Raw genomic sequence first — 144179 nt, forward strand, 5'->3', positions numbered from 1 at the left:
CTAACGGCACTTCAGCCTTGAAATCTTTAAACTTCACTGTGTATTTGTAAGCCGTGGTTCTAAATTTTCTAGAGGAGCGCTTTTCCGTCTCTCGAATGGAATAGTATTTTTCAGGGTTGACTAAGGGTGGTGAACTTGGTTTAGAGGGTTCGGATTCTGGTTCACTCATGTCCTCTTCAAAATCACTGGCATGAATTTGTGCCAAGATTTCAGCCCTGGTAAGAGGCGATAGATCACGTTTCTGCCTCTTACTTTCTTCTTCTTTCTTCTTTGAATGAATAGGATCGTTTCATCTTGAGTGCAAAACGTCAAATGACTCAAGTTTAAACACCATAGACTAATTTATAGTCATGGCAGACCAGCGTATATAAAAGGGTGTGTGTCTTGTTCTTTCACTATTCATTTCACTCTCAAGCCGAGCACAACGATGGAAGAGACTAGCCAAATCGAACGTTTCGTCAGAGCTTTGCGAGGGGTCATTAGAAAATTCTCTTCGAAGCAGCCCACGGACTACTCTCCTTCCTTTCGAGATAAAAGTCAAGATATATTGCTATATCTGTAAGAAGAAAGGACATTGGTCTTCAGAGTGTCCAGACCGTCAAAAAAGAAAAAAAACAGGGGCTAAAAAAGACAAAAGTAAAGATACCTGTTATTATTGTAAAGAAAAAGGACATTGGTCTCCAGATTGCCCAAAAAAGAAACAAGAGGAATCAGAAGAAAAGAGGAATTCTTCAGAAGAAGAGAGGGATTCTTCAGAGGAAGAGAAGGATTCTTCAGAGGAAGAAAGGGATTCTTCTGAGGAAGAAAGAAGATAGGTGAAGAAAAAGAAACAGGAGAAGAAAAGAAGAAGGGAAGAAAGCGAGGAGGAAGAAGAGGAAAAGAGTGTGACGGTGAAGAAATTCAAAAAACAGAGAGACTAAACAAGGAGAAAGAAGAAGTCAATGAACTTTATATTAAAGTGTTCTGTTGTGAATTGTGAATTGGATTGTAACAATGGATAAAAGAATAAATTAATGATATAAGGTAAGTGTCTTTGAGTTTTGATTTTAAAATAAGAAGCTACACTCACGCACTCATACACAGACACGTACTATAGGGGGTAAAATGGTTTTTTTTTTTTTTTTTTTTTTTTTTGAGTTATTGACAAATTGAAAGGCTATCTCTTTTCGAGAAATGAGGGTGGCCCTGAAAAGGGCCTTTTTATTTTGGTGTAGGGGTGAGTTTAAGCAATCAACTTTAACTGCCTTAAGCCTTTGCCACGGCCAAGGCCTACTTCTGGACTGCGTAACGTTGATGATGATGATTGGGTTGAAATCACTAAGGGTGGTACGGTAGGCTTAGTCACAGGGTTGACGTGTTTAGCTCGGGAAGGTCGTAAACTCTTCGGTCGTAATAAAGAAGTCTGATACATTTGTTTCAGACTTCTTAACTCCGCTAAAATGTCCAACAGTACCATGACCGTTTGATTTTCACCCTCTTGTTTCTTTGCTGCTACTTCTTATTGCTGTTGTTGCTGTTGTTTTTTTCTTACCTCTTCTTCTTGCTGCTGTTGCTGTAGGAGAAAAGCTTGTTCCGCTTCCTTTTGTCGTTGTATAAATTTCTCCAATTCTTCTTTCTGTCTCTGTCTAAAATTCTCCACTTGCGGTAATGAAGAAGGTAACGAAGGTTCCGGAACAAATTCTTGCGAGGTAAGAAAATCCACAAAATCCCAATTTACCTCTTCTGAAAGTAAGTCCGGGTTCCCTTGGGCGGTCTCCACTGCTGGTGCACCCCAATGAATCGTTTTCTGAGTTTCCGTCATGTTGAATCACTGTCACATAGATTGACTGCACACAGGCGCTAGCGAATCTATATAGACCACGTGACGTCACAGACTGCTCTCTTCGGATTGGATGCGGGCTGACTGAATTTTGTAACGCGTGTTCGGATTGGTGAATGAACTCAATCCGTTTCAATCCTTCCTCTACCTATAAATAAGCGCAGTTCACTGCATTGATTCACCTGTTCTCGTCGCTTCAAGATGTGGACCACAGTCGAATCATCCACCCTTGTGTCTTCCATGATGTTTAGGACGGACATACTCATGTATGTCCGGTCCAAGTGGACCATTGTCGACAAATCAGACACCAGTCTGTGGATACGAAGAGTATACGTAGAAAGACAAGGTTGCCTCAAGAGGACACTGATTTATGGCCCTCGAGTAAGACGCAGCTTGAGGACAAGAAGATGCCGCAGATGCCCTTTATGTTAATGGATACATTAACATAAACCCAAAGGCCCTTTTCAGGGCCACCCATATTTCTCGAAAAGAGAATGACTTTTCAATTGCCTACCCCTTGTTTAAAAAAATTTTTTTAAAAAAATCCCATATTCAATTCCCCTTGTCCCTAGACAGACCCACACTTTATTCCCCCATGTTCAATTTCCCCTTGTCCCTAGACAGTCCCAAACTCTATTCCCATGTAATGCTAATTCCCCTTGTCCCCAGATTGTCCCACGATTTTTTTCCATGTTAAATTTCCATAGTCCCCAGATTGTCCCGGGGGGGGGGGTCTGTAATGCTAATTCCCATTGTCCCTAGGGTATCCCTATTCACTACTGGCGACTAAGCATCCATGCCTCATATGCCTTGCGGTACTACGAACTAATAATATTACTTATATTAATACGGTAGCACACATAAATCATCTAAATGTTCATATATTCCTATACGGTAACATACGGAGCAATTCCACATCCTAACAAAAGCATTCTGATCAATACAAATACACGTCATAACTCAGTTAAACATAATTACAGTGATCGAAGGTAACATAATCTAATTAATTTATGTACAAAATTCGGCCAAGATATCGTCTTACCTTTTCAAGCTTTCAACTCAGATTTCAATTCCCCTTTACGAGTTAGGTCACCACGAATCTCGGAGTGGTCTTTCTTTAGAATCCGCTTAACCGCACATTTTCTCTTCCATATGACATGGTGATTACAGTCAGACTCAAGCGTCTATACTCTTCTACAATTCTCAGCAAACTGAATTTTTTGTGAAGTTTTCCAATGGAAATGATGCCTGTTCCCGCTTTAGTTGTACACCACGCCACCATTCTGTTAGGGTCCAATCAACTATATTTGATTGTTCCGTTCTCATCGTGTGAATATATCCCGGCGTCAGCCGCCCGACTCATTGCGGCTTTAAGACGGGGGTATAAAAAGCCGACTATGCTAGCGCCATATTCGAAACTAATTAAAGGATTGTGTTCTTTTGAAGTAATCTTGGTGACTTCGGATTGCATAACGCCTATATAGAACATATTACTCAGAGGTACATGTAAATTAAAATTCTGCCACGAACATAATTCGTTTAACCTGACATCTTTCAGGTTTACATAGCAACTAATAGCAATCTTATTTCAGCTTCCTCTATAAAATCAATACGATTCATTACTTTGTAAGAAAAGGCCTAGTTCTAAAAGAGTCCAATAAAATGTTGGTAAATTAAAAATGCAAAATTACTTGAACATAGTGAGAAAAAAAACAGGTCAACTAACTACTAGATTGTGTAAAAATATGTCTAGCCACTTGCCAAGAGAATGAAGTTAATACAACTAGTAATGAAAGATTATTCATTCTTACAATTTTGGACACGTGTAAATTCTGTAATTACTAAAATACATTATACATTATTGCACATGACAGATGTTGTAAAAACACAATTAAAGATGATGATGAAACTTATATACATACTTATAATTCTAGTTCAACAGCAAACTGTACAGACCCACAATGCGCTCAGATCTGGGTATATGCCGGTTTGCATGATTTATCTATGGCACAAACAACATAGACCCTGAACTCCTGGCGCGTTATACGAAGGCATAATAGGGTTCATGCCGTTTGCCGTTGGGTTCGATTTATATGTGGGCATCTTTTTTACATTTCATTGAAAATCTACCGTTTCTTGTGCAGTTTCGATTGAGCAGTTTCTATTCATTACTTTTATGCAGTATTGTCAAATACCTACCCTGATTACATATAAAATTCATGTCGATTACTGCAAACTTAACATTATACATACATACATATATATATATATATATATATATATATATATATATATATATATATATATATATATATATATATATATATATATATATATATATATATATATACATATATATATATATATATATATATATATATATATATATATATATATATATATATATATATATATATATATATATATATGTGTGTGTGTGTGTGTGTGTGTGTGTGTGTGTGTGTGTGTGTGTGAGTGTCTGTGTGTGTGTGTGTGAGAGAGAGAGAGAGAGAGAGAGAGTTCTTATTCATCTGAATTGATACGTTAAATATCAATTAGTTGAAAGTATTGTTGTTGTAATATGATTAATTGAAGATGACATTACTACAAATAACTACGTACTCCCTTATCAGTTGAGAAAAAGTGAAGACAACGTAGACCCTGGTCTGCCGTCGCATAAAGAGCTGGCAGTTAAGGGTCTATGTTTTCTTTTCTGCTCATAACAAATGGCATAGACCCGCAGGGCACAAAATGATATGGTAGATCTGGATATGTGCAGTTGGCATCTGATTTTTAAATGAGCATATACAGTGTCTAATCCATCGAATAAACTTTAATACATTGTGTAAAATGTTTCCCCACTGATCTACGAGACTAAACTGTCAAACGAATGTCATACTAATCACAGTGGGCTTGAAGATGATACACACTTTCAATATAACACAATCAGATTACTTTAAATGTCTATATTAGAGACCCTAATATCCAATTTCAGAATCATTCGATATTATATATGGAGGAATTTTATTCCTGTGATCCGCAATATGGCAATTTAAATGCACGTGCTAGGTTAGTCTTGTTTTCCTGTCGCATACGTAGTTCGTGAAGTGGCTTTCGTTGCTGATACAGACACTGTTTGTCTAGCGGCCTTGCCAGAACTAAGCCAGTCTCGGAATAACAGGAATGTGTCCACACAATAGACAACGAATGCAGCAAATGTGAAACACTACAAAAGAAAAGTGTGTAAACTTACCCAAAAAAGGAATTTTGAAAAATGTTTGCAAATTTACACAACTAATTAATTTAGTTTGTGTGATTGATTGTGTGACTCCATATGCAGTATTTATGATTGGAGACAGATAAATTACACAATGGAAAAACGAATGAGGACTGTTCAGTCATCTGGAGGCGCCGTTTATTGTTGCTATGATGGTAAATATAGTATAAAGTTACAAGCATAAGGCATAAAATCATGATTTGACAGGCCTAAGGTAGCGTATGAAAAATAGTTCCCTGTAGTATGGTGCTTGACTTGTATATTTTTAAGGCGTGAAATAATAGTGCTACGTTGTGGAAATTTAATGAGGAGAAACCATGCAGTTGCGAGGTAGACAGGCAATTGTGAAGTTGTGAAATTTGTTGTCATGTACTAATTAGAGGGAAATTATTAGCATGTATGTATGTATGTATGTATGCATGCATGCATGCATGTATGTATGTATGTATGTAGGTAGGTATGTAGGTATGCATATGTATGTACGTACGTACGTATGTATGTATGTAAGTAGGCATGTAGGTAAGCATATGTATGTACGTACGTACGTATGTATGTATGTATGTATGTTCTTAAACTAAGTAAAAGAAACGAGCGAAAGGAAACAGCCTTTGTAAAAATCAACAAATAATATATTTCCCTAGAAAGCAAAGTGAAAATTTCAAATGAACCTATAGATTTGTGAATCAATTCCTAAATAATGCTATATGTTCTATCCCAAGTCAAATTGTATGAAGTTCCAATGTAATTCCATTGTTGCTCTAAATAAATTCCAATACAAAATATGTTTATGTGCCTTTTGTGTCGAGCGTGATGTGACGATAGCGCTATGTTTAAATATTATGTTGATGTAACATAAGAATATAATCCAAAATACTTCAACAAAATCCAAATTAATGTTTTAGTCTAAGAATATTATTAAGGACTATATAATTCCAGTGAATAATAACTTGAAGAAGAAAAAAAAAATCCACCCAAATTAAAACCTGAACTAAATGCTGATTCCGCTTCAGATGCTAATGCAAGGATGGATAATCCTGAATAAGTTTAAATACCCTTCCATTTGGCCCTACTTGCAATTACCATTTTCTGGAAATACGCTGTCAACTTAGTAGGAAATTTCCTTTCTGGAACTTTCCAAGGGTTTAATCAAGACTGTACTTTTAACTCAAACTGAAGTAAACATGTTTACAATTATTAATGATCTGAATATTTAATAGATCCCCATAGAGAAATAATTGCCGTGTATTATGTTGTTTCCAAAAAAAAAATCACTGGTGAGGTATACCATTAACTTGAATTTGGACAAAAGCCAATTACAAAATACAGATATACTTAACATATAACCATTGAGTTAAGCCATCAAACAATACAAAATTAAATATATACAACAGTATGTATGTTTGTATGTATGTATGCATGCATGCATTTATGTTTGTCTTAGAAAAATATTTTAAATAATAAGTGCGAAGTTATGTAATCTCAACATGCTTTGTTCTATTCTTTATATTTTCTTTCGTAGTATTGTTTAACTCTCAAATAACAATTGAAGGAAATACGATGAATTACAATTGATTTTAATTTTTCATTTTACTTCAATACAGAAGTGGTTCTCAATATTCATTTTTAGAAACAGTGTGTCCAAGGCTATTTCTTATTTGACAAAATATTAAACATATCTCCTCTTGGTTTAATGAATGCATAGGGTATGAATTATTCTGTTGAGTACTTTTCAATTTTTGAGGTACCTTTGATCTTGATCTCTGTCCTTTTAACGCCTAAGTCAGTAGATGTTTTTCTTGTTTTAAATCCGTGCTATATACAAAATTGAGTCAATGGATGAGGTACAGTCACTTTTGTAGTTTTGTGGAAATCGGGTTTCCTCGCTGAAACCGTAATCTTTGACGTTTTGACCTCAAAACGAAACGTGCTTGCCTTACTTCAATTGCAAGCCTTCCCCGGTCTGGTCACAATATCAAGTATACAACCGAAGTTATCGTCAAGAAATATTTCTCCTTTTGTTTCAGTCACTGTGACTTTGATCTTGGATATATGGAGCTCAAATCTGGTCAAAATGTAGTTTCAATGAGCGGAGGGGTAAAAATAACTTTAATTATGTAATACTTTCACGTCAAAATTGCGTAGCGATTAACTTTTCGTGCCGAAAACCCTCGTCCGTTTGATGTGATTACATCCTCTCAAAGAGTGGCGAATTGTTAATAAAACAATGTTCATTCATGATGCTGGCATGCACACGCGCTGACCAATCATCTTTTAACAGATGATAGTTACGTCAGAGCGGGGTGAACAAAAGAAATTTGGCAATAGGGACGGGTAAGTATAATATAATTTAAATTAATTTACCCCACCCACCGAAACAAATAGACATTTTATTAGCACAAATGCTTATCTCGGCGATATTAAGTAGATGAATTTGTCAGTTAAGAGGGTTGGTTGATGTGTTAAAAACTGATAATAAACCGAGAAATGTAATATACTCGCCCTTTGTGGGCAAATTATGTTAAGTGATATTTGCTAAAAACAAGCATTTATAAGTTTCTGCAAGTTTGGTAATGATGGCAGTACGGAAACGCATATCATCACATAAAACGCATAAAAGCCTCTCCCCCAGGATGATTTATATCAATACTAATATCAAGATATTATAGCTTTAGTACAGTGGCCATTTTGAATAGCAAACTAGCTTCATTTTGCCTACATTTGAAAGGTTTCATGACAGAGTGCATTATGTCAAGTTTTGGACACATGTTTTCAACAGTTTGTGAGAATTATTTGAGAATTCATCTAATTGTTTGTCAATTTTTAGCAATAACAGCCATGGGTATTAACCAATTCTGTCACTTTTGGTAAAAGTACATTCAGAGGTTCTGGATAAGTCGTTTAAGTGTTTTTCTATTTGTTCATTTAAAACATACTTCATGTCCAGATGATTTTAGTCAGACATTATCAAATTCTGTTGAGCTGTTTCAAAAAGGCTTTTAAAGCTTGTACTTTATTTAGTAATAATAACAATATGTGATAGCGGATTAGTGTTAAGCAAACAAACCTTGAAGGCCTCCACTGCCAGAATATTTTTACCAAATGTGGTCAAATTCAGAAGAGCGTTCTTTAAGAAGCAATTATTCAAAGCTTTTCTCCAAATCTTTTGCAACGGCGCCAGAATTGTTTGCAAGTCAGCATAGCTTGAACAAAATTGAAAAACCTAATACCAAAATCCTTATTGTAAAAGTTGGATCACATTCCGTGGAACAGCGTTGGATAAAATGTCAGCGTTAGTTGTTTTACAAAAAATACATATAGTTAAAAAGTGGTCATTTATGATTGTACATTATCATCATTTGTACAAACCTAAAAGCGACTAGAGCACCACTTTTGTCAATATGTGTTGAGAGGTTGTGACAAGAAGTCGCTTACAGATTTTTCTATTTTTAGTAACGGTTGGCTGATTCTTCTGGTAGACCTGAACACATCTAAACACCGATTTTGCTAGGATGATAATTGTCAAGTTTGGTAACATTATATGGAGTGCTTTGGAGAAGATGTTTCTATTTATCCTGTTTTTAGTAATGGTGGTATAATTGATGGCAAATTAGAAAGGTTTGCACAAAAATATAAATTATGTCGAACAATTCTCAGAGGGTATAAATAACAATTCTGAATTACGACATATATCAAAGGTCAGATGAAAGACTATACTATGGACTAACTCTGCTTTATAGCTATTTGAGCACAAAACTGTGGGACTATTGCCCTAGTTAGAGTGTGTGCCAGACACAAGGGTAGACTCAAACATTTTATCTAAACAAAAATCTATATAATGGTCTTGTATTAATCATTGAATGCAATGCATCTTCACATAAAAGGTAAACAAAATGTTACTGTCAAATAATGAAATGTTTTGCTTGATTTTCAATCAATCAATCCTGACATGATTTGAATTATCGTGACATTTATAAAAGAGATGAGCTGGGGAGCACCAGTTCCATTCCATCACATCAGATTAACTTTGAAAAAGTATTTATTAAAACAATATGCACTATCCAAACCTGAATAAAAGTGAAAACTCTGACTTCAGGTCTATCACTTCCATGTTCAAAGGCAGCAACCAAACAAATGAATCATAAAAACATCATATTCGCTGCATCTTAATATTCAGCATTAATGCACATACGTGGACTAAATCCTAGGAAACATGAATAATAAATGTACATCCTTATTTGTTACAGCAGTTATGGTTTGCATAAGGCTCTATATAGGAAAATTAATTTCGATAAAGTTTGTGAAAAGTTACCAAATTTAGGTTTAACAATAATAGTTAACAGTATACTATATTATCCTTAAGTTAGAATGTCGTATCGATGAGAACAATGATCATGATTTATGTTATCGATTTTAGAATGTAAATTATGAAAATTTTGGAAAATTAATGAATGTAGACTGTTATTGTTGACAGTCAATAAAACTCACAGCTGTGGCCCCAATGGCTCCAACTTTTGGAATACACGTAACACCAGCAAAGTTAACTGCCTGTACAGCAGCTAATGTTCCTGCAATCAGCAGCCTCAAACTACAGACACAATGGTAGATCAGCTCCTGTAGTATTAGTAGTAGTGGTGGTGGTCACAGTGTAAGTAAAAGTGATAATAGTAAAATTAGTTCTGATATCAATGACATTATTATTATATACTATTTCGACGAAATTCTTTATGTTTATAGCTTATTCATCCATAATAAATGTAACTGTCACATAGTATCATGCAAACCTATTCACGGTCTTGATACATAAACTAACATACCAAATACTTTCCCATTTAGAAAACTCTTAAAATATTATCTGTAGCAACCACAACGTTCCCTCCAATTATATGTGCCTAATTTTGTTTTTATACCGTGTGCACTCAAATAAATAATATTAAACTTACTAAATGCTATAAATTCAATAATTTTTGTGAGTAACATTTATGTTGTTAAATACTCTAGGCATAACACAGAGATAGACAATAATTTACTTTGTTCGACAGATTAACTCAGTCCGTATTGTTCATGCAAAACACAAATTAGCTGATAAACTAATATTTTTTCTAGGTGTGATGTACATTTTATGTAGAGTATTGATAATACACACTACATTCATCTGCTTTCTGTCCCCTCCAAAATTATATCTTCATCACATATGAGTAAGTTAATTCGCATTGCTACGTCAGCTGACCCATTTTTTACATGTATCATCCAAAGTTTGTTACATGTATCATCCAAAGTTTGTTACATGTATCATGCAAAGTTTGTTACATGTATCATCCAAAGATGTGTACTGACACTGAACTGCACAACATCAAGTCAAATTTAATCACTGTATGAAACCTTGTTTGATTTCAAATTTAGAGCAATCGTAAGAATTAATATAACTCTGTTAATAAATGTTTGTTTTGCAGTAGACTTTAAAAATACTGTAACACTTAATGTATCTGCACATATGATAAATAGAATCGTTCCAAGAAAACAATTTTATTGCTACTGATATTAAAAAAACTTATCCAGCGTAAATACGTTAGGTACCCAAAATTACGTTTCAATCAATACTTCCTTATTTGTTTTTCTGTATCTCATCATTCATATTGCACTTCTTAAGCTTTGCGTTTGTCATTTTAGTGTCGTTAATAATGCCTTTCTAACTACATTTGCAAGTGTTTCAGAGAAACGACACGTACAAAGTAACTACAATAGACACATTGCACTTTATATATTCTAATGTTACTTGTTTAGGCTCTAATAAACAGAAACAAAAAAGATTGAAAACAACAAGCTTTGAAACATTTAACAAAATATTCATTTCCCTTTATACGTTTATTTCAATCATACTCATCCCAAATTCAAACACAATGCAAGTTTAATGTTAATAAGGTGAAGCTTTAGAGGCGTATACCAGGAATAAATAAGATAGACGGATCCACAGACATAAATGGATAAACTAACATAGTTGAGCAATGTAAATCCCATATACCGGCATGATCATAATAACTATTTTTAACAGTTCGGCACTCTTGATGCATTTTTAAATTTTATTAGATATTTATCAAGGGATAAATGAAATATACGTTATGGGAACCAAGTTTTAGATTGAAATATTAGTAAAGACGTACATTTACACAGTAATATAAGGACATAACTAAATGCCTAACGCACTTTACTACATCAGCAACACATCTTTTTTTTTCTTTAAAATTAAATGCTAAGCGAAGTTTGATAACAACTACAAACAAGAGAAGATCAAGTGAAATCTTTTTTCAACTATAACTAACAGGTGAAAAAGTGAAAACTTTTTCCTTTCTATCCTATTAATATCATGTTTTAATTTTCTTGCAATTTTTCATAAAACACACATTTTCTATTAAAATGTCATGACTGTGGAAGGAATAGCTGTGAGGTACATACAAAAAATGAATGGGAAAAGGTAAGCGATATATAGCAAACTATGAACCTTCCAGTTTATTATTAATATTATTTCCTCAAGTTTTTAACTTGGAAAAATATAAAGCTTCTAAACTTTGCTTTTTTGTATGCATCTGTTTGTAGGTAACGTCATGGTGTTTGTGGTAGTAGAATTCCTCGAATTACTAGCTGTTTCATGCATACAAATGCTGGTAAACAAGAAACTTTGATTTGTTCTATTGATATAATAATGTTAAGATCTTCATGTATATTCTAGTTTATAGTACTTGTTATCAGCACTGGTTTACATTTAAATGTTTAAAAAACGTCACTTTCCTCTTTCCAAAAACACAAATATAAATGTATTTTGCAAACAGAAACTTATTTTGTGGAGCATTATTAATCCAACGCTTGTATTATGGTTTTGAGACACCTCTTGTTCTGTCATATTCGCTTATCTTGATCCAATTTCATATAGAATGGAGGCTTCTAGCTCTATTGTATCTTTTGGCATGTATTCTTTTTGATCTTTCTCCTTCTTGATCAAAATAATCCGGTATTAACAAGCACATTTTTCACAGAAAACGTTTCTTCTTCTGGGATGTGCGTCTTCGACAATTTTCTGTTAACTTGTACGGTAACAGCCGCAGCAATTCGAATTTGTAAACATTATTCCCGTGCACTATATACAGCCCTCAAAACCGACGTCGCCGTTTTGTAAGTTTGACTTAGATTAGCTATGCCGGTCCATATATCTGACATTTACTATATAGGACTACACTCTTATGAATTTCTTTTAATTTTATATTTTTTCATATATGCAGTTGTCCTTTAATTGTCACTTGATTCCCTGAACCTCGAACAAAGTGCATGCCATGCCAGTGTCCCGACACAATGCAATGCATTTTTTGACAAGTGTATTGGTTTCACCATGTGCAACAGAAGCTGTTGGTGGTTTTAACATTTAACTTTTTACAGTTAAAGGTTTTTAAAATAATGTACCACAAATTCATAGGAATTTTGAGGTAATGTAGATTACATTATAAAAAATCACCCTGCATTTTTATACGTTTTCCAGAATTTTAAGATATTTGTATTTCATGTGATTTTTATGCAATTGTTTACATTGGCATTTTTAGAACATTACCGTTAATTCGCACCATATAACCGTTATTGCCGATCTGCTAAAAATGTTACTGCTGTAGTTCATTTGATATTTATGAAAAATAAGGTCTTTTTTATAAATGTTTTGTTACAATTCACTTGTTCCAGCAAACAATCAAATGTCTCAAAGGCGTTGATATTGCCATATGTTACCAGCCCAGAAATTCAGACTTGTTTATAATTCATATCAAAGCCCTTTTTCTTTCTTGTTACTTATATTTATATGAGTAAACTCAAAGTTGAATACACTTCTCTAAACAGTCGATTCCGATATGTATAGTCAGCCATGAGACTCTGGAGCATGCTCAGATGGGTAGACGAGGTTTTGGTTTTGTAGTTTTAATGTCATTTATCAGGGCACGATAGGCTTAACATGTCGGCAAGATGGGGAAATAACTAGTGGAAAACCCATGGAAGAACCAAAGACTACTGACAAGCTTTCTCACACACCCATGTTGGCAAAGCCCGAAACTCAAATCCACGGGGACAGAGATGAATTGTCAGTGGTTATTAATCGACCACCTTGACCAATCTGCTAATCTAGGCCCCCGGATAGATGAGGAAGTTATGCTTGTCCACTGCTGTGTTTGTGCAATGAATGATTTTAAAGGTTGATAGTGAATTATCGAGATATAAAATCTGAAATCTGCGTGTACCTATCAATGTATGGGAATACAAAGAGGATTTGTCATAATGGCGAAGACAACATGTTTTATTTAAATTATTTCCTGTTCAGAGACTATCACCTTTAACACAACCCATCTGATGACCAGTTCATGAGTACGGTGGCATGCCCTTAATGCAGGTCCGTTCAAGGTGCAAAACAGTAAAATAGCAATGCAATACTTACGCATCTTTATGTGATAACAGTCAATATAGTTAGAAATACGCCCAGGCTTTATTAAGCAGTCCAAACCATTGATAGATAGATTTTATGCTATAACCTAAATTGCTAACAGCACAGCTAAATAATTAAGCCATCCATGTCTAATCTGACTTGTTGTTGGATCATGAAACATTTTAAATGACAAGATTTGCATGGCATGCTAGTCTTCTCACACATCCATAGCAATCGAGTTACATGATCAAAATAACCATTCAGAATGAGTTATGTTGCATATGATTGAATGAACGGCATATCGTGTGCCAATGTAGCCCTAACGGCCCAAATGGCGACAATGGATAGAGTTGTGTTATCTCAAATGGACTTACAAGTTGTCAAAGATAGAATTTGATGCCAAAACATTTTGTAAATAGTACCAAAAGGCATCCTCAGCTATCTACAACTCAACAGACACGAAACTTATAGGCAATTGTCTCAAATGGTTGATATGTGCACTGATGTATTTGCTACGGATTTCTGAGCAATAATTTCAATGTTTTATGAAATGTAAGATCATCTGCTAATCCACCCACCAGGTGGTTGATCTACTGAACTATATTAGGGACACTTTTTAGCAAATTGGCTTGTTGGTTTTGGGCAACAATTTTGACATTGTATTTAAAGATATGTGCCGTTAAATTGGGAGTTAAGTGACTTTCTCATGGCAAAATGATGTAACAAGCCATAGCTGACTTTGGGAACTACTAAACCCATTACCGTTGGATTATGAGTCCATCACTCTCCCAAAATATTTAAATATATGTGCCGGATTTAAGTGAATTTCCCATGACAAAATGATGTAGCCATGTTACTATTTAGTTAGTAAATGTGTCATTTTGGGTTCAAGATCAGCTGTTGCTTAAGTTTTAGTATCATCCTTTCATGCTAGTTTTCTATAAAACTATTTATTATGGATATAATAAACAACAAATCAGCGCCGGCGATATTTCTGGAAGTGTTGTCATTTTTGCATTTTATTTCGAGTCGCTAATTATTGTGTGTCATTTGATTGCAATAGAGTCTGTGCTGTCACCAAATAACATCATGTCGATGGTGATTAATAAAAAGATCGGTGATATTAAACCAGTAGGTCAAGCTTTATATCTCTCTCAGGTGACTGACTAATGTCGTTATATAAAACTATTCGTGAACGTAAATAATAACGTGTTAATTGATCGAAAACCATATCTGGATCAATCATGGGAAGCTACAAATATTTTAGTCTATATATATATATATATATATATATATATATATTAATGAAATTTCCATATCATTGTGTTCCAAGTGCTACCAATGGTTTTTCGTTACAATGGTTGTTGGTACAATTACAAATGCTATTCTGTATATCAATTCTGCTAATGTTAATGATTATAAATTGTAAGGATCATTTTGTAAACAAGATTTTAAATACTTTTTTATACATTGTTGGATTGTACTATAAGATAAGACCATTTTGTTTGAGTAAACATGGTATTGTGTCCTTGGAAGGTGTAAGAAATCTTGTTGACGAACTTTAGTTCAGGTCGTGCCCACCCCCACCCCCAACTCCCAGGAACACAGGTGACCTAAATTTCTGATTGGCTTATTGTTATACTACCTGACCTTGTTGACAAATTAGTGATTTAGAAATGATTATTTGGGCCCCGCAATGGTTCTGGAATTGCATCTTAGTTTTTCATTTGACGATGGTGACTTGAGAATTTGTTATTCCAAGTTTAATATCTGAAAAGTATCAGTTAGTTTAATTTTGTTCGATTATTACTTGAGAGAATGATTTATTTCAGTTATTCACTGTAATTACAAGTAACTCATACACTTTGGATTAACAAATACTTTTTGGAATTACTGTGAATTCATTTAAAGACATTTTGTGTTGTATCATTGTGGTACATCAAGACTATTGTCACACCAGCACAATATATTGAACTTCAGTCGGAACACTACTTGAATTCGTTTGAATACTCGATATTTTTGTACTTGTAATAGAACTTTTAGGACTGTTTAGGATTTCATTCACGATATTGCAAGTGTTATTTTAATTTCACGTTATACTTATTCAGGACATTCAGGACTATTGGAATTTATTCGGAACATTCTATATTTTTGAACTTTAACAGCATATTTTGGAATTTTTAGGATTTAAATAACTATACTATCTATTACAGTATCTTAAATGTACGTTTATTAACTTAGAAAAATGTATATCTTGTTGATTTTACTGAAACTGTTGGTTTCACTCCTTTCTTTTGCGTAGATTACGACTTAGAGTCGTAATGCAAATTGAGGATTCATCCGGGATCGGAATTTATTTAAAACTCTTCATAGATATTAAAAATTGTCATCAAAATGTATGTTGACTTTGTCTCGGACATGACATAGTCCCAGGTAAAAATGTTAATTTCACGTGTTTGATAAATCATTAGGGAAATCAGCAACGATTCTCAATGTCATTGAATATAGTGAACTTTCTTTCAAGTCCTACCCAGGACGGATTAGAGTCCAAGGACGAGTTGCTTGAGCTCGCCAGACAGCATGATCTTTCAGGATAAAAGCTTCTCTGATAAAGCAAGAAATAAACAATATTTAATTCAGTGTTTGGTAGGAAAGGAAATTTTGGATGATCATGCTTTGGGTTTCGTTAATACATCTGTCTGTGGTTTTGATTGGAGATTAATATGTTCCGCTTTTTGTAAATTTATCAGTATCACAATTTGAGTGAAAATCCAAATTATATTAATTATCACTATTTGAATGAAAAGCAGCAGATCCAATATTGGAATTCATTCGGAACGCACCATACTTTTGTACAGGTGATAAAATATTTAAGGCTATTAAAGATTTAATTCATAATATAGTAAATTGCTTTTTACTTTTAAATTATATTCTATGTAAATAAAGTGGTGAATTTTACAAAACGTTTTGGCTTTGCTTTTTTCTTTTGCATAGTTTAAAACAGTAGAATGGAGTAAATACAAATATTTCAAGTTTAATTGAAATCAGGCAAGAAATATGATCTTCAAGCTCAACCAGTCGGATTCAGGATCTCAGACATATTCAAATAAATATGATGTTTGGATGATATAAAGCTAATATTACAAAGTTGTATCATTACCGGACAAAAAATGGACTCGAAATTGGTAGTACGAAAATGTTGATATCTGCATGATGGACAACAGAAACATGACCATACAACCAAGAGAGCTAAGTAAAGGTTAACAATAGCCTTTAATTAACCGGTGTCTAACCAGGTGAATTTTCTGTTTTCAATTATTTTAAAATCATGAATATTGGGTTTGCTGTTGTTTGGTGTGTTCCCACGTGGCCAATAAGTGACGTGCCCTGCCCATGGGCATACCACAGCAGCCATCTTGGGCTCATCCAATGATAGGATTTAACTTTGCACGCCACCACGACTTAAAACATGTAACCCTAGATATAATACGTAACGGTATTAGCTATATATCATATAAAAGAGAATTCTGAAAGAAAAAATGAAAGTATATAATGCACAAAGTGTCTGACTACATACTATAAGTCTCAGTGGACCAGGCAGCTTGTGGATGATTCTGAAAACGTTCAAGAAGTAGAGAATCAGTGTACTGATGAAGGCGTGGATGGTAGCGAACTCTACGTAATCTGCCCCTTCCCTGACCTCCTTGCATGTGGAACCCAACCAAACACCAGCACAAATGAAGGCAGTTAGATCGAGAATCTGAAGTGAAAATAATACAAGAGCCAAAACGAGAATAGTCTGGTCCTTTAGTAGAGTTGCCTGAAATCAATAATAAACTTTAAAATCTGTCTACTTCTTCATCGACTTTTTTATATATATTTCTGCACAGAGAAGCCTCTGTTTTGAAATTTTTTAAACTTCTTCTACTGGATATGCATTTGAAGCAGGAGAAAAAGGAATGAATTAATGACACAGGTGACTGACTCTGCTTCTTAGACAAGTTCAATCTCATTTGCAAAGAATACCCATAAGACTGGGAAAGTTGTCTTTATGAGCATGCTAATTTTAAAATAGAAGTAAATTGTATTATATGTCTTGTCTTGCTGGACATACTGTTCATCTCTTCGTGTACAAATAGATGATCCATCGAGTGAAGTGCCTTTCATAGTAGGTTTGACGGTACAAGTGATATTTCTTCCCATGCATGAAATACCACTTCAAATTTAGCTACATTCTGCCTGACTGAGGAACTTGGGCTATAACAATCCTTCAAAATCGTTTGAGCTGAAGCGGATGTCAAAGAACGATTTCTCAGTGGGACTATCATTATATCGCTTGAGACGCAATGTGGAGTGTTTTATAATGATGGTACAGTTGTAATATTTTATCATTATTGAAAACCTGATTACGGTAATAGTAGGCCAGATTGCTGGTACAAATGTATCATTTTATTGATAGCAAAAATCTTCCTATTGCTGTACAGTTAACAATTCAGACTACTGGACAGACTGGCTGATTGGGAAGACAATATCCGGAAATATGGACACCTCTCTACTAGAACAAAGACAACAAAGTACAATGAACGTTTGTTTCTCATTCTGACAATATTGAAAACAAACAATGATACTACTACTACCACTACTACTACTACTACTACTATTACTGATAATAATAATAATAATAATAATAATAATAATAATAATAATAATAATAATAATAATAATAATAATTGTTACGTCTTTAGGCTCGATTGGACAGTAACACAAGAAAGAGTGAAAACAGCAAGCTTTGAAAAAATATAACAAATAATTTATTTCCCTGGAAAAATTCTGTAAAAAGAAATGAAATATATATGAACTCACGGTTTCCAGAATCAAATCCAAAAATAGTCCAAGAATAATCCACGAATAAAGTTTTCGATGTCCTAATATTGAAAGGTTCTAATGATTTCAAATTCGAGTCCCGACGAAGAATCCAAGATGGAAGTCTACAGTTCCTTGTAGTAACACAATAATTAATCCTCCGGTATTTGAAATCAAAATACAATTTTCAAGAAACGTCCTTGTTCAAGAATTCTGTATGAATACAATATTGTTTCCAAAGAGACTAGTCCAAATATTCTGAAGAAAAATTAACAAATAACTCAAAAACTCACAAATTCAATACTGGTTAAAACAGATGAAAACAACTTGACATCAAGTGTTTAAAAGCCCGGACTTTCTCAGATCTCTCCCTCTCATTCTAAACATCACTATTAATACTAAGTATTTTGCAATTTTGGAAATGCTAACATGTAAAACATCACATAGGTCCTGTATGTCCTTGATAAGTTGTTGTTGTTGTGATTTGGATTTTTACCGTAGCTTTAACAATCTTTCAGTCATATCGATACGATGTCTGCAGTGTGGCAGTTTATAGTGATGTCTAGCGCTGGGGCATCATGCCGCAAACATGTAGCATGATGTCCCACCCAATCACATTGTCCTGACACCAGGCCGACCAGTCCTAACACTAACCTCTTAATGCTGAGTTTCATTGATAAGAACCAATCATTTTACTCCGAAAAAAAAGTTGTTTACTTGACCCTCAATCATGGCCAGGAACTAAGTCAAAAATAGAAACAGCTTTTCTATTATGAGATATCTAAGGACAAACTCAGGTCAAATTGAATTTTCTGGAAAATATCAAATTCCTAGTAAAAAAAAATTACATTACATTGAAATGTCAAAAAAATAAAAAGACTCCAAAAACACACACAAAATCAAACCAAATCAAGCACAACTTAAATCAAATATAAATTAAATTAAATATGTGTAACATAATAATAATAATAATAATGATAATAATAATAATGAGAAAAAGAGCAAGAACAAGAACAAGAAGAAATATGATGAAGAAGAAGAAGAAAAAGAAGAAGAATATTAATAATAATAATTGGGACGAGTTGTCATTTTTTCGAGTGACCCCTCATTTTGTAATTTTTGTTTCTTTACATCGCTTCTTATTTAGATTTAGTAGAGGCCAAAAGCATGTCACAAAGATGCACTCAATTCAAGCTCACAAGAAATAGTGCTTTTGACAATAAATACTCGAGGTGACCGCTACCGAGTTCTCACTTTTGACTTTTTCACGTTTACACTAGATATTCAATTTATAGAACCCAAAATTAATAATAATAATAATAATAATAATAATAATAATAGTAATAATAGTAATAATAATAATAATAATAATAATGATATTAATAATAATAATAATAATAATAATAATAATAATGATAATAATACTACAAATTAATAATAATAATAATAGTAATAATAATAATAATAATAATAATAATAATAATAATAATAATAATAATAAAAATAAAAATTAATAATAATAATAATAATAATAATAATAATAATAAGGCACGATTAGTCAAAGAGTCTTATTTTGTAAACAACTAGCCATTTAGGAAAAATAGCAGTAACAAGATTTGGAAGGCCGCAAAGTTGGTCATGCTGAATGTCACTATCTTATATCTCAACTTGTGATTAATCGAACCTTATAATAAATCATACATAACCCCAAACATATAATCTGGAATCTTTTTTATGTCTAATTGTTTAAATTGCATTACTTTGTTTAGCATATAAAATTGTTTCTTTTCCACATATATAATTTATGATGGATCAACATCGAAGACAATTATTGGAGAGATTATGACAAAGTAATTTTTACAAGATTTTGTGATTTGGTTTGAATATGTTTAATGTACATCTCAGTCACACAAGAATATTTTGGTTTTGGTTATGTTAAGCCAACTCTAAGGTATTTTGCCGATACACCTTGATGTTGTTAAGCCAACTCTAAGGCATTTGGCGATACACCTTGATGTTGTTAAGCCAACTCTAAGGTATTTTGCCGATACACCTTGATGTTGTTAAGCCAACTCTAAGGTATTTTGCCGATACACCTTGATGTTGTTAAGCCAACTCTAAGGTATTTTGCCGATACACCTTGAAGTTGTTAAGCCAACTCTAAGGTATTTTGCCGATAGACTTTAGTTAAGCCCACTCTAAGGTATTATGTTGATTGATTGGGTTAAGCCCTTTCTAAGCCTTTAATGTATTTTGCCAATAGATAGACTCTAATTTTGTTACGCCCACTCAAATGTATTTTGTCTACAGAGTGTGACTGGGTTAAACCCTCTCGAAGGTATTTTGCCTATAGAGTGCGACTGTGTTAAACCCATTCCAAGAAATTTTGCCCACTTTGATTGGGTAAAGCCCACCCTGAGTTTTGTTTGCAAATAGACTTTGACTTTGTTAGGCCCTCAACTATGGTATTTTGCACAAAGACTTTGACTGGATTAAACCATCACTAAGGTATTTTACATAAAGCATTTGTTAAGTTAAGTTTGTAATAAGTAAAGTAATTGGGCAGAATTCGAGCCATCCTGGAACAGGACTTCTATTTGTTTGTGAACACTTGGCTCAAGCTTTATTATTAGCATAACAATAGTTTAAAAGTCTGTTATTTTGTCGGTCTCAAATTTGTTCGATATATTGTATATTGTTCCAAACTTATTTGAAACAGAATTTTAACATGGGTTTGTATTTATTTTTAATTTTAATGATATACTAAGTAGGGTTTAACACCTTTCTTCTCTAACTCACTAAATTTTATATTTGTAATTGGGATGTTAGTGTCAAATATAAATTTTCGCTTTGCTTGCTTCAATAGCAGCTCCATCATCCTTACCAGCACACCATCATCAACGCTTCCAACTTGTGCAATAAGGACCAAGTTTGCAATTACTTGTGGCCTATACCATTAAGGTCTATTCTATTTCACACTTTTGTCCCCTGTAAGGAGTGTGATTCTCTTAATGAGTTCATGCATGTTTATATTATATCTTTTGACTGTGATGGAAGAAGGGCCTCCTTGTCCGTGGCGCCTCACACCAGAGCCTTATAATATAAACATTCCTGTCTTATTGAAATACAAAGCTTCCTGTCCCATATTGTATCTGTAACATTTATTTTGTTTTGTTCTCAGCATTATCTTAAGTATGTGTGTATATTAGTGTGTCTCTCTAGGGTTCTATGAATACAGGAACCTCCTGTTCAAAGAAATAACTATGATCACGTGTGCTAAATGTGACATTTTAAAAATATATATTAGCAAAATTTAAAATGGTTTTATATTTTCCTTTTGTTGATTTGTTGTTTTTTGTGGGTTTTGTTTTGTCATTGCAGGACATAAGATCAATGGAGGAATATTGCTAAATTATTGTCCATCAGTTGCTGGGAATCAGCCTTTACAGAAATAGTGCTATGACTTACTATAATGTATGGTTAATTTTTGTCCGCGATTGAGGGTAGAATTTTTGCCTACCTGACAAATGTCATTTTTGTAAATGATGTTTACTTGAATTTGAGCAAAAGACCCGACCTTCTTTCCGAGTTAATGGATTTTTCTGTTGGAAATCTATTGCGTCGTAGGTCCAGTGGGTATTTATATGTATAGATGATAGATGATAGGTAAACAGTTATTCATTTCTGTTAAATGATCAGTCTGTGGAATCAGTCACTGGTCTGTTCAAATATAATTTGAAATGATTTGTTTTAGAAAGTATTCATTTGAATTACAAAGTGTTCATTCAATTTGGGACTAAAACACTACTTTGGAATTATTGAGAACTTATTCTAAGATATTCTGCATTTATCATTGTGGTACATCAGCACATTCGAGACTATTGGAATTCATTCCAAGCATTCGAAATATTTTGATTTGTGATAGAACATTTTGGAATATTTGGAGTTTAATTGGTAGTACTGTAAACGTAAGCGTACTTTAAATTTTCACTTTTGTATTCAAGACAAATATATTGTTTGTTGAATTTTACTAAAGATGTTGGTTTCGCTTTTGTGTTTCACAGTTTAAGATCATAAAGTCGTAAATATAGTATTCCGTCTTGTGTTGTACATGTGGGTATGTGGGCACAACACCTCTGATTTGGGTGGCATCTTTTCAAGCATGTGAAGGTTAGGCCACGGGTGGGTACGTCATTCGTCATATTTTTGGAAGGGTGGTATTTTCAGCATGTCGGAATAAGCATTTTCCAAGCGGAGCCCCTAACACTTAAAACAGAACTACCACACACCAATAAAGAAATCTTTTTATTAGCAGAGAATCAGGTAGATGCAGTTAGGGCTACATCTGTGTGTATTGTAGCATGCTTCCGTTACTTTTTCTTTCAAAACGTTCCGTAAGCAATTATTGTGCTAAGACATTTTATTAAACGTAATAATATTTTGTTGTAGTTTTTGGTTTTTGCTGAAAAACTCATAATTCCCTTAGTCTGTATTTTGGAAAGAAGAGTGTTTTGGTCTCTACACAAAAAAAATTATGAGTAGTATATAACTTCTTTAAATTTATGCCTGAGTTAATTAATGTTGCATCACTGAATTGTCCGGATTAAGGATTTTCACAAAAGAGAGAATGTGTTTAATTTTCTAACGAATACAAAATAATCAGTATAAGTTGTTCAAGATACAAATTTCATTGAAAAGTGGGAAAATTTCATACAGACTACCTTGGAATATGAATGTTCTCTTAGTTCATAATTTTCTAATTTAAGAGGTGTAGTCATATTATCGACTAATACTTTTCAGTTCACCTTGCTTAGAATGAACAGAGATTGTACAGGCCATAAGCTTAGCATGGACATAGCCATCGAAAAAGACAGATTTACAATGATAAATATTTATGGACCAATAGAGACAGTCCAGATTTTCTCTTTGAAATGAATAGGATATACTGCTTTTAAAAAATAATTGTGTTATAATCGGTAGAAATTTCACTCTAGTAATAGACTTATATACATACACACACACACACACACACACACACATATATATATATATATATATATATATATATATATATATATATATATATATATATATATATATATATATATATATATATTACATACTATAATAAATATGCCAATATAAAAGATGGAAAACAAGCATATGATAATTTTGAAGACTAACACAGAAATAAATCCAGAACACAGACTTGAACTTATATTTACTAATTTCTATGATAACAAGTAGGTTTGAAAGAATATTTGTACATCTTTTAAAAGGATTTAAATGAATCAACAGATTGAATGCAAGCAGGAAGTGAGTTCTGTATTTTGTATCCCTGAATACTGCTGACTTCCTTTTAATTGTTCAATGCAAAGTTTTTTTTTAAAAAAAATACTTTTCTATTGCTGTTAAAATCGATCTTACATTATAGGGAGAAGAATAACTTAGTTATGTACTCTGGAAATGTAACCTTTGATACATTTAAAACCAGAATTGCTTTCAAAACATTAATTATCTCATCTGTTGTTCATAAGTTTAATTTTGTGAACAAGTTTGACGATGATGCATCAATGTGGATATCAGGAATCGGCCAAGATGCCCGTTTTTTTAAGCTTATGAATTCTGTCTAGATGGGAACTTGTACAATTCCCCCATATTGTTGAATAGTGGTTAATCGTTGGATATATATAAGCATTATAATAAAGCATTCTGGAGTCCTTTGTCAAGTGCAATTTTTTTATTGCCTATTTTTAAGTCCTCATTTCGTCAATAGCTTAATGACTGCAATATATAGCAGAATAACCCCACCATGACCGTTTCTGTCCTTCGTCTTCAATTCGTAGTTATGTATACAATCCTATGGTTTTAAACTAAGTAACAAAAAGAGCAAAAACCAACATGTTTTGTAAAATGCAAAATACAAATTTATTTTCCTAAAATACAAAGTGAAAAATTAAAACTAACTTCCATTCTGGTGAATGAAATCCTAAATAATCCTTAAAAGTTCTATCAAGTCAAAAAGCATCTAGTAACACAAATGAGTTTCAGATATATTCCGAATGATGTTCACTTATGTACAGATGTACTGATGAATCACAAAAATATGATCCAAAAATATCTTTAAATGAATTTACAGTGATTCCAAAAAATATATTTATAATTCCAAGTTGTCCGAGCACTTGGTATTTCAGATAATGATGGAATTAAATAAATGAATCCCTTCAAACAAGCACAACCAAATCTATTCTAAGAATGATGCTAATATTTGGAATGTCTAATTCTTAAGTAAAACTATCTTATATAGATAATTAAAACCAAAACAAATGTGCATTTATTTTAGAATCATTCCAAATAGCAAATAAAGTCAGGTGATTTACACTAACCAATCAGGAAATAAGGTCTGATTCCGCTCTCAAGAACTCATGTCCTGAAGTCAGATCACGTGATGTTTACTTGGATAAGAGTGTAACTCAACATTGAATCAATGAATAAGTCTACGCATTAAGTTTATAAGAATGACTTTAAAGTGCAAGTCTTCGATCCTAAAGAATATATAGTATGTACGTTGTATCAATGATATACAACCAGATGTATACATTTTTCATTAAGAGGAAACGAGGCTTGTTGAGTTTCCTTTTAATGAAAAGTTTATACAACGAGTGGTATATCATTGATACAGCGTACATACTTTACATATATTTTATTTATATCACATACAAATACACATATTTGCACTTTAAATGGAGTTACGATATGCTCCTGGTAACTGTGTATTGACCTAATGAACTACAAAATGTAGTTCTAAGATTTTTCTTGCTGTTCACAATCACATATACAAATTGATAAACTGATTGTTTTCTTTTCTAGTTCCTATTTTTATTCACATTTATTAAATCAGTATAAGACACGCTCATGATTTAAACATGAAATATGGTTTTTATGAAGAAAGTAGTTCACTACAAACACGTTTAGGTTTTTGTACACTGAAATTGAACTGTCAGGCATTCACGTACTGGCGTATGGAAATTAGCGTGGAATATAAACTAAGCAAAATGACGAATCAACAAGAGTTAATTAAAATATTTTAATATATTGACAGTTCATCTAAGTCATTATTCTGCTTTAATTAACATTTCTAAAGACTATAAAGTTTTTTCTCTCTGTCTATCTCTCTCTCTCTCTCTCTCTCTCTCTCTCTCTCTCTCTCTCTCTTCGTTGGACGGTTGGACTAAACTTTACCATCATTCACAGGTCCAGAGGCATCGTCGTATGACACAAGCGAAAATCCCCAAAATTGTATTTTCATTAATTTTAGCCCGTATCTAGCTACGATAATCCCGAGAGAGGACGGCGGCGATCGTTTGGACACTTTTATATTTCATGATAAATAATCGAGTTTTAGAATATTTTATAGGCTTAAGAAGCAACAACAACAAAGCATCAAATGTGCTCAGTATGTGTGCCTCGTTAGCTTGTGACCGACAAATTTAACATATAGGCCTAGTGTCGACTGGCAATTGCAACTACGCATCATTGATATTATGAACACTGTAGATACATCCGAAGGAAAGCGTAAACATACCGTTACAACGAGACAGATTAGTGTAGGTTACTTGGTACAAGTTCAGTTTTAATGTGTTCGTCCAGTGCCATATCTTTTTTCTCTCTCACTCCAGATTTTTGCTTTTTATTGTCCTTTACGCACAAGAAGTGAGTAAAGAATGAATAAAAGAAAGGATTCCGAAGAAATTGTGTACCATTTTGTTTCATTTAGAAAACATGGACAATTAATATTTTTGATCGTTATTTTCATATGTCATTTATGATTAATGAGTGAGTAGAAATTCATCATTGATCTAAAGGCCTGCAGTTGAAAGAATGTTTATATATTCGTATTACTGCGCCTTGGGTGGATCACAATTTGATATACCAATTGTATTAGTATATCAATTTGTTTTATACCAACACTTTAAATGCCATGATATATATATATATATATATATATATATATATATATATATATATATATATATATATATATATATATATATATATATATATAATGACAGAGAGAAGGGGTAAGAGATAGAGCAGGGAGAGAGTTTGGCATCGTGAATTATGTGACTTAACTTACTCCCTCCCAAAATCTCGTGCATTCTATGCAATAGGAGGTTCAGTCCATGATTCTATCCAACAATGTATGACTGTATGTTTTTCCAAAAATCTAGGGACTAGACACTGAAGTAACTAGAGCTTATAATTACAGCTCTACACTAATATACTAACCCATTCAACTATTTTCAGGATTCCATTGAAAGACCTACAGTAATCTATGCCCCAGCCAATCCCATTTGCTGCGGATTGGGAACTAGTTCTGGTTATACTCTGCTCATCTGTTGCCATCATTTTCTCTAGTTTCAAAAGAGCTGATCTGAAATTTAAAAAAAGAATGGTTTAGTATTATTTTGATTGTTTTATTATTTACCCAAGAATTCATTTCCACTGACTTTTAATATATCTCAGTATGTGCAAAATATCTCAATGTGTGCAATATATCATATAGATAAAAGCAAAAAAAAAAAACATTGAAATACGAAATGTCCACGTGAACCTGATCTTGCCGACTGCTACCTAACAGCCACAGCAGTTGCCCGATAAACCTGGTCTATAAATGCTTTCTTTGCGCATGGTGTAAACGGTCTTTTGCAAGGTTTCTCTGTTTTTCATCTTCATCCACAAATGACAGCATATCATAACTATTTATGTAATGTTGAAAAGCGTTGGTGAAAGGATTCTTACACTCTTAGTTAAAGTCGAGGCAATAGTGTTCTATTTGTAGTAACATGGCTTTACACGATGAAGGATCAACATTATTCCTTAACGAAATAATTAATAACTCCCACTTTATGCTTCCATCCAAAATTTGTTTGTGTGATGTGTATGACAAGTAACAAGTCGTTTGATTAATTTCTGACATTATTTTTGTCTGCTCTTGCTAGTTGCCATGGAAACCGTTTGTTAAGAAAATGTCAAAGGAGATAGTAAATTTATCATTTTTATGTATATTTTTCATTGACACTGTCTATCTATAAACTATTCACCTAATATAAAATGACATTATATATTGTGATTGTTTTTTTCTTCTGGTATCAAGTTGCATAATTAAGCGTTTGGTTGAAAATGATCAGCAATAAACCTAACGTATAAGTCAACAAGAAATTGTTTTAAGTTCTTTTGCACAAATGTGTGTGTGTGTGTGTGTATGTGTGATCTAGATTTTTAACGTAGCTTTAACACTTTTCCAGTCGTATCGCTACGATGTCTGCATTGTGACAGTTAAAAGTGATGTCTAGCACTGGGACATCATGCCGCAGACATGTAGCCTGATGTCCCACCCATCCACATTATCCTGACACCAGGCCGACCAGTCCTAACACTAACCTCTTAACGCTGAGCGCCTAGTGAGGCAGCTGTTAGTACAATTTTTAGAAGTCTTTGGTATGACTAATTCGGGGTTCGAACCCACGACCTCACGCATTTGGAGCGGACGCTCTAACCACTAGCCCACTGGAGTGGTCGCTGTTGTACAAATAATACAGTCACCGATAACATTAAAAACAGTGTGAGTATGAAACATTGTTTAATATTATTGGCTGATATGAATGATTATGAGGCGTTTCTAACGACTTCTGATATATCTTATTCGCCGAAAAATATTGATGTTCGTTCCCTTATTCAAGGAAATGAAAAATGTCCTTACAATATTTTACTTTAAATTCTTGGTACATCCCCACCCCACCCACACGCATTGTATAAAATAAGAATTTAGCCTTTGAATAATGTAACACTGTGTTGAATCATGTGGATTTATTTCGTTTTGCTTGTCCAAAACTTGTTTATACCAGAATCAGTTTAAAACGGGTATCGTGAGAACACGTTATTATTGTTTTTGTAAGTCGCACTTCCTTGTCCATGAACCAGCATTAAAGAGAAATGTAAACTGCAAATAGTGTCAGCCCTTACAAAGGTGCGCGCAAGAAGATTAGAAAAGAAAGAAACACTAGCTTTACCTTAGGTATTCTTTACAAATTTTTATCTTTAGTACATAGGGTTTCGATAATTTATATGGTTAGAAATTGTATGTCAGATAACATTATATTTTAAAACAGATTTCACGATAATTTATACAACTAGAGGATGAATATCACACGCTATGTGGCTCAGCCTTGACTGATGCAATAGTTTCATGCAAAAAGTTGCATTGCATTCTTTGGTTTCTACCTTACTCAAAAGCGCAAAGGTTTGTATCGGAATAATATGATAATTCTCTTGAACGAAAAGTAATTCGAAGGCAAAGATGATTAAAAGTATTCAACTCCTGGCCCTGTATTCTTGAAACCATTTAAACAGTATTCAAAATATCAGCTGTTTTTTTATAGCTTTCTTGAGTTTCTTGATTAAAACATTTTGAAAATATGGGGACTATTGTATTAGCACACCATCCCGTTTTTGTACCCCCTACTGAGTTTAAAAACGAACAGCATCCAGGATACAAAAGATGCAAAAAACTTAGTTATCTCATTAGCTGATTTATAATTTCTAACTTGATTGTCGCAACAAAATAAAACTAACACTCTCAAATTACTAATGTTTCCAATGGAAGCAAACAGACTGATCGCTGTCCATTATTTAACGAGTTTCGTAAGTTAATATTAAATCATTATCCATGAAATTTTTTATCACATAGTTTTATTGCAGTATGAATTATTTAGATAGAAAGAAGAATGAATAATTTAATTCATTCTGACAGACGCTGTAACTTTCATTTTGTTGTGGCCAAAAGATATTCCCAAAGAAAATTAAAATAGTAAAAGTATATTATACGTTTTTACTAACATTAAATCAAAGAAAAAACGTCCATCCAAAACAGAGAACATTTTACAAAAGACAAACATTAGTCAACATAAAATGTCCTATGCGTGTGGTGTCAGATTGTTTGATAAAATGCACAGTACCAGTTTGAGTTGGCCTAGACAACACAATGTCAGTGTATACGTTCAAATTCCACAACTAAACATATTTTTCAATATATTTGTGCAAAGAAGTTTATTGGATGCAGAAATGAACTGATTTACTGTAATGTGTTTGTGAGCGGATATTTGCAGTATTTGATTTGGAACATTAGATTGTAAAGAAGACAAAAACGAATCTTTCTGAGTCGGACTTGTATCACATATTTACCGCGCCAAATATGCTGTGGTTGGATAAAGTTCTGTCAGTTGGGGAGACCAGTTTATGTCCATATTCTTCTGTGAACAAAGTTGAGTTTATTTGCTTCAGTAAGTTCACATTTAAATCAAGCTTGTATATAGGGTGGATTCCATTTTACAGGTATACCGCCCCTCCAGCTCCACCCCCACACTCGCTATCATCTGAGCAATACCTGTAGTTTTACTTGTTGTTATTGCTCTTATCTTGGGCTTTTTGCCATTTTTCATGTTATATGTTATACATGACATAACAAACTCCTGGGGGGGGGGGGGATTGGCCATATTGAATCAGACAAGACTATTTTCCCCCATGTTTTTTAGAATGAAAAGAATCCGATTTGCCCTCTGAACTGTTGTATGCTTTATCAAAAACAATTCTTTTAATTTTATGTTATCTAGAAAAATTTAAAATGTTATAATAAATGAAATATATAATGTTTGTGAAGAAAGAAAAAAGTCAACAAGTTGAAAAAAAGCTGAAGAACAGCGTATAATGCATCAGCAACCGGAAAAGCAGCAGCAGAAAAGCAACAAATCATCACAACAACACAGTAAGGTACGGCAAGAAAGGAAGTTTTCAAAACCCAAAGAAACTACGGCAAAGAAAAATATTACACATATAGCACCTCCCAAAACATCAGTCCAACAAAGAGTCAACATCAGTTGATATTTTGTAAATTCAAACAAGAATCAACATGATGAACAACAGCAACGAAAACACTTGACACCCCAGGGCACAACAAAGTAAACATAAGCAGGAGCCGTAAAACTGGGGAACCATAAACAGTAACCATGAGAAAGACATTGACAAACCTGGTAACGATTTTACAAGGACTAAAAGAAACGACATCACGAGACAAAATAATATGACGTTTGATAGATTCAAAAGTAGAAGAAAGTGGAAAAAAGAACAAAAGCAAAGAAAACAAATTTAGACAGGTAAAGAAACCGTGTTAAACCTCTCACGTAGAAGATTAACTGATAATGATAAATTCTGAAACAATTATGTCTGATTTTGAATTATTACATGAAGCTAAATGTGCAGGGCGTTATATTCTTCCTGCTCAGTATCGATTCATAAAAAGGATCCAAACGAGTTTATAAAAATCGCTGGCTACAGTAGAAGAAGCACAAATAAATGAATTTGTTTCGTGTCTCGTGCAATTGAAAAAATTAGGCTGGAATTAGCTCAAAAGTATGAAATGAAAAAATAATAAATACTCGGATAAGGAAGTTAAAAAATTGTATGTCCGCTGACAAAGTCGAGGATGAAATCAAGGATGACGAAATCAAGGAAGTAAATACCTCACCTTGATGAAATCAATGACAAAGTCAAGCATCAAGGAAGTAAATACCCCACCTTGATTTACTTAGAAGTCAAGTACTTGGAAATGAAAGTAAAAAAAATATATCACTTTTTGTTGACTTCCTTGATAAAATCAGCGAGATAGTAGTTTCCTTAGTTGGTGGGGTTTAATGCAGGAGTGTGCATAATTGAGAATTTGATCTCTGTCGCATACAATTGAAATAATATGCTCGCGTCTGAGACTATCTAACTGTTGCTGTGTTAGTAAGAAGTCTTCGTCTCCGTATTTGTCAATAATGAATTTAACGTTAATTTCTTCTTGTGCAAATGCAGCCCTAACTGCTTGCTCGAGCGCCTGTTTGTCATACACGAAAACATTTATGTGATGGTACATATTCATAAATCTAATCTAAGATCTAAATACGCGTATATATTCGAGGATTTGATGTGTACCGCAATGTGCGATCACAATATGATCCTTTGCTAGTTGCTGTAGTTGGTTATCAGTCAGTATAAAATCGTCATTACCGTATACATCAACAATTATTTTTTCCGGGGTAACTTTTCCCCCGCTGACAGCTTTATCAAAAAGTTCTTTATTATGTATGAAACATTTCACGCGGTGATACATTATATAATACTTGATCAATTAATTGTGAAATCTTAAACGATTTTTCAGTAAAAATATATAATTTTTTATTTTGCTTTTTACTAAATTCGTATGATTTTTACTAGTAAACACTATATCAAAATGGAGAAATTGGACGATTTCTGTGATTTTTACTAGTAAACACCCTATCAAAATTGAGAAATTGGTCGATTTCTGTGATTTTTACTAGTACATTACCTTTCCAAATTAGCAAATTGGTCGATTTCTGTGATTTTTACTAGTAATTACCCTATAAATTTCAGTGAATTTGTCAGTGTTGCAGAAAATATAATATTTTTACTGTAAAACTGAAAGTCGTTTTACGATTGAAAGTCCTTAGGATTAAAAGTCCTAAGACTGAAAATCCTTAGGATTAAAAGGCTTAAGACTTTACTAGCAGACTAATATGTAGTGCTTCATTCCGTAAATCAAGAAGATTCCCACGCTGGTCTGTCAGCGCGAAATTTATTCTGGTCAGCCACGGATTATGACATCGTAGATAGTTCGGATTGATCGGCTCTTGCACAATCAGAATTCCAGGTGGTACATCTTTCGGAGTAAATGAATAAAGAATAAATCCTTGCTGGGCTTGATTTGATACTGTCGTGTCCGTGCTGTAACTGCCATCAATGACATCACACACAAGATTGACCGCGACCACTTCGGTTATATTTACGATGCCCGGAGACACATGCCGGCCTTGCCCTTCGGGGTTATTGTTGTGTATGAGGATAGTTGGCTGCGGTAGTGTTCGCCTGTGCTGTGCGAGTATGTCATCAAAGAACTCATTGATTAGATCGTTGACTGATTTTCTTAACTCTGGAACATTATACCCGGGAAATTTAAAATTCGGCAGCGTGGCTGTTGTCAACGGGTGATCGGTTAGAAATTGTTGTTTAGAACCGGTTTTATAGTTAATTATTGTCTGAATTGCTCGCTGGTTAATATATTCCATGTCGGATACAAGCTGATTTAATATTTCAATCCGCGTAATGATTTCGCTGCGTGAACTTGTTATATCAAAATGATGTTCTTGGAAATATTGCCGTAGTCGCGTTAGTTGTGTTTTATGTTCTTGATTAATGACTGTAAAGAACCTGGAAATATCTTTTTGAGTAAAATATAAAGCTACAGTTCTACGTCCTTCTGGGCTTATGATCTCTTGTTTTAAGGGAAAATCCCAAATAAACTCATTGATAACGAATTCAAGATTACTACCCAACGTTTCATTTTTTATTTCAAGTAAAAGATCTTTGTATGATGGTGTAATTTCATGGTATGATTGTGTGTTCATTGTATAATCAGACTTTATCGGCGTTGGCGGCGTTGGTCGTGTCGGTGGAGCGACTTCAGGCCATCCTAACACTGTTCTGATCGAACTATTGTATATATCCACGGCGTAGTCTGCGGTGTTTATTTCGATTGCCGCCGACAGCGTTGGCTCATTAACAGTTATTGTTATCTTAGATTCCTTTGTTGTGATATTTTTTATTCGACGTTGCAATTCTTCATTGATTTCTTCGATTTGATAAGACCCGGTTGGTAACCCAACGACATTCCAGTCTGGCGTGCCATCGGGGTTATTTTTGTGTGCAAATACCAGTGAATTATTTGCCGGCAATCCACCAAACGATCTTGATCTGATATTGGGCCAACTGTGATATACTCGTAATTGTGCTAACGAGATCTCGCTTACTGGAAATGCAGTTGGAAAATTAATACTGAATTCTGGCTTAGTTGAGGTTACTGTTAACAAAGATGTTCGCGCCGGGCTTGTATTTTCGACTATCTGTTGAAGCAATTCCGTCGATGTCGCTGACATTGTTATTTATTTGCTGTCGTTTCAAATCAAAGTACTTTATACGCTGGGTATAATCGTTGTACGTCTTTGCCATTTGCGCGAATTCGGAATCTGATATTGTTGTATCATCGAGACTGGATGATATCAGCGACGACAACTTCGAGTAGGTGCTCGTGACCGCGCTGTTTAACTTTTCATACTCGTGCAATTTTGTTAGCGCACATGAAGATATTTTTTTCGCGATAATATTAGCAACTCCTGCAATTGTCGTTGATGTTGAGACTGTAATTGTGACCACGGTGGCAACGGCCACTGCAGTTGTCACTGGTGTTAACGTAGACAATAATACTCCTGTGGATGCAACTAACGCAGACACCGAATACACTATTGTGTCTAACACGATCACACGCCGCTCGTATTTTTTAACCTTTACTGTGCATTCGTTGATGGTATTTTTTAACTCTGACTTCCATTCGCGTACTTGATCATATCTGTATTGTTGCGCATCTGCCATCGTTGCCATTTATTATATTACGCAGTAAACAATTGAGGTGTTTCAGCTACAAATTCCAAACACCACCAGTAAGATGTTGCGGTTAATTTCTTGTCAGCGGATTCCAGTATAAATGTTTCTTCGGCTCCGTTGTTTAATATGATAGTCACAACACCGGAATACTTGTCAGTGGAATGTCTCCAGGGATATGTTGTGAAGATTTCAAATTTAGCGGCACTGAACACAGACAGTCTGTGCACTCAAGTGACTGTTGCTGTATATTTTATAGTATTTTTTTGTTTAGACCATGTTGCAAATCCAGATGATATCGTGTATACTATATTGGTGATATGCCCGGGAGTAACTCCAGTGGGGACTTTAATCAAACTGGTTTTGTTAACAATATCAGGAATCCCCGCTACGATATCCTGCTGTGTTTATTTGATCGTGTCAATGTTGGTCTTGATATCAGAAAGTTTCATGTCAACGACGAGTGGAGTGCCAAAGAACTTATCCGTGGCATCATCGGTTTTTTGATAATATTTGCGAAATCTTGTAAAAGCAAACACGTGAACATCATACTCGGCCCGCAACGTGGTTAGTTTACCGTCAACGGCACTAGCGCTTGCGTCAACATATTGTTTGTTTGCGGCATCTTCCGGGGATGTTGGATCTCTTAAAACCACTATTTTGTTGCCGTTCATGCTGAGTTCACCTGTCATTGTATCACCGGTCTTTTTTACACGTTCCCCTGCAGCTTTTTGTGTATCATCTCGAAGCGCCGCGATTGATATCAGCGAATCTCTTATTTTTCCGCTGTCAGTGAACACAGGGATGTTACCCGAAGTAGCTCCAATAACCCTACGAATTATTTCATGCCATTTGATATCGCTGGGTTTTAGTTTTCCGTGTCGGTCCTGAAAAATAACAACCTCATCTGGGTCTATCCCGGTCAGACTTAAAAGATTATCGATTTCATCCTTGGTCGCATATTTTGATAAATCCACGTCGGCGCGCTTCACTTTTCTGTTGAGAAGAGATCTTCCGTAAATATCAACCATTATTTGAAAGGAAACTGTTTAAATCGGCCCGTGGTATACTCGTGCACAACTTTGTGAGGTGGTTTGGTCGACGCTGATATCGCATCAAGAACATTCAATGCTTGTTGGCCACATATCGGAGGATCGGTCAGTGTTTGTGTTGGCAGCGTTGAGTACCAAACTTTTGTCTTTGACCCTGTCAAGGACGCGGGGACGTCTTTTGTATATCGGAGAAATTCAACTGGCGGTGCTAACCCATACGAATCAAAATAGATGATTCCACGTGGATCGATCGCGTAAGCAACCCAGTGAGTTCCTGGACCATCGCTGTTATCGAGATTAATAATTCCGGTTTCTGGATTATTCGGTTGTTGTGGTAATTGATCTCGCGGTTCCAACAGCTCCTAACGCGGCGGCTTTGGCAACAGCTGGGGCAGCAGCAGCTATCAACGCTGGTATTGCTGCGAGAAGAGGAAAGATACCGCCGGTTTTAACCATACTTTTAACCGCGGCTGGAGAAAAATCAAATTGAGTTCCAGTTTTTGCTTGTTTTGCTTTATTGAAATGATTAAGTTGTGTTTTAGTTAATGACAGTTTGTTTGGACCGCCATTAGCGATTTGATCGTGTTTTAGTGTTATTTTTGTCCCACTTGTGCTCGCGTTCTTCGATTCTAATTTCTTAGCCTGACCAGGAGTTAGAGTGACATTAACGTGACTGTATGACATTTTATTTAATACGAGATTGATCTAATTGTCTACATGTTTTCCACTGGTGCATCAACGATTCTCATTCGACCACTAATACCTTCAAGCAACATTGCTTTGTCGGAGAGTATGACCGCGATTGCTCTGTAATCCCCGTGAACACCTGCCGCACCAACAGGATCGGGGACTGGTAACTCGCCGACACGAGCTCGAAAGTGAATATCAACAACAGACTGCTTGGACAAGTCAAGATGCTCCAGCGAAAAGTAATAAATCGGGCACAAGCTTGTAAAGTCAAGCTGTGATATTTGTGTGCCAGTATCTATATTTAGGTTACGCGCCAGAAATGTCAACCAGCGATGATATGCGCGTGCCACATGGTTATTTGTGTAACTCAGTGATATATCTTCAGATGGTTCTTGCTGGCCGTTTATTCTCAGCGAAACCTCAGTAACATTAAGTTTGTCAAATATCATATTTGACTTTAGTTGATTATTTGTCCGGGAAACATCCTGCAGCGCAATAAAGATATGTCGCGGCGCAGAAACCCCCTGTTTTGATGCTATATGCCAAGTAAACACATCCCTGACTCGACTTGACACGGTGTCTGTGGTTACTGTAAGCCATGACATCAATGATTTACCACCTTGATTCATAAAAGAAAGCAGTCGCGGCTCTTCTGTGACCGATGGAGTTAGCACTGGCATCCACAGTGAAAGTTTTGTTAGTGTTACCATACCAGCATCAGCAGCACCAGCTCCTCGCCAGATCGCATCATTGTCGTGGCCTTTTCTGTGAAGCATAACTGTGTACTTAGCTCCAAAGATGACCTTTCGGTAATCTCTGCAAAATCCAAAGATGTGATTGAGTGGAATCGTGCATGAGAAATTTCTGGTATCTCCTGACAGCGTTGCTCGGCGTGTTGCAAATCCCAAATTGTAAGTCGCGCTGATATTTTTTATAACTTCAAAGGGATCAGCTGGTCTAGCTTCACGGTCGGGGGTTGGCAGCTTGTAATTGATCAGCAACTCTAGTAGCTACTGGCGTAAGTAACTTAATATACTGAATATGATTGGCGTTATCGGTGACATCCTTGGCAAACATCATTGATGGACCAGATGACCTTGTAAAGTCGTCAGAATATCTCGCCAGACCAATTATTGTTGTGGCAACATCGAGGTCATTCTGGATTATTTCGATATTTTTCCCATCGATCATGTACGCGGCGCTATCAAACAATGCCATGATTCCATTGTTGACAAAACCAACTCGGTCATTGGCGCCGTAGTTAGTACCATCTGCCTTTGTAAGTTTGCCTTCTACTTCAATAAACGCCTCAGATGGCAAGAAATATCTGCTTGTATCGTGAACCTGAAGTTCAATACGCCCCCGTTGATTTGGATCTCGTGCATCGTAAAAATAAAATTGATGATCACGCACCGATTTGTCTCGCTCGACCGGCTCATCTACATTGAATGCTGGATCGGATATCAGTTTGAACATTTTATACTACTGCATGTGATTTCAAATGGACGATCCCGCTATCAAATTTGCTGTAATATTTCGCTGCATGTCGGATTTCATCGCCGCTAGTTTTTGATTTGCGGCTTGATTTATTATTTTACTAACATCCGTGGGCATGGTTTTGGTGGTTGGTAATTTCACCGGTTTACGTTTTATTAGTCGCGCTATTCTTTCTCTGATTTCATAGATAGCTGTTTTGCAAGAGGACCCAACTTTGGTGCCAATCCTGCAAATAATCGCTGAGCTGTATCGCCAAGTCCGTCTCCGTAAGTTGCTCTATAGATTGGTAATCGTGAGTTTACTGCGCGGATCTGCGCGGTTGTGTGTCTGTTATATATGACCATGTTATGCAATTGCCATGTGTCTAATCTCGGTAACCTTAGTCACGGTGACCCTAGTCACTGTCAATAAGTTCTTCGATGAGTTCATGCTATATATGAGAATCCATGATACCGCCCTGAAATAATCTCCGGCAAATATCAGAAGCCTCATTAATTATTTCCGGCGAGTTGTTTCCGGCACGTCTTCCTCCGATGAGAACTTCTAGCCGAGACATATCATTGAAAATATTATCAGGGCAAGGAATTCCATAACCACTGCCAGTGGGTGGTGGTTGTTGACTTCGCAACGTAGAAGTAAGAATAGGTTGAGATTTTGTTTTTTGTTGTTGCATCGCTGACAACAATCTTTGTGTTGCTTCAGCTACCCGCGTAGCTGGTGCTTGTTCACTTAATTCTGGAGATGGCGATCGAGCACGCGGCTGCATAGCAAATGACCGAATATTAGGATCTGACGGCGAAGCATCTCTAAGCGTCGGTTGCTGGTCATCCTGTTTAAGATCTGCTGACGGCTGCGTCAGAGACACATGTGATGGGTGTTTTCTTAGGTCTTCCTCGTTTTTTCTTCTCTGTCTGTTGCAGCGACGCAGGAAGTGGCTGCAGAGATATATCAAATGGCGGCGGAGAGGGTTGACGTTTTCTTTTCTGTGCCTTTTTTGTGCATCTTCTGTTTTTTCTGTGCCTTTTTTGGATCATCTTCTATTTTTTTCTGTGCCTTTTTTGTGCATCTTCTGCTTTTTTCTGTTCTTTTCTCTGCGCGCGCTCTGCTTTTCTCTGTGCCTCTTCTATTTTTTTCTGTTCTCTTCTCTGCGCTTCTTCTGCTTTTTGCTGCGCTTTTTGCTGAGCTTCTTCTGCTTTTTGCTGTTCTTTTTCTTCTTCGTAACTTTTCATCCCGTTGATAAAAAAACGGATAACCAACATCTGACTTATCTATGGTATATTTATCCGTAGCTATTTTATACAACCAGTCACCCCAATCTTTTTTCTTTACATTTTTGGCATGCTCGGGTTTCAAATATTGATCTCGCTGTTGAAAACTTTCGGCGGCAAACCTGCCAAACAGACCACTACTGTAGGCATCTGTCGGTTTAAACTTCTCAATTTCTTCTATGACATCGGAAGTAAATCTCGATTCAAGATCAATCATTTTTCGCCTGGCAGGTCCAGATTCTGCTCGCAATATTTGAGCAAGACTTCTTTTTTCGTTCGGACCCCTAATAGCAGTTAAAACCAGTTCAGTGGCCGCAGTAACAGGCTTAAATAATTCCTTTACCTCAATTGCGGATTCAACTTGTGATTGTTGTTGCAGCTGCACGTCTTTTTTAAACTTTTCCTTCACTGGGATATACTTTTTAAGTGCTTCTGCTCGCTCCCTAGACAACCTAGCTGTGTAAGATTCTGAGTGTACCATTATTCGGTATAAGTAATTTTTTATTTATATCCTCGAGTCGGGTTAGATACGATTTTCAGCTAGAGAGCAGCAGAGGGGGCGACGACAACAACACGCAGCAACAACGGCGACAATGATGACTTCGTCATCGCGTTTACAATGAAGCTTGGGTTTTTTAAAGGGCTTATTTCGGCGTTTGGAGGCTTCTAAAAGTTGTGGGATTCGTACCCTCTGCTGCTCAGAAATAAAGAAATTCTTGCTTATAGAAGACCCAAGAATTTGCAAGATATTTTAATTAGAACTAAACCGACAGAAAATAATTAAAAAAATATAGTTCTCGTCATATAAATAGAACAGACTTCGGTGCTCACAATGTGCAAATACAAGTGAAAGTATTTCTTTTAGTGGCACCAATATAAAAGAAGCATTTTCTCTACGTTATAGCACTAACTTCGTATCAACTGGTGTGATTTGTTTAATAACTTGCATAAAATGTAACATGCAATATGTTGGACAAACGCTTCAACAAGTTTCTAAAAGAATGAAAAATCATCGCTTTCATATAAAAATTATAGAGATCTTCAGTTCTCCTCTAACATTTCAATACTTTTTATTACCAGTAATCACTGTCTACTCGATTTCTCTTTCATGCCAATAGATAGTATGCATGGAGAGATGAATAGACTCATAAAGAAAGTGATTGGACTCAAAAGTTAGATACTTTTTATCATAATGGCCTTAATACCGACGCACTATATAAAACTGTATAAAATGTTAATTAAAATATTTATATGTTGGATATCCTTTATAAAAGTATAATTGTATGTATGACGGTTTGTCTCTATTTTATTCTTCTTCTGATTCGGATTTCATTAGAGACTCGTGTAACTTTTCAATCCTTTCAATCCTGTCATTGATATATATATATATATATATATATATATATATATATATATATATATATATATATATATATATATATATATATATATATATATATATATATATATATATATATATATATATATATATATATATATATATATATATATATATATATATATATATATATATATATATATATATATATATATATAATTGTTATGATGATGCATATCATTTATGACATTACATAAATATCGTAGTTGTTATTTTAAAATATAAAGACAACATCCGTTTCTTTCAAAACATTTTGGGCCTGAAGAAGCATACATTAAATGCGAAACAAGTTGCACAGAACTATCGGCGTTTGTGCTGGGGTTTTTAATCCCAGTTACTATTATCTAGTATTTGTCAAATTCATAAGGTTAGTAAAATAAGCAAGAAAACGATACACTTCAGAAAATCAAACTTGATTCCATCGTGTGGCTGTCGGATGCTTTACTAAAGTTTACGTTCAAAAGATATAATGGCTTACACTGTCGAGCTTAGAGCTGAGGTGTTCTTCTGTTCAAGAATCCCCCTTTAAAGTTACCATTGTAATATTTTCCCGATATTTTCAAATTTTATTTTCATAGCATGTTTGAAAACAATCCTGTTCTTGTGTACACCTCGGAGGCACCGAACAGTGCAGCCCAATACTGTTAAAACTGTAAGACAGATCGACTGAAAACAATTTTCTTAAATCATATTTTGTTGTTAACTTTACTCTGAGTATAATAGCAAGCTGTATTTTAGTGTGTGTGTGTGTGTGTGTGTGTGTGTGTGTGTGTGTGCGTGCTCATGTACTACAGCAGAGTGAAACATGTTGATTTCCTCACGCGAGTACTTGTCTATTAATAGAACTGAATAGCAAACGTTAAATCTGTTTGTCAAACTTTATTTATAAGCAAAATTAATCTACTTATGTTTCTATTTATTGTGATATCCATTGTGTAATAAACTGGCAAACTAAAATTTTGAAAGGATAAAGAATGCGCTAAATAATGAATAAGAGATGTTCAAAATCTCTATATTGTTCTTACTTCTGAATATATTCACTACAATATTGATACTGAATAGAGTAAAATATGGAGGATGCTTCATTTATATTTAATTAACCGTAGTGGTGACATATATCAACAGAGTGCAACAACAAAAAAAAGCTAAATCAGTTTAATTGTAATAGTAATATTTGTATGTATGTATACGCAGAAGCGTAACTTTTTCATCACGGGCCCCACAGCAAACTTTTTGTACCACCCTCCCACGTTACTGTCACGGGCCCCAAGACAGCCAGGCCCCACAGAACGACTGTACCTGTGACCACGTTTGTTACGTCACTGTGTACACGGGATTTGAAGAGTTTCAAATCCAAATCTAGACACGGACATATTATGAACTCCGACAGTTTATGTACCATCTTTGCTAATTCTACAAAGTCTGCTGGTCAAAGATTGATTCTGATGCATGTCGCTGATTTCAATGTGATTAGGTGATAAGTGTGTGTGTGTGTGTGTGTGTGTGTGTGTAGTTTTAAGGTAGTTTTAACAAATTTAGTCATATCGCTACGATGTTTGAAGTGTGGCAGTTTATAGCGATGTCTAGCACAGTGTTATCATGCCGCAGTCATGCAGCATCATATCCCAACCGGTCACATTATTCTTACACGACGACAACAAGTCCTAACACTAACCTCTTAATACTGAGTGGCAAGCGAGGTAGCTGCAAGTACTATTTTTTAAAGTCTTTGATATGACGTGGCAGGGTTCGAACCTGCGATCTGAACCTGTCTAAACTTGAAGAGTTCTTATCCTTACAGAAAAGACCAAAGAGAAAAAAGGCAAAGAAAAAAATTATAAATAATATTCCCTCAAAGTACCATCATCTCCCACACGTCACAGTTATATAAAGCTCATAAGACAACGATGGTCGGCCAGCTCATTTTATGATGTAAACCACTCATTCATGTACACGTGTATTGTGTGCATTTATGTACAAAAGAATCAGTAGCATTGAATGGGGATATTTTTTTATGCTACACAATATTTTAAACCGACTAATTTAAATTTATAAGAATATGTTCTACGATTGCAGGAAAACATGCATAGGGGCCTACGCACAGAATCAACCGTACCTTGTAGAAAAACTCACCTTGTGTGTGTAGTTAGTCCTCATATACCTCTTCTTCTGTTTCCAAAAATATACCGACACGTACACTATCAAGGGTAGTGATACCAACTACAAGACTGACGCAGTACCATTAGTGTGTATACTCTTATCTGAACCGTGTGCATACCTAGAGCTAGCTGCGGTGCGACAGTAGATTTCACGCCACAAAGGAAGTCAAGCAGGAACATTTAAAACTCGAGGGGGACAGAACACCGAATAGATTACAAAGGTCTTCGTCTGTTGCGACAGTTTCGCAGATCAGAGAAAATCTTGATGAAAACAACAAATTGTAACTAAATGATTTCACGTCTCATTAAGAGACAGACAGTAATGTGATTATTTCAATAGCATTGCTGTGTTTTCCCCCGAAAAATACATAAAATAGCAACTGGACATCTCTCTCTCTCTCTCTCTCTCACACACACACACACACACACACACACACACACACATAATCATCTGATACATTTTGCCACGCCACTACAAACTCCATTTTTGAAGGAAATAACAATCCAAGGCATCCAGACTTAAGTAGTTCCCATCCACGAGAGAATTAATATTGTTATGACAGCGGTAATCAAAATAAAATACTGCATTGTATAATTTAGACAACGTAAATGTATCCAAAAGGTTATGAATAACAGACCCTAGCAGTGTATCATGCATTGAGTACGTTGTCATAGCATGGCAATGATTAGTAGCAGGTAGGGTACACACATCAAAAGTGTTCAATCCATCTGGAGCAATTTATTCATATTAATATAATGTGAACAACGAGCAAAACGTGTGTCGCTTTGAAAGGGTTTTTTAAGTGTCGTATCTAAACTGAACCGACATGAGTAGTAAATGGGGCCACATTACGGACAATGGGACTTAGCATTAAAAACACCCCTGGGCCACTTTAGGGACACTGGAAATTTAACATGGAGAAAAACGCTGGGCCACTTTAGGGACAAGGGAATTTAACATAGAGTTTGGGTCTGTCTAGGGACAAGGGAAATTAACATGGGAATAGAGTTTGGGTTTGTCTAGGGACAAGGGGAATTGAATATGGGATTTTTTTATTTTTTTTAAAAAAAAGTTTTTTTTAAATTTAAATTTAAATTTAAATTTAAAAAAGGGTAGGCAATGGAAAGGCTATCTCTTTTCGAGAAATATGGCTGGCCCTGAAAAGGGCCTTTGGGTTTATGTTAATATTAATATTAACATAGATGGCATCTGTCACATCTTCTTCTTCTTCTTCTTAAACTCCTTCTAACTGCCGGTCCATACACAAGTACCCTCTTGAGACATCCTTGTCTTTCTATGTAAACTCTCCTCATCCATTGACTAGTATCTGTCCTATCAACAACAGTCCACTTGGACCTGACATACATGAGCATGTCCGTCCTAAACATCATGGAAGACACAAGGGTGGATGACTCAACTGTGGTCCACATCTTGAAGCGACGAGAATAGGTGAATCAATGCAGTGAACTTATTTATAGGTACAGGAAGGATTGAAACGGATTGAATTCATTCACCAATCCGAACACGCGTTACAAAATTCAGTCAGCTCGCATCCAATCCGAAGAGAACAGTCTGTGACGTCACGTGGTCTATATAGATTCGTTAGCGCTTGTGTGCAGTCAATCTATGCGACAGTGATTCAACATGACGGAAACTCAGAAAACGATCCATTGGGGTGCACCAACAGGGGAGACTGCCCAAGGGAACCCGGACTTACTTTCAGAAGAGGTACATTGGGATTTTGTGGATTTTCTTACCTCGCAAGAATTTGTTCCGGAACCTTCGTTACCTTCTTCATTACCGCAAGTGGAGAATTTTAGACAGAGACAGAAAGAAGAATTGGAGAAATTTATGCAACGACAAAAGGAAGCGGAACAAGCTTTTCTCCTACAGCAACAGCAACAGCAACAAGAAGAGGTAAGAAAAAAACAACAGCAACAACAGCAAGAAGAAGTAGCAGCAAAGAAACAAGAGGGTGAAAATCAAACGGCTACGGTACTGTTGGACATTTTAGCGGAGTTAAGAAGTCTGAAACAAATGTATCAGACTTCTTTATCACGACCGAAGAGAATACGACCTTCCCGAGCTAAACACGCCAACCCTGTGACTAAGCCTATCGTACCACCCTTAGTGATTTCAACCCAATCATCAGAAGTAGGCCTCGGCCGTGGCAAAGGCTTAAGGCAGTTAAAGTTGATTGGTTAAACTCACCCCTACACCAAAATAAAAAGGCCCTTTTCAGGGCCACCCACATTTCTCGAAAAGAAATACAATTTCAATTGCCAATAACTCAAAAAAAAAAACAAATCAACAACCCATTTTTACCCTTATAGTACGTGTCTGTGTATGAGTGCGTGAGTGTAGCTTCTTATTTTAAAATCAAAACTCAAAGACACTTACCTTATATCATTCATGTATTCTTTTCTCCATTTTTTACAATCCAATTCACAATTCACCACAGAACACTTTAATTAAAAGTTCATTGACTTCTTCTTTATCCTTGTTTAGTCTCTCTGTTTTTTGAATTTCTTCACCGTTTTTTCCTCATTTTCTTCCCTTCTTCTTTTCTTCTCCTGTTTCTTTGCTTCTTTTAAATAGAATTGTCTTCTTTCTTCCTCTGAAGAATCCCTCTCTTCTTTCGAAGAATCCCTCTCTTCTTCCGAAGAATCCCTCTCTTCTTCTGAAGAATCCTTCTTTTCTTCTGACTCCTCTTGTTTCCTTTTTGGGCAATCTGGAGACCAATGTCCTTTTTCTTTACAATAATAACAGGTATCTTGACTTTTGTCTTTTTTAGCCCCTGTTTTTTTTTTTTTTTGACGGTCTGGACACTCTGAAGACCAATGCCCTTTCTTCTTACAGATATAGCAAGTATCTTGACTTTTATCTCGAAAGGAAGGAGAGTAGTCCGTCGGCTGGTCTGAAGAGAATTTTCTAATGACCCCTCGCAAAGCTCTGACGAAACGTTCGATTTGGTTAGTCTCTTCCATCGTTGTGCTCGGCTTGAGAGTGAAATGAATAGTGAAAGGACAAGACACACACCCTTTTATATACGCTGGTCTGCCATGACTATAAATTAGTCTATCGTGTTTAAACTTGAGTCATTTGACGTTTTGCACTCAAGATGAAACGATCCTATTCATTCGAGAAGAAAGAAGAAGAAAGTAAGAGGCAGAAACGTGATCTATCGCCTCGTACCAGGGCTGAAATCTTGGCACAAATTCATGCCAGTGATTTTGAAGAGGACATGAGTGAACCAGAATCCGAACCCTCTAAACCAAGTTCACCACCCTTAGTCAACCCTGAAAAGTACTATTCCATTCGAGAGACGGAAAAGCGCTCCTCTAGAAAATTTAGAACCACGGCTTACACCTACACGGTGAAGTTTAAAGATTTCAAGGCCGACGTACCCTTGGAGAAAGCAGAAAGGTTTATCACCGAGATGTGGGATTCTTTGCTCACCTCACTCAAGCGACAATGTCAACCCAAAGAAGACGATCGCTTGACAGTATCCATACATCACGACGGTTTGAAATCCCCTGTTTGGATCGAGTTTAGCAGACCCGCAGAACTAACCCCTTCCAAAGTCATGGACAAGATTCAACACGTACAACAATCTAATGACCAGTTTGACATCACCGATGGTAAAGCCACACTGAAAATGGCTCACGTCTCTCTTCCTCAAGGGACAGGACGCAAAAAGATGTTATTGGTGGACGACCTTCGCAACACCAAAAAGAGTCTCGTCCGAATTAACAACCCTCAAGACCAGATGTGCTTAGCCCGTGCCATCGTGGTGGGACGAACCTATGCCAACAAGAACGACACGGTAGAATGGAAAAGAACCTGGGAGAACATTCGAAAATCGAACCGAACCAAACAACGAAACGAAGCAGAACTCCTGTTGCAACAAGCTGGCCTGTCCAAAGACACACCCTGTGGCATTCCTGAGATGCAAAAATTGCAAGATGCCCTAGCTCCACGCTACACCTTGAAAGTGCACCCTCAAGAAATGCGCGGACCTCTGTTGTTTCGAGGCCAAGACTTTAAGGACGGAAAATACATTCATGTTTATTATCACGATGACCATTTCGATACCATTACCACTATCACCGGACTCCTGGGATACAGATATTACTGTGAGAAATGTGATTATGGTTATAACAATCGAGAGCAACACAAGCATTGTGGATGGAAATGCCCAGGATGTTGGGCCTCTCCACCCTGTCTGAGCGAAGAACCAGTGCCTTGTTCGACTTGTCTGCGCACGTTTGTCAGCCCTACCTGTTACCAACAACATTTGAAAACACAAGGTTCACAGAAGAAATGTGCTTGTCAACTCCTGAGATTGTGCCCTACGTGTAGACAAGGCATACGTACCAACAGTACCAAGGCACACGTATGTCGAGGAAAGAAAAAATGTCACATTTGTCACCACATCGTCGACTTGGAACACCAATGCTACGTGCAAAAATACCAACACCCACCAGAGAAAGAGGACGGTCACAAGAAGAAAAGCAATTTCATCTTTTTCGATTTCGAATGCATGCAAGAGACCGGCATTCGCATCCCTAATTTCTGCGTGGATCATCGAGCGTGCGAGAAGTGCATTCAAGAACCTATCTTCAGTCACTGCAGCAAGATTCCTGGAGGACGTGAAAAAATCTTTCGGGGATCGAACACGTTAGCCGATTTCGCTCGATGGGTCTTAGACCCCATCGACAAGACGTGGAGCCAAGAGGACATCGAACGTTACGGAGATTGTCATCGTCATGCCACGGTGATGGCTCACAATTTCACCGGATACGATGGACAGTTTCTTCTCAGATACTATACGGAACAAGGCACCGAGCGTCCTAAAGTGACTTTGAACGGAGCCAAAATCATTTTCATGCAAGTGGGACAAGTGCAGTTTAAAGATTCGATGAGTTACTTGGCCATGCCTTTGAGTCGAATGCCTAAAACGTTTGGAATGACAGAAATGGCTAAAGGGTACTTTCCTCACTTTTTCAATACGGAAGCCAATGAACATGCCGTTCTACCCCATTTACCTGAGGCTCACTATTACGACCCCGACAACATGCGTACCGAACAACGAGAAGCTTTCTACGCTTGGTACCAAGCTCACGCCTCGGACCCTTTCGACTTTCAGGAAGAAATGCTAAAGTATTGTCGTTTCGACGTGGACATTTTACGGCGTTGCTGTGGAAAATTTCGAGAACTGTTCATGGAACACGGAGGGGTCGATCCTTTGAAAGAAGCTTGCACCATTGCCAAAGCGTGTTCCTTAGTGTATCGACAACGATTCATGCCTGAAAACACTGTGGCTGTCATCAGTCCTCAAACGACCCACTATGTCAAGCGTCAATACTCGGTCAAAGCCCTACGTTGGTTACATTACTTGTGCGACAAGGAAGATAAATGGATTCAGCATGCCCGCAACGGAGGAGCCGAAAAGACCATCGGAACGTATTCGGTCGATGGCTGGGACTTAGAAAACCCCAAGATCGTGTACGAGTTTAACGGTTGCTTATTTCACGGATGTCCCGTTTGTTACCCTGACCGTGACACTAAAAATCAGTTTTTACAACGGACCATGGAAGACTTATACCAGGACACTTGTCAGCGACGCCTAAAGTTAGAACAGCAAGGATACCAAGTGGTGGAAATGTGGGAACACGAGTACGATCACCGTATGAGAACCGATCCCGAGTTTAAACGCCTCGTGGAAAGTTACCAGTTCATGGACCCGCTGAACCCGAGGGATAGTTTGTACGGAGGAAGGACCAATGCCACCTGTTTGCTGTACCAAGCCGACGAAGAGAAAGGAGAAGAAATCAAATACTTGGACGTGTGTTCGCTGTATCCCTACGTGTGCAAATATTGTCGCTTTCCTGTAGGGCACCCACAATTGCTGACGGAACACATCGACCTGAAAAACATTCGACAATACGAAGGCTTGATCAAGTGTAAAGTTTTGCCGCCCACGAACCTATACCATCCCGTCTTACCTCACCATTGTCAAGGCAAACTGATGTTTCCCTTGTGCCGTACTTGTGCCGAAACGTGCAACCAAGACCAGCCTTGCCATCACACCCAGGAAGAACGTGCCTTGACGGGAACCTGGGTCAGCGTAGAATTGTTCAAAGCTCTGGACATGGGATACCAACTGTTAGAAGTGTACGAAATTTGTCACTTTCCTAAGACACAACAATACCACAAGGGTGACCCTACTCAGAAAGGCATTTTCGCCGACTACGTGGATGCCTTTTTGAAACTGAAACAAGAAGCCAGCGGCTATCCTTCCTGGTGTCACACTCCCGAAGACCAAATACAATTCAAAGAGAAATACTACGAACAAGAAGGCATCACTTTAGACCCCATCGAGAAAAACATAGGCAGACGATCGTTTGCCAAAGTGATGTTAAATTGCTTGTGGGGTAAAATGGCACAACGACCGTGTTTACCCAAGACGGAATATTTGACAGAACCTTCCCGCTACTTCCAGATGATTCACGACAAAACCAAATACATGAAACACGTGGACGTCGTTCGAGAGGATTTGATCTTGGTAAATTACGAAGAAGATCTGGACTTTGTACAAGACGACCCTTTTGGAAATGTCATCATTGCGGCTTACGTGACAGCTCATGCTCGCTTAAAATTGTACGAAGCTTTACAACTGTTAGAAGAACGCGTCCTGTACTTTGACACGGACAGTTGCATTTACATCCATCACCCGAGTCAACAGCACCCTGACATCGAAGGAGACCGTTTAGGAGCCTGGACAGACGACCATCCCGACGACAAGATTCTAAGTTTCGTCAGTGGTGGCCCCAAAAATTACGGCTACGAATACCGGGACAAACAAGGAGAAGTGCACACGACGTGCAAAGTGAAACGACTGACTCTGAATCATCGTACCAGTCGAGTGGTCAACTTTGGGTTATTGAAAGAAGCCTTGCAATCGGGAGAGGATGGAAACTTTAAAGTGACCACCTATCAACCGAACAAGATTGTACGTTTACCCACTCACCACATCGTCAGTCGACCCTTGGAAAAAGTCTATCAAATTGTATACCAGAAGCGAGTGCGACTTCCCAATCACTTCACCTTACCGTACGGTCACGTCGGTATTGGTCTGTATATAAAAAGGAACCCTAGGCAAGATCGATAGTTCATTGTTCATTGAAGTAACTTACCATGTCGTTGACGAAGAAGAAACCAGATTGGTTAGGAGTCAAATGTTGGACATCATCGAGACCAGGGTTTTGAGGCTTGGACACAAGAGGTGGCCCAGTATGCACGAGAGTTATTCAAGGAAAAAAGTTACTTCTCAACCCGTGTTAGTGACGGTGCCAGAAGAACCCGTCACCCAGGACAGGACTGTCGTGGACAGGCCTGAAAGACCCTTTCGGGAGGACACTTGTGTGACCTTACCCCCTACTATAGAACTGGTTAGAACTTTACCCAAAACATGTGGTTGTTGTACAGACACTTGTTTTTATTCCACGTTCATGGTTATCATGTGCCTTTTATTCTTGTACTTAAGCCTTTGGCTTTTATGTATTTTTGTCTTTCGTATTCATGTTTGAAAAAAAAACATTCAATAAACGTGTTCTGAAAAAAAGTATATAAACTCTTGTCTTGTTTGTTTTTCGTGTCACAAGTGACATTTCTCACACTATGGCTACCTCTGCTGTCTCTGCTCCCTCTTCCTCTACTGTCAAAGTCATCGACGAACACTTAGATCGTGCCAGTTGAGAGGCTTTGTATCTTCGCCATCCCTTTAACATGCTCATTGCTGGACCTAGCGGTTCAGGCAAAACCGAATTCGTCAAACGTTTGATCGAACATAAACATCATTTGATCGATCGACCCCCTCAACGGATCGTGTGGTCTTACAAAGAGTGGCAATCGGCGTACAACCTCTTGCGAGAAAGTCAAGGCGATTCCATCGTGTTTGTGGAAGGCATTCCTAAAGAAGACGACGGCATCGTCTCTGACTCCCGTCAAACCCATTTGGTCATTTTCGACGACATGTTAGGAGAAGACGAAGAAGAAATTAAACTGTGGTTCACGCGCAAAGGGCATCACCGTAATGCCAGTGTCGTTTACATCACTCAAAATTTGTTTCGACAAAGTAAAGCCCATCGCACCATCAGTCTCAATGCGCATTACGTGGTCTTGTTTAAAAGCCCTCGAGATAAATCGCAAGTGCAAGTCTTAGCCAAACAGTTAGGAACGCCTTGGCTGACTCAGGCGTACGACGATGCCACTCAAACGCCACACGCCTATTTACTCGTCGATTTGAAACCTACGACTCCCGAGGATTTGCGATTTCGTACCCACTTGTTTCACCACTGTTGCCAAGACGGAGGGCCTGTCCTGTACACGTCTCCGTCCTCGACTTAATTTCACTCCCCATAAAAAAAATCTATAAAAACCTCAGACCCTTTTTCGTCTGTCTCACACAGTGTGAACATTACGTCCCTTCAGTCGCATCTTCCCGTCAAATTGATTCGTGCCTTGTATGGCATCAGTCGAGAAAAAGATCCACAAACACGAGCTCGTGTCTTAGAAGCTAGTCTCAAAGAAGTCTTACGATGCTTCACGGTGACGGCGCGTCAATTACTCCAAGGAATCATTCAGATTCCTCATCAAACCAAACGCTTTTTTGATCGAAACAGAGTCGCTTTGGTCCAACTGGCCGATCCCCGCATCGACACTCAAACCAAAAAACAAATCATTTTGAAACCTGGAGGGAGCGGTACTCTAGGAGGGGTCATCATTCGCTCACTCTTAAGATGGGATCCTAATGCCCCCAAAGTTATACCCAAGACAAAAGTCCAACGAAGCCCCAAGAAGAAAAAGACCAGGTCCCCAAGGAGAACTTCTCCAGTGGCAGGACCCTCCTCTGACCAGACACCACCACCCCGGAAAAAGAAAAGAAGCCCCCAGAAAAAGAAACAGAGAAAAAGTCCCCAGAAAAAGAAAAGTCCACAGAAGAAACCTAGTCGCAAGAGAGGCACTTCGGCCAGGACGCAACCTTACACTCGCAAACCACGATCTGCCACGGCAGTGACTGCGTCTCCGGCATCCTCACGTTTGTCCACTTCTCCGTTGATGACACCAGGAACTGAAGAGTACTTGGAAACGTTGATTACACCAAGAACTTGTCCGTTGATGACCCCCAAAAGAACTTCCCCAGTGGCAGGACCCTCCAATTTAGTGGCAGTGGCTGCTGCTCACAAAGTACCTTCTCCCAAAATCAAAGTCCATGAAAGATCGGGCATGTTACAAAGTTTACTGGATTTGTCCAAGCAAGAACTGGCTCGATTTAGTCCGTTGCGTACCCCTGCACGACGTGTCATGCCTGTCCTCAAACTGATACGACGTAAAGACAATCAGTGGCGACGCGTTCCAGTATAAAAAAGGCCTGTGACCAAGTAGGGTATCAGTGGTTTTTTTTTTTGGTGCTCCTGAAGACTCAAAGATGTCACCCTCCAGAAAACCCCAAGGAAAGAAAAGGAAAGGACTGCCACCACGTTTAGCCAAACATGGGGACATGTTATCTGTCCTGTCCAAAGCTTCTCCACCCCTACGAAAAAAACTCATTCAAACAGCCTCCAAAGAGGTCATCGATACCGTGTGCGAATGTTGTTTGAACGTTTTGAGAGGCACGATCACTTTGTCCAAACACCAGAAACAATGCTTAAGCAAGCATCGTCACGTTCTTCGCCAAATGGTTCGAAAGAAAATTCCCATTCGTCAAAAAAAGAAGATGTTGGTCCAACGTGGAGGCATTTTGCCTCTCTTGTAAGGTCCCATACTGAAAGGAGTCTTGGGAACCATGTTGGGAGGACTGGTGGGAGCAAGATAAAAAGGCCCTCGGAAGTCCCAAGATCTCAGAATCGACCCCTGACAACCCCATGGAAGGACGAAAACTAGCTTTAGTGCCTTACAAACGATGGAGGGAATACCATCGGTGGCAAGAACAACGCACCCCGCATTTCCCTCCCAATCCCAATTTGAGCCAGATGTCCCAGTTACAACACGAATTGCAATCCTTGATGGATCGCCAAGATTTGTCCGAAACAGAAAAATCGCAAAAGTACGGTCAACTCTTGCAACGACTGCAACTCTTTCACCAGAAAGCTTTAGACGAAACAGCTCTACCCACTCTGAAAGATTTTAAGACCTTGATGAAAAGTCCAGCACCATCACCAGTACCAGTACCACCAGTACCAGTGAGCAAGACAGAAAAAGGAGAAGAAGAAGAGGAAGGGTTTCAAACTCCACCAGAAAAAGTACGCAAGTTAACAACACCATCTACCTCCAGAATTGGATGGATTAAAAAGATGATGGCCACCCCTTCTCCATCACAAGAGAAAAAGAAAGTGAAGACAGAAGTGAAACAAGAACCGATATCCCCCGCTCAGACATCCTCCTCTTCGACACCTATTGCCGGCCGCACACGCAAAGCATTGCAATCCAAGAAAATAGCCCAAGAGAAAAAGAGTAGCATCCTCCAAGAGTGGGTGTCTTATTAACACACCAACCAACACAAAAAAAATGGAAAAAGTCTTAGCCAGCATTTACTACGATCCCTCCCATCCTGCAGGTTACGCAGGAGTTCAAAAATTGTATCGTGCTGCCAAAACGCGACTGAAAAGTCTCCGTTTACCTCAAGTGCAACGATGGTTACAAGAACAAGCTACCTACACTTTACACAAACCCATTCGACGCAAGTTTGCCAGAAGTCGCACCCGAGTGGAAGGCATCGATCATCAATGGCAAGCCGATTTAACCGATGTCTATCATTTGGCCAGCTACAATCGTGGCTACAAATATTTGTTTTGTGTTATCGACGTCTTTTCCAAATTTGCCTGGGTCGTGCCCTTGACTTCCAAATCGAGTAGCGAGTTAGTGCGAGCCCTGCAACGGGTGTTGAAACAAAGCGGTCGTCACCCTCTTCGATGGCAAACGGACAAAGGCACCGAATTTCTGAACCAAGCTTTCCAAAAAGAATTAAAGAAACGTGACATTCATTTTTTTACCACCGAGAATCCCGAAACCAAAGCCAGCATCGTGGAACGTTTTCAACGCACTTTGAAAGAACGCATGTGGAAATATTTTACGCATCACCACACTCTGAAGTACATCGACATCTTACCACACCTGGTGCAAGCGTACAACCAATCTTACCATCGAAGCATCGGACGTGCCCCGCAAGACGTGACTCCCGACAACGAAGTGTTGGTGTTTGAGCGCCTGTTTGGTACGTCCCGACGAGGGCTGTCCCCAAGAAAAGTGGAGAGTTGGCCGTAGGAGATTGGGTGCGCATTGGCAAAACCAAACGCACTTTCGACAAAGGTTACTTACCTAACTGGACGACCGAATTGTTTCGCGTCACTGGACGAGTGCATGGCCGTCATCCTGCCGTCTATAAATTGGAAGACATGAACGGAGAAGTGCTCAAAGGAACGTTTTATTTGCCCGAGTTACAACGTGTCACCAAAAAAGAAGACGACGTGTACGACATCGAAAGCATTCTCGAACGCAGAACCCGTAAAGTGGGCAAACGACGTGTCAAAGAAGTCAAAGTACGTTGGAAAGGATATCCGCCCAGTTGTGATTCTTGGATCGACGCTTCGCAAGTCATCGACTATAAAAAGAAGTGACCATCATGCCCTTTCACACATCACACGCAGCTACGTCGACCACTCCTCCTTCACCCAGTTCTTCTGTGCAAGATTTACAAAAACAACCCTTGTGGGTGTGGTGTGGAGAACGTGTGCCTAAAACGCAAATCGTCTTTTTCTGCCAAATCTTCGTGGTGTATTGTGTCATCGGGGCAGCCATCGCCAATTTGAGTTTGCAACAAGGAGACAAACAATTGTGGACCATTTTATTGAGCAGTTGCATCGGTTACCTGCTTCCTAATCCCTCCCTGAAATTCACCTCGAACGGGAACCCCGGGAACCTTGTGTCCAGTGCCAGTGCCAGTCACCACTTCAATCACAACCAGAACCCCATTTTAGACGGAGACACGCCTCTGACGTCCAGTAACCCCTCGGACAGCCACAGAACTCTGGAATTATGAGTCACCAAAACCAATTTTACTTAACTTTACCCAGTGACAGTTCCATGGAGGTGTTTCCCAAGAACACGTTGTGCTGTTACACGGCCAAATTACCTCAGGCCATCCAGTTAGATCACGAAGCCCATTGGGAAGTGGCTTTAGTAGAAATGATTCACCCGACCCAAGTCCTCAATGTCCTTCCCAATCAAAATTTTTTTGACGTGGAAGTTCATGACGAGCAAATGCAACAGTGGATGGATAGCAATGTCAAATATGACAAGAAAACCCGTACACAAAAGTACACCACCTATCACTTGTTCATTCCCCCAGGCTATTATTTTAGTGGTCAACATTTGGTCAGCACCATAACCTCCAGGTTTAATGTCGTGTTTCTGAAAGCTTTGGAGCATGTCAACAAAAATGTCACCATGGAGTACCACAAAGCAGCTCGTCGCTTCTTGATGAAATTTGAACGAAGTAAAATCCTGTCCATTTTATTTTGTCCTGAATTGTTTGACATGTTGGGCGGAGACATGGACATGAGAAAGACCATGATCAAGAAAAACGAATTACCCATCGTTTACGACAACGAGTCTTTTAGCAAGTTATTTCGTGCCCCGGTAGAACTGAACCAAGGACTGAATTTGATGTTTGTGTACTCCGATATGGTGGAGTACAACGTGGTGGGACACACCTCCGTACCGTTACTGCGTGTCATTCCTTTCAAAGTAGATTCTGCCACGAACACTGACGAGCAAGGTGGAAACACTTACCACGTCCACCGCGAATTTGTCCATCCTCACTATTTGCCTGTCAGTAAGTCGTATTTGGACACGGTCAACATTACTATAAAAGGAGATTTGGGACAAAATATTCCATTCACCAAAGGAAAAGTCACGGTGAAACTCCATTTTCGAAAACGGTTTTCTCACGATTTGTAAGTCATGTATCCAGTGTACCGAGAGGTTGCTCGACAGCGAGGACACGGTTTAGGAGACATGTTAAAATCGGCCTTTCGTTCGGTGGCCCCGGTGTTGAAACCGATGGTGACACGCGGATTGCACGCCTTGAAAGATGCGGCACTGACGCAAGGCAAAGAGTTTCTCCAAAATGTCATCATCGACAAACAAAACCCTAAAGAAGCCTTCATGAGGGCAGGCAAAAATGTCTTGCTGCAAACGGGCAAAGACATTTTGGGTCACCGAGAAACACCTATAAATGCCCTGCACGCTACTGAGTCAGGCATTCAGCAAGGACAAGGCAGAAAGAGACGACGAAGAAAACACCCTTTCACCAGACTTCAAGCTAGAAAGGCCAAGAAAAGAAGAACCGTTCGAGACTTAGACGTTTGCGATTATTGAGAAAAGAGACAAAAAAAATGATGCACCGAGAATCTTGCGCTTGTTCCAAGACGGAACTGGATCTGTTTGCCATGCCCCCCACGATGATGACGATGCAAGAATCCCAGTGGGTGGAATTTCACCCCGTCTCCTCACTGACCGATTCCGCTCCCATCGAGTTTGAAATCAAAGGACAGCCCGAAGATTACATCGATCTGAATAGCAGTTACTTGTACCTGAAAGTCAAAATTCTAGATAAGACTGGAGGTGCTATAGACGATGAAGCAGTAGCTCCCGTCAACAATTTCATGCATTCCTTGTTCAGTGGAGTGGACTTGTACTTGAATAACAAACTGGTCAGTAGCAGCATGGATACTTACCCTTATCGTGCCTACCTGGAAAATCTCTTGACGTACGGAATAGATGCCAAGAACACTCATCTCAATGCCTGTGTGGTATGGGAAGCTGACGAACCTACCAAGTTTGAAATATTGGAAACTGATGAAAAGAAAGACAACAATGATGGATTTGTAGAACGAAGAAAGAGAATCACGGGAGCCGACACAAGTTTAGAACTGATGGATCGTTTGCATTTGGACATGTGGTTGCAAGAAAAGTATTTGCTGAACGGGGTGGATGTCCGCCTGAGACTGAATCGTAGCAGTGCCGCTTTCCATTTGATGGCTGATAGTGACGGTTACAAAACCAAAATCCTAGAAGCCAGACTCTACGTACGCCGTGTGGAAGTGTTACCTAAAGTGGGAAACGACATCAGTCAGACGTTGAGCAGAACGACCGCCAAGTATCCCATACGACGCGTGGAAGTGAAAACCTTCACCATTCCCAAGGGACAGCGATCCATGATCGAAGATCATCTGTTCCAAGGACAGTTACCCAAACGTTTGATCGTTGGTATCGTCGAGAATACAGCCTTCAACGGAGCTGCCGAAAAAAATCCTTTCTACTTTCAACACTTTGGCGTGTCCAAAATCGAAGTCAGTCGCAATGGCAAGACCTTGTGTACCCGACCTTTCGAACCTGACTTTACCAAGAAGAATTACTTGAGATCGTACTTGTCCCTGTACGAAGCCACCGGACAGTTAGGAACCAATACCAGTCACGGTATTACGTACGAGGATTATGCAGGAGGCTACGCTTTGTGGGCTTTCGATTTCACTCCAGACCAAGGCAGCGACGAGGGACATTTCCACCCTATAAAATCCGGCCGGATTCGTGTGGAAATTCAGTTTAAAGACCGAGACCCTGATGAAACGGTGAACGTCATCCTGTATGCAGAATTCGATAATACCATAGAAATCAACAGTTTGAGAGAAGTCATCCTAGATTACTAGAAACCATGGAAGACTGTTATCCCTCTTTACCTAGTGGAGAAACTTTTAGTGTTGGATTATTGTTAAAAAATGTTAGAGTTGTTGTTGTTTAGTGTTAAGTGATTTTTGAATAAAAAATGTGTTTTGAAAAATTGTTTGATGTTATATTGTTGGATTATTGTTAAAAATGTTAGAGTTGTTGTTTAGTGTTAAGTGATTTTTGAATAAAAAATGTTGTGTTTTGAAAAAAATGCCTTTGTCTTTTGTTTAGCTATAAGAATGTTGGATTGATGCTCTTTCATTTCTTACTATTCCTCTCATGACACTCACTAAACGTTGCGACTCAAAAACCGTGTGGGGGATGTTTTCCTTCACGTCCGCGCTTTGACTTTAAGAACCGGGGTTGTTTCCAGTCTAACCATCCATTGTCGACTCATCCTCCTACGAAGATGTGCTCCAAACTAGCTAAGCTCAACGAAGCCTTCGTGAATTTGCATAGGGTCAGACACAGTCTGATACCGAAGCCAGAAGAAATAGAGAATGTGAGAATGTTAAAAATCACCTGACAGAAGAGCTCTTCAGAGAAGAAATCAACAGGGAAAAAGAAGAATGGACAGAGAAGTACAGACTTCAGATACAGCAGCAACAGCAGCAACAAAAACAACAGCAGCAGCAACCTGAAGCTGACAGAGACTTTGTCGATTGTGGTATCGACACCAAAGAGTTCTTCTTCTCTTTTCGAAGAAGCAGACCTATCGCCAGAAAGTCTATCCTCAGAGGACATCGCATTCTTAGAAACTAAAAAAGAATGCCATAGCAAACAAAAAAACAGCCCTTTTCATGGCTACCCAATACTCTAGAAAAGAAATAACAATCCATTTGCCAATGTGTGTAGGTAGAGTAGTGTGAAAATAAACACTAACTCTTTTTTAAAAAAATGTGAGGGTATGTGTTTGTGTGTTTGTGTTTGTAAGTGGTTAAGTAAGTTGGTATGGATAGTAGATTAAAATGATGTCTTTTTTTTTTGGTGTTTGAGGTGTAAATTTGGGGTTAGATTGGATTGCTTTGCGTATGTGGATAGTCTGTTAAAGTGATTTATAAAAAATTTTAAAATAGTGATGGGTAGCATAAAAAGTGAGTGAGTGTTTCTTTTAGGTCCGCGCGTTGTTGTTTATTGGTCATGATGTAGGTAAGATCAATTTTATGTTTCTAGGGGATGTTTTCCTTCACGTCCGCGCTTTCACTATAAATTGAAACTCGTTCGGCAGTCCAACTACCCTTGTTGATTGATCAACACCAAAAATGAACACGAGACTAGAGAAACTGTTGGAACTTCATGTGCATCTGGAATATGCCAGGCGCATATTAAATGAACTGGCCGTGGAAGCCATTGTGGAGGAGGGAAGGATAAGAGAGGAGGAGGAAAGAAGAAACAAAGAAGAAGAGGAAAGAAGATACAAAGAGGAAGAGAGAAGATACAAAGAAGAGGAGGAGGAGGAGGAGGAAAAGGAGAGAAGAAGAAGAAATTTCAGAATCCCAGAAACCGAAAATTGGGATTCTGAAGCCACATATCCTGCCTCTGCTCTCTCCCCCCAAAAAGTTAAAAGTAACTGGGGGATAAGATGTGTATGCGGCGCCAGGCCTGGAAGGTGCCACCATTAACCAGGTGTCCATGAAGTTAAAAAAAAAACAGCCCTTTTCAGGGCTACCCAATACTCTAGAAAAGAAATAACCATAAATTTGCCAATGTGTAGGTAGAGTATTGTGAATATAAACACTAACTCTTTTCTAAGATAGTGTGAGGGTATGTGTTTGTGTGTTGGTGCTTGTAAGAGCTAAGGTATGTTTGTGTGAATAGTAGATTATGGGTTTCTTTATTGTTTCTTAGCGTATGTGAAGAGTATAGTTAGGGTTTTGTAACCGCTCACGTACGATTGTGTGGATAGTAGATTATGGATTTTGTTTATTGTTTCTTAGCGTATGTGGAGAGTATAGTTTGGGTTTTGTAACCGCTCAGGTACGATTGTGTGGATAGTAGATTATGGATTTTGTTTATTGTTTCTTAGCGTATGTGGAGAGTATAGTTTGGGTTTTGTAACCGCTCACGTACGATTGTGTGGATAGTAGATTATGGATTTTGTTTATTGTTTCTTAGCGTATGTGGAGAGTATAGTTTGGGTTATGTAACCGCTCACGTACGATTGTGTGGATAGTAGATTATGGATTTTGTTTATTGTTTCTTAGCGTATGTGGAGAGTAAAGTTTGGGTTTTGTAACCGCTCACGTACGATTGTGCGGATAGTAGATTATGGATTTTGTTTATTGTTTCTTAGCGTATGTGGAGAGTATAGTTTGGGTTTTGTAACCGCTCACGTACGATTGTGTGGATAGTAGATTATGGATTTTGTTTATTGTTTCTTAGCGTATGTGGAGAGTATAGTTTGGGTTTTATTATATGAAATGAGAAAAGTAGGGGGATGTTTTCCTTCACGTCCGCGCTTTCATTATAAGAACCCACAGTATTCGTCGTTCAAACCATTCTACAAAGAAGATGGCTTCTAACCAAATGGACAAAATACAAACATTGCAAGACGTTTTAGACAACTTAGGAATGATGGAACAGATGTTAATAAGACTCGTTGAAGACCATTATTCCTATAGTCCCCATCGTGTAAAGATGGAAATTAATAACTTAAAAAAGGTAAAGGACAAGATTAGTGGTGTCATGAAAGAGATAAAGGAGGAGAAGGAGGATGAAGAGAAAAGAATAAGAATAAGCAAATGGAACGAAAAAATTGAAAAAGAAGAAGAAAATGAGAAGAGGAAGAAAGAAGAGGAGGAAGAGAAGAAGAAAGAAGAGCAGGAGAAAAAAAAGAAAGAGAAGAAGAGAAAGAGTGTAGGAGATAAAATAAGAACTTGGTGGAGAAAAAGAAGAAATTAGAAGCAGAAGAAGAAGAAGAAGAAAACCCAAAGGCCCTTTTCAGGGCCAGCCATATTTCTCTAAAAGAGATAACCTTTCCATTGCCTACCATTTTTTAAATTTAACTTTAAATTTAAATTTAAAAAAACTTTTTAAAAAAAAAAAATAAAAAAATCCCATATTCAATTCCCCTTGTCCCTAGACAAACCCAAACTCTATTCCCATGTTAATTTCCCTTGTCCCTAGACAGACCCAAACTCTATGTTAAATTCCCATTGTCCCTAAAGTGGCCCAGCGTTTTTCTCCATGTTAAATTTCCAGTGTCCCTAAAGTGGCCCAGGGGTGTTTTTAATGCTAAGTCCCATTGTCCCTAATGTGGCCCCATTTACTACTGACATGTGTAAATAATGTCATCGAATTTGACCCCACTTCCAGTCTGCAATAGTAAAATATGTCATAGAGGCAATATTGTTTTGTAACTTTGCTTATATAAGTTAATGTTATCATGATTTTGCAGAATATTGTCAACTTTGCCGGGTGTTTTCATACTGCTTGAAACAGGAAACTGAAATTCAAATATGTTGCAAAACAAATATATCCATGAAACAATTAGTACTTGGAACCAATAACAATTTACAAATAATATTTATTACATTTTCCTGCATACAATTTAAATCTTTGGATGTATCTATATTTTCTTTTTTATTTGGATAATTGATCCTTTCCTTTTAAAAGTCAGCACGTGTGTCAAGTAGAAAAAATTACAATCATTGTTGGCGTCTGTTAGCTATCGTATATAACGGTGTGGTTAGCCTTCCACCTATCCACCGAACCCCCCTCCCCCCCCCCCTGCCCCCAGTTCTTCAGCCACCAGTTATACTTGCTGCTTTATATAGCCTATCTTACGCTGAGAAATGGCATAAAAACCAAAACAACACCAACACCTCTTTTTTCAACCCTTAAACGCTTTCTATTAGGATGTTTCCGGTTATACCAGTGTGTGTGTGTGTGTGTGTGTGTGTGTGTGGTGTGTGTGTGTGTGTGTGTGTGTGTGTGGTGTGTGTGTGTGTGTGTGTGTGTGTGTGAATTTCAAATGTTTCTACAGAGATATGGGTTAAATTAGTTTCGACCGCACATTCGATTATCATCTGATTATAAACGTATCTTGCAAAACTCATCAATTGCGCATGTGCGTTGGAAAGTGTCGTGATATTGAACAAGACTATTCAATTATACATGATGTTATGGTTGTTTTTTATAAACCTTTTGAATTAAGAGCAGGAAGTATAGCGATTATACGACCTTCAAATGGAAATATACACTATATGAGAGGGATCATCTGAGGACAGTTTGATATGTAATCTGACTGTCTCTAGACAACTTCACACTTCTGAAGAAAACACCCTTTTCTGGGCGCATCTCAGGGAATGGACCGGAGACAGCATATGTTCTCCACCCCAAGCCTCCAAAAGTGCAATGCAATCGTAACGTTTCATGAAATAAATTTTATTTAATGTTAGATGGTTACAATTATGCCCTTTAAACGATAATAATGAAGTAGATTTTTGTGACTTTTCCGCTTATGACAACACCGGTGATTCCTTTCATTAAACATCTCGCTTACTTGGATGTATTCCATCTGACCCTCTCCCACGCCCCAACGATATATCTGGATAGGGTGCCGATTATGTATCCGGCAGAGATAAAATGAGCTGAAATTGAAAAACTTTCCTTACATGGAAATATGATATCCCTTTATTTATTGAATACATTCATATTGTGTTTGAACGAGTTCATCCTTATTTATACCTGGATAGAAACGGGTACCTCATGGTGCATTTTTAATTTTGAATTAAGTTCTAGTTGTGATTATTTTACACAGAACTTGCTCACATGCCAACAAAATGCGTTTCATTTTAATTAGGCTAGTACTGACATTATTTCACATAATTATATCATAATGCGTGTCCAACCATGGCTTTTGAAACGTAACCGAATTTTGTAAACCTGTCAAAGCATGAGAAAGAATAGATCGATACTTAAAGTATCAAGTGGTGTACCTGATAATCATACATGCTGTCCAGCGAGCGTATAGTGAACGCATGGGCAATATTTATCTTGGAGATGGGTGGGGAGAGGGGGGAGGTAATTTACACTGTTATGAATTTCTACAGAACATACATATCAAAGGAACACAAAGATCATATAAGTATGCAGAAATACCTGACGTATTGGCACTGTTGGTAGGCCTGTTAATTGACAGTTGTAAATTCATAAATTGCAAACAAGTCTCGTTAATCATTATATTCTCTTATCTTATATATGTTTTGAATACTTGATAAGGTAAAATGTATGGTATGATCCCTAGCGCGTACTTATCTTCAACTCTTGAGTCACGCCGTATTCTTCTAGTACTGTTACTTTCTGTGGTGTTACGTATTACTCCTGCTTAACATTTACTTACTTGGCCTTGCAGACAGCTCCGGTAGTAAGAGCGTCCGCCTCTGATGGAGGAGGTCGTGGATTAGAACCCCAGCAGAGTAATACCAAAGACTTATAATAATGGTATTAATGGATGCCACGCTAGGCGTTGAGCATTACAAGGTTAGTGTTAAGACAGTGCCAGGATAATGTGACTGGGTGGGACATCATGCTACATATCTGCGGCATGATGTCCCAGTGATAGACATCACTATAAACTGCCAACACTGCAGACATGGTAGCGACCTGACGGCTAAATTGTTACGGCTACATTAAAATTCAGTATACACACATTTCTCCCTGCAAATAGAAATAAACTCCAACAACTCTATCATCATTATTATTTAAAAATAATTACTGTAGTGCATTACGTTTGGTCCCAATTCTTCTTCTCTGGAGCTTATATCAAAGAGATCATTGACAGCAAAGGGATGATAACGTTTTATAAGAACAGAAAAGAAAATATTCTGCTAATATACTGGAGATGAATATTACCGGTTATCAAAGTGTTAATGTATAGATAAAGATGATAACTGTAGAACTTCTAATAACTGTAAATCTTCAATATCATCCTGTCATGCAATTATGTGATCATGGTTTCTATTATAAACAAAACTGTAGCAGGAAAGAGAAGCAGTCTATGTTGATTCAATTCTTTCTTTCTTATTGGATCGTCTAGATAGAGACTTTCCTTTATGTCAGCTGATTCTCTATTTCTGACAAAGCAAATGGAAGGCTTTGTGAAGTTGTTGTTGTTGTGGGGTTTAACGCCATTTTTCACTATACATGGCGGCCCAGTATTAATGGTGGAGGAAGAACCCGGGAAAACCCCGGAAAGAACCACCGACCCACTTACATTATGCATATGTATAACCCGTGTTTCCGTGAATGACACGAAATGACAGGAAAATCTAGACAGCAGCTGAAGAAAAGAAAGAAACGAAAACACTTCATTTTTTGTAAATAAAGAAAATGGATAGCTCATTGAGAATTGTCTCTATGAATTGCCAGGGGCTGGATGACCCAGTCAAAATACGGGATCTTTTAAATTACCAAAAAAAATAAAGAAGGAATACTCGGAATATATGTTGCAAGATACACATTTTATAAAGCGATGGGAGACATATTATCGTGGGGTTATGGCTGTTTAATTATTCTGCATCCAGTTCAGTGGGGTTAACTTTTTATTGAACAATAATGTTCAGATTATCATGCATAGAGTAAAGGTAGATGTAAATAGCAATACGATAGTTTTAGATATTTCAACTCATAATTACAGGTACACACTTATAAACAGTTATGGTTTACACACCAAATTTCTACTCTAAAGTAAGGTATGATATAGAAGATTTAGGATATAGAAGATTTCAACAATCAGCATGTAATTATTAGAGTGGACTTCAATCTAGTTATGAATCAAGGTCTTGATACATATATTTTTACAGCTAAACAACCCTAAGGCAAGATATGCCGTAATTTAAATTTGTGCTGAATATAATCTAATTGATATCTGGCGAGATTCAGCACGATACACTTGGAGAAAGAATAAGCCCATCAAGTATGCAAGGATAGATTTCTTCTTAGTTTAAGAACTCTTCTTACAATGATTAATGCTGCCTCTATAAAACCAGGTTGCAGAACAGACCAATCTCTTGTCCAACTAACCTTTTCTGTTGAACCCCCCCCCCTTACAAAAAAACAAAAAAATACAGAACATTTTGTAAATTTAGCAATTCTCTTTTGAAAGAATATGAATACATAGCTCTTGTTAAATGGATTATTTCAAGACTGCAAAAGCAAATATGTCCCCCACTGAAAAGTATAACTTGGAACCAACTACAGCTTTTGAGATTAGATTCTCCATTAATGACCAATTATATTTTAAAATGCGTTTGCTATAAATAAGAGGGAAATTATAGATTATTCTTCGTATAAGAAAGGACATGAAGCATAACAGGAAGATCAAATTACAAATCCAATAAAAATTTAGAATAGGAAATCAATATAAATAATCTACATGAATTAGTAAGGAAAAAGAGCTAGTTAGTGGAAATTCGTGCAAAATGAATGGATGGAGTTAGATTTAATGGATTTAAAAGGAAACATAGTTTCAAACTACTTATGTAATTTATAAAGTATTAAATGGTGTTATAATATGTACCCTAAAGGAAATAAGCCAAGACAATCTTTAAGAAACTAAGAAACTAAAGATCCATTTTTTTACTTAATGTATCCGTACTGTCTGTGAACTTACGTTTCACTCGAAACAAAAAGCAAGCTACCTGGATTCCTTCTTTTAATTCAGTGTGTGTTTGTTTGTGATTTATATTTTTAACGTAGCTTTAAAACGTTTTCAGTCATATCGCTACGATATATGCAGTCTGGCAGTTTATAGTGATGTCTAGTACTGGGGCAGCATGCCGCAGACATGTAGCATAATGTCCCACCCATTCACATTATCCTGGCACCAGGCCGACCAGTCCAAACATTAACCGCTTAATGCTGAGCGCCAAGAGAGGCAGTTACTAGTACTATTTTCTATTTTTGTAAGTCTTTGGTATGACTCGGCTGGGATCGAATCCACGTCCTCCCATATCAGAGGCGGACGATCTTACCACTTAGGCAACCAGAGCGATTCACTTTATTTTGAGAAAACATTCGACTGCGTTGCATGGCCTTTAACTGATAAAGTTCTAAATTTTCTAAATTGTAGCAAGGATTTTCAAGGCTGGGTCTATCTCTTGTATAAAAATAAGAAATTTTGTGTCACTGTAAATCTACACATTTCACCATAGTCTGAATCAAGAGAAAATATAGACAAGGTAACCCCATATCCGCATAATGTTTTCTTTAATGTGCAACGTATGCAGATGACACTGATCTCACATTGGATGGCCCGATCCATATAAATACTGATAACCTAAATGTGTAAGGATAGGAAGTACAACTAGAAGTACTAAGAGGTACTGTCAAGAATATCGTTTAGATTTGAATACATCTTATTTCAAGAATATATGTATTACATTCTCTACAGAGTTAGACGCTATGGTCAAGCTCAATGAAAAAGAAAAATTAAAAGTCAAATCTTACTTTTGCATTGGTCAAAAAGATCACTTACCCCACTTGGAAAAATTGTAGTTGTGAAAAGCTTGGCCCTATCTTCATAATGATTACTCAGCTATTTCTAAGTTTACCAAAACTACATCAAGCCTAGCTTCAACGATTCGATGTACTTTTTCATTGGTTTGCATTGGGTGGTGGAAAAGATAACGTAAAAATCAAATGTCTTTTTAAAGATTATTTTGAAGGAGGTTTGAAAATTTTATATATAAACATGTTTGTACATTTATTGAAACTCACTTAGGTGAGACGACATGTTACCTCGAAACCTAAATGGAAAGAGCTTTTAACAACTTTCATGCCAATTAGAGACACGTTTTTCACTTTTGGTATAGATTTTGTGACAAAGGTGAGAAATATTTTGAATGCATCCTGAACGGATGCGTTTACAGCATATATTGAATCAAATCAGAAATTTACTGTAGAGATCTACGACGATTTTCTTAAAACTGCATTATGTATGAATCCTAACATTAAAGCTGTAAATTCTACCCTTATATACATGCACTGGGTGAAAAAGGTATTTTGTATATACACAATTTAGTTAATGAAAACGGTTATGAGTTAAAATAAATGATTATTGTAATTAAGTTTGAAAACACGTCAACATCATACATCTTCAATGAATGCTCGGAGATATCCAGGTCTTTCCAACAAACTTCATTTAAACATTAATTTAAATAACTCCATATATATATTAAATCAAGTATACATGGCCCATTTTTTACATAAAGCTATTATTGTTTGCTCATTAAGGAAAAAGGGGCCATAAACGTATGCATCCAAAACTAAAAGCTAATACTTCTAGACCAATATTTCTATTCAAATGGAATCAAGAATATGAGTTTATAAATGAGAGTGACTGGAAGGAATATTTTTTCTTGCATTTTAAAATAAATATGTGTCCTAAACTGAGATGGTTTTTGACAAAAAAGGTGCATATAATTTTACCAGCAAATACATTTTTAACTCAAATGGAAAAGTGCCTACAAGCATATGCTCTTTATGTAATGACTCCTTAGAGACTTTATCTCATCTTTTTGGAACTGTTTCGAAAACTGAGTCATTACTTATTAGTTTTATTGGGTGGATAAGGATTAAATGTACTCATCTGCATAATTTTAAAATGTCATGAATAGAATTTATTCTTGGTATAATAGACCATAACAAAAGAGATACAGTGATCAATCTCCTTTTGATGCAACTGACGTCATATATCTATAAAAGAAGATTAAACAATGAAACACAAAACATTGCCCATTTAAAAAGAAATGAAGCTATATTACATGTCAGAAAATTAGTATGCATATATCAATTGTACATGGAAAACGTTTGATGGCAAATGGCAACTATACAGACATGTCTTTGAATGATTCGTATTATATTTTCAAATCCCAAGAACAATTTTAATTAAGTTCAGACATGTCCATATAGCAAATTCAGCATGTGTGTAGTGATGGAGGTATGACCTCATTTATTTTGTTGTTAGGTATAGAAACAAAAAATGTTGTAGTTATATGATATACACATCTGCAAAACAGAGTAATTGCAAAGGTGTTAATGCGGTAGCTTGTTAAGGTAATATTTGTCTCAGAATGTATGTATCTACTGGAAAATTGATAAGAAGAGAAAATAATCATTGAAAATGATAATAGAATGTAAATATTGTCAATTGAGGTAAGCAAATAGTTACTGTATATAAATTGTAATAAGTGAATGTTGAATCTAACGTGCATATGTGCATGAGCATGTTATGTATGTATGTATGTATGTATGTATGTATGTATGTATGTATGCATATATGGTTATGTGTGTATAATTGTATGAGTGTATATATGTGTACATGTAGAAAATGGTTATAATATACTCTCTCTCTCTCTCTCTCTCTCTCTCTCTCTCGTAGCCAATATTAAATTCTGTATTGGGTTTAGAATCAGAATACAATACTATGTTCTAATGTTAACCATCATTCCATGTAAAGTAATGTGCACTGAAATGTGAGATAGTCAGTGGAATGGTTCCTCGACCTACTGCTACCTATAAATCGGAAATAATGAACATACAGAGAACAACATCACTTGCATGGAGACCGCACATTTGCATGGAATAAATAAAGCAGTCATGTGCATATATACTTTGTGTTTGTAATGTGAACAACACTAAATTCAATAAATACTAATAATGGTACATTTGATTGGCTTTTAATAACTTAAATAATTTAACTTCATGTGGTAACTAAGTAGATGTTTGTCCTTTTTTATTCCTATCATCAGCTTTTTCCAAATTCTTTAACGTATGTTACTGATGCCAAAATGGTCATTTTTTTATTATGTATTTTCTATTTTCTATTTTTTTTATATGGATCAGTCTTATAGTTGAGTCTTTGATAAGAAAGGTTGGAAAAATCCCTGTCCCATGTTATATTAGCCCATTAGTGGCCGAATGCATATTATACGTGTCTTAACATTACAAAGAGTTTATTTGTGCAATGTCGCATTGTTATTATTTTCATATTTAGGAAATAAATGAGTATTATATAAAAATATATGTTTGTTATAATTCCTTTGATTTTAATGAAGAAAGAAGACTTTGTTTATTTGTAGAAGTGTAGCTGCAAAATCTAATAATAATATTCTCGTAGTTTTATATTGAAATGAGGTACTAGAAATTAGATCGACACAAGCAATAATTGGTCATCTGTCTTTAATCTTGTAACATGGCATAATTTTAAAGTTTATAAGATCAGTATTCAATTGGAAAAATATTTGATACAAAATATACTTACGATCTAGAAAATGCTGCCTTCAAACCCAAGAATTGCCTATTGAAACTGGCCGATGGAATCAAATGTATCGAATGAATGAATAATGGTCTGGGTGACGAATTCCATTACCTCAATAATCGATGGTGTTTGTTTGCCTTGGTCTCTCTCCCTTCTATTTTTATTTCATCAAAATACGGTCAGCTGGGCCGTCATTCTGGCACTCTGTTGTTCAACGTTATACTTTGCATTATGCTGTGTATATATTATTTAAGTTATTGTAACTCGTGAAAATATGCTTAATATTAAATGATGAAATGTTGACAACTTGCACCTACCACGAATCACAATATTTGTTAATCCGAGTTTCCTCTTATATGAGATGTTTTTACATTTATTAAAAAGGTTAGTAGAAGCTCGGATAAAATAATTGGATATATATATATATATATATATATATATATATATATATATATATATATATATATATATATATATACAATTATTTTATCGGAGTTTCTACTAACCTTTTTAATAAATGTAAAAACATCGCGTGTGTGGCCGAAACGCCTTGGCCGAATCGTTTGGTTCGAATTAGAATTTTGGCCGAATCTTTTCGGGCCGAGTTGGTTTTGAGCCTCAATGACTTGTAAAAATGCACACAATATGCATCAAACCGAACATTTTACGTTACCAAATATTTAAAATACACATTAGAGTAGGCTTGGTTGGCATGTATGGATTTTTAACTGCCCGTCACCATAATGTGACCAGTATGACAGTCTCGTGCATCTGCATCCTTAGAAATTCTTTTTTTTCTTCTTCATTTATTCATTCATATTATTTCCTGCTCATGGCGTTATAGTTGCAAACCTCGGCCAGACACTGACCAACATGAAACGGTGATTATTCTACTTCAAGCTGCACGTGATTCGTCACATACTTACCATGACAGAGGTACATTTGAACCTGGAAAATATTTTGACACGCATTGTATAAAGACAGTTTCTGAAATACTGGAAGTTACTTTATTTATCAAATATCATGAAAACCTTATATTCATTATTTCCAACTGGACAGCGGCCGGTCTGTGCCAACATTTGTGTTGAGGTGGTGCTAATTACAATTCTAACCCGGAACGCTTCTTATAGCGGTACTTAATGTTGTGGGGCCCCGAGTGGCCGAGTGGTCTAAAGCGCTCTCAGTCACGGATCACTGCCATCTCACCTCTGTCTGCGTGGGTTCAAGTCTCGGGCTCGGTCAATGTGGATATGTGAGAAAGCTTGCCGGTAGCTTCTCGTGGGTCGGTGGTTCTTTCCGGGGTTTTCCCGGGTTCTTCCTCCACCACTAATACTGGCCGCCATGTATAGCCTATCTTGTGCTGAAAAATGGCGTTAAACCCTATAATAACAATAACAACAACCTAATATTGTTATCGGTACATATTAAAACAATTTTATTATTACTGTATGGTTACAAATATTGTAATCACCCAGATCTTTATCTTTTTCTGGTGTTTTGGGGTTTCATAACATCTTTATTCTAATCTTGAGTAGCTGGTTTAGAAGTTTCCGGAATATTATCTTTGTCTTGACTGGCATCATTTTTCACATGGTAAATGGTTGATGGTGCTACTTTGTCTTGTTATTCCAGATTTTACCAAAACAGAAGTCAAATTTTCAGGCGACATTGCGTTCAAGTATGGATTGCTGATTAGTGTTGCAATACCATACCTTGTTATTTGTTCTCCATGGTTCTTCTGCAAGAACAGCTGACATTCTCTATGTACGTGGATTTGAAGAGTTCAAATATACTAATATGCAAAGGCTGAGTGACATGACTTGGTGAATTTAAAGAAAACTAATTACTTTTTTCGCCCAGTGTTAAAGATCTGTGACTTTTGTCCATCTTACAATATGAGGGTGGTCTGAGGTATTTCTATCAGATATTCAACTATTCTTGAAGTATATTTTGCTCGCAATATAAAGTTTTGCTTGGCTAGTTTTAAACCTGGCCACCTACACATAAACCCCATAACCGGCAAATACTTAATGACCTATCACTCAGACCTTTCTTTCCACACAAAACTGCATTGTCTGCTGCAAGAAACTAAACATTTGCCTTGATTGATCAGGTGTTGCCACTTAAAACTCTCCCTGGACATGAGTTATATTTCCTCTAGGCTTATCTTTAAGTGAACTCCGTCACAATAAACTGCCTAGCTACATGATATTGACTAACAAAGAATAAAATTCTTCGCGCACCCTTGTTAGAACATGCATGTCACTAACCTACATGGACCATGGTTATATATATATTAGTGCTGGTTCAATAGTAACGAATGTAGTCCCGGTTTTGTTTTAGTTCATGATTTCTTCTTTTTATTTAGGCGTGATACAAGAGTTCGATTTTTGGCATTCTTGATATTAATTTAAAAGTAATTGTTTATTCTTTAGAATTTAATAATTATAGTGTAGTTGCCTGTGTGTATTTCGGCGACAGTGTACAGTGATTAATGAAGTTATAATGCTGGACCGGAAGTAAAGTCTGTCACCCGTCGCAACGAGCTTTGTTTACGGGCCATCCTCTCATAAAAAAAATGCTCGATAACCTATCTAATGAACTGCACAGTGAATTCATCTTTGAGGGACTTTTAAAATAAGATATAATTTACTATTATTTGTGCACAGTAGAAAGTTAAGTATTGAGAAACAAATGTAGAGAATATATAGAAAAATTAATTGTGACCCGATTTCATATAACCTGTAAACATCAAACTGCAGACGACATACTTAGTACATTTCATAATCTTTACCGATGTAGATAAGTAGTATAGTGGGGCACTAGAGCCTCAATGGGAATTAGCATTACAGACCCCCCCTGGGCAAATATAGCCTCAAGGGGAATTGAACATGGAGAAAAATCGTGGGCAAATATAGCTTCAAGGGGAATTGAACATGGAGAAAAATCGTGGGCAAATATAGCCTCAAGGGGAATTGAACATGGAGAAAAATCGTGGGCAAATATAGCCTCAAGGGGAATTGAACATGGGGGAATAGAGTGTGGGTCTGTCTAGGGACAAGGGGAATTGAATATGGGATTTTTTTTTTTTAAAAATTTTTTTAAAAAAGGGGTAGGCAATTGAAAAGTCATTCTCTTTTCGAGAAATATGGGTGGCCCTGAAAAGGGCCTTTGGGTTTATGTTAATGTATCCATTAACATAAAGGGCACCGCATTGGTCTTCTGCTTGTCCTTAGGCTGCGTCTCACTGTTGGCCCGTAAATCAGCACTCTTTTGAGGCATCCTTGTCTTTCTACGTAGATCCTACGTATCCACAGACTGGTGTTTGTCCTGTGGACAACGGTCCACTTGGATCGGACATACATGAGCATGTCCGTTCTAAACATCATGGAAGACACAAGGGTGGATGATTCGACTGTGGTCCACATCTTGAAACGACGAGAACAGGTGAATCAATGCAGTGAACTGCGCTTATTTATAGGTAGAGGTAGGATTGAAACGGATTGAGTTCATTCACCAATCCAAACACGTGTTACAAAATTCAGTCAGCCCGCATCCAATCCGAAGAGAGCAGTCTGTGACGTCAGTTGGTCTATATAGATTCGCTAGCGCTTGTGTGCAGTCAATCTATACGACAGTGATTCAACATGACGGAAATTCAGAAAACGATCCATTTGGGTGCACCAACAGGGGAGACTGCCCAAGGGAACCCGGACTTACTTTCAGAAGAGGTGAATTGGGATTTTGTGGATTTTCTCTCCTCGCAAGAATTTGTTCCGGAACCTTCGTTACCTTCTTCATTACCGCAAGTGGAGAATTTTAGACAGAGACAGAAAGAAGAATTGGAGAAATTTATACAACGACAAAAGAAAGCGGAACAAGCTTTTCTCCTACAGCAACAGCAGCAAGAAGAAGAGGTAAGAAAAAAACAACAGCAACAAGAGCAAGAAGAAGTAGCAGCAAAGAAACAAGAGGGTGAAAATCAAACGGTCAAGGTACTGTTGGACATTTTAGCGGAGTTAAGAAGTCTGAAACAAATGTATCAGACTTCTTTATTACGACCGAAGAGAATACGACCTTCCCGAGCTAAACACGTCAACCCTGTGACTAAGCCTACCGTACCACCCTTAGTGATTTCAACCCAATCATCATCATCAACGTTACGCAGTCCAGAAGTAGGCCTTGGCCGTGGCAAAGGCTTAAGGCAGTTAAAGTTGATTGCTTAAACTCACCCCTACACCACAATAAAAAGGCCCTTTTCAGGGCCACCCACATTTCTCGAAAAGAGATAGCCTTTCAATTTGCCAATAACTCAAAAAAAAAACCAAAACAACAGCCCATTTTACCCTTATAGTACGTGTCTTTGTATGAGTGCGTGAGTGTAGCTTCTTATTTTAAAATCAAAACTCAAAGACACTTACCTTATATCATTAATTTATTCTTTTATTAATGGTTACAATCCAATTCACAACAGAACACTTTAATAAAAAGTTCATTGACCTCTTCTGTCTCCTTGTTTAGTCTCTCTGTTTTTTAAATTTCTTCACCTTCGCACTCTTTTCCTCTTCTTCCTCCTCACTTTCTTCCCTTCTTCTTTTCTTCTCCTGTTTCTTTTTCTTCACCTGTCTGCTTTCTTCCTCTGAAAAATCCCTCTCTTCTTCCGAAGAATCCCTCTCTTCTTCTGAAGAATTCCTCTTTTCTTCTGACTCCTCTTGTTTCTTTTTTGGGCAATCTGGAGACCAATGTCCTTTTTCTTGACAATAATAACAGGTATCTTGACTTCTGTCTTTTTTAGCCCCTGTTTTTGTTCTTTTTTGACGGTCTGGACACTCTGAAGACCAATGCCCTTTCTTCTGACAGATATAGCAAGTATCTTGACTTTTATCTCGAAAGGAAGGAGAGTAGTCCGTAGGCTGGTCTGAAGAGAATTTTCTAATGACCCCTCGCAAAGCTCTGACGAAACGTTCGATTTGGCTAGTCTCTTCCATCGTTGTGCTCGGCTTGAGAGTGAAATGAATAGTGAAAGGACAAGACACACACCCTTTTATATACGCTGGTCTGCCAAGACTATAAATTAGTCTATGGTGTTTACACTTGAGTCATTTGACGTTTTGCACTCAAGATGAAACGATCCTATCCATTCGAGAAGAAAGAAGAAGAAGAAAGTAAGAGGCAGAAACGTGATCTATCGCCTCGTACCAGAGCAGAAATCTTGGCACAAATTCATGCCAGTGATTTTGAAGAGGACATGAGTGAACCAGAATCCAAACCCTCTAAACCAAGTTCACCACCCTTAGTCAACCCTGAAAAGTACTATTCCATTCGAGAGACGGAAAAGCGCTCCTCTAGAAAATTTAGAACCACGGCTTACAAATACACGGTGAAGTTTAAAGATTTCAAGGCTGAAGTGCCGTTAGAGAAAGCAGAAGTGTTTATCACTGGGGTGTGGGATTCTTTGCTCACCGCACTCAAGCGACAATGTCAACCCAAAGAAAACGATCGCTTGAGACTTTCCATACAACCTGACGGTTTGAAATCCCCTGTTTGGATCGAGTTTAGCACCCCTGCAGAATTGACCGCTTCCAAAGTCATGGACAAGATTCAACACGTACAACAATCTAATAATCAGTTTGACATCACCGATGGAAAAGCCACACTGGACATGACCCACGTCTCTCCTCCTCAAGGGACCGGACGCAAAAAGATGTTATTGGTGAACGAGCTTCGTAGCATTAAGCGTAGCCTCGTCGAAATTCACAACCCTCAAGACCAGATGTGCTTAGCTCGAGCCATCGTGGTGGGACGAACCTATGCCAACAAGAACGACACGACAGAATGGAAAAGAGCCTGGAAAACTATTCGACAATCGGACCGAGCCAAACAACGAAACGAAGCAGAACTCCTGTTACAACAAGCCGGACTGTCCAAAGACACACCCTGTGGCATTCCTGAGATGCAAAAATTGCAAGATGCCCTAGCTCCACGCTACACCTTGAAAGTCCACCCTCAAGAAGTGCGTGGGCCTCTGTTGTTTCGAGGCCAAGACTTTAAGGATGAAAAATACATTCATGTCTATTATCACGATGAACATTTCGATACTATTACCAGTATCACCGGATTCCTGGGATACAGTTATTACTGTGAGAAATGGGACCTTGGTTATAATAATCGAGAGCAACACAAGCATTGTGGATTGAAATGCTCAGGATGTTTGGCCTCTTCACCCTGTCTGAGCGAAGAACCAGTGCCTTGTTCAACTTGTATGCGCACGTTTGTCAGCCCTACCTGTTACCAACAACATTTGAAGACGCAAGGTTCACAGAAGAAATGTGCTTGTCAGCTGCTGAGATTGTGCCCTACCTGTGGACAAGGCATACTTACCAATAATGCCAAGGCACACGTATGTCGAGGAAAGAAAAAATGTCACATTTGTCACCACATCGTGGACTTGGAACACCAATGCTACGTGCAAAAATGCCAACCATCAGCAGAGAAAGAGGATGGTCACAAGAAGAAAGGCAATTTCATCTTTTTCGATTTCGAACGCATGCAAGAGACCGGCATTCACATTCCTAATTTCTGCGTGGCTCATCGAGAGTGCGAGAAGTGCATTCAAGAACCTATCTTCAGTCATTGCCCTCACTGCAGCAAGATTCCTGGAGGGCGTGAAAAAATCTTTCGAGGACCGAACACGTTAGCCGATCTTGCCCAATGGGTTTTAGACCCCATCGACAAGACGTGGAGCCAAGAGGACATCGAACGTTACGGAGATTGTCATCGTCATGCCACGGTGATGGCTCACAATTTTTCCGGATACGATGGACAGTTTCTTTTGAGATACTAAACGGAACATGGCACCAAGCGTCCTAAAGTGCCTTTGAACGGAGTCAAAATCATTTTCATGCAAGTGGGACAAGTACAGTTTAAAGATTCGATGAGCTATTTGGCCATGCCTTTGAGTCGAATGCCTAAAACGTTTGGAATGACAGAAATGACTAAAGGGTACTTTCCACACTTTTTCAATACGGAAGCCAATCAACACGCCGTTCTACTCCATTTGCCTGAGGCTCACTATTACGACCCCGACAACATGCGTACCGAACAACGAGAAGCTTTCTATGCTTGGTACCAGGCTCACGCCTCGGACCCTTTCGACTTTCAGGAAGAAATGCTAAAGTATTGTCGTTCCGACGTGGACATTTTACGGCGTTGCTGTGGAAAATTTCGAGAACTGTTCATGGAACACGGAGGGGTCGATCCTTTGAAAGAAGCTTGCACCATTGCCAAAGCGTGTTCCTTAGTGTATCGACAACGATTCAGGCCTGAAAACACCGTGGCTGTCATCAGCCCTCAAACGACCCACTTTGTCAAACGTCAATACTCGGTCAAAGCCCTACGTTGGTTACATTACTTGTGCGACAAGGAAGACAAATGGATTCAGCATGCCCGCAACGGAGGGGGCGAAAAGACCATCGGAACGTATTCGGTCGGTGGCTGGGACTTAGAAAACCCCAAGATCGTGTATGAGTTTAACGGTTGTTTATTTCACGGATGTCCCGTCTGTTACCCTGACCGCGACACTAAAAATCAGTTTTTACAATGAACCATGGAAGACCTGTACCAAGACACTTGTCAGCGACGCCTAAAGTTAGAACAGCAAGGATACCAAGTGGTGGAAATGTGGGAACACGAGTACGATCACCGTATGAAAACCGATCCCGAGTTTAAACGCCTCGTGGAAAGTTACCAGTTCATGGACCCGCTGAACCCGAGGGATAGTTTGTACGGAGGAAGGACCAATGCCACCTGTTTGCTGTACCAAGCCAACGAAGAGAAAGGAGAAGAAATCAAATACTTGGACGTGTGTTCGCTGTATCCCTACGTGTGCAAATATTGTCGCTTTCCTGTAGGGCACCCACAATTGCTGACGGAACACATCGACCTGAAAAACATTCGACAATACGAAGGCTTGATCAAGTGTAAAGTTTTGCCGCCCACGAACCTATACCATCCCGTCTTACCTCACCATTGTCAAGGCAAACTGATGTTTCCCTTGTGCCGTACTTGTGCCGAAACGTGCAACCAAGATCAGCCTTGCCATCACAGCCAGGAAGAACGAGCCTTGACGGGAACCTGGGTCAGCGTAGAATTGTTCAAAGCTATGGACATGGGATACCAACTGTTAGAAGTGTACGAAATTTGCCACTTTCCCAAGACAGAACAATACCACAAGGGTGACCCCACTCAGAAAGGCATTTTCGCTGACTACGTGGATGCCTTTTTGAAACTGAAACAAGAAGCCAGCGGCTATCCTTCCTGGTGTCACACTCCCGAAGACCAAATACAATTCAAAGAGAAATACTATGAACAAGAAGGCATCTCTTTAGACCACATCGAGAAAAACGAAGGCAGGCGATAGTTTGCCAAAGTGATGTTAAATTGCTTGTGGGGTAAAATGGCACAACGACCGTGTTTACCCAAGACGGAATATTTGACAGAACCTTCCCGCTACTTCCAGATGATTCATGACAAAACCAAATACATGAAACACGTGGACGTCGTTCGCGAGGATTTGATCTTGGTCAAGAAGATCTGGACTTTGTACAAGACGACCCTTTTGGAAATGTCATCATTGAGGCTTACGTGACAGCCCATGCTCGCTTAAAATTGTACGAAGCTTTAGAACTGTTAGGAGAACGCGTCCTGTACTTTGACACGGACAGTTGCATTTACATGCATCACCCGAGTCAACAGCACCCTAACATCGAAGGAGACCGTTTAGGAGCCTGGACAGACGAAAGGACTGACTCTGAATTATCGTACCAGTCGTGTGGTCAACTTTGGGTTATTGAAAGAAGCCTTGCAATCGGGAGAGGATGGAAACTTTAAAGTGACCACCTATCAACCGAACAAGATTGTACGTTTGCCCACTCATCACATCGTCAGTCGACCCTTGGAAAAAGTCTATCAAATCGTGTACCAGAAGCGAGTGCGACTACCCAACCACTTTACTTTGCCGTATGGACACGTTGGTATAAAACATTGGTTGTAAGAGGATAGTTACCCACCAGAAAGATGACTTCGCCACAGCAAGAATCGAGTGAGAAACCCGATGAGAACTCCAAGTTCAAACCCTACCATTTTCCAGTCTTCTTACCTGACTATTGTGATTGTGTCCGTCGATTGGACACGTTTCAGAAATGGCCTACGGATAAGGAAGGATTACCTTCTTCGCATGTTTTAGCTAGAACAGGATTTGTCTACTTGTGACCTGAGTCAGGATTGGGATACGAGGTACAGTGTTTCGCTTGCGGACTGAAGTTACGAATGCATCTATGTATCTATAAAGATTCAGCTATTCTGGAACATACTCGATGGTGTCCGCACTGCCCTTACCTTTCTATGGCCTTTCCACCCATCACACTACGGTACAATTATGACGGTACCTTAGAGATGATACCTTCCAAAACAAGACATAAAAAACGTAAAAAAGGAAAGATGTACAAGCTGGAAACTGCATTGCGACTAGTATAAAAGGGGCTATGGTCAAGATCGATAGTTCATTGGGACTACCAAGACCGAGCGAACAAGATGAATACTTTCAGAGAAACACAAAACAAGTTGTTTAGAAAGGCACAATTCAAGTGTGAGGCTTCTGAAGTGGAATGCGATTGTGAGCCTTGCGATGGGTACGATGCTGTACGTTGTGACCTTAGCGATGCCGTAAAGCATCATGGGAACTTTAGTGTCCTACCCTATTATGGAAAGGGATGCTGTGCGTGTCCAACCTGAGGGATGCGAAAGCGATGCCGCTCGTCCTCTTGGACATTTTACTGGGTTTCGTTTTAAAGGGGAATGTTCACCTTCACGTCTACCCCCCCCCCTACGGATGTCATCCAGCCCTGAGCAAACTCCTGTTCATGTCATCCAACCCTCATCGAAACGAACCTGTGAAAGACGAATATTCGTTTCCTGTGCGTTTGTCGGAATACTGCGACTTTGAAAATCGTCTTCAATCGTTCAAAGGAAAATGGCCTAAGTATCTGGGAGGACCGACCCCCGAAGAATTAGCCAGAGCCGGATTTTTCTACTTGGGCGAAGGAGATAAAGTCAAGTGCTTCAGTTGCGGTGTGTCACTTCACCACTGGGAACCACAAGATTCGACCTACGTAGAACATGCTCGATGGTCACCGAATTGTCATTACTTACCCTTAGTGGGACCGAGACATTAAAGTAACTTACCATGTCGTTGACGAAGAAACCAGTTTGGCTAGGAGTCAAATGTTGGACATCACCAAGACCAGTATTTAAACTTCATTTCAAAAACGATATCGAATCATTACCTAAAGAACTGCAAGAGAAGATTTACAAGGAAGTTTGGCAGGGACTTGCCAGAGTGAAATCTCAATGGGTGACTGTAGAACTTTTGTGCCGAGAAATTCACAAGAGGAAAGTGAAAAAAGTCAACCAGTGTGTTAGATTTCTTTGGGTCAAGTGTGCATTCAACCTATTGTATTACTCTAGACCGTTTACATCAAAAGAGTTCAGTGACATTCTTGGACATTATCCTGCATGGCAGTGGCCAGAAATTACTCACTATGTGGATTACTTTTGCTCTAGGAGAAGATTGTGAATTGTACGGACTGACCTATTCATGGATACTTTGCTAGAGAACATTCGTGTTTTGCCTGTGGAGTTGAGAGAACGCATTTACCGAGAACTGATCAAAATACATGTGAAACGCAAACGCAAAGTTATTCAACCGTTTTTAAATTATGCTCTGTTCCAAAGTATAAGAAGACTGATTATGAGTGGATATTACATCAGGCACAAAGGTAAACGAGGCTATTGGCCACCACCCAAGGATTCCAAAAACAGTGTATATACTTATGGATACTTTACAAGAGAACATTTTGGGCTTACCTGAGGAGTAGAGAGAAAGGATTTACCGAGAGCTGGTCAAAATACAAGTCAAACGTAAAGAACAATTGCATCCGTTACGTCACCAGATCTTTAACCACTGGTACCTGAATGGTATAAAAGAACTGATTCGTCAGAAATTGTTTCAGTGGTCAGACCTTGTTAGTAAGTTAGTGAATGAACGAAATGTTTATCATTTTGGTTACTTCGAGATTCACTACAAGCAATGCATTGAGGAAGACGAGTTAAAGGATTACCAACATATGTTACGTGGAATCTACTTAGTGGAAGAGAAAACTTCTAATCGAAGTTTGAACTGTAGGTTACAGTATTCTAGATTTCCTTCTGGAGAACGAAGATGTCTGGATAGAATGTCCGTGTATTGCATCCGAAAAAAAGAGAGTACAAAAACAGGAATCCATGCCACGGCTTATGTCACAAGTGATTGAACAGATTCCGTGGAAGGAACTCAATGACCATATTCAAACCGTGGATCATTACCATCGATTATTACAAGAACTGTATCCATTCAATTTGGGTCGACAAGTGGTGTGTGTCTTAGTGACTTGTTTTCTGGGATTTCGTTTACCAGCCGATTCTTTGTGGACTCTTTACGATCAGTACTTACCACCTCAATGGCCTTAAATGGTCACGAAAAACTCCTTTTACTCAAAGCCTTGCGTTTTCATCTGGATACTTCTCGACCTCTACCGGAAAAAAAGATTCGTCAACTTTTAGCTACCCAAGACGTGTATGACGATGTGTGTGTATCTTGTGACTTACATCCCCATTGGACAGATGTCCGTGCCTGGAAAGAATGGTATTTTGAGGCTTGGACCCAAGAAGTGGCCCAGTATGCACGAGAGTTGTTCAAGGAAAAAAGTTACTTTTCAACCCGTGTTAGTGACGGTACCAGAAGAACCCGTCACCCAGGACGGGACTGTCGTGGACAGGCCTGAAAGACCCTTTCGGGAGGACACTTGTGTGACCTTACCCCCTACTATAGAACTGGTTAGAACATTACCCAAAACATGTTGCTGTACAGACACTTGTGTTTATTCCACGTTAATGGTTATCATGTGCCTTTTATTCTTGTACTTAAGTCTTTGGCTTTTATGTATTTTTGTCTTTCGTATTCATGTTTGAAAAAAAAACATTCAATAAACGTGTTCTGAAAAAAGTATATAAACTCTTGTCTTGTTTGTTTTCGTGTCACAAGTTACATTTCTCACACTATGGCTACCTCTGCTGTCTTTGCTCCCTCTTCCTCCACTGTCAAAGTCATCGACGAACACTTAGATCGTGCCAGTTGGGAGGCTTTGTATCTTCGCCATCCCTTTAACATGCTCATTGCTGGACCTAGCGGTTCAGGCAAAACCGAATTCGTCAAACGTTTGATCGAACATAAACATCATTTGATCGATCGACCACCTCAACGGATCGTCTTGTGTTACAAAGAGTGGCAATCGGCGTACAGTCTCTTGCGAGAAAGTCAAGGCGATTCCATCGTGTTTGTGGAAGGCATTCCTAAAGAAGACGACGGCATCGTCTCTGACTCCCGTCAAACCCATCTGGTCATTTTTGACGACATGTAAGGAGAAGACGAAGAAGAAATTAAACTGTGGTTCACGCGCAAAGGGCATCACCGTAATGCCAGTGTCGTTTACATCACCCAAAATTTGTTTCAACAAAGTAAAGCCCATCGCACCATCAGTCTCAATGCGCATTACGTGGTCTTGTTTAAAAGCCCTCGAGATAAATCGCAAGTTCAAGTCTTAGCCAAACAGTTAGGAACACCTTGGCTGACTCAGGCGTACGACGATGCCACTCAAACGCCACACGCCTATTTACTCGTCGATTTGAAACCTACCACCCCCGAGGATTTGCGATTTCGTACCCACTTGTTTCACCACTGGTGCCAAGACGGAGGGCCTGTCCTGTACACGTCTCCGTCCTCGAGTTAACTTCACTCCACATCAAAAAATCTATCAAAACCTCAGACCCTTTTCGTCTGTCTCACACACAGTGCGAACATGACGTCCCTTCAGTCGCATCTTCCCGTCAAATTGATTCGTGCCTTGTATGGCATCAGTCGAGAAAAAAATCCACAAATGCGAGCTCGTGTCTTAGAAGCTAGTCTCAAAGAAGTCTTACGATGGTTCACGGTGACGGCACGTCAATTACTCCAAGGAATCATTCAGATTCCTCATCAAACCAAACGCTTTTTTGATCGAAACAAAGTCGCTTTGGTCCAACTTCCCGATCCCCGCATCGACACTCAAACCAAAAAACAAATCATTTTGAAACCTGGAGGGAGCGGTACCCTAGGAGGGGTCATCATTCGCTCTCTCTTAAGATGGGATCCTAATGCCCCCAAACTTCTCCCCAAGAAAAAAGTCAAACGAAGCTCCAAGAAGAAAAAGAAAAAGACCAGGTCCCCAAGAAGAAGAACTTCTTCAGTGGCGGGATCCTCCTTTTATCAGACACCGCCCCGGAAAAAGAAAAGAAGCCCCCAGAAAAAGAAAAGTCCACAGAAGAAAACTAGTCGCAAGAGAGGCACTTCGGCCAGGAGGCAACCTTACACTCGCAAACCACGACCTGCCACAGCGGTGACACGGTCATCGGCAGCCTCACGTTCATCCACTTCTCCGTTGATGACACCAGGAACTGAAGAGTACTTGGAGACGTTGATCACACTAAGAACTTCTCCGTTGATGACCCCAAAAAGAACTTCCCCAGTGGCAGGACCCTCCAATTTAGTGGCAGTGGCTGCTGCTCACAAAGTACCTTCTGAAAAATCAAAGCCAATGAAACATGGGGCATGTTACAAAGTTTACTGGATTTGTCCAAGCAAGAACTGGCTCGATTTAGTCCGTTGCGTACCCCTGCACGACGTGTCATGCCTGTCCTCAAACTAATACGACGTAAAGACAATCAGTGGCGACGCGTTCCAGTATAAAAAAGGCCTGCGACCAAGTAGGGTATCAGTGAACTTCCAAAAGATGTCACCTCCAAGAAGTCAAAAAAGAAAGAGACAAAGGCAGACTCGTCATCCGAGAAAGTGCTTAGCCAAGCATCGACGTTACCCTAAGAAAAGACACAGTCGTTCCAAGAAAAAGAGGCTTCAACAAAGGGGAGGATTCCTTTGTGATTTTGGAAAAAACGTTGTCACCTTTATGACCAAACGATAGTCCCCAAAAAAAAGATAAAAGGGCGTGTGTTAAGTCATCGATGTTAGTGTCTGTTTGGTGAATGTCATCAGAAACCCCAAGCAAAAGATGTCCCCCTCCAGAAAACATTCCTCTTCTAAACCCCAAGGAAAGGAAAGAAAAGGACTACCACCACGTTTAGTCAAACATGGGGACATGTTATCTGTCCTGTCCAAAGCTTCTCCACCTCTACGAAAAAAACTCATTCAATCGGCCTCCAAAGATGTCATCGATACCGTGTTCGAATGTTGTTTGAACGTCTTGAAAGGCACGATCCCTTTGTCCAAACACCAGAAACAATGCTTAGGTAAACATCGTCACGTTCTTCGCCAAATGGTTCAAAAGAAAATTCCCATTCGTCAAAAGAAGAAGATGTTGGTCCAACGTGGAGGCATTTTGCCTCTCTTGTTAGGCCCCTTACTGAAAGGAGTCTTGGGAACCATGTTGGGAGGACTGGTGGGAGCAAGATAAAAAGGCCTTCGGAAGTCCCAAGATCTCAGAATCGACCCCTGACAACCCCATGGAAGGACGAAAACTAGCTTTAGTGCCTTACAAACGATGGCTGGAATACCATCGGTGGCAAGAACAACGCAGCCCGCATTTACCTCCCAATCCCAATTTGAGCGAGATGTCCCAGTTACAACACGAATTGCAGTCCTTGATGGATCGCCAAGATTTGTCCGAAACAGAAAAATCGCAAAAGTACGGTCAACTCTTGCAACGACTGCAACTCTTTCACCAGAAAGCTTTAGACGAAACAGCTCTACCCACTCTGAAAGATTTTAAGACCTTGATGAAAACTCCAGCACCATCATCATTACCACCACCACCACCACCACTACTACCATCCCCAGGGGTCACCAGAGATGCTACCCCACGAAGGCCTGAGGAAGAAGAGATGCAAGAAGTGTTTCAAACACCGTCAGCAGCTCCCATTTCGAGTAAGATTGCAGCATCCTTGTTGACCCCGTCCCCCACACCCCAACGAGAAGAAATGAAAGCATGGGTTAAAAAGATGATGTCCACTCCTCCTTCGACAGAAGTGAAAAAGAAAGAAGGAAAACCAGAAGTGAAAAAAGAAAAGAAAACCAAAGCCATTCCATTGCCACCTCCACCACCACCACCACTACCTTCGACTTCTACTCCCGTAGCCCATCGGACACGTAAATCCGTTTCTAAACCACCCTTTCGACCCACCCAAAGTAGCATCACCGAAGAGTGGGTGACTTATTAACACACCAACCAACACAAAAAAATAAAAATGGAAAAAGTCTTTGCCAGCATTTACTTCGATCCCTCCCATCCTGCAGGTTACGCAGGAGTTCAAAAATTGTATCGTGCTGCCAAAAGTCGACTGAAAAGTTTCCGTTTACCTCAAGTGCAACGATGGTTACAAGAACAAGCTACCTACACTTTACACAAACCCATTCGACGCAAGTTTGCCAGAAGTCGCACCCGAGTGGAAGGCATCGATCATCAATGGCAAGCCGATTTAGCCGATGTCTCTCATTTGGCCAGCTACAATCGTGGCTACAAATATTTGTTTTGTGTCATCGACGTCTTTTCCAAATTTGCCTGGGTCGTGCCCTTGACTTCCAAATCGAGCAGCGAGTTAGTGCGAGCCCTGCAACGGGTGTTGAAACAAAGCGGTCGTCACCCTCTTCGATGGCAAACGGACAAAGGCACCGAATTTCTGAACCAAGCTTTCCAAAAAGAATTAAAGAAACGTGACATTCATTTTTTTACCACCGAAAATCCCGAAACCAAAGCCAGCATCGTGGAACGTTTTCAACGAACTCTGAAAGAACGCATGTGGAAATATTTTACGCATCACCACACTCTGAAGTACATCGACATCTTACCGCACCTGGTGCAAGCGTACAACCAATCTTACCATCGAAGCATCGGACGTGCCCCGCAAGACGTGACTCACGACAACGAAGTGTTGGTGTTTGAGTGCCTGTTTGGTACGTCCCCAACGAGGGCTGTCCCCAAGAAAAGTGGAGAGTTGGCCGTAGGAGATTGGGTGCGCATTGGCAAAACCAAACGCACTTTCGACAAAGGTTACTTACCCAACTGGACGACCGAATTGTTTCGTGTCACTGGACGAGTGCATGGCCGTCATCCTGCCGTCTATAAATTGGAAGACATGAACGGAGAAGTGCTCAAAGGAACGTTTTATTTGCCCGAGTTATAACGTGTCACCAAAAAAGAAGACGACGTGTGGTGTGGAGAACGTGTGCCTAAAACGCAAATCGTCTTTTTCTGCCAAATCTTCGTGGTGTATTGTGTCATCGGGGCAGCCATTGCCAATTTGAGTTTGCAACAAGGAGACAAACAATTGTGGACCATTTTATTGAGCAGTTTTATCGGTTACCTGCTTCCCAATCCCTCCCTGAAATTCTCTTCCAACGGGAACCACGGGAACCTTGTGTCCAGTGCCAGTGCCAGTCACCACTCCAACAACAACCACAATCAGAACCCCATTTTGGGCGGAGACACTCCTCTGACTTCCAGTAACCCCTCGGACAGCCACAGAATTCTGGAATTATGAGTCACTAAAACCAATTTTACTTAACCTTACCCAGTGACAGTTCCATGGAGGTGTTTCCCAAGAACACGTTGTGCTGTTACACGGCCAAATTACCTCAGGCCATCCCCTTAGATCACGAAGCCCATTGGGAAGTGGCTTTAGTGGAAATCATTCACCCGACCCAAGTCCTCAGTGTCCTTCCCAATCAAAACTTTTTTGATGTGGAAGTTCATGACGAGCAAATGCAACAGTACTTGGATACCCATGGCAAAAACGACAAGAAAACCCCTGGCACAAGAAATCAAAAGTACACCACCTATCACTTGTTCATTCCCCCAGGCTATTATTTAAGTGGTCGAAATTTGGTGAGCACCATTACCTCCAGATTTAATGTCGTGTTTCTGAAAGCTTTGGAGAGTGTCAAAAAAAGTATCACCATGGAATACCACAAAGCAGCTCGTCGCTTCTAGATGAAATTTGACGGGAGTAAAATCCTGTCCATTTTATTTTGTCCTGAATTGTTTGACATGTTGGGCGGAGACATGGACATGAGAATGACCATCATCAAGAATAAAGAATTACCCATCGTTTACGACAACGAGCCTTTTAGCAAGTTATTTCGTGCCCCTGTAGAACTGAACCAAGGACTGAATTTGATGTTTGTGTATTCCGATGTGGTGGAGTACAACGTGGTGGGACACACCTCTGTACCGTTACTGCGTGTCATTCCTTTCAAAGTGGATTCTGCCACGAACGCTGACGAGGAAGGTGAAACACTTACCACGTTCACCGCGAATTTGTCCATCCTCATTATTTACCTGTCAGCAAGTCGTATTTGGACACGGTCAACATTGCTATAAAAGGAGATCTGGGACAAAATATTCCATTCACCAAAGGAAAAGTCACGGTGAAACTCCATTTTCGAAAACGGTTTTCTCACGACTCGTAAGTCATGTATCCAGTGTACCGAGGGGTTGCACGACAGCGAGGACACGGTTTAGGAGACATGTTAAAATCGGCCTTTCGTTCGGTGGCCCCGGTGTTGAAACCGATGGTGACACGGGGATTGCACGCCTTGAAAGATGCGGCACTGACACAAGGCAAAGAATTTCTTCAAAATGTCATCATCGACAAACAAAACCCTAAAGAAGCCTTCATGAGGGCAGGCAAAAATGTCTTGCTGCAAACGGGCAAAGACATTTTGGGCCGACGAGACACACCTATAAATGCCCTGCATGCTACCGAGTCAGGCATTCAACAAGGACAAGGCAGAAAGAGACGACGAAGAAAACACCCTTTCACCAGACTTCAAGCGAGAAAGATCAAGAAAAGAAGAACCGTTCGAGACTTAGACGTTTTCGATTATTGAGACACAGAAAAAATGATGCACCGAGAGTCATGCGCTTGTTCCAAGACGGAACTGGATATGTTTGCCATGCCCCCCACCATGATGACGATGCAAGAATCCCAATGGGTGAAATTTCATCTCGTCTCCTCATTGACCGATTCCGCTCCCATCGAGTTTGAAATCAAAGGACAGCCCGAAGATTACATCGATCTGAATAGCAGTTACTTGTACTTGAAAGTGAAAGTGATCAAAACGGACAACACCAATCCAGGAGGCGATGCTAGAGTAGCTCCTGTCAACAATTTCATGCATTCCTTGTTCAGCGAAGTGGACTTGTACTTGAATAACAAACTGGTCAGTAGCAGCATGGATGCTTACCCATATCGTGCCTACTTGGAAAATCTCTTGACGTATGGAAAAGAAGCCAAGAATACTCATCTGGATGATTGCGTGGTATGGAAACCTGACACGGCAGGTGAGAACACGTTTAGCGATACAGCCCTGACAGCAGATGACAATCCTCACAATGTGGGGTTTAACGACCGTCGTAAAAACATTCTGCAAGGGCGAAGTTTAGAACTAATGGATCGTTTGCATTTGGACATGTGGTTACAAGAAAACTATTTGCTCAACGGGGTGGATGTCCGTCTGAGATTGAATCGTAGCAGTGCCACTTTCCATTTGATGGCCCATGCCAATGAATACAAAACTATCATTCAAGAAGCCCGACTTTACGTGCGTCGTGTGGAAGTGTTACCTAAAGTGGGAAACGACGTCAGTCAGACGTTGAGCAGAACGACCGCCAAGTATCCGATCCGACGCGTAGAAGTGAAAACGTTCACGATTCCCACTGGACAGCGATCCATGATCGAAGATCATCTGTTCCAAGGACAGTTACCCAAACGTTTAATCGTTGGTATCGTCAGGAATTCAGCCTTCAACGGACCCCACGATCAAAATCCTTTTGAGTTTCAACATTACAATGTGTCCAAGATCGAAGTCAGTCGCGACGGCAAGACCTTGTGTACCCGACCTTTCGAACCTAACTTTGGTGCCGCGAAGAATTATTTGAGATCGTACTTGTCCCTGTACGAAGCCACTGGACAGTTAGGGACCAACACCAGTCACGGTATTACGTACGACGAATACGCAGGAGGCTATGCTTTGTGGGCTTTTGATTTCACTCCAGACCAAGGCAGCGACGAGGGACATTTCCACCCTATCAAATCTGGCCAGATTCGTGTGGAAATTCAGTTTACTACAAATCTAACAGAGACGGTGAACGTCCTCCTGTATGCAGAATTTGACAATACCATAGAAATCAACAGTTTGAGAGAAGTCATTCTAGACTATTAGAAGCCATGGAAGACTCTTTACCTAGTGGAGAAACTTTAAAGATGGAATGTGAGGAAACTGTGGAAGAAGAATCCCAAGACAAAGATGAAGAAGATATCATGATGAAATCGAGATGGCCCGAACAAGAAGCCCATTTAGTCTGCTGTTTTGCCAAACACTTGGCCGAAAAAATGACGGAATTGATTAAGAAAAATTGCTATGGATGTCAAAATGATCATCCCAGTCAAATTCAACACGATAAATGCTTGATGTTAAGTCAAAAAGAAAAATTGGACGAATATCTGGACGAAGCTTGGAGTCTCATCTCGGACGAAGACGTGTGGCATCAGTGGTATAAAGACTTGCGTGAACATTCTTGTCCACCATTAACCACTCAAGAGATCCATCGTATCGAAGCTCTCCTGAATCAGAGTGAGGAGACGAAACGAAAAAACGGTTATTTGTCAAACATTTTCAAGCAGAAAGTCAGGATCGAATTGATGACATATTATTACCTGTGAAGAAAAAAAAACACACACAAATCAATGGATACCTGGGAACTTTATTACCTTTTGAACCACAGTTCGTATACGGCTTCTTGGAATCCTGTCGTCTGTGCTAAAGATGAACTCCCTCATTGCAAACCTCAAGACCATCACGTTTATGTCATCAACACGGACGACAGTCATCTATCAAGGAACCCACTGGGTAGCCGTTTACTTTCCTCAAGAAGGATGTGTGGAATATTTCGATTCGTACGGATTGCCCCCTTTGGAATACGATATCATCGACTTTATGAGAAGAAATGCTCAGACCACCCGATTCAATAATGTGAAATTACAAGGCACAGATTCTTTGGTGTGTGGACAGTACTGTGTGTATTTTCTGCATCATCGCAGCCTGGGCTATTCCTTAGAACATTTAGTGACTCATTTTGATCCTCGTTCTTCTTCTAGAAACGATGTGAAAGTAGATCGATGGTTTTGTGACCATTATGCTTATCTTTTGTCTCAAGCTAGGAAACGTAGTGTCCATCAATGGCCTAATGATTTCCAACAGTGGAAATCACAATTTCATTCACAACGTTGTCAGCCCTGTTTAAGGTAGACTGTCAATTGTGAAAAAAATGTTTGTCATTTGAAGAAAAAAATGTTTGATGTTATAATGTTGGATTATTATTTAAAATATATTAGAGTTGTTGTTGGTTAGTGTTAAGTGATTTTTGAATAAAAAATGTTGTTTTGAAAAAAAATGCCTTTGTGGTTTGTTTAGCTATAAGACTGTTGGATTGATGCTCTTTCATTTCTTACTATCCCTCCCATAACACTCATTGAACGTTGCGACTCGAAATCCGTGTGGGGGATGTTTTCCTTCACGTCCGCGCTTTGACTTTAAGAACCGGGGGTTGTTTCCAGTCTAACCATCCATTGTCGACTTATCCTCCTACGAAGATGTGCTCCAAACTAGCTAAGCTAAACGAAGCCTACGTGAATTTGCATAGGGTCAGACACAGTCTGATACCGAAGCCAGAAGAGATAGAGAATGTGAGAATGCTAAAAGTCACTGAAGACCTGATAGAAGAGCTCTTCAGAGAAGAAGTGAACAGGTAGAAAGAAGAATGGACAGAGAAGTACAGACTTCAGAGACAGCAGCAGCAACAACAACAACAACAGCAACAACAGCAGCAGCAACAACAACCTGAACCTGACAGAGGCTTTGTCGATTGTCGTATCGACACCAAAGAGTTCTTCTTCTCTTTCCGAAGAAGCAGACCTATTGCCAGAAAGTCTATCCTCAGAGGACATCGCATTCTTAGAAACTAAAAAAAGATTGCCATAGCAAACAAAAAAAGCCCTTTTCAGGGCTGCCCAATACTCTAGAAAAGAAATAACCATCCATTTGCCAATGTGTGTAGGTAGAGTAGTGTGAATATAAACACTAACTCTTTTTTAAAAAATGTGAGGGTATGTGTTTGTGTGTTTGTGTGTTTGTAAGTGCTGACGTACGTTGGTATGAATAGTAGATTAAAATGATGTCTTTTTTGGTGTTTGAGGTGTATATTTGGGGTTAGATTGGATTGGATTGCTTTGCGTATGTGGATAGTCAATTGAAGTGATTCATTAAAAAAATTTTAGAATAGGAATGGGTAGCATAAAAAGTGAGTGAGTGTTTCTTTTAGGTCCGCGCGTTGTTTTTTTTGGTCATGATCTAGGTAAGATCAATTTTATGTTTTTAGGGGATGTTTTCCATCACGTCCGCGCTTTCAGTATAAATTGAAACTCGTTCGGCAGTCCAGCTACCCTTGTTGATTGATCAACACCAAAAATGAACACGAGACTGGCGAAACTGTTGGAACTTCATGTGCATCTGGAATATGCCAGGCGCCTGTTGAATGAACTGGCCGCGAAAGCCATTGTGGAAGACGGAAGGATGAGAGAGGAGGAGGAAAGAAGAAACAAAGAAGAGGAGGAGAGAAAATACAAAGAAGAGGAGGAGGAGAGAAGAAACAAAGAAGAGGAGGAGGAAAAGGAGAGAAGAAGAAGAAATTTCAGAATCCCAGAGAGCGAAAATTGGGATTCTGAACCACATATCCTGCCTCTGCTCTCTCCCCCCAAAAGGTAAAAAGTAACTGGGGGACAAGATGTGTATGTGGCGCCAGGCCTGGAAGGTGCCACCATTAACCAGGTGTCCATGAAGTTCCAAAAAAAACAGCCCTTTTCAGGGCTACCCAATACTCTAGAAAAGAAATAGCCATCCATTTGCCAATGTGTGTAGGTAGAGTAGTGTGAATATAAACACTAACTCTTTATTGGTAGTGCGAGTGTATGTGTTTGTGTGTTTGTGTTTGTGTTTGTAACTGATCACGTAAGTTTGTGTGAATAGTAGATTATGGGTTTCTTTATTGTTTCTTAGCGTATGTGGAGAGTATACTTAGGGTTTTGTAACGGTTCACGTAGGATTGTGAGGATAGTAGATTATGGATTTAGTTTTAATGATTTGCGTGTGTAAATAGTAGATTTGGGGTTTGTTAAATGTTGCTTCACTTATGTGAATAGTATATTACATGAAATGAGAAAAGTAGGGGATGTTTTCCTTCACGTCCGCGCGATGTTCGGTCATGATGTAGGTAAGATCAATTTTATGTTTCAGAGGATGTTTTCCATCACGTCCGCGCTTTCACTATAAGAACCCACAGTATTCGTCGTTCAAACCATTCTACAAAGAAGATGGCTTCTAACCAACTTGACAAAATGCAAACATTGCAAGACGTTTTAGACAATTTAGGAATGATGGAGCAGATGTTAGTGAGACTCAATGAAGACCACTATTTCTATAGTCCCCATCGTGTAAAGATGGAAATTAACAATTTAAGAAAAGTAAAGGACATGATAAGTGGTGTCATGAAAGAGATAAAGGAGGAGAAGGAGGATGAAGAGGAAAGGATAAGGATAAAAAAATGGAACGAAAAAATTGAAAAAGAAGAAGAAAATGAGAAGAGGAAGAAAGAAGAGGAGGAAGAGAAGAAGAAAGAAGAGGAGGAGAAAAAAAGGAGAGAAAAGAAGAGAAAGAGTGTAGGAGAGAAAATAAGAAGTTGGTGGAGAAAAAGAAGAAATTAGAAGCAGAAGAAGAAGAAAACCAAAGGCCCTTTTCAGGGCCACCCATATTTCTCGAAAAGAGAATGACTTTTCAATTGCCTACCCCTTTTTTAAATTTTTTTTTTTTTAAAAATTCCCATATTCAATTCCCCTTGTCCCTAGACAGACCCACACTCTATTCCCCCATGTTCAATTCCCCTTGAGGCTATATTTGCCCACGATTTTTCTCCATGTTCAATTCCCCTTGAGGCTATATTTGCCCACGATTTTTCTCCATGTTCAATTCCCCTTGAGGCTATATTTGCCCACGATTTTTCTCCATGTTCAATTCCCCTTGAGGCTATATTTGCCCGGGGGGGGGGGTCTGTAATGCTAATTCCCATTGAGGCTCTAGTGCCCCACTATACTACTTAGATATAATAAGTTCGATAGGAGTTTTGAATATGGTGATCGATTGAAGTGTATGCACGTTAAAAAAAAAGCGAGGTTAGGGTTTTTAAGTGTAGACTTACCAAAAATACGGACAATTTTGGGGAAACAATGATCTAACGGATTGGTGTATGGTAAAAAAAACGCTGTATCTCACGTGTTCAAATTTTCTCGGGAAATCTCTTTTCCCGCGATAATCCAGCGTTGGAGTATACTTACTCACTGATAATTATATAAGTAAGTAATTTAAATACTGTCAGCTACAGTGATGTTGCTGCAATGACGAAAGGAAATACTCCTTTTCAAGCATGTGTCATGTCTGCTCTTTTTTTCTGCAAAAGGCAGAACCCGTTAAGATTGATGAAAATATAACATGTTCTCGACAATGCTGATTACTTTCGCCACCGATGCAATGCAAAGTTATTCTTAAAAGAAACTTTTCTACCTGTCTCTTACCAAGTAAAATAAAACAGAATATACGACAACGATCTATTTTGTTCCCTTTCCTCTTCCTGGGCTGTCGTAGCGGGAGAGGCGGGTGAGATTAGCCGAAACGTAGAAAGCAGAAGTTTCAAAGCAAATGCATATTCTGAGACAAGAATATATGGTCGGCTCAATATAATTTAGGCAGCAAAAATTAGGGCCAGCACATCAGCGGGCACTCTTGATATATTTTCATCAGTTTTTCGTTGAAGTTGTTTTTTTTTCCATCTTTTCTTCTGTCCGATTAAAAATGTTGAACAATGGTGAAATAAAGATAGTGTTGAATGTAAAAAGGCAAACAATCGCGTTGAAAAAGGGTCGCGTTTAAACGTAATCGAGGTTCCCTTTCTAAACAACGAGTATGACTACAATTAACATGGTCACATGATGCCTAAATGTATTGTTTGAGACGGGAAGAGCAGGTACACCTTAAGATTCTTTCACGTTCAGTTCCTTTGTAATAGAAACCTATTGACGGCTGTCACCTATGGGATGCCATCGTTTTATTACACAGTAATGTATCTCTAAGGAGTAAAGCAGCTCTAGTCTGCAATGCTTATAGCAATAGATAATGTCATCCATTTGGTTTGTAACTGGATCGTGTGGTTCATGCAATGTGTTACCACTTTATAGTTTATGCAATAACGTTAACTCTCCCCACAGCAATATCGAATTGTTGTTAGATATAAATGGCAATCCTAATTGTTTGGCATAGTATTATACATTCTCTGACTTTTTGCTCAGTTTCCTAGATTCTGCTGGATTCATTATTGTGCAATTTCGCGTATGCGTCAATATTTATTACTTATTCTACCCCAAATGAAAAGTAAATTGATGTCGCATCGAGCTACATTTCTTAGCAAACTGGCTTTCTAAATTTTTAGATCATATACAGGTGAAGAGAGCATAATATCAACACAGTTTAATGCTAGTTCTTTCTTTGCAAAGACTTTTAAGTTTGTATCCTATCATAGGAAGATTGAAATGTTTCGTTTGATTTCAATTTAGCATTAATGCAATATTTCAATCGCGTCCTTTTTGGTACTTTTCAAAGGTAACAATTATGTCATTTTCTTATTATAACAAGTATTTCGCTATCTGAACATGAAAAAGACATTCCAAAAAGGAACTACTCCTTTCTGTCAAGAAAGATAACGGTAAACATCTGAGCGTTATCAGATAATTGCAGGTATGCATATTATTGTAGTAACTTATCACCTTCAGCATAATTTTGCCTGTTGCAGTTTGAAATCATTCGTTTTTTTAAAAATGAGTAGTATGTTGCACCTTTTAATGTGCCGAATGTGAGATCCATTCTTAATCAGTGCTGTGTACCACTATGAGTGAAACCGGATGCTAGTTTAATAAGCTAACAACATTACGAGAGAAACGGAGGCCAGGTGAGTAAGTAAACTACATTACAGGTGCTACGGTCACCTCTCAGATTAGAAAGAAACCTGATGTTGGATTGTGGTGTATGATGTATGATGTCCCCAATCATTGTGGCTTTTGGTTATCGTTATCTAGGAAATGATCGACCTCGGTGTTGAATAGAGTAAACAATACAAAAAAATATGAAAATAATGGATGGAAAAACAGGGATCTGAACAGAAATATTGAATAAACCGCAGGATCCCCCGTATGTAAAATACAACAATTTAGTCAATGACATAAACAAAAGACTGATTGCTTTTGGTACCAGACTGTCAAAATTACGATTCTTAGCAGTGAGGTTTAGTAATCAGAACCTTTTGCACTAGTTTTTATTTAAGTTGTTGTTGTGGGGTTTAACGCCATTTTTCAGCACGCAATAGGCTTTGCATGGCGGCCAGTATTAATGGTAGAGGAAGAACCCAGGAAAACCCCGGGAAGAACCACCGACCGACGAGAAGCTACTGGATAGCTTTCTCACATACCCACATTAGCCGAATCCTAGACTCGAACCCATGCAGACAGAGGTGAGATGGCAGTGATCCGTAACGGAGAGCGCCTTAGACCACTAGGCCACTCGGGGCCCCATTTTTTATTTAAGCCTACTGTGAAATTTGACATGGGTAGCCTTGGTTCTCAAAGAATTTGATGAAACTGGTTTCATGCTTCTTAGAGTTTGATTGTTTATTGCAGATACCTTTAATACGTAGTAATTGACTATATGTACCGTATGTACTCGCTTATAAGACGAGTCCAACTGCAAACTGTACTGACCCATATTGGCCGTCGCATATTGCACAGCAGGTCTATATCTGTGCAGTTTGTTATGAGTAATCAGCGGAAGAAACAAAAGATATAAAATATACCAAATTAGCATTTTCCGCTCTAAATCACCTATAAAAATATTGATGTAGGAAGGAGGCACCTTTCGTTAGCAGTGCCGCTGACTGTATCTAATGGTATAATCGAAATCAAAATTATTGCACTGTAATACCAATGTTAAAAGAACTAAATTGTTTTGAGTCAAGAAGTGATAATGAAATTTGTGTGTAACCAATGTGTTAACCACTGAAGTTAATCAATTGTGATTGGGATGTTTGAGTATAGGGACGTGACATCCCTTGTGATTAAGAGGAACTCGTTTTACATGTTACAAGTAGCCAGAATTTCATCTTTAATTATAAACGGATAGATTTAACAAATTATCCAACGACTGGACTACTGATTTTTGAGTGTATAAGATTTGTTACCACTAATAATAGGTCACCGAAAAAATGTTTCTTTGAATGCGGCTATCGTGTATCTTGTGGAAGGCGGTTTGATGTCAGGATATGGATGCTGTAATTAGCAAGGTTTTACTAACTTATCATCAAACTGCCCTTTATCTTGAATTTGATATAAAATATGTTGAACCATTTTAGATTCTGTCATTCATAATCCTGAGGAAAAAAATGGCCCTCATAGTTGTATTCATGATTACTAAGGACGAGCCATCATCTTCCTTGAAATAATATATTTCATTGTTGAATACAGGCTTTGTCTTTACCTGATACGTCAAATATAGACTTAATTACCTCTTGGAATTCTAATAAGGATATTTCAAGAACCTTGCAGAAACACTGAATATATTCATTGCTGGTTGGTGCTGATCAAGTACTCCTTTACCGTGATCAACGAATTGCTGTTACTTTAAGAGATCGTTTTACTGTTCAACTTCAGTGAATTGTGGAAGAAAGGTTTTGCCAGTATACATTGATATTTTTTGTACATTTTTAATGAGTTTGACTATGGCAGTTTCCTATGTAGTGGGACTGAAAAATAATTCCTAATTTAAGACTGTCATGAAAAAAGCTATTTAAAAGAAAAAATTGATAATATTAATGGTAAATTCAGAAACAAAGATTTTGATCATTAGTAGAACAATTGTTGTTCACATTTGCTTGCCTGCCCGAACACAATCGCATGGTTCTGAGAACTTCCGCTTGGGTGTTGCTTCATGCATATAAACCATTCAGGGTCTGGGATACGAAGGAACGGGGAAGAGTCTACAGACCATCCCAGCAGTGTGAACCAAATCTTCTACCTTCTTCCGTTATCTTAATCTAGTTAATAAGCTTTTAGATTTGATTACCGTCACATTAAAAACAGATTATAATTTTATGTAGATAAGTAATGTCCATATCATAGGCCTTTTTTGTACCTGTGCAGCATGTACACAGTACATACACGTATTCATCTACGAGCTTAATTTACACCATACACAAAGCTGGAAATATTTTCCATTGCCCAACAGACCAAACAGAGGTTGCATGCCAGTTCATAGATCTTATCGTAAGCAATGCCTTTGGGTGGAACAGTTGGACGCGTTTCACATATTTATAAAAAGAACTAGCAGAGGAAGTTGCACACGCTAGTTGGCTCAAACGTGATATTTATATAATTCTTTGAGATAGCAATCTGAAATTAACTTTTTATTTGTATTTGTACTGACAACTGCAAATTTCGTTTATTTTCGGGAATAAATGATATTTAGTTAAAAGATTTCTTTCGGAATGATAAGGTGTAGTTGAACAAGAAGAGAAAGAGGAATTGTGTAGCCTTTTGAACTGGAAAGATTAGAGATAACTTTTGGCAACGACCTTGCATGCTTCAATTTTTGAAACCTTTAAAGGAAAAATCAAACTCAAGTTTAAAATCCGAAAATTTCGGTGCATTATAACTTTTATCAAAACTTCATTGCACTCGTAGACCTTCCAAGATCTTCTAGTTTCTTGTTTAACAAGTTTCAAAAAATATGGGAACTGGTCTTCTTTGCTGCTTTGAGGTCTATATCTCATCATAAAAACATGTGATTCTGATTTAGGTTTAATGTGGAACATAAGCCGGTTTCTATGCTGGATCAATAAAATAAGATAAAACAATAACAGGTACTTCATATAATGTAATTTGATAAAGCCCGGGACAACACACTTGCCACGTAATAAAGTAATACAGCAGTTAAAAGCTATAACGTTTCGAATCGAGAACTGGATGATGTAACCTATATCAACCACTCAAGAAAGTACCGTACATTAAAGTTCGACCTGTATTCGTTCGCGTGCAAAATTCGTTGCTATCCAGGGAGAAGGTTCATTTTAAGACTGACAGATCTAAAACTCCATTCGAATGTACAGAGTGCAAACTTTGACCGATACCGATCGACAGGATCTGGTTATATAAAAAGATGAATAATGCACGTCAATGAATATTGAGCTGTGGTGGGGGTCCAACCTGTAAAAACTGTGCTGAAATAACGGGGTTTTTTTTACAACTAATTATTGCAATTAACTCATGTTTTATTCTTCCTTTTGTTAGATTGTCACACATACAGTTGTCTGTTCTAGACACTTTAAGCAACAGGACTATAGATGGACACCCAACAGACGCTGCTTAAAACAAGATGCTATTCCATCAATTTTTGCTTGGACAACTGAAGGGAAAGCAAGAAAACCACCTGCAGTGAGACAACCAATTGCAAAGAAGGTGGATAACAACATTTTAGAAGAATTTGAGATTCCATGTGTTGATATTTACAATGAGTCTCATAAGCCAATGCCTGAAAACCAATCACCAATGACATCAGATGAGTAAGTGTCAGCTGTTTTCAGAGTACATTTGTAGTTATTTTTTGTGATGGACAACTCTGCTATCTCTATTTTAGCAAATGTAAGACATATATATTGCCTCGATGTCTCTGTCTACCTCTTTTTGAATCCCCAATGGGTTTATCCAAACAACTGAGCTATGTGCACTAGGCAAGCTACAATTTAAGAAAGAAATTAATAAGCTTGCTGAAAATCTCGTGGGTTTTTTTCTTCTTTTTATTTTTTAATATAAAACTAACTCGACTATGTGATAAATGTCTTTGCAATGTTTAATGGCAATCCTTCAAGTAGCTTAGAAGCGGTAGCGATAACAAACTTGTGCCAGGAGATGGACAGACGATGAACGATGGATAGCACACCATCCTATAAACACTTCTGGGCAATGACCATTGGAGCTAAAAAAATATACAAAACTTGTAAACAATATCATTTCAAGCTCCACTTAACAGAATGTGACAAAATTTGAAAGAAGGCATGCTATCTGTGTAATTTACTTACCTATATCTTCCACTGTTTTTATTTTTTCGTTGCAATTTTTGCAGCTCTCTGTGTCCCCACTTGGGGAATACCACAACCCCCATTTAATTAAAAGTAGGCTACTTCCAGTTTTATTATATGCATTGATTTATGTACACGATAATGCGAAACCATGAAATACATATGTAATCAGTAAAAAGTAACCTAGAAATGACTTCTCACAAACGCTGGGAAATTCTGACTATGATTGACAGAAATCATTATAGCATGGAGGGTTTTCAACCTTGTACCAATCCACCATCCAGTATCAACACTATAACTAAATTAAAAAGCATTTAAATAAATTCTCAAACACAACTAAACAAAACGTTAACGAAATTTTACAGTAAGCATAAAACGATACAGGGCATTCAGATTTTTGTTTATAAATATGTAGATGCATAATCAAATTATCAGGTCAGCCCGGGTTGGCTACTACATTTTATTTTAGGGAAGGTCACTTAGCTCCAATTTTCTCAGCATTATGCTACAATTAAAATACTGAACAACCAATGAATTAACTTGCTGTAAACAAAGCCGATTCGGTCTGTTAATTAGTTGATATGTGTACATAATGATCATGCTCACTTCTATAAGCCAGTTGGGTAAAACTTGATCAAGGCCATTTGTTAAAATTTCAAATGGTGGACAGACTTTTGATGAATTAATTTTATTCTAGAACATGTTTTTTTAAAAAAAAAAAAAACATTGTTGAACACATTACAGATACAACAAGTTTATTTGACTACATGAGACAGTCATGTAAACCTGCATAAAATTGTATGTAGAGAGGTCCATGTTGCAAAACCTGTGTCCGACATCTTCATCTTGCGAAGTGGAGTCAAAAAGGTGAGAGGGGTTAGACTTCCTTCCACAAACAGGTCATGAGGATTGAAATTCGCTCTCACACATCTGCTGAGCCTGTCACTAAGGATATTCCCTTAATTTAGCGTGATGAGTTATGGATCGAGAGGTCCTGGCAGCCATCATAAATTTTCACGTGGTTGGCGTATAACATGCTGAGGTGGTACCTCTTTTCATTGGGTCACTTGACTTCTCCAAACAGTCATCAATGTCGCATGTGGTTCTTTGACAAGCTTGTTAATGAGATTTACAGTCTTTTACTCCGAAATGTAATCAGACTCAAATTTCTCTCCAGCTCGGAGATTCTCCGGGACTACGTTCCGCACAGATCTCTTATTGTTTCCTCACTCAGGTTTGATCAAGGAGGCTTGTTAGAGGTTTATTAAGGGCCAGCGTAATGGGTGGTATGTACCACTCTCTACGTTGCGACCTTTATTCTCTCCAGCTAGTTACAGGGTTCACATTCCTTCCATACCCAAAAATCCCCGACACGATGTTGATATTTATGTAGCGGGTATTTCCACAGGGAGTTGGGGATGCCTTCCATTTTAAACACTGGAGATCTAAGAACTGAAGTCTGAGTCTCTAGGTACAATAGCCTCGCATGACGATCCTTTTTCTCTAGCAGTCTCCTCAGAAGGAGGAAGCTATATACCCAGTTGCTCTTTCACCTTTGTTGGAAGCAGTGGTCCAAAATGTATATGCATGAGTTCACGATGTCCATTGCTTTATCAATAAAAAAGGCTTCAACCTACTGTCCCTCTGAAAGCACAGAGCGTTTTCGGAGAGCCCATTCTTTTAGTGGCTTCATAGACTTTGTTAGACCAGCAACCCAGTTCCCTAGCTTCTGCTCCGGTTCCGTCTAAACCGTCCAAGAAACGGAATCATCCTGACCGCCCAGTGGGTTCGTCAGCAAATTTATCGAAAGCCACTCTGCCCTAGTCAAGGGAAAACCGATATTCAGGGCTCCCTGTCGGTTGCCAAGCCCTTGATGATGCGCCGTAAATGGCCAAGGGTGACGTTTGCTGGTTCTTCTTTCATCTTTCCAAAGGAGAAGGGGATGAACAACCCTATTGGTCGGCTTAGTCTCCAGTACAGGGACCGTCTAACTGATTAAGTTACTCCATCTCTGGATTTCCACGATCACGTGAGTTGGTGTACAAATCAAGGCCGGGGGAGCACCCGAACCCAACTTCGCAGACACGTCAGATTCTGAGCATATATTCCATGGGCCAATTGGAGTAGCATAAAAGGTGGTCCATGAGGTAGTAGTCTACACGTTTGCAATTAATGGTTAGTACTGCTTATTCTATCTTTTGCCGGGTTAAGAGATCATCAGCCTCCCATAGAATTGTCTTATTCAGCCGAGCAATAGCAACATTCTATGTCTTACTGATAATAAAATATAGGGAGTTGTTGGCTTTGGGGAGTAACACTAATTGTAATGATATGATACTTATATGATGATGTTGCCAGATTCACTCATTTCGTCCCATACTCATGTTCCATCATTTTTAACTCGACTAACTATTCTTAGGATAGAATTTTTTAGTACAAGTAAAAAGATTGAAAAATTCCTCTAAATTGTATTAAGAGTAAGTTTTGATTAAATTGTATTAGAAGTAAATTGATAAATCATATTGGAAGCAATTTTCTACTAAAATATATTGAGATTGAATCCATTTATTCGTGTTACAATTATATATTACTATTCAACAATGATTACGCTATTATGATCAAGTACGAACCGTCTTATACACAGATTACTTGTATCTCAGACTCGGCACACAAAAAAAGTACATTCATTAGGTTACGTAAATAGTGAACTAGACATATTCCAAAGATTCCCATAGAGGGCATATGTGCTGATCTTGCAGAAGTACCTACGTAATAATGTACATGGACCTAGACAATAATCTGTAAGAGACTACGAAGCCTCACTTTGAGATTCTGGCCAACGCAAGAGCTAGGAGCGCGCCATATTTGGCATTGTCTTAAGAAATGGGTATATAAGCCCCAGCCACGGGCTGACATCAGTTTTGCTGGCCAGAAGCTCAAACAGACTTTGTCTTTGCAGGTAAGATTATTATCTATGTACAATTTTTCATAGTATAAGACTTTTCAGTGTTATAGGAAATTTTAGTGCTAAGATGTTAATCTAACATCAGTATGTTTAAACATTAGATCATTTTAATATTTCTTTACTATTATTTAACATAATGTATTAGAAAGTTTAATTGTTTGAAGAATTTATAATTGCTTATAATTATATTATTGATTATAGTAAAAGCAACGTTCGCTACCAACTTCATATGTTGAGTATTTCAATAAAGTTTTGCTGGCCAGAAACTCAAACAGGCTTTGTCTTTGCAGCTCGACCCGTGTACTCTCTCATGCCTAGCTTCCCCAGCATGTAGCTGTATTTCCAACATCTTCAAGTGACACCTCTTTCAAGAGAATTGTACTTCCTTTCTTCTCTCTCTCTCTCTCTCTCTCTCTCTCTCTCTCTCGGATTTGGAAACAGATTGACTTAAGAGTTTACGAAACAAATCTTCACATAAAAGCTGGTGAAGAAATCTTTTTCGTAAAACTATAAACGAATGCTGGCTAATGCGCATTAGACATGGTCTCTGGATTTTTCAAAAGCTGTCGTATGAGGGAATAAATTCTAATCATGAGATCGTTAGTATTTTCCGTCCGGAAAAGAGTAAGCTATGCAATAGCAATATATAACAGTCACATCATTTGATTTAGTTTATTCCCACCCACCCACCCCAAAAAATAAAAAGAATATATGTCATGTATGTTATCTTATATATTGAGATCTTGAAAATATGGCCTTTTTTACAGTGACACTTGCGTATATTATTGTCAAAAATAAACGGAAACAATATTAAGAATTTCTTTATATATAAAAACATAAAAGATAATTTCATTTATATCATAATGGCTTTTATCATTATCATTAGTACCTATACTGCCACGACTGCTGCAAGAGCTGATCTACAACTGTGTCCACATTTTAGTACTACTGATTGCACGAATAATATATGTTGTCTTTGCAGCAAAATATGGATACTTGGCCCCCTCCAGTATAGCCACAGCTGTGAGTATTTATTGTTTACATTCATTCTGTTTTTAAAGAAAGAAAACCCCAACAAATCTTCCATTAACTGGATTGCAATCGTCGAGCATACTTTAAAATTTGGTGGCAAGATTTTGCCAAGATTATGAACTTTTTCTCATAGCTTTAAAAAAGTAAATTTCACTAACAATAGCCACATATGATCAGTAAGCATATCCATCGCTGCTTTAATAAATAACTGTATTTAAATAATTCCAACTGGTTAATACGAACAAAGCATTGACATAGCTTCATGAAAAAGTTTAAAGACCAAAACAGTAACTCATGGACTGATGGACTGATGTTAACCTTATTATATAAGGGCCTTTCAATGATGATGTTGTGTTTGATATATCCGTGGGTAAACTTTTAAAATTAAATGTCACACAATGTGTTCATATTTTTTAATGGAATGTAAAGTTCTTTGTGGTCATTTCATCTACATTTTATTCTTTTAATTCACTAATTCATTACACTAATTGATTTTTATCTTATCAGTTTAGATCACGAAGGATAAAAATGAAATTATGAATATAGTCGGAATTCTTCACCTTTATATTATTAGTATTCTAGTAAGGAGCCATCTATTTAGTACGTACGCAAAACGCTGGCAAAGCTTGACCACCACCACCACCCCCATACATGCGCACGTTTTTTACACCTCCCCATCTGCGTATGTACGCTTGATGCACTCCCCCCAAATTATATAGAATGGCCTATATTTAATCCACACAGAAACCATAAAGGATTAATAATATTAACATGTTTAATAAAACAGATAGTCCACTGACGTTGAATGTCTGGCTGCACCAAAGAAATAAGCTGCGTAACTTAAAAATATTTTCTAGTGTCCGCTAAAATTCAAACGCTGACTGCTGCCAGTCGAACAGGCTACTTATTAGACAAATTATTATCGAGGTTTCATCCCCCCAACCCATTTCCTATGCGTACGTACATTATCAGTAGCCCCCTCCACGCTTACGTACTAAATTGACGATCTTAAGTCTATAGTATACAACAACGTCTTTAAAAATAATCATGGTAAGTAAATAACTGATAATACTTTATACAGCTCCTGAATACATTTGCTGAACAACTGAAGGTCTTCAATGAAAATATATTATGCATACTCGTTTGTAAGATGGGTCCAACTGCAAGCAACATTGACCCTGATCTGCCGTCGTTGAGACCGCCGGCGTATCAGGGTCTATGTCGTTTGCTTTAAATACTATTTCTAACAAACTGCATAGACCCAGAAATCCTGGCACATTATTCAAGTTCAGATCTTGGTCCATGCTGTTTGCAGTTGCACTACACCTCTAAGTAAGTTTTAGTTTTGTGTACTTCTTTGATCTGGACTTTGTCCTACTGAGTAATGATTGGGAGGGGATGCTGAAATACGTTTTCTTTTATATACTATTATTTATCTACTATGGAAATCTTTACTTTGTTAGGAATTGGCATGCTTTGGCTTCGTGTTATATGGTGCATTGAAGCAAAAGATCATAGTATGACAAGAAAATTAGAGTAAACAAATTTTTTCACATACCTACCAGACTGTGGCTGTCCTGACTTGCTCAAAATATGAAAGGAAAACTACCAAAAACTAAACTTTGATAGAAACAGGCAAAATATATGTTCTGTTAAGTGTTAGATGTTATTAAAATTGCAGTTCCGGACAAGTCGATAATCTGAAAAATATGTATAGAGGTACATCAATCAGTACAAAGCGGAGGAGTAACAAGGCAATATGACATGTTCAAACCGCTTTTGGTCAGGTCAGCTAATCACTACTGTGCTATTTGAACACAAATATGATTTGTAACGTAATTTTAAAAGTTGTTTGTAACATTCCTTTCATAAATGCTGGCTGATATTGTCATTGTGGTTGGTTCTTTTCGGCAGTTATATACATCATACAATTTAGGTCAACAAATTAGTAAATTAACGATCAAATAAAATTAAAATACGCCTTTCTTTAGTTACTTTATATATCTCCATGTTTAGAGCGTTACTATAGTATCAACAGCGTTCCAATTCCCATAATTTAAAACTCTTATGCAAACATTAACTCTATTCAGGTTTTACGTTTCAGTGTTTTCTTAACAGATACGTGTCCTACACTTTATACAATGGATTTTCTTTTCTAGGTATAAATCGTGTACTCTTTTAATGCAAGAATAAGTGCACACTAGGTTTCCACCACTTAGTGTTACAAAGGATCTCTGTCTGCATAAATCAGAAGTTTTAATGAATGTCACTGTTTTACATTTAATTAGAAGATATTACCTTCCTGAGCCTTTGTTCAATTCTTCATTTCTAAATGATTAGAATTTTACTTTTGATTGGTCTTATGTTACGCGTTTAGGCTAGAATAATCAGTAACAAAATAAAGAGTGCAAACAACAATCTGTGTGTGTGTGTGTGTGATTTGGATTTTTAACATTTTTCAGTCATATCACTACGATGTCTGCAGTGTGACAGTTTATAGTGATATCTAGCACTGGGACATGATATCCCATCAGGTCACATTATCCTGACCCCAGGTCGACCAGTCCTAACACTAACCTCTTAATGCTGAGCGCCAAGCGAGGCAGCTGTTAGTACCTGTTTTGTTAGTCTTTGGTATGACTCGGACGGGGATCGAACCAACGACCTCTCTCATCTGAGGCGGACGCTCTAACCACTAGACCATCGGCTCGGTCAACAAGCTTTGAAAAAAAATAACAAATAATTTATTTTCCTGAAGAGAAAAAAAAACATATCAAAAATGAGAAGGTAAAAGCTTACGGTTTTTAAGAATCAAATCCAAAAATAATCCAAGAATAATCCACAAATTAAATTGTAGAAGTCTTAGTGATGAAATGTTCTAATGAATTCAAGTTCGAGTCGCGACAAAAAACCAAGATGGAAAGCGATGACGTATACTATATCAATTGTGGTGTTGTAAGGTCTATATTTCTGTGTTATTCACTAAGAATAATCCGGTGTTTGCATTAATAAAAAAGTCTTTCCCCAAGAATTCTGTATGAATACTCATATATTTCCAAAAAAAGAATTATTATTTAAAATCCTAATAATTTGAATAAAAATGCAATAACAAATTCCAGGATGAGGGTCAACTTTCCAGAACCGTCTAGAAGTATTTCCGCATAACAGCAAGTATGATCTTGACAAAAACCAATCATTTTACTCCAAGAATAAGATGAAGGTCGGGAACTAGGTCAGCTTTAGGTGTTTACAACTAAAGATTCAAGGACAAACTATTTTCTGAAGAAAACATTCAAGCACCTGGTAAACAAAACTACATTATTAAGACATGTAATGAAATGAAAAATAAAAACATTGTAAAATTTACAAATAATTAAATTAAATCAAATATAAATAAAATCTCAAATAACCGTCAAATTGTCACCATATAGTCGTGATCGGGCTGTGGTTACACGCTACTACAAAAAGCATACATACATACATACATACATACATACATACTCAATGAATGCCACTGAGCACACGTGTTCAGTTACATTAGCAGGAGGAGACGCCGCCCATATACTACTTACATTTCATGCTCTAATTCAACGACAAGTTTTTAAGAAGTTTGACACAAAATACTGTATGACTGCAAATACATTTTTGAAAGGAAATTTTCGCTTGGAGGTTAACAGGATTTTCAACACATCAATAGCTAGATCAGCAAATGGGAGCTACAAGCCTTTACCACAGACACGCAGAGGCAGTCGACCTCAGCTGGCCTTAGAATGGAACTCACAACCCTTGAATTATGAATCCAGTGGTATTCCATCTAGTGAAGAAATGAACTGTTTCCCTAATTACAATCGTTTCTCAAACTGATATAAAAAGCTGAAAATATTTTCAAAACAGTTTAATGTTCCAACTGGAAGAAAGTTCCTTTTGATGTATCTGCTCTCAGTAAACAAATACTTATACGGGACTGACTCTGGTGTGTAACATGCGTATTATAAGAATTCTGTTAAAACCACATGTTGGTAAAGTTACCTGTTTAGGAGTGATGTAGCGATAACAAGTTTTTCAAGACAGATATCATGCTGGCGATAATGGAAGTCATTTGTACAATACTGATTTAGAATCTACCAGACATAATACATATTTTGGAAAGAAAACAGTAAGTTTATATATTTATCTGTTTACGATACATATAAAAAAGATGGAATTTGTGGTCTTACTTCGTCTCCCAGATCGTCACAATTTTCATACAGAACCAACCGGACATCATAAATAGTCTTTTGGGAAGAATTCCATGTTAAGAACATTTCCTATACACTGGTAGATGGGGAATTTCATTCGTCTAATGCCTGTGAAACCGGTGACATTTTACTCCTTCCCATACCCACCTTTAACCTTAAGAAAGCAGCCCACCACTTTATTTAAAATATTAACTTGCTACTTACATTTTTATGGAATACATTTATGATATTACGCCCATCTATTCACTAGGAGCAGCAACAACATGATTTTCAAAATTTGCTGAAGTCAGGTCCTTCCCTAAGGTGCAGTAAATGTTTATGTACTCTGTTAAGCACGTTTTATTGAGAGAGGCGTATGCCAGCATTCAGCTTCAATTTATGCAGGACATCCACTGTAGGCCCTTTTTACAGTGCACATTACGCCTCTCGTTATCAGAATCACAGATGACACAAAGCTGGATATTGACAACCAGGTGAACATGTGTTATTTTTTACAGTACTCACTACCGTTTCTGTCCAAAGATTGCCGTGTAAATGTTTTTAATTGTGCATATCTAATAAGATTACCTTCCCCTCCTGTGTAAGTACATAACCCATAGAGACAAGAGTCATTTGATGGGACGCATGCTCAAATGGGCGAAAAGAATTTCCAAGAATTCAAGATATGAAAATTTCCTCCCTTTAACTGCTGATTGTTGAAACCATCTCTGCTATTATTCTGCAATAATAAGATTTTCAATTTAGCTGCTGTGTTGAACAGATTTAATGTCAGGTTCACGCCATTTTCATTTGGACCATGTGTAGACATCGTCAAAAGTCTTTAGGTGAAAACAACTGATCAATATGAACATCAATTCAGAGGTAGGGAGGAGTGACAACAAGACTGTAAACAGACGTCATGACTGCCATTGGACTAACCAAATATTATAAGACGTCTAATGGTGCAGTGACCCGTTTTAATATAAACGGAGTAGAGATAATATGTTCAAGACAACCACTATGGTAGTCATATTCGGGATAGGTTTGCAACATTTTCATTAGGACCAAATAAAAACAATATTATCCAATGTAATGAAAACCCCATATCAAAATGACTTTCCGTTTAAGACTAGTAGCGACATAGATTGGTTCGAAACAGGAACGCTTAATATAATATATTTAAAGGTCTTTCTCAGCACCAGAATTATTGGGTTTCAGCAAGCACACTGTTTCATATGGCTTAATATTAGGTTCTAAGGAGTGAGACAGTTAGCACTGACAGGGTACATCCCTTTAAAAAATGTTAAGGTTTGGGCATCTGAGCGGAGATTTGTTTGATCAACGGCATTGTTTATTCGTACCAAACAAAAGCCTTAAGTCTTTTTTAAGCAGTTGTTCTGAGGAGGGTTATAATTTATTCTGGGCAGGCCAACAAACATAGGGCGTTTTTATAGGTTTGCTCTATGTTAGATACACCATCATTCTGAGACGCACACACACACACACACACAGATATATATATATATATATATATATATATATATATATATATATATATATATATATATATATATATATATATATATATATATATATATGCAGGTACGTACCCTAGTGTACGATTTCTCACCACAAGCCTCGGGAAAATCCTAAACATAAAGGGGTAGGACAAGGTTCTAGACAGTGAGGTACTCGCCCAAGCAAGTCTCCCAAGCATCCACATCATCCTGATGCAGTCGCAGCTACGCTGGGCTGGGCATGTTGTACGCAAGCCAGACCACCCGCTGCCTTTGAGACTCTTCTATGGACAGCTACAGCATGGACAGCGATCCCACGAAGGTCACAAGAAACGCGTCAAAGACATCTGAAAGCGTTCAACATAAACCCTGATTCATGGGAGCAAACAGCAAGCAATCGAGTCAACTGACGTTCCTCCGTGCACAAAGGCTCCAAGTTGTGCAATCTAGCAGGACAGCAGCTACAGAGCTGAAGAGGCAAGCAAGAAAAGTGTGTGCCATCAACCCTCCTGGAGATGTTCCACTCATCCCATGCCCCTATGCAAACTAACATTCCCTGCAAGGATTGGCCTCATCAGCCACCTGCGCACGCACAGAACAAAACCATCCCGTCCAACCCTCGAGTGACTAGAGTGGTCCTCGTCGACTCGACGGATGAACAACAATAACAACCCTGGTTCTGTTTACAATTTGGTCTTGAGTGGGGTGATGACTATAAGGTATGTGGTAGCTGTGTTATGTATAATTAATTTGCTGTTATATATATATATATATATATATATATATATATATATATATATATATATATATATATATATATATATATATATATATATATATATCGTAATTGGCCTTTAGTCCAAAATCAAGTTAATATTGTACCTGACCAGCATAATTTTATTTCAAAACAACATAATACAAAATTAATATTTCTCTCTGGGTATAGAGTAAATATTTAGATCATTATTAATTGAGGTAAGTATGCTTACTTGAATCTGAGTCTGAGAAATTCCTAAACTTGCTGACAGCTTTGAATGTTTTAGGGAGGAGACCGACCTTTATTATGGTTCTATTAGTGTGTCTTAGCTTTTTGTTTACGTGCCATAAGTACTCGTTCCAGCCTCAACATCTGAAGCAGAATCAGTCTTTTTGCTATGTTCAGTTTTTATTTGGATGGAAATTGTTTATTCCAATTATGATTCACTGGAATTGCAAAGTACTCAATAATTGTCTTGTACTAAAACTCAATCTGATCAAATTCGGATCTCAGCTGTCCTCCGTGAAGGACAGTGGACGTCTGGTTTTAATCAGATTGGACAAAACTTTAATTTGGAATTATAGTGAACTCACTCAAGGACAGTTTTGAATTTTATAATTACTATACATATAAAAGACTGCTAAAGACATAGTCACATTCCATTACCATTGGCACATTAATAAGTTCGAGACTACAGGCACATCAACACATTTCATACTGGATTTGTTTGGAACACAACTTGAATTCGAATCGAACTGTATATGGACTTTATATATAGTGGCATTTTTCTAAAATTGATTTCTGATCTACAATACAATTGGTTCTGGGCAGGGTCATAGACTTGTGTTGCTTTAATAGGTTGACTTTAAATTTATAAACACCAGCATGCTGATCTTGTTTCAATACATGGCTCTGATTGGAGATACACAGCGTGCAGTTAGTTGGTTTCTGATCTACAGCACACTTGGATCTGTCCATTTCATTAGTTCTGGGCAGGGTCATAAACTTGTGGTGCTTTAATAGGTTCACTTTAAATTCATTAACACCAGCATGCTGATCTTGTTTCAAAACATCGCTCTGATTGGAGATAAACAAGATGCAATTAGTCGGCTTCTGAGCGGAAAGACGCTTCAAAATCTATTTTTAATCCTTCGGTACATGTAATTGGTTCTTGTCACCTATGACTATTAAAACTATTTTCAATTTTGGTTCTGAGTTGGAAGTGTTATATACACATATCTATATTTTCTGTAGCTTCTGGTATATGAGTTTATTGAATTTTCGTTATAATTTGTTTTTGTTATAAATTATGGGCATAGTTTGGCTCGCAAAGTGCATAGTATCTATACATGCATATTTACGTACGTGCAGACAATTATTAATAATTATCATAATAACAAGACTCAAAATGGCGACTATGACATGGTTTCTCCGTGACTGATAGGTAATAGAAGTTTCAAGAACAATTCTGCGGATTCCAACTGGTTGCGCGAGGTCATGTAAATATACGTAATTTGTCGTAAATCAATAGAGTATGTTGTGTCAAATGGGGTCTATTGCGAACTATTGTCGCAATATACGGTGTATGTAAGGATACATTTAAGCATTCAGTTTCATTCTGGAGTCATTCACACATTTTGTATTCCTAGTGTAAGTCTTCAAACGTATTTTATGCCGTAATTAGATATTTTCTTAGAGGAAAATTATTTGTTTGGACTATTCAGTGGTGATAGAAAGTGCTCATTATTGGGTCAATAATTTTATTTTGGTACTTTTATAAATTATTCAAAAGAATTCTGGATAACGCCATCTTGACAATGTCACGGATCTTGAGGCACCAGTACATTTCCTGAATTGAAATTATAAGGGACTTTTCATTCGTTTAGGACTTTCATAGACCTGTATAAAGACTAATTTCGATTCACTTCATTATAATGTAAGTTCCCCTCACATTTTTCATTTATTGCTTTAATAGTTAAACTGTTTCTTAAGTTTTACAATACTTGTTGGTTGCTTATTTTCTGTTGCTTAAGTTTGTGACCCTTCTCGCGTAGAACCCTCCATTTTGGCATGCAGGATTGTCCAATAAAACAGGTAACAGCATGCAACTGACCAAGATTATAAATATTTGGCATTTCAGTGGGTTTCTTCAAAGTTAAGGAACATTGTAGTATATTATTTATTTTATTTTCGTTAAAGCTTCGCTGTGATTGGGGACGTAGTGTATTCATTACAGGTAGATGCTCTAGTATCTGTTTTAAAAGTTAGTTACGAGAGGAGAAATGTTAAAAGTCTATTTTTTGCATTTTGCATGGCCATGTTGGCAGTCCTCTTTAAGTCTACTTTAAATATTGGTTCTGATCATGGACATAATATATTCTCTGCAAGGATATAGAAATATGACGTTTAAATAGATTCACCCCCTAGATCAGATAGAATCTCGTGTTTTTCTTGTAAGTGTCATTCAGATTTGGGTCATAGTTATTTCTAAGTACCTAACTTCGAGTGTGTTTATAATGTTGGTTGTTGGTGAGTCCTTGCTAATGATGCATGTGAATAACGTTGTTCTGAACGGGAATAAGACCCTATCCATATAATATATTTGTTCTGAGTTAAATACCCCAAAAGGTCACATTTTCAGCATTATAAATGTTGTATTGTTGGTAAGTAGGAACTCTTCAGTATGTTTTATTGGATGGTTCTAAGCAGGAACAAAGCTAGTATTTATTAGAGACACGCCTATATAATCAAAACATAGTCGGGTTTTGTACAGTTGACACTCTCGTTAATTTCTTTCTACGCTTGGTTATGTTTTATAACATAGTGGGTTCTTTGTAGATAAAGGTAATGAAATCTATTGTATTCTTTGTTTCTAATCAAGGACAAAATTTGTTATGGCCAGGTACTAAAACATGTGGCATTGCATTCTACGTTCAGATAAAGTAGTATGGTGATTATATTCTATGACTGGAGACATAACGCTATTTCCACATAATACTCTAGTTTATTTTTAAAATATTGATTCTGAACGAGGATTTCGCCGTAACAATTATTTGCATCTTTATGGAGACACTCTAATGAACCGCTTTAAGACTTTATTAAACGTTGTTCTTCTGCATGAGCATAACTGGTCCTGGACAGGGTCATACACCTTGGGCGTTTTTTCTGTGTTCTGGCTAGCATCCTTTATTTATTAAAGCTTCGCTCTGATTGCGTCCATATCCTTAGAACGGTGGAATAGGTTCCCTGCAAGTTAAGAGACACACTCTCATAATATTAATGGTTTCTTTAAGTTTTACTCTGATTTGAGACACAAGTTCATACCCTAATAACTAAACTTTAGTTCTGGGTAGAAGACATGACCATAAGGCATGCCAAAAAATGAGTGTTTTGAACAAAAGCTCGATCGTAACCATATAAATATACGAATCATGACCAAGAACGAAAAAGTCTCATTAACGGTCTTGTTTTAAAGAAACAAATTTAGAGACCGGAAGAAAAAGTATCTACTTACAGAGAAAATTTGACAAATTTTCCCTCATTCATATATCCTTGCATTTAAATATCAACAAAGACCCTTTTCTACAAAGCCATAAAAATAATTGTAGCAATTAAATTAATTTACAGTGTTGTTATTTACGGGAATGGCACAATTTAATCTTGGGTTAAATACGTTGGATGAACTAAAATGGGGTTAAATGCATTGGCTGAACTAAGATGAAGGAATTAGTTCTTTTTCAGTTTAGAATTCGTAGCGATACTTTCATTTCATTTAATAGGACATGAAAAAGTCACTGTTGTATGGGTCATGTTCTCCAATTTAGTCCGCCTATCATTACACTAACAGAACCAATGTTGTTGCTGTTGTTGTTATTTTGGGGTTTAACGCCATTTCTCAGTTCACCGATAGGCTATACATGATGGCCAGTATAACTGGTGGAAGAAGAACCCTAAATGAACCAATAATTACTTATTGCATCCTTTTGAGGTCTCACAATTTTAATGGAGATGTGCTAAGCGGTGTAGCGTCCCAAATGTATTTAAAAGAAATCAGCTGCAAATCCTGAACAGAAAATAAAATGTTTATTTCGGTAAGCCTATTAGAGTTTCAGTAGACTGACAAAACATACGTGTGACTGGGTATGTTTCAGAAAGGTGAAATGCACTGAAAATACTAGTCATTGCATTAAGTTGTAACTATTTCCATAAACTGCTGCATAACCTATTTGTATTATGAGAAATTATGTGTTCTAGTTAGTTTCTATCATAACTAATGTAGTTTGGGTAAATTAAACGTATAACTAACGAATAACTAATTCATTAAAAAAGTGTAGAGAAAATGAAGTATGTACATAAGATACTTAATAAATATCGTTTTACATCCACCGATGTATCTCTGTCGCTCTCTCTCTCTCTCTCTCTCTCTCACACACACACACACACACACACACACATACACACACACACATACACACACAAACACCCGATGATCGTAAGTAACTTCTTTACTCAACCATTCTCTCAAACATGAGCAATGATAAGCCTACTAATATTATCTCGCCATCTCCTTTTTTCTGTGTCCGCCACCTCCTTCGTCAGACAAGCGCGCGCAAGCAAGCTCGCGCATATGGTCACATACAGATAACATGTATCATAACTAATGTAGTTTGAGTAAATTAAACGTATAACTAACGAATAACTAATTCATTAAAAAAGTGTAGAGAAAATGAAGTACGTATATAAGATACTTAATAAATATCGTTTTAATCCACCGATGTATCTCTCTCTCTCTCTCTCTCTCTCTCTCACACACACACACACACACACACACACACACACACACACACATATAAACACACACATACACACACAAACACCCGATGATCGTAAGTAACTTCTTTACTCAACAATTCTCTCAAACATGAGCAATGATAAGCCTACTAATATTATCTCGCCATCTCCTTTTTTCTGTGTCCGCCACCTCCTTCGTCAGACAAGCGCGCGCAAGCAAGCTCGCGCATATGGTCACATACAGATAACATGTTATTGTTAGGCGTAATAACGACAAGTCATGGATGTGGCATATCGCGAAACAATACATTCATAGATTGAAAATAATAATAATAATAATTATGATAATAATGATAATAACAACAGTGTTCTGAATATATATATATATATATATATATATATATATATATATATATATATATATATATATATATATATATATATATATATATATATATATATATATATATGAGTAACATAAAAGTAACGGAAACAAAATATTATGTTAATTAACTTGTGAGTAACATATAATGCTACCAAAAACATCACCATTGGACACTCACTGCATGCTGAATGAATTCGCTTCTGAAGCCAGTTCGGGAATTAAATTGTTTGACAAACGGCATGCTGTGCCATCACAGAAAAATTAAATCATCATTCAGCCTGAATGCGTCATATCAATTCAACAAAGAGGCCCCAAAACTGCAGTATGATTTTTCAAACATGTTAAAAATTAGCCTGGTGAGGAATGGCGTGGACACGCGAAGTGTGAAAACCCAGCGATTCACACAGCAAGAAGCGCGATAGGTCATGATATAATATTGTGCGAGAAAATTTTCAGTCTTTGAAGTTTAGTCGCTGTAAGTGACCAACTACGACCTTGAAGAGAGAGAAACACCCAGCGAAGATAGTGAAATATTCATCAAGGCGGAGATGATGGAGATGATAAAGACTTCGACGAAGATCTCCATGATTACCGTAACACAAAAAGTAAGAGAGATTACATTGACACATAATATATGGAAACACCAACGGTATTATTTTTGCAGGAACAAAGAATACGAGGAAATGACACTCGATCCGTAGAAATGGCGGGATTTCTGTGGAAAGTTGTCATGACACAAAACTCGTACGGTCAATACCCATTACCCAGTCACTACACATCAAGAGTAGGGACTTCCAGGTTCATTTATTTGGATGTGAACGTACAACCAGTGGCTAATGTGCAGCAATTTTATTATAGCAATGGTGGAGTGATTTTACCAAATACGGCCATTATTATTTGAACAGGAAAAGCGATTTGATACCAAGCTAAGGAGTCTTCCGCGCAGCAAAATGCCTTCCTTACGAGATTCTATTCAGCCTGTCAAAATCACCATCGAGGCTGCTACGTCTTTCATGGTTACTGAATGACACAACGTTGTATACCAGCCCGTGCAGTTCAAGCTCATAAAGAGCCGCTGAAGGTTACATGCATCATGAATGGAGATGATAAATAGACAGTATTTAATGTTGAAAAAAGCAATCCTCTTGTATATGTGATTTTTAATACATCATTGTCTGGTGAACATAGTCCATTTGTGGGGTTCAATGGCACGATGAAGAGCACATCCAGAACATAGTGTTCACCTTGCACCCGGAAGCTAGTAATGTGATAGTGAACGTACTATAATGTTGACATGATTCACAGACGCAAGTACGCAGGTGGGATGATTGCATTGTTAATTTCTAAATCACCAATACGCTTTTGCAACTTAAACTCTGCGTCAAGGGATCGTTAATGAACATGCACGTCATCATCAGCGGTAATAGTGGTAACGATACCACGAGGGTTGTGTTTATCTGCTATCACTCGTACAATTTCAGCTCGCTTTTCTAGTGCAAGAATTTTGACTTGCAACTTCACTGCCCTTCCAAGAAGTTGTCTCACGGTCGAAGCGTCTCCTCTAGAGAATGTTCTTATAGCGCAAGTAAATGTGCTTTTCTCACACTCCTCGGTATTCGTTTTTCACCGTCTCGCGCTATTTGCCTAAGCTAATTCATAGTTTGCCTTGCAACAGGCTATGGCTCCACTGTGGGGAGTTGCCTCACAACTAGCCTTGGATGATCAACGAGTACTAATAGTCAACGTATATATGCTTTTATTGCACCTTGAGATATACATATTAGCTGATTCACTGTAGGTATACTTATTATAATAATAAGCTTGTGAAAGCTCTGAAGCCATGGATAATGAAATGGACAAAGCTTTCTCATCGAACTTTGAGCAGTTGGAGAATTTCATAAATGCATGTTCAGCATGATTTCTTGCGAAAACTCGTGCAAGTTAAACTCCCCATATCTTCTTTTTAGCCTTTCCGTAGTTCGCGTTATGTTCCAGCAAACATATGTTGTGCTGCCGACAACGAAATAACGTGAGAAACGACGACAACCGGTGTTTTCAATGGGCAATCTTGTGGTAATATAGATCAGACTCGAAAATATCAACTGTACATGGGTGCACTCAAGTTTGGCAACACAGACTTTCCGGACGCACCAATGTTACACCGTGGCAAAGACACGGTTGATGTCTTCCTTAAATCGCTCGTGGTTACGGTGAAATGGATCCACCAAGATCTTGGCTTGCCCTAAGACATTATATATTATTTGACCCACTATGACTTTAGCCAGTTTACCACGGCGATGCATTTCTGGATCTGCGAAGAAACCTTTAGTGAGACGGTTTTTCACCGTCCAACGATGAAAATGTTCCCGACCACAATCCCATCACTGACTCGTACAGAGGAGTCGCGCACGATGTATATATACATCCTAGAGCTGCGAATGTACCCCGCGGAAGCAGGAATTTCGGTCACTTTAATGAGACTTTATTCGTCGTTCTTGGTCATAATTAGTATATTTATATGGCTACGGTCGAGCTTTTGTTCAAAACACTCATTTTTTGGCATGCCTTATGGTCATGTCTTCTACCCAGAACTAAAGTTTACAGTTATTAGGAATAAATCTGCATTGAATTCAGCAATGCATGCCATTCCAAACAAAATGGAAAAAGACATGACGTTTTGGCTAGATAAGCTGTAGTTCATTGACTCGCTGACGTTTCTCAGTTCCAGCTTGGACAAACTCATGAGCAAGCTTGCGGTAGGAAAACGGCCGCTTTACTTTCACACGCCGATAGGGCCAGATAATTCGGCTTGCTCACCAGTAAATTAATCTACCAGCACAAGTTCATGAGTGACTGGAAATGGTTCCCTGAAACTCAGCTTCCGTAGGCTGACGCCATTTATCCGTCTCTGTCCCACGAAGGCATATCCGCGAACGACCAAGCGTAACTTAACAACATCTGGTCTGCGTGCGATTGACGAAACCTTGATGACTCCTCGCGTACATGGGTATCATCAAACGTGTTCGAGATATACAATCTTCACGATAAGACCTCATATACGGCTTCAAAACGTTTTTACCGCAGATCAAACCTACGCGGAACATGTGAAGAAAGTCGCTTCAGCCACCGACAAGATGACGGGAACAGAAAAGTAACCGGCTCTGATCAGACGCGTGCCAGTACAATTATCGCAAATTCAAAATATTGATAGATATACGACAGTATGCCAAACAGTCACTTAAGTATGTCCAAAAGAACAACCACCCTCCAACCCATCAAAGATGTCAACACCACCTCAAAAATTTAATTAACAGGCATCACATGATCTTTCACAATCCACGATGACAAACCCTTGCCGTTGACATACCCGATCCCAAAATCTCTAAAAGATTTCGCTGGAGCATGAATTAGACGGGAATATAAGCCCGGCTTACATCAAAAGGGAATGACAATTGGGTATTCTGGGAGTCGTTGAGACTTAAAACCCTGTAACATAATAATAATATTGGGAACGACTTTACGCTGTAGGAAATACCCAGAATTGCTAGAATATTTTTCTTAGTACACAGAAAGAACGATTGCAAAAAAATCAACAGGGCTCAGTTTCTGGAGGAGATTTACCTCTAAAGTAAAATCTGTCTGAGTCTCACAAGAAGGATCTGCGTTGCGTGGACACGGACGACGAAGACTTCCCACCGAAAGCTCTTCCTCAGGTGTCACTCAGACATGGTAAAAACCTCTGCAATAGTTGATACAAGCATGTATGTAGATGAACTAGTGGGCAGGTTGAAAACAGAGGAATAGACTCGCGTCAGCTCCAAATAACCCTGTGCATCACATATGTGATCATGATCTCGTCAACCGGAGAGGATTTCAGTTTGAAGGATTCTGCATCTCTCTGGAAGCACTTGGCCGTCTTTAGCATTTGTGTTTACGATTTATCTTTTAGAAATATGTGGTGGATTCTTTATAGCCACACGATGTTGTTTCGGGATTTACCGACGATGTTTAAGATCAGCTGACAACGGTTGCTAATATCGACAGAAATTTTGTTCCACTTGTCGACGAATAACTGCGTAAGAAATAGAAAGTGACGTTTGGACCACACTAAAGTGTCCCAACGAACTCGACGCCAGTTTGGAATCATCTCATTTGTACTCAAAAGTACCCGGTCGCTGACTTTGCCGTGGGACGTGAAATCACCCAGGGATTATATCTACAACGTTGAAGTGGAATCACAGACACATCCATGGATACAATTCTTAATCAGTTTTATCGACCCAACAACACTGACGCAGCCATGAAAAGAAAAACACCGCCTGATATTGATCAAAGATAATCTTGTCAACGTTACAGTTCTTGGGCAAAATATATCATTAACTGTATCATACATGGGCGCAATCAGTGTAGTTTTCGGTAAACTTGATGACATGGCACAAGCATTGGAAAGGTAAATACTACCCGGGAAGGTTTACCTATCCATCCTTTATGTAACACAAATAGAAAGCTTCCCTCCTTTGTGTTGTGAATAAAATTGCTTCAGTACGCCAGCCAGACAACAAATATAGCAGATCACGGCTTCTAAGAGGTTATATTGGATTGGGGGTGAAATCTACTGAATAAAATACAGAAAAATGCCAAATATAAACACTAAGTATAGCAAGTCAAATGAAGCTAAAAACAGGAGGAAAGTGTGTATCCAAAAGTGAGATGTAGCTTATAATCAGGGCATTACAGGAGACAAAGCAGCAGTGAGAAAAATGAGAAGTTAAAGTTTGATGACCTTACCTTGGACAAATTTACGCGGGCAGGGTTCCATTGGTCCAGGGACAGCCCGAAGGCAACAGTGCTATAACATCCCTTACAGGTACCCAAATTTCAGGTGAAGTGGTGTTCATTTCCATCTATTATAAAAGGGTTAATAATTTAGATAGTATAGATACATATAATATATATTTCTTCTACATAAGAAATTAACAATAATGGGATTAAGTTAGGCCGAAAAATACCTAAACCAAACAAAACATACTTTATCAGTTTTTAAACTTGTAAACTTTACTGTGAGAAATTATTAAATTGCTTCCACTTACATTTGCATCAAGACTGAGGGCTAATATAATGCTTCACAAAATCTTCTCTTTATTTTCATAACCAATCACTGAGAATGTGAGTTTTTATTTCTTGAAATGTTATGTCTGGTGTAAGGGAGATAACTGAATGATATACATACGGTGTGGTATTTTTTATTTCCTCCAATATATTATCCATGTAATATAGATGAGTTCATGAACAACATGTATTAACTTCAATGCAATTAAATTATCCAAAAATACATTTTTGATAAAGTGAGAACCTAATATTCAGAATTCTATATATAGTGGAGACGTGAAGAGTGATGTAATTTTATTTTCTAAGATGACGCAGCTGTTTCATATCACATTGTACATGTTGTTTTCTACAATGCCGGTATGTGGAGTGCATCCTTCTATAACCATGCATATATGATCATATGCCAAGTTGGATTCTTGCGATGAGATGCAAAGTTTGAAGAATAGTGTGGATTTGAATTGAATGAATAGGCACTGTGTAACTTAATGGTTATCACTCAGTAATGTTGGACCTAATATGGAAATTCCTCAAGAACAGCTGTACATAAATAAATAGAATTAATTGAATTTCAATAATAGATTATACTTAGGCTTCCACAAGTATCAATGGGGAAATGCTGACTTACAGAAAATGATATTGTCTGTTGGTATTCCCTGCTACTTCAACAAAAGGGTATGCAAGAGAACTTAACTAAATAAACTGCATGAAAAGTTTAAGGCAAACAAGTGTACAAAAATGGATAATCAGAGCTGGACAATTAAAATAAATGGGATGGAATACCATATCTGTAATAAATTACCCAAAATTACTCATACCAGAATAGTCTATATAATACGAGTGATCAATATACAAGAGAACCCAGAGTGTTCTCTATCCTGTTTTATGACATGCCTTACAAGAACAAGATAGTTATATTTTATACATGTTTTTCATCTTTTGCAGGTGCAATTGTCAATATTTGACCAAATTCAACTATATTATCTTTACACAATTTATTTTGTTAAATGTATGCTAATCTTGGAGCTGACTACACAGACACAAAGCCATCAGTCTTTTTCTGTCATAGTATAGTTACAAAAGCCCCCATCCAAAGCCAACTTGTGCTATTTTCTGAAGATTTCATACATGTTATTTTTAAAAGACTGTCAATATTTGACCAAAAATGTTCAGCATCTATTTGTTTTCCTACATCAAACTAATACAGTTCATAAATGACGAACACATGTATGTGTTTCTATGGATACCATGTGAGGCTAATCTTCCCTATAGGTATCACGGTACCAACTGTTTTTCCATAGACCTCAATGCTAATGTTTTGTGAAATAAATATAATTTATATCCTACCTCAGCATGCATGACACACTCTGTGATAGAGACCAATGTTAGATGGTCAATTTGACAAGGACAAAACCATGTACTCCATTGCATTTAAGATAGATAACTCTGCTGGAACTGGACAGGGGTAAGAGTTATCTAGTCACAACGGTTACATTTTCAGCCATGTGTGCCACATTTTAAAAAAAAATCTTAAAAAATACAAAATATAATCTACATATGAATTAACATAATCTTACATGTTTCCAGGAGGCTTAACTTTTCTTAAACCTACCAGAAACTACAACTTTTACACAATGCCCCAATCACAGCTAGTGTTGTTGTTTATTTCTGAATACAACGTTCCTACACCGTAAGCACCGCCCACCTGGGCATGTACGATTGGTACCGTTATACCTCTGTCCCTCGAGTACGTCATTCACCCTTCCACTTTTTCCGTTATTTGGTCTGCCTTCAAACTTCTGCCTCCGTTATTCTATCCGGTCCCATGACCTCTATAACAAATGCTCCTTACTTCGTCACCTTTGGCACTCGGTCCAACCTGAACAACTCCAAACACCACCAAAAGCTTCTCTGGAAATAATAAGGAACGTATATTCTAGTCTCCCGTTCTACCTACACAATCTTACATCATCACACAAACTTTCATCGGCATAATGGCGATTAAGATCATTAGGTCATGCATACACTCACATCGAAATATTCTATGCACGCTTGAACGATAAAATAAGGGTAATGATACAACAAAGGTATTAATGAATCCTAATAAATACAACAACAACTTCCGTGACATGAGTACAAATTTGTTATTCTCGATATAGTAAGTACCAACTTCATAACAATCAAACGCATTCCTTAACTTACAAATCATATGAGGTACACACAATGCTCACATACAAATATTCAGTTACTTCACGATTTGTTCACAAGGCCAACATGCCTAACTCTGTATAGTTCACAACTATGTATTTAAATTCAAAATTAAAACAAATATAAGTTCTAACATAACTCATTAATAAATGCAATAATTCAATACGATGCAGACAGCATCAAATTACACAATCAATTCCATACAAGCCAACAATCTACATAATTCAGTTTTGTATACTACTAATTTCTCTTCAGAACTAAACAATAGGTAAATAACTCAAATGCCTAGGTGAGAATAACTCTCATAAAGTTAACTTCTTCATATCAAAATAATTATATTAATCAATTTCGACATACTGCATATAAATTTACAACACTCAGTAATGTTCAACAATTTCGGGCGATGAATAGCAGCAGAGGGGGCGAACAGACCAATAGTCGGAAAACGTCCAAATGTCGAAAATAAGCCTTCCTACGAACGATCGAAATATAAAAAAGCGCCGACAGATTTAAAAAAAAGCGTTGATACTTTACTGAGAAAATCTCTGTGGAATTTCCAATTAATAATACTCCATTGTCGTTGGTGATTTTTTCTAGTTTATTATGCGCGTTCTTTACACAATTACGTCTTCGCGAGGTCCCACCCTCCCTGCTGCTATATTAATTTATCCAAATATTTTATCAAGTCCAATACGATATCTTGTTCTAGGATCGTGCAAATTTATTGTTATAAATCCATGCGGAGTAGCTTGCGCTAGTGAAAAGAAATTTTTAAATTTAATTATATCCATGTCACCGCTACACCAAGTTTGATGAATATTTCGCAACGTGTGTGTATCAACTCCATTAAACACAACTAAAATATTACAGTTATCTCTGATCATTTTTTGGTATTTGTGGGTATCGTTGAGTAACATAAATGACATAGGTGTTTTTATGTCTACCACGGGAAAAAATCCTAGCTGGATTTGATTGTTTGTCCAGCATCACATCATCGTGTACAACTAAATTATTAATAAATCCGTCTATGGAATCAACTGATGGTGCTTCATCAATATCGGTTATAAACTCGATAACATCGTTATCTTTATCTATTTGCGCGTTTTCATTAAAATCCTTAAGCACATTATAACATCGTTGATCATCAACTGACGGGGCTACCAAATATAATTTATCCCACTTTAACCATCTCATTATAAGATTGAGTAACAACTGTGTCTTTCCACTTCCAGATGGTCCTATTATTATCATTCTAATTGAATTTGGTAACGCAGGATGGTGCTTGACACGTTCTCGTTTTCTTGTCGCTGAGAAATCAATTATATCCATGCTGTATAAAATATTTATGGATCTATATTGTGTGAAGTGCAGGGCGCGTACCCCGACGGATACACTAACAACTATTACCACAAAAAATAATAGATCAGCGGTTACGGGTAAGTGTACGCGGTGTGGTACAAAGAAATTTAAATTTATTCCCGGTGATAATTCAGGGGCAAAGTCAGCGTTAAAAAAAAGCAACGAGGAGGTGATATTACAGCAAAATTAGCAAAGTTACCGGGAACTCCGTGGGCTAAATACCCTGGAGAAAAACATCTACCAGGATATAATTATTGCGGTCCTGGTACTCGACTTGATATAAGGCTTGATAATCAAGATCAACCAAAACCAGGCGAGGAACCAATAAATGCTATTGATAAAGCATGTCATGCTTATGATGTTGCGTATAAAAGCAATGATCTACAACATAGGCATATTGCAGATGTGAAATTAATTCATGCGTTAAATTCCATAAAAAATAAAAATATCAAAGAAAAATTAGCTAATTGGTTAGTAAGATCCGCGATGAAAGGTAAATTAGCGCTAGGGGTTGGTAATATATAAAATGAAATCGATTTATTATTCACCAGTTGGATACTGGAAAGGTAAAGCAGCAATTAGTAAACTTGCTGATGCAGCAGCGGTTAAATATTCTACTGCTAAAGCGTGGTTATCCAAACAGGCAATATGGCAAATTTATCTACCACCACCTAAGCAAATTCGATTTGCACATTTCAGTGTCAGTGTTCCTAATGAAGTTCATCAAGCTGATATATTATTTCTACCACATGATACCGTTAAAATTGGTCGACGTCAAATAACATACAAATACGCGTTAACTGTCATTGACGTTGCAAGTAGATACAAAGATGCAGAACCGCTAAACAGCATCTGAGGTAGCCGATGCCATTTAAACGAATTTATCAACGAGGTGGTTTACGATGGCCACAGCTGCTACAGGTTGATCATGGCAAGGAATTTCTTGGTCCAGTATCATCGCTGATGAAACAACATAATACCAAAATACGACGAGAACATACTGCGATTCATCGTGATCAGGCAATTGTTGAACGATTTAATCGAACACTCGCTGAGCGGTTATTTGGATATCAATATGCGAAGGAATTTATTCAGGATACAAGATCTCGTGAATGGGTTGCAAGATTACCAAGTGTGATAGCCGCGTTAAATAATGAAGTAACTCGAACGACCAACATGAAACCTATTAACGCAGTCACAAAAAAGTATAACTACACAACGACGTGATTTTTCAGCGCAACCAGTATTAGGTAATATCACTGTCAGGTATTTATACGAGCCCGGTGAACTCGAACGTGGTAAAAAAAAGAGCGGGTGATCCTATTTGGAGTGTTACCACACATAAGATATCTAACATAACAAGATCCTCAGGTAGACCCGCAATCTACAGATTAGATTCAACTGCTCCTCAACGTGGATTTGTACGTGAACAATTACAAGTAATTCCCGAGGACACGCAATTACCACCGCGATCACTTAACTAGCTCCTCTACGTCGATTACACTCAAGACAGATCAACATGATATTTTCGCGTGTATGAACGCGACTGTTATCTTTTCTATCTACGGTAAATTGTCTTGGATTATTACTCGAATATCTCCATAACATCACACAATTACAATTTGCACAATTATTATTCTTTTGTTGTTTCAGCGCAATGACAACGTCAGTGTCTAGATCAAATTCTCGATTATTTCTTTTATCGCACTGTTTATAACCAGCTAATTTTTTTCTTATTATGTCACCGTCAACATCATCACTAGTCACTGACTCGTCCAAGATAATTCGTCTCAATTGAGATATTTTATTGACTCTAGACACTGCGAGATAAACTAAGTTTGACCACTCGATACGATCATCTATAATCCAAACAACTGTATCGGTAATAGTTAATCCCTGAGATGAATGTATTGTCATTGCATATCCTAGTGTCCACGGAGATTTGTTCAACGATAATGCATCTTCAACAACATCAACATCAACTTTGATAATATCATTTAATACTAAATTCTGTTTCCCGGTCTGTCCTGGTATATCAACGTTAATATTTTGCCGCCGTGTATCAGCTGGTCGATAACACAATGGCACTGGCAGCGTCGGAAACTTTTCTCATTGTAACTGAAATAACTCTCGTTGAAGTGTATCACGAACTATCTTTCTACTTGCAACTATCAGATCATTTGGTCACCACGTTTGTAGAATGTCGTTCATGGGTGTTTCTGGAATTACTCCACGCATTACTTCACGCAGAATTTTATTCGGTTGTAGTCTGATTAATTTTTTAAACTCCTTCAACGTTGCATCAAGCGCTCTATGATCATCAGTTATTTCTTCATAGTAATCAGCGAAATTTTTCAGCCAATCATGTGGAGATGGTCCAAAAAACGGTGGTGGTTGACCGTGATCGTCGCACATTATCACAGCAGTATTTCTTGTTAACAACCAATCTAGAAACGTTTTTAATGTTTCTAACGGCACCGTGCATATTTCATCCCATATTATAATCCTTGGAATGTATTTCTCGCCCATCCTTAAAGATGTCCATGCATCACCCTTCCATCATAAGAAGCTATGATAAGTACACGATTGTACTCCTCGTTGTTTCATCTCTTGCGCGAGTCTGTGTGTAGGTGTCAGCACAATCATATCCGAGTTCTGAAATAGTTCGATCGCTCGAGTAGTTTTACCAGAAACACCAGGTCCATTTAGATAAACCGTTTTGTGTCTAGTTATTGAATCGTATACTGATGGTGCAGAAGATATCTGATTATTTCTGCCTGATTTTATCAGGTAAATATCTTTAACCGCAACATCAGCGGATTCGGAATAATCGAGTATATATTCCTTTTTTATTCTCCACGAATCCCACGATGCACAAGTGCCTATGTTTAATCTTTCTAACAATATTGAATAATTTTTCTTATATAAAACGAATCAGTAGCAACTCTGACAGCAAGTGCAGAAACTTTATTTTTATCATCGATAATAGATTTATCGAAACGTACGCGAGCACTGAAGACCTTAAATGAGTATACTGCGGTGACTCACCGTCCATGTAACTTACAATTGCACCTAATTTAGTTCCATTTGACAAGAAAGCTGTTTCTCGACTTATAAACGTATTTCTGTTCGTTGTATCAGCGATTATAAAATCTAACTCAGCATCGTCCATGATCAATCTTGTAAAATGTCGTCTGTGATCATATGCTCCTCCTTGGGTAAACTTGCCAATTATTTTTCTACCAAGATCTTTTGAATCGGATTCATCCGAATGCTCCTTTTGTTGTGGTAACCAAACTTCTGTTTGTTTCCGGTATGATATAATTGCTTCACTTACAATAAACCGTGTTAACATCGCACAATCGAGCACATACCGTAACAGTACTATTGGTTCCCACATTTTTTCTGAAAAATGTTTTCCAAACCAAACATAACAAATTGGATGAAGTCCTTCAGACATTTCGAATGACTCGATACGAGCGAATCCAGTCAGGTCAAAATCCGGTAATGGTCCATTTATAGATACTCTTGTCATCTCGTGCGTCGGATGACCGAATCGCTCAAAGTACACAGAAAAGTCTCCGTATCCAAGAAAACTTCCCGGATAACATGCAACCATATCAACTGAAATAACATCTTTATGATCGTATTTAGTATTCCATAGTCCGCCGTGTCCGTATTCGACACAACTAGATACTATGTCATTGAGAAAATCAAACCTAGTTGGCTTCCACAAATTTTTCTTTCTAGCAAAATGAGCCGCAACTGACGAAACAGTAAAACAGTTGCTCAGTAGTTCGTCAGTGTCATCAGCATATTGCAGTGCAAGACTTTTCATTTTTTCGTGGAGAAGATCTGTTCGATAAATAACACCATTTGGTCTTACAAACTGATCAAATTTATACTTTTCCTCTATGCATGATTGGTCGCTAAAACTCTGAAATAACCATACTGACACAAGATCGATTTTACTTATTTCGTTAATAAAATCAAACATACCTCCATCAGAATTGTCTATGGGATAACATTTAACGGTTCTATCTCGTGGAAACACTGTTACTGCGTTAGTCCACGCGTGTGCGTTATGATCAATAATTTCGATCGAAGCTCCTTTTGATTTATATTTCGATTCATACAAAATCTCTCCTGTTATTGTCGCTACGGTTATTGGGAATTTTAATCTTTTTCCTAACTCAGCGACATCTTTGATGGACGCCCCGGTATCTTTAATTGTTTCTCCCCACGTATTTATTATTTTACGTCTTTTATCCGTTAGACGTTTCCACGGGCCGCGTTTATAAAATGTTTTATTACTCGTTCAGCCACACAATTTACTTTTGAAAATTTCATCGGCGCCAGTTTATCAACGTTAGGTTTTTCATTTATCACATAGATTCCATAAAGAACCCCGGTCACAGGATATGCTCGTTCATAATACGGTTTGTCAATACCGGTCAGGAGACCTGGTTTGGAAACTCTACTTAGTATGACAGATTTTTATCACCGTGGACAGGATCATATGTGTCACGGATAATCCAATCATCTGTTTCTGTCAACACGACGAATTTTATTCTGAAAAGATATTTGCGATTATCAAGATAGTTAATGATTATTCTGCTCGTTTGTCATTCATCGTAGCGTCGATGACATCTTTGTCGCGTATAATCTTGAACGTTGACCAGACATGAGATGCACCATCTGCGTGAAATTCTTTCTTGGCGTCGTGAATTTTATTAATCAAACTTTTGTTTTTCTTATCAACTAGAAGTTTTATTGGTAAATCAGGAGATATTTTGTCGAGATTAAATTTATCTGCGCTCAGGGGCTTTATTCGGGATAATCTATCGAATTCGTTCATATTACATTTCAGATAAGTATTTAAATTAAAATATTATATTTCAAACAAGTATTTAAATTAAAATATTATGTATACAATGTCTCGACGCAAATGGCTCATGATGGGTTAATTGACTCGTTGCAATAAATCCTGTAAAAGGGAATTTTGCTGACAACACATGCAAAACGTTCACCGTGGAAGCTTAGGACCAATACCATGTCTGCGATGTGGTGTTGGAGTATGAAGTAAAACAGAGTTGTGTGCATGTAGTGGTGGTAAACGATACAGAGAGCTTAAAAGATATTATGATCAAAAAAAAATGATGTTAGTGACGGAGCTATAAAATCGTTGGAGGATTATCTAAGTTTAGAGACAAATTATGATTTAAACAAATGATATTATTATATAATGGAGCAAAATAAATTTGTCCCGCATCCTATAATAACAGACTACGAATCAAATATTGATGTATGATTAGAAATTGCACGTTGAAGAGACCAGTTGGTTTTGTCATTAATACTGGCTACCTGATGTTTGGTGCTGGGAAGAAAACTTATCTCTGTCATCGATTCGTGTTTGAATGTCACAAGGGGTTGATCCAAGAGGGTCTTGTGATTGGTCATATTGATAGAAATAAACTTAATAATAGTTTATCCAATCTGCGGGTTGTCACGCAAAGTCAGAATTGTAGACTTGGAAACACCGGTTGTAATGATAAGAATGTCAAAGCAGTCTTATCTCGAAAGACAGAAACCGGTGAAGAGATTATATTTCAATCGATGTATGCAGCTGGCAAATATTTTGATATTGAAAGGTTTTCAATATATTCTGTCGCAAAAAATATACCAAAATTCACTTTTTCCAAGAAATATAAACAGAAAATCACCTTCCAATGTTGTTAATGAGATAAACTATCATCACTATCAAGTAATTACGTAGGATTATATTTATTAACTATTTCTTTAATTATTTATCCTTTTAGGCAGAAATTACCATTTTTATACTACTTATTTTTCGACCATGTGAAAGGGAGATTACTTCTGTAATATAGCTTTATTCGTAGATTTTTTATTTTTATGATCATAATCAGTCAATTAATCATCTACGTCGTAAATAATACCAAAGAAAGATATTTATGGTTTTTAGCTTACAAAATAGAAAAATAAACGTATTTCCCATCATACAATATAGAAATCGAGGCAAAACACGCTGTTTTAGTGTAGATATTTACAATCTGTTATAATACAGAAATATTTAAACCGATCTGCAGGTGGTAAAACGTTTGATGGTGCCGCTGTAGTATTGTAAATACAGAACACGCTGTTTTAATACAAATATTTACAATCTATTACGAGAAATCTTGGCAGAACACGCTGCTCTCATTTACATATTTACAAACCGCTGTTTTAATACAGAAATATCTACAATCTATTCAAAAAAGGGTGTTTTAATGCACAAATATTTGTAATCTATTCAGAAACCGCTGTTTTAATGCAGAAATATTTACAATCTATTCAGAAACCGATATGTAGCTATATAATAACTTCTGAAACATATGTTGTTAAGAAGGTTAGATAGCTCAGTCGATAACGTATCTGGCCGTGATACTCACGGTATCAGGATCAAATCCGACGACTGACAACCGTCGGTGGTTACGCATATTAACGATTTTTATAATTAACTGGGGCACCGCCAGCCCCCCTACGCATAACAGAACCCCTCCAACCACACGTCACTGGTGGTTGATACATGTTTTGGCATCATATATGTTTGTGCCGTCCTTAATTAAGATTTCATTCATTGCATATATTTCATTTCATTTATTCATTGTATATGTTTGTGCCGTCCTTAATTCATTGTATACTTACTGAACTTGCTAAAACACTGGAATAGAAGTTCATAGGTCGTCATTCATTGTATATATTTCTGCTGTCATTCATTCATTGTATACTTACTGAACTTGCTAAAGCACTCGAATAGAAGTTCAATCGTTCATCATATATGTTTGTGCCGTCCTTGAAACATCCTCGTGAGCTAGCTAAAATACTCGATTTGGGGCTAACACGAGGATATTTTTTTTTATTTAAATAAATATTTACTAAATAATGAACTACGAAAATATTTATGATGTAATTGTTGCTATTAAAAAATTGGAAAAAGATGGAATTAATATATCTAATGAACTAAATCCTGAAAAAATAGTTTCTGATTTTGAAATTTCACAAGAACTCAGGAACCAGAGAATACACACACTATCATCTGAATACAAGTCTATGAAACAGATTCAAGCGGCGATGTTTCAGTCGCTAGCTGCCATAGAAGAAGATCAAGTGAAGGAACTCGCCCATCTCTCTACCGCAGTAGAAAAAATTAGATTGGAGTTATCCCACGTATACGAGACAAAAAAAAATTATTAGTACTCGTATAAAACAATTAAGACAAATTATGTTAGCGAGTAATTTCGTTGGTGAAACGACCGAGCACGTGTAATTCAGAAACATTTTTATTTTATCTTAGATCTTTGATCTTTATTTTATCATAGGTCTTTGATTTTAATATTTTATTTTTTCTTAGATCTTTGATCTTAATATTTTTATTTTATCTTAGATCTTTGATCTTTATTTATCAGAAATATTTTATTTTTTCTGAAATATTTTATTTTTTCTGAAATTGATGGGCTAGTTGGTATTCAGAATCATGCAAACCAATCAATTTCGTAATTTTGATGGGCTAGTTGGTACTCAGAATCATGCAAACCAATCAATTTCGTACTTTTGATTGGCTGGTTGGTACTCAGAACTATGCAAAATGATCAAATATTTCAGAAAAAATAAAAATATTAAGATCACAGATCTAAGAAAAAATAAAACATTAAGATCAAAGATCTATGATAAAATAAAAATATTTCAGAAAAAATAAAAATATTTCAGAAAAAATAAAATATTAAGATCAAAGATCTATATGATAAAATAAAAATATTTCTGATAAAATAAAATAAAATGTTTCTGGGCAAAGATCTATGATCAAAAATCATTACGATAAAAGTCTTTAAGACGAAGATCTACGATAAAAATCTTTAAGATTTTACATGTAGATTGACAATCAAGTCCTCATTACGCAGGTCAATTAATCGTCCTATGTGGTCTGTGAGTGAGAAATTTATTCGTGACAAATACTGATCATGTGTACTTAGATAAACAGGATTGGTTGGTACTTGTACGATCAAATCGGCAGGGGGAACGTGTGATGTGAACGTGTATAAGATGTATCCTTGTTGAGCCTGATTTGATTTTCTGAGATTTATTTGATAGTTGCCATCGATTACGTCACGAACACAATTAACCGCGAATGTCGATGTTATAGCAACGATTCCGGGGGATACATGCCTGCCGCTTCCATATGGATCATTATTATATCTAAAAACGGTTGCTGGTGGGGCTATTTTTCTCCACACAGCTAATATTTCATGAAAGTTTTTATTGATAATATCGTTGAGTGATCTTATTAATTCGCCGGTTTCAAATCCTGGAAGTGTAAAATTTAATAAATCTGCCTCAGTTATTTTACAATGATCAATATATGCTTGTTTGATACTATTTTTTTCTCCTGAATATATATAAGTACTAGCATTTATTACTTCAATAATAGTCTGATTAACGTATTTAAGATCTAATACAATTTGATTTAAATGTTGTATCGTTGCAATGATCTGATGTTTTAGATTGATATTGGGATACTCCAGGATATTGTTTTTAAATAAACGTGCTAATGTCGTTAATATAGTTGTGTATTCGGTTTTAATTTCGTTAGCTGATGATTTCTTTCATAAACAATATTAGTTGAAGTTTTTATATCAAAATCAATGATAGAAAACGGTGTCATAGGATATACTTTTTCATCATGAATAACACGAGTATCCCTACCAGTCCATGGATACAAATTTCGGTATTCTGGAGTTGCTATAAACTTGGCTTCGTCAGTGAGAAATTCATTTAATTTTGGTTCTGATGGTCCTTCATGCACTGGAGCAATATCAGGCCAACCTAGTACGGATCTTATCGTGGACTGATAAATATCAACGGCATAATCAGGCGAGTGTATTTCAGCCGTAGAAGATAGCGTCGGCTCTTGAATATTAATCGATATTTTTGATTCTTTTCCTGTTATTGATCTTATTCTACGTTGAAATTCCTCATTGATTTGTTCGATCTCATAACTACCAGTTGGTATTCCAACAACGTTCCAGTCAGGTATTCCATCTGGTTTGTTTTTATTAGCAAATACAAGTGAATTATTTGCTGGTGTACCATCAAACGATTTCTATCTGATGTTTGGCCAGCTGTAATATACTCGTAATTGTGCTAACGCGATTTCATTCGCGCGAATCGCAGTTGGAAAATTAACACTAAATTCGGGATTAGTCGAACTTACCGAGATCATCGTGGTCTTGTGCGGGGTTGTGTTTGTCACGATCGGCTGGAGTAATTCCGTCATTATTAATACTCGTATCTTTAATACCAGCGCAGTTGTATATTTTAATCATCTCTGAAAATTCAAAATCAGATATAATTCCATCACTGAGATTTGCTGATAACAACGAAGTTAACTTCGAGTATGCGACCGTCGCTGTGTGTAATTGTATCATGTAATCGGATAAGATTTCATTCATGCAGGTGCATGTCTTTTTGGCAATGATATTGAGCACACCTGCAATAGTTGTTGTTGCTGAAATACAAATAGTTACGGCTACTGGTGCCATCATTGTCACCGCTGATAATATCACACCGGTTCCAGCAACAACAGCGGATACTGAATAAACGATCACGTCGACGATAACTAGTCGTCGTCGATATTTCTTTACTTTTACCGTATATTGTTCGACTCGATCTTTTAACGATGCCTGCCATTCACACGCTTGATTATACCTAAATTTCTGAACGTCGATTGAGGTACTCATTATATTTTATGCAGTTACCAATTGAGGTGTTTCAGCTACAAAGTCTAGACACCACCAGTAAGATGTTGCGGTTAATTTCTTATCAGCTGCTTCCAGAATAAATGTTTCTTCGTTTCCGCTATTCAATACAACAAATAAAACCCCGGAAAACTTATCAGTTGAATAACGCCATGGATACGTTGTAAATATTTCAAATTTTGCAGCACTGAACACAGATAGCCTGTACACGCCAGTGACTATTGCGGTATATTTAATAGTATTATTCTGCTGCGACCATGTTGCGAATCCAGATGATACTGTGTATGCTATGTTGGTAATATGCCCGAGAGTTAATCCGGCTGTAATTTTAATCAAACTGGTTTTATTAACGATCTCAGGAATCCCCGCTACGACATTCTTCGAGGGCTTTTTTTAGTTGTGTCTAGGTTAGTTTTGATATCAACGAGTTTTACGTCAACGGTATGCGGAGTACCAAAAAATACATCTGCGGTTTCATTAACTTTTCTAAGGTTTCTACGGAGATTTGTGAACCCGTGTAAGTGAACGTCGTACTCGGCGCGCAACGTGGATAATTTACCATCTGCGGTGTTGTAGTTGACGTCATGGTACTTTTTTGTTGCTTTGTCTTCGTCGGATGTTGGATCCGCTAAAACTATTATCTTATTCCCGTTCATGTTGAGTTCTCCAGTCATTATGTCACCGATATTTTTCACGCGATTAGCAACACTTGCTATAATTTGATCTCTGATGGTTGTAAACGATATACTCGAATCCCTGATTCTGCCGCTGTCAGTAAACACAGGGATATTATCCGTAACTGCGCCAAGTACTCGTCGAATTATATCATTCCATTTGATATTGCTAGTTTTTAGTTTACCATGTCGATCCTGAAAAATAACAACCTCATCTGGGTCAACTCCAGCAAGATTCATGATATCAGCGAGGTCATATTTAGTCGCGTACTTTGACAGATCAATGTCATCGGACTTTTTCTTAACGCGGGAAGATCTTCTTCCGTAAATATCAACCATTATATAAGATCTAAGATCTAAGATCTGTTTAAAACGCTTCACGCGCAACGAAGCGGTTGCTTGTATAATCATGCACGACTTTATGTGGTGGTTTGGATGATTTTGATATAGCGTTAAGTACATTAATTACCTCGCGGCTGCATATTGGCGGATCTGTCATTGTTTGTGTGGGTAGCGTTAAATACCGAATTTGCGCGTGAAGTGGTGCAACATGCTTGATAAATTCAATAGGTGGAGCTAACCCGTATGAATCAAAATAAACGATTCCACGTGGACCAACCGCGTATGATACCCAATGAGTACCAGGTCCTGAATTCGAGTCAAGATTAATAATACCTGTTTTGAGTTTGTTCGGTTGTTTCGGTAATTGATCTCGCATAAAAACACCTCTGAGTTTTTTTTTATTTTTAATCGTTTATCAGCATCAAATAAATCAAAATTTGATGCTGGAACGTCTAACGTGTTCCTGGAAGCCTCAGACCTCTTCCCCAACGAGATCCTGACAATCTTAGGCCGCGCCCTTTTTTGTATCCCTTTCCTGTTGCTTTCTTTAGAGCCATTACAGCAGCTGTTCCAAAAGCACCTAACGCGGCTGCTTTTGCTACGGCTTGGAGCGGCAGCAGCTATTAACGCTGGAATAGCCGCGAGAAGTGGAAAAATACCACCTGTTTTAACATGTCCTTGATGGCGCTCGGAGAAAGATGAAATTGAACTCCGGTTTTTTATTCTAGGGCTTTATTAAGATGTTTAATCTGGTTATTTGTCAACGATAATTTGTTTGGACCGCCACTAGAAATTTGATCTCGCTTTAGTGATATTTTTGTTCCGCATTTGTTGGCGTTTTTTGATTGTAATTTTTTACCTGACCGGGAGTCAGAACAACATTAACATGACTGTATGACATTTTATGATAAATACTTACCACGCTCCAAATAATGATTAAAGATTTTCCACTGGTGCATCAACGACTCTCATTCGACCACTACCACCTTCAAGTAACATTGCTTTATCGCTAAGTATAACCGCGATTGCTCTATAATCAACACCACCTGTATTTAAGGTTGCTTTAAGATGTATACACTGGACAACAAATTTTTACAAAAGTCATGTTACTGAAATAAAATTAGTCAATTCTTATCATTTTTTTTGTGCTGAACACGAATATGACAGTCAAATTGCAAAATTGGCTCTAGTTTTTTTGTAATCTGCAAGAAATTAATGTTTACATAACGAAATGCATTCCAATAGTAAAAGGTCAACTGTAATAGCCTACCTATAAAAAATCAAGTCATTGACTACATCTTAGATTTCTTCGCCTGTCTCTTGTACAGCTGTTCGGGAGCATCTCTGAGGAGTGTCCAGCAGTAGTCAGCCAGCATTGTAGTGGACCATTTTCCCTGGTATCTTTGTTCCATTGTTGCGATATCTTGATGAAAACGTTCGCCGTGTTCATCACTAACAATACCACAGTTGCTAGGAAAGAAATCCAAATGGGAATGAAGGAAGTGAATCTTTAGAGACATATTGCAGCCAAGTTTCTTATACTTCATCAACATGTCTTCTACTAGTTCCTTATAGTTTTCTGCCCTAACATTTCCGAGGAAGTTTGTAGAAACTAGGCGAAAAGCATTCCATGCTTGTTTCGCGTCACCTTCCAGCAAGTTGTTGAACCGGTCATCTTTGAAAAGCTCTCGAATCTGAGGACCCACAAAAACTCCCTCTTTAATCTTTGCTTCGCTGAGTCGAGGGAATTTTTCATGCAGGTATCGGAAAGCTGGCAAAGTCCGGTCAATGGCTTTCACGAAGTTCTTCATCAAACCTAGTTTGATGTGAAGGGGTGGTAGCAAGATTTTCTGAGCCTCAACCAGAGCTGGGTGTTGGATATTCTTCTCTCCAATGGCTACATTCTGCCTGTGAGTCCATTCCTTCCTCATGTAGTGCATTTCCCTTGCTCGGCTATCCCACTCGCATAAGAAACACATGTATTTTGTATATCCTTGCTGCAGTCCCATTAAAAGGGCAACTACCTTCAAATCACCACAGAGGTGCCAGCTGTACTTGTTATACTCAATGGAATTCAGTAGCTGCCTTAAGTTATCGTATGTCTCTTTCATGTGGACAGCATACGCTACTGGAATAGATGGAAGAATGTTTCCATTGTGCAAAAGCACAGCCTTGAGACTCAGTTTCGAAGAGTCCACAAATAGTCTCCATTCTTGTGGGTCATGAGTGATTTTTAAAGCATTCATGAGGCCCTCAATATCGGAACAGAATATCAGATTACTTTCCTTTCTGAAGAAAGGCTCCAATTGCTGGTGGCGTTTTCGATATGCAGTAATTGTGACATCTTCTTCTAGAAGATTCCATTGTTGGAGTCTTGATCCTAGCAATTCTGCCTTGTTCTTTGATAAGTCCAAATCACGAATCAGGTCATTTAGTTCTTCCTGTGTTATTCTGTGTGGGGTTGATGATGCACCACAGTGAAAATCTGGATCACTGCATGCTGATGGACCAGGAGAAGAACAGGTCGACTCACCTTTGTCTTCGTCAGATGAATCAAGAGAATATTCTGCTGGAGGTTCTGGAATAGGAAGTCCCTCACCATGTGGAACTGGTCTCAATGCAGACGGAATGTTTGGGTAGACTATTCTCGACTTCTTTCGCTTCGTTATTCCGCCGGAAAGAGGAGGAACCAAGCAGAAGTAACAGTCATTTAGGTGGTTGCTTGGCTCTCTCCACACCATTGGGACTGCAAACGGCATTGATGACCTTTTGCAATTCAACCACTGTGAAAGCTGTGTTGTACATGTAGCACAGCATATATGCGGAGCCCAAGGCTTCTCTTGGTCACCAACCTTGCATCCGAAGTAAAGATGATATGCCTTCTTCACTTGAGAATTGATACTTTTCTTCTGGTTGGCAAATGTCACTTCCCCACAAATATAGCAAAAATTGTCCGCGGTATTAACACACTTTCGAGGCATTACTGTTCTTTATTGTACGTAAATGGATAAAATAATAAGTTTTATGTAACAGTAGCTTGAACTGTCTCGCACAACGTCTAAAATATTTTAAATGCTGAACCTATCTGATTGGGCTTTATATAGTACACTGCTTACGTCAGCTTCAGCAGCCGCCTGGCATTAGTATAATAGGCCTACACATGTATAGTACACTGCGGACGTCAACTTACTTCAGCAGCCGCATGGCATTAGTATTGCATTGCATCAGAAAATGATGCAATCAACTGTGGATGATGTGAGCATGATGGTATTATGCAATGTTACTTCATTATTCCGGATGTTGCTGCAGTCCTACTGGAGAAATTTACACAGTGAAACATAGAAAATGAGGTATATGAATATCTTCAAAACGAGAGCCAATACAAATTTTTCACGGTTATATTCGTGTTCGGCACACCAAAATACTACAGATTAGGGCCTTTTCAAGTCAGTAATGATTTCACTGTTGACCAGTGATATCAACGACAGATTGTTTTGATAGATGAAGATGCTCCAGTGAAAAATAATAAATCGGATACAAAGTTCTGAAATCATGTTGTGATATTTGCAACCCAGTATCTACATTTTGATCACGTCCCATGAATGCCATCAAACGATGATATACACGTCCTATATGATTTTGTTCATAATTTAGTTGTATATTCTCTGTTGGTTCTTGTTGTCCGTTTATCCGTAAAGAAATATTTGTGATACCTAGTTTATCAAATATCATATGAGAGTGAACTTGTGAGCCTAAACGATCGCGGTTCTGAAAGGCAATAAAAATATGCCGTGGTGCAGATACACCTTGTTGTGATGCTACATGCCATGTAAACTGACTGTTAACGTCAGTTTGCATACTATCCGTGCTTGTTGTTAACCATGACAACAAGGATTTACCAACTGTGTCCATGAAAGAAATTAATTTTTGTTCTTCTGCGATCGTTGGAGTCATTACCGGCATCCACAGTGAAAGTTTCGATAATACTACTTTACCAGCATCACCAACAGGTCTCCACAGAGCATCGTTATCATCACCCTTTCTTACAAGAACAACCGTGTGTCTAGCTCCAAAAAATAACCTTTTTAATATTTATACAAAATCCAAAAATATGCGATAGTGGAATTGTACATGAAAATCTTCTATTGTTTCCTATCAACATATTTCTACGCGTTGAAAATCCCAAGTTGAAATTTATGTTAGCACCATGAACCACTGGCCACACATCAGCATCAGCGTTATTGGCACAATTTCTTGGTCGTCTTACATTATACAGATCGCTTTCAGGGTTATTAGAATTATCTTTCACAAACATCATCGTGGGACCTGCTAATCTTGTATAATCATCAGAATATTTCGCTAATCCTATTATTGTTGTAGCAACGTCGACATCATTCTCAATCGATTCAATATTTTTTTCCATCAATCATATACGTGGCGTTACTAAACAATGCCATCATCCCGTTGTTGACAAAACCAACTTTTACTGCATCTCCGTAATTAGTATCATCCGTTTTTACAATTGCACCTTCTACCTCAATAAAAGCCTCAGCGGGTAAAAAGTATCTACTTGTGTCATGAACTTGTAGTTCAATTCTCCCTCCACGTTGATCTGGTGTTCGTGAGTCATAAGAATAAAACTGATAATCAGGTACCGATTCATCTTTAATGACAGGTGCTTCCATGGCAAATGCTGTGTCGGATACGCGCTTGAACATTTTATTGTAATTATTTCCGTCCAACATGTTGATTACCGCGTTCGGGAAATTCCACCTCCGGAAGTTCCACTTCGGGAAGTTCCACTTCCTGATATCAAACTTGAGATATTATTTCCCGATTCACCGAGTCCCCGATCTGCTAACGCTGCTAGTTTTTGATTTGCAGCTTGATTTATTATTTTACTGACATCTGCGGGTATAATTTCAGTACTTGGTAATTTTACTGGTTGTCGTTTTCGTCTTATTAATCGTGCTAGTCTCTCTTTGATCGCCGACAGCACCTTACCAGCAACATTGACAATTGCACCAGGAGCTTTTTCACGCACAATATCAATAGCTTTCATCGATAATTGTTTTGCAATATGCGCTGCTTTTGGGGCTAACCTTGTAAATAATCCCTGAATAACATCACCAAGTCAATCTCCGTAAAGTGCTCTATAGATTTGTAATCGTGAGTTTACCGCTCTGACCTGTACAGGTCTTCATGTTATCTTATTTATCATTTATCTAACAACTAGTCACTGCACTCATCAATGAGCTCATCGATAAGTTCTCGGTAAACACCGATATCCATGATACCACCCTGAAATAATCGCCGACAAATATCAGCTGCTTCATTGGTTATTTCTGGTGAGTTATTTCCGGCACGTTTTCCCCCTATGAGAACTTCAAACCGTGACATGTCATTGAGGATATTGTCAGGACATAAACCAGAATCTTTTTTAGGTTCATCTTGAGGTGTTTTAAATACTGGTGGTTGCATTACCGAATGAAATGATTCGGTGGTGACCAGGTGTGTGTCAGGTGAATCACTTCGAAATCCACGTGGTGAATCTGTCGGTGTAAATGTCATTACCGGCGCAGAGATTGTTCTACGTTGTGAAGGTGGAGGAAGCTGATATGAAGGTTCCTGCTGCGGTGGAGAAAGTTGATATGAAAATTCCTGCTGCAGTGGAGGAAGTTGATATGAAGGTTCCTGCTGAGAAAGTTGTTCTTGTTCTAGTTGTTCCAGTCTCTCTCTCTATAAAGTCTTTTTACTTCTTTATCAAGATTTTTGTATTCTGGACGTCTAGCTTGTTTTTTTTTTGTTTCTATATACGCGATATATCCATCTAATAAGATTATCATTACTTACTTTTTTATGACGGGATTTTAAAATATTAGATTTATTAAATATACCAAATAACATTATTTCGGGTAAATCAGCTTTTTCAGTATTTCTAATATCTTCGATAAACCCTTCGTTAAATTTTGCAATTAATTCTAAGTTTTCTTCAACTGGTTTAGGTTCAGATGCAAGTTCTTTTCTCACGTCGGTGACTTCAGGACGAAGTTTTCCAATATCTTCACCAGCGGGTGGAGGTTGAGCTGCAGCTATATCAGTTGGAAGATCTCGTAAAATCTTTTTTGTTTGTTTGGTTCTGCTTGCTATTTTTTCAGTCTGCGCTGCAGTTTGTTCTAATACTGGAAAAATACCATTTTTCCTCTTCTCATCATCCTCAATATCTCCCCCATATAATTTTTTCAACAGCCGCTGTAGCTTTCTTAGTAGCTGCAGTGACGGGTTCAATAACCTTTTAGTGTCTTCTTCGTACTCAGCTTGTGATTGTTGCTGCGCTTGTAGGTTTTCTCTAAATGAGTCTCTAACAGGAAGAAATTTTTTGATTGCTTCTAATCGTTCTCGAGCTATCCTTGCAGCATGAGATTCCGGATGTGCCATTTTATTATAACAAAATGATTTAATTAATATAGCAGCAGGGAGGGTGGGACCTCGCGAAGACGTAATTGTGTTAACAACGCGCATAATAAACTAGAAAAAAATCACCAACGACAATGGAGTAATATTAATTGGAAATTCCATGGAGATTTTCTCAGTTGAGTATCAACGCTTTTTTTAAATCTGTCGACGCTTTTTATATTTCGATCGTTCGTAGGAAGGCTTATTTTCGACATTTTTGACGTTTTTCGACTATTGGTCTGTTCACCCTCCCTGCTGCTTGAATTCTTACATGTATTAATCTTTTCAAGTCTGAATTCCCGCTCTCCCTTTTACGAAGGTAGTACTATTGGAGCACGCTATTATAATTCACTCCCTAAATTACTAGATCTCTGCATTGGTCAAAATCTTGGCATGTACTGAAGTGGTTGAAAAATGAAGGGAGAATAAAGGTCTGCTTCGGACAAGAGCCCCGTCCATATTTCCCATACTTAGCCCTAATGTTCATGATAGGGTCTATTTGAACTGTAGTTTCTCACCTGCATGTCAATTTCTTTCTCTCCAGTTTAGGCTCAGGCTTGTGTGTGAATAAACAACCTTTTCCTGTTTTACCAGTTACTTCGTCCCATTGAAAATAGCCGCCCCTTTGTTCCTTCCAGTGTCGATTCAAGCCACAATCTTGCACAATAAGGGTCAGTCGCCAATGTTGTGGCGACATTCTCAAACCCAGGTAAGTTGTGTACATGAGGGCTGTCTTCACAACGTGACAGATTCGTTACAGTGATATCGATTTTAAGAAGATATGGATTTATTTTTTAACTTGGGGTACGGCCCTGGTCGAAAAAATTGAATCTCAAAGGTGCATTTTTAAGAAGTGTACTCGACAAAGTCTCAGATCAGGTCAAGGATTTGGAGGGAGAGGGGTTTCCAAAATTTTAAAAGGGCCTTGACTCTCCTCCGAAGGTCACCAATACCAAAATCTTTGTGCCTATGTACTCAAAGTGAGCATAATACCTAATATACGTGCGCAAGAATAAAACAATGATCAAATTTCAAGTGACAAGTGATTGTGTGTGTGTGTGTGTGTGTGTGTGTGTGTGCACGGTTGAGAGGGAGGCGGGTCAGGAAACTAGCCCTCGACCCCGACCCGTTCCTACACCAACAGTTACGACATTTTCCCAAAATAAACCTGCAGATGCAGAACAGTTACTTAAGAGTCATCCAGTAAATATAAGATAAGCACACGATAAGTTACGCTATGAAAAAATTAGGAAAAACCTCGAATATCACGATACCTAAGAACCCGCGATATCGTAAGAAGCTACCGTACAATAAAAAAAAATATATAGATGATATTTGCTTGAAACGAGTGAATAACGGATATATTTCATCGAGTTTTTCACCCACGAGATGAAATGTATCCGTTATTCACTCGTTTCAAGCAAATATTCTTTTAATTTTATGCTCAGATACGTTGGCTACCTAAACTTTGTGACACAGTGAATTAGCAGATTTCTTACGGTAATGTCAGCTGTTTACCGTACATGTTCTGCTGTGCTATGTGTACCGGCGCACAAAATTAGTTCCATATCAGATTGATAAAAATTAACTGATATTTCCAGAATAACAAACTACAAGTTTCAGGGATAACAGACAGTGATTATTAATAAGAAAAGATGTACGTAAGGAAAAAGCAGTTAACTGACGCAAAATCAAAGGAAGGTAAGTATGTTCTGACCCCAAAAAGTAGTTTCTTTTGTGAAAAAAATAGTTATTTTTTCACTAGAGTGAAATATCAATATCATTTTAATTGGAAAATCAAGTAATTCACTGCTTAGCAAAAAAATAAATTAGAACTTCCTTAGCAAGTCATACAGATAAACCAATGGGGCCAAGTGTTTGGAACTTATTTGTTACTCTTAACCAACAGACGCAACATCTGAGTTGGTGGACGTAGAGATAATATCCCAAATCGGATAGTAAATCGCCAGATGGCGCATACATAGCGTTGAGTGAAGAGTCTGGAGACAAATCTCGTTTCAGGCTTGATGAGGTATAATAGCAACTCATTTATGGTGATCAGCCTCGAGCGATCAGCCTTAGCTAGATTTGTCTCGCGAGTACTCGTATTGGCAGAGGGACCGATCATTCTAGCTTAGTAATCTGTATAGATAAGAAGCTTCTTTTGAGATAACTAATATACATAATGCACCGGCCAACATACTAAGGAAACGGAAGAATAATAAGAAGAAGAATGCATTTGTAACAATGAGTAAACAATTATTTGCAACTATCCAAACATGATACAACAAGAAACATATATTGAATTACCACTTAACATTACTTTTTTCTTGTAACCTTACGTCAGTATTACTGTGCATCATGATATCACGTTCTGTCTTTAAATTTAATTAGTAAACTAAAATAATTAAATGACATTAATAATTAACATGCTGACATATATCAAGAATGCTGACTTTAAATAAGCTATATTCAAAAATCAAATTTAAAATTATTTACAATCAACTTGAAATTAAATATTTACATTCATTTAAACATGCACAATTTTAATAATTTTAAAATTGTAGACTGAAATAAAATAAGTTGACTTACTGGTTTGCGATTTGTCTCACAAGATAACATTCAGTGATAACAAAAGAGTAAGTATTAAAACTGCATTACTCATTAACAAGTCCTAAAACAATATTTATCATTTTGTACATGATGAGGTTGCTGTAATTAAAAGGTTGCATGAAGAAACAACATGGGAATTTCATAAGGTGCAAACATGTAACAGGTCTAATTAAGGTGAGTGAAGACATTTGTATAATCTTTATTATCACTCGTTTATAAATAAAATTATCATGCTTTAAACATGAAACAATTATTCCTCTTTTTAATCCACTTTAATTGAATTTGTTTGCTTTTGATGTCAGGACAAGTAGGATCAATTAGGAAATAAATAATTAAAATCACTTGTTATAAATAAATACCCTTAACGTATTTGTAGTATAAATTATATATTTTTTAATGAAATTATGTTATTATTATTAATTAATTAATTAATTAAAACATATGAAATTAGTTAGGATTGGATTAATTAAATGCGGAATGAATTGCCCACTGAACTCAGACACAAAGACACAGTGATCACATTCAAGAGTGCTCTCAAAACTCACTTATTTCGACTGCAAGAACAAACTTAAAGACCTAATAATGTTCCTCCTTTAAATATTCTCAGCATGGTTTTTTGATATTTTCTAATTTCATGGTGTTTGTTTTTGTGATCATATCATTATATGTTTTTTATCTTATAGTTGTTGTCTAATGTTGTAAAGCGCTTAGAGCTTCTAAAGATTAGGCGCTATACAAAGTCCTCATTATTATTATTATTATTATTATTTTATTATTATTATTATTACTGAATATAATCACTTGGGATAATGGAGAAATTCTGCCAGTCATTAAATATTCATTTATGCAAATATGCAAATGAATTTGGTTGAAACTTTGGTTTTCATTGGACATTGTGGTTTTTTAAAAATAACGTTGACATTGAGACTTGTGCTTCTAAAAATTTAGTATTATGTTATCAGACTGGTAGTGTATATACTTTAACCGTAACTAATAATTCCATTGTAGGTTTCATTTCAGCGCTGGTTATTACGTTTTATTTTGTTTACTGTTACAATTTTTAAAGTACTATTTGAAATTAGACCGCCATTGGTGGCGTTATCAATTTTCGTGGATTAGTTGAATTGCAAGGTTATTTCGCTAGTAGTTTTATTATAATTATTATATATTATTATAACCGTATCTATGAATTCTTTGTATGTTTATATTTTTTTTATAGACACGTTTTTAAATTAGAATTGAAATTAAACGATACATCATTATACGCCTCATACCCATTTATTACCGTTATCAGTTTACGTGGTTTAGTAATAAGATCGCATTATTTTATCTGCACGGCAGTATTCGTAACAGTATCTATACTGACAACGTTACTAAGAAATAAGTTATATTTTATTTGGGTACTAGCAATTACATTTCTTTCTTATTAATGCACTTCAAGTTTATTACCGTTATTAGTTTTCGAGGACTGGTATAAAAAAAAAGTCATTGAAAAACCCGCAGGGGCTCGTATCATTACTTACAATCGACCTGTCATACATGTGCTATATAGTAGTTATAATATAGTACATTAGGCTGAATTTCCTCTAACCATTGCCACCCCATTTTTGATATTTGGACAGTTATATTGGGGTGTAGGGTCCCTACACCCCAACATAAATATCCAAATATTAAAAATGGGGTGACAAGGGTCAGAGGAAATTCTGACTAATAGTACATGTATGACAGGTCAGTTGTAAGCAGCGATACGAGCCCCTGTGGAAAACCCAGTATAGTGTGGCCTAGCTTCCGACGATATTGGTTCTATGGTATCTCGATATTTGAACTTTTCGGTAGGTATTTATTTCATCTATTGCACCACATATCATGTACTTATATATACTACGTGACCATAGCCTAGGTTACTAGTTCTGCATCACCAGTTTATTTTGGGAAAATGTCAGGATTGCTGACAAGTACATATTTTATAAATAAATCCATGAATATTATTGTTTCTAAATAATATCCATAACATATGTTTTTAGATAGAATCAAAATCTTCTTAAAATTGCTATCACTGTAGCAAATTGTTTAGCCAGTTTGTTGTCTGATAATGTCCAATTATGTTATACAAAAGTTAGATCACTTGATTACTGTGATGGTCAAGGACTAGGAGATCGAATCTGTGGTAGCATATAAGAGTCAAAATGTGAAGCATGTTAATGTCGTATTTTGGTGGCTTTCGCAGTTAACAGGTGTTGACTTGAAAGCTGCATTGTACACGATTTATTACTTTTCATTGGAACACCGGTTGTTGTTCAAACAGTCTTAGGTTGATATGTATTTTCATGCTCATGTTGAATGTTCGTTCTCAGCAACAATCCCAGAGCAACTCCAATCATCATGGGTGGTTATTTGCAAATGCATTTCTTTAATTCTTTCTTATAAGCTTATGTTG

General features: G+C 37.7%; 1 protein-coding gene across 2 annotated transcripts; it reads right to left on the bottom strand.

Annotated features, from left to right (window-relative positions):
- Window positions 1-4359: 4359 nt before the first annotated feature.
- On the bottom strand, window positions 4360-62309 carry LOC149780698 (uncharacterized). Of its 2 annotated transcripts, none has more exons than XM_089936404.1 (5): window positions 62164-62309; window positions 26698-26842; window positions 17123-17305; window positions 9582-9707; window positions 4360-5045 (listed from the first exon to the last, which is right to left on the bottom strand). In XM_089936404.1, the coding sequence occupies exons 2-5, from the start codon at window positions 26815-26817 to the stop codon at window positions 4890-4892; spliced, it is 585 nt and encodes a 194-aa protein (XP_089792530.1). In that variant the 5' UTR covers window positions 26818-26842; window positions 62164-62309; the 3' UTR covers window positions 4360-4889. The 2 variants fall into 2 exon arrangements, with proteins under 2 accessions (XP_089792530.1, XP_089792529.1); XM_089936403.1 differs by lacking the exon at window positions 62164-62309 and adding an exon at window positions 42000-42137 and having other exon boundaries at window positions 4362-5045.
- Between the last annotated feature and the right edge of the window lie 81870 nt (window positions 62310-144179).

The sequence above is a fragment of the Sinohyriopsis cumingii genome, chromosome 16, assembly GCF_028554795.1.
Source record: "Sinohyriopsis cumingii isolate HCF-2022 chromosome 16, ASM2855479v2, whole genome shotgun sequence".
NCBI lineage: Eukaryota > Metazoa > Mollusca > Bivalvia > Unionida > Unionidae > Sinohyriopsis > Sinohyriopsis cumingii.

Excerpts from the sequence above, each read along its gene's own strand:
- LOC149780698 (XM_089936404.1), bottom strand. The coding sequence starts at position 26,817 with ATGATGGCAACAGATGAGCAGAGTATAACCAGAACTAGTTCCCAATCC. Across the intron at positions 17,306-26,697 it reads TCCTGAAAATAGTTGAATGG|ATTCTCGATCTAACTGCCTT; the intron begins GTTAGTATATTA and ends TTTTCACTTCAG. Across the intron at positions 9,708-17,122 it reads CTGGTCCACTGAGACTTATA|GAGCTGATCTACCATTGTGT; the intron begins GTATGTAGTCAG and ends CTAATACTACAG.